The 144,179-nt window shown below is 38.8% G+C and overlaps 2 protein-coding genes across 2 annotated transcripts in view; one reads left to right on the plus strand and one right to left on the minus strand.

Annotated features, from left to right (window-relative positions):
• The first annotated feature begins 28,429 nt into the window (after positions 1-28,429).
• LOC149285343 (multiple PDZ domain protein-like) lies at positions 28,430-82,529 on the plus strand. Its single transcript, XM_089495501.1, has 51 exons — positions 28,430-28,448; positions 28,938-29,104; positions 35,004-35,225; positions 36,346-36,485; positions 37,720-37,933; positions 38,066-38,194; positions 38,572-38,781; positions 39,241-39,355; positions 39,594-39,682; positions 40,897-41,080; positions 42,170-42,256; positions 43,488-43,573; positions 43,732-43,878; positions 43,973-44,108; positions 45,228-45,433; positions 45,770-45,979; positions 47,499-47,615; positions 47,994-48,172; positions 48,354-48,375; positions 48,892-49,227; positions 50,027-50,147; positions 51,050-51,248; positions 52,429-52,470; positions 55,104-55,196; positions 56,242-56,334; positions 58,093-58,270; positions 59,124-59,234; positions 59,498-59,581; positions 62,086-62,184; positions 62,795-62,863; positions 63,497-63,644; positions 64,586-64,782; positions 66,267-66,358; positions 67,522-67,612; positions 68,201-68,281; positions 69,123-69,215; positions 69,292-69,366; positions 73,395-73,575; positions 73,884-74,029; positions 74,182-74,265; positions 74,356-74,549; positions 75,302-75,449; positions 77,329-77,415; positions 77,779-77,869; positions 78,409-78,417; positions 78,853-78,893; positions 79,379-79,501; positions 80,362-80,466; positions 81,212-81,324; positions 81,878-82,001; positions 82,383-82,529. The coding sequence occupies exons 1-51, from the start codon at positions 28,433-28,435 to the stop codon at positions 82,527-82,529; spliced, it is 6,471 nt and encodes a 2,156-aa protein (XP_089351627.1). The 5' UTR covers positions 28,430-28,432.
• Positions 82,530-135,367: 52,838 nt separating this feature from the next.
• Positions 135,368-144,179, minus strand: part of LOC149285344 (leucine rich adaptor protein 1-like) — a 13,157-nt gene continuing 4,345 nt past the window's right edge. Inside the window, exon 2 of the mRNA XM_089495502.1 lies at positions 135,368-135,748. Within this exon, the coding sequence (XP_089351628.1) occupies positions 135,368-135,748 (381 nt within the window). The remainder of the gene's footprint in view (positions 135,749-144,179) is intronic.

The following is a 144,179-nucleotide window of genomic DNA, read 5'->3' on the forward strand; positions in this document are numbered from 1 at the left end:
ATATATATATACATACTAGGGATAAGAATGTTTTACCTCCATTTTAGTAGAAGGGTAAAAAAAAAATCCATCTTCAAGCTGTAATGGGAAGTGGAGGATACCTGTGAAGTATTCGGTATTATTTTAGAAATCTGTATTACTGATCTGCGGTCTTAATCCTGAAGGCAACTGCTAGCAGCCTACAGGATCAATAACTTTTTAAATGATCTGACCCCAAGAGTCTTTAAATATCAACGCATTCATAGTCTATAAATATTAAAGTGATTTGTTGATGGTGGAAGATTATTTTAATTGTGGTCCGGAAAAACATAGTGAGGCTAAGGACCTTTGGATAGTGATCGCTACTTTCATCTTAAAAAAATAAATGTATATGTTTAAGTGATCGCTATTTTCCCCCCGCATAGGTTAACTAGTATGATGTGTGAAACATCAATTTGTAAAGGAACCAGCAATGTATGTATATTATTGAATTATATTATGGTAGAAAATTATCTGTAAGTAAAGAGTCTGGAAGCAGAACAGATGGAGAAAATTACATGTATATACAAACGCAACAAATGGAAAATATCCGTAAATGAGATGTTCAAATTGACCCATTCATGTAGGCTATTTGCATGACTTACTAATACTTTTGAACATTTCAGGAAATTCATTTGCCTTTTGAAAACGGAGGCTCTAGTGTTCAAATTAAGAGTCTACCCTTCAACTCAGTGGGTGTTTGATAGAGGAGAGCAGCTGCAACAACTTGAAATGTGTGTCCATTGTCTATTGCTTATTATGGGTGACCAAGAACAAGGCACGCACTGAACCAGTCATATTCTCAGCATTCACTGTGACTATCCCATTGCTTCTGGAAAGTTGGAAAAAAAGCTCCATTTGTAACCTTGCTTTGCCAGACACTAGAAAATCCTAAAAAAAAATAGGATTACATTTTTAAAAACTAGGACACGGATTATGGGTTGGATAAATGCTCAGAAAAAATATTGATCATGTTTCCAACACCTGCTAGGATATCCTATAAGAGAATTAAAGCCTGATAATATTATAGACATTTCAAACAAATTCAGATGGTTGTAAAAATTTGTAAAATGCTCATATTTTATAATACCCAAAAACTTATTTTTTTTTAATTACTCTGTTAACACTTACATAAAGATGAGATGTAGCATTTAAATGGAAAGTATACTGTTCAAAACAGGCTCACTTTCAATTAATAAATATAAAATCAATTGGTAAGTACATGTATTCTTTACTTGCCTCCTGGAGATGTTGCTGCATACAGAGATTTGGATCAGTTTTGGCTTTTAGAAGCAAACTAACCTGAGCAAATCTCACCTGAGTCAGCCTGCACTGGTGGTGAGTACCTGTGAATGGTCACTGATAAGCAGGGGATGTGTTCGTCTGAAAGCCGCCAAGACAAGGAGTTGAGGTGGGACAGGGCGAATGCCATTTTCCGCATGCAATTTGCATGCCAAGCAAAAATGTTAGTTCCATTCAGCTACCATGCCCATTAAAGTGTAAACGATGGCTGACGTGTACACTAAACAACAAAAAGAGCCGAATCCATTCATAACACCAATAATGTGTGTAAAATTAATAAATGATTTAGTTTTTTCAGCACTGATGTAAATTTTGCTGTAAAGTTGGTCCTATGATCTGAATGCATAATCACAATTTCAAACAAGCAACAAGTTGGCAAAATAAAATGATAAAAAGATCGGTATTTTGTTTAATGCTGTTCTATTTAGATATTAATTGAGCTCTCTACCATGTTAAGCAAATAACCCTTACCAGATCTGTAATTTTAGGAAAGTTTATTCTCAAAAAAAACTGCACAAAAAATAAAAATAAAAATTTCTGTCTGAAAATGAGGTAACATTTTACATGATTAAAAAAACAAACGTATTTGTTAGTGCTGGGAATTATATTTGGAATGTAGCAGTTCCAACATCAGATGCACTTTAATGCAAGTGAAAGATGTGAGTGATCCCTTTAAATTTATATGATGTCCCTCTTACAAATGTATGGGGGCTAATACAAAATTCTCAGATGCATTTGCCCCTTTCCCACTCCCCAGCTATTTGCTCTGAATGAGATGCGTTTTTACTGAAGTGGTCCTTTAATACATTTCAGGATAACTTTAGTAACACCTTTTTTCTAGAATGCTATAGAAATTATCAAAGACATACTATAACAGATGTCTGATTTTGTATCCATAGGACATTAATCACTGATTTTGGATTGAGGCAAGACAAATTAAATAACTTTAAGATAATATACATTGTGATACAGCAATTACATTCGATTTAGGTTTAATATGTCATTATGAGTATCCATCCACACACAAAACAAAGCCTTTAGATAGATCATTTAATTCACATGTGCTTATCCCCCATCAATCACAGCTTGTGACACTTCCCTAATAACAGGCCTATTGTCTATTACAGGTGCACAGGCATAAGCAGGATCAGGAATTGGGCTTCTTTGAAAGCAGGTCTCGGTCCATGTGTCCAGCATTTCCTAGCTTATTCCCGGAGGATGTTTTGCCAACAGGAAACTTCAAAAGAGATAATGTTTATCTGTCATTGGTTTCTGTGGAACCCATTATGTAATGACTGAGCATATGAATGAACTGATGAGATACTTCCTTCCTCTATCAAATTCGTCCTAAATACAAATGGGTACCAGTAAACATATACAAAGGGATGTATAAATAATAGGTCTCTAAATCTTGTCCACAAAATAAGAACTATATATAAATTATATATTAGTGTACTAGCCTGTACACTTCAATTATAATGCATTTTAAGGAGGTGACATTATGTTAACAATGCTACAGAAGACAGGTAGAAGAGAGGTAAGATGGTAAAATAGTATTAATGGCAGAAGGGAATACATGTAAAATAACAGGTGGAAAGGCACTACAAAATTACTTGTGTCCTGTATTTAACTTTTTAGGGGAAGATAATGCCCTTTAAGCAAAAAATGTATTTCTGTCCTGCCTCACTTCTGTTTCTCTCATTCTGCTCCTCTCTTTGTTCTCTTTTCTTCTCTCCCCTCTGCCTTCTATCTCTTCTCTTGATTCTCTTGTCTCTTCTTTCTTTCTCCCTATCTCCCAAATGTCCTACATTTTCTGACTACAGACAGTTACCATTAAATTTAAACATTTTTCTTACATTTTACATTTAGAATTCATATAGAATACCATAATGTGTCATCTTTATAAGCAATGCAAATGGAAAACATAGGTCTTTGTTTATCCCAATCGTTACGATGAAAAAAGAGAAATGGGATTTACTTAGTAAAGACTTAAGATTTAGAATATGCTTATGGTGTTATTGTTTCTTGGATGCATACCTTGCTTGTTAATTTTCATGTAATGCTTGGTGTGTTTTTAGTAGGAATCAGAAAAAAATACTACAAAATCAATTCTAAATTTTATGTGAAGTTCTCTATATTTTAAGAATTTATAGAATAAGGGCAAAAATGCCTGTACTCAACCCAATTAATATCTAGCTGGGAAAGAGATTGAACTGCAACTCTTGTCACATGGCTTGGCTCTCTTGAATGTAGCAATCACTAGCTACTCTCCTGAGTATGTCTCAAATACATGCCTTCACTCGTGATGGTAGCTGCTTAAGTATCAAGTGCCATTTGTCTTTGTTCAAGGATTTCCTTCATTTCCTAAAAGTGCCCAGAAATATAATTTATAGCTGACCAAAAAAACTAGGAATAATTACAATTGCAAAGTATAACTCTTGGGCATAATCTAATGTCAAATTGTAAAGTTTGAAGACCGATAATTGTTTTTCTGATAAATCTACTTGTAAATAATTTCTGCCTGCTTGACAAAGGACAGACAAGACATTTAAAGTGAATATGTAACTCCTTTCCATTTCGCTAAACACATGTCCTAAAGACACTATGTATATAAAACGCTGGTAATTAAATAAAAGTCTATACTAGATGTCTGTAACTCAGTTATTAATTTGCTGTGACAATTATAACAGCATTTATTCCTATACATTATGAAATCCTCATGACTGGGAATAGAATTCTGAATAATGTTGTATTTTATCTCAGTCTGTATAAAGGAGCAGACAGGCTTGTTTTTAACTTAGTTTGTTGCCTTTGACCCAAAAAGCATCTTCCCAACAACAGACTTTTTAGTGATAAGTGTTTTCAGGATACATTTCAGTAAGCTGTTTCCTATATGTATAATTTATTTTTCTGTTCAGTATTTCCAAGTATGTGACATGACATCTTCTTTACTGTCATCTTTAGTAAGACGTATTAATATGAATGACCAAGATTTACAAAGTCAAAGGTGTTCGATGTAATTAAATAATTTATATATTAAGGCAAACCAGAACACTTCTGTAACAGAGTGGTAATTTTGAAATGGTCAACAGTGACATTTCATTGGTTTTTGGGATGAATATAGCACTTTGCAACAGTGTATGTATACATCATGTATAGGGTACAATGGAATCCAAACATAAAGAAAAGAAAGTGGAGTTAAATAGTGAGAATAACCTGGTCAATATAAAAATATCCAGTAATGTGCTGACATTGGACCGTATTTATGGAAATAGCAATTAACAATATACTCAAAATATAGGCAAACACATTAGTATCAATGAATATGTTGTGAACATTTTCTTCACTTGCTAAATTACATTAAACTTGTTAGATGTATAGAATGGAGAAACAATTAGACATTACTGGAAAAGAGAGAAAAGAGAAAATGGACCTTTTGGTATGTACTGGCATATGTACTGGCTAAATGTAAAGTTAAGAGAGTGAGTATAACATTTTTTTCTTAAATCCCATACCAGCCTAGGCCCATCTGGCTGACCAGCTATGTGGGATACCAGAGCAGCTCAACAGGCCAATTAGTGTAGCCTTGGACACACTATTTAACGAAAGAAACTTCCAGAGCTGCTGCGTTGGGAAGTGACTGTAATCCCATAACAGACAGATGCTATGGCCTATCTAGCAAGCCAATTAAATTTGGTAAGAAACATACAATATATCTTAAATCTGCTCCAAATGTAAGCAAACATAAAGTCTATATTAACATAATGCAGCTCTGCAAAAGTAGGCATTGCCAGTAGTAGCCCTACATTGTCTTAGTAACTATTGCAAAAAAAACCACACATTTTTATTCAAATACTATTGTTATTTATTGATTTATATAGTGCCTTCATAATCCACAGAACAGAATAATGGATAAACAGGACATAACAAGTAGTGCATCACATAAGAATTTGGACTTACAAAAACTAAGGACAAGGAGGGTCCTGGTCAAATGATCTTGGCTACATGTTTGCCAAGAACCATAGCAACTGTTTAATTGACAAACTTGTCTAATATGTATATAAACATTTTTCTGCATTAATTGTTCATAAAATCGGACCTGATCTACCACATAGTATAGACAAACACGGTATGCTTAAGCTAATAACACACAAACAATGATAACCTTTCATATCTTTATTGAAAGTAAGTGAACCCTTGGATTTAACAACTGGTTGAACCTCCTTTGGCAGCAATAACCACAAAGAAGTGCTTCCGGACATGCACAACGTTCAAAAGGCGGATTTTCCTTTTTCAAAATAATTCTGTAGTTGATTTATTTTGATGTGTATGGTCATTGCCCCCTTGATGAATTCGATGCCCTGAGGTAGCAAAGACGCACTAAATCATGATGCTCCATCCACCATACTTCACCATTGAGATGATGTTTTCATGTGGGTATGTGGTGCCCTTTAAGTTATACATAGTGTTGTGTGTTCCCAGCAACCAGAATGGGAGCAACTTGCTTGTTGCTTCTTGGTGCTTGTTGGGCATGGAGGTGTCATGGGCCAAATAGAAAATATTGCTGTGAGGTGAGTATTATATTTAGGGCTGTCTCCCACTTGCCCATAAAAGGAGGACGAAGGTTGTATCATGAGTCAATAGTAGGGAATATATGCAAGCGATATCATGCACAACTTCTCAAAAGTGGTCAGTTCCCTGCATATGCAATGTTTCTGTGTAATCGATTGCACAAACCTAGTGGAACTTGAAGCAGTCCATAAAGGTTGGAGTCGTGTACTCAAGAAAAATGATTTAAAGTGATCAGAGAACTGGGCACCCTGGTAGACATGTGTAGAAGACTGGTGAAACATTTGCTATCCATCATGTCTCTTCCCAAAATCTGGATTATGTCTCAGCGGATTCATAGATGTGAGGAACGTTGTAAGCAAATATTTTATGTTTGTAGCATTCCATACCTTAAGCTTGGCATAGATCAAACAATGCTTTTGCATTGGTCTGTTTCACTGATAACCATGTCCCCAAGGGCAGGGCACCCCCCACCTCCTCCTGCTCGATTCAGACCCATTGTTTACAAGCGAGAGGCTGTCATGCTCAGCAGAACCCCCGGGGCAGAGACTGGACAGCAGGATAGCCAGAGAAGATTGATAATGGTAGCCGGTAAATCAGGATCCAAATACAAGGTCAAAAAAAGCCGGTTCAGCAATGGGAGGTAACAAGGGTAAAAACAGCAAAATCAGCGGACAAAACATAGTCAGGAACAAGTTGGGTCGAGAGCCAAAATAACAGAATAAACTGTCAGGACTCTGGCAAGCAGGTCGGGTAGGAGCCCAGTTGCAGGGGATACCAGGGGTTCTGTCTGTACCCCTATACTCATTTATAATGACTGGTAGGTAGGTACAGAGGGGATAATAAACAAATAATCGTATGCCAGGATATTGACTTTGGACAAGGATCTCATTACTTCCAGGTGGGAATGATGCCAATGTGCATAACGCGTTTCACCCAATCAAGCTTCCTTTACTATTTACAGTCATGTAAAAAAGAGAGGTTTTTTTTCATCATCTGTTTCTTAGCAGGTCTAAAAATTAGGTAAATACAGATAAATGGCAATATTACACCGTGTCATGATTTATTCAACAAAAATAAAGCCAAAATCGAGAAGCCATGTGTGAAGAGCCGCCTTTAGCAGCAATAACTTGAAGTAATTGTTTCTGACATCACTTCTGTACAATGTTGCTTCTGCTCATTGAGGTTTGCTGGCATTTGTTTATGCACAGCTCTTTTAAAGTCCCGCCACAACATATCAATCGTGTTGAGGTCTGGACTTTCACTGGGCTATTGCAACATCTTGATTCTTTTCTTTTTTAGTCATTGTTGTCCTGTTGCATGACCCATGCAACAGGCCAAGCTTTAGCTGTGGGTTAGATGGCCTCACAAATGACTCTAAGATACTTTGGTATACAGAAGAGTTCATGGTCAACTCAATGACTGCAAGGTTCCCAGGTGCTGTGGCTGCAAAACAAGCCCAAATCATCACTCCTCCACCACAGTACTTTGACTGTTGCTATGAGGTGTTATATGCTTTGTATGGTTTACCCCAAACATGGTGCTGTGCATTAGGGTCAAACATCTCCACTTTGGTCTTGTCACGGAGCTGGCTAGTCCGACCGACTACCTCCGCTGTCTTGTGCTCCCTTAGCCTGGGACAACACACTTTCCCCGGTTCCCCAGTCACTAGCCGAGACTCAGTGTAGGGTAAAACCAAACAAAGACTGATTTATTTTGGACACACAGGACTGGATATATCCAGCAAAACACACATTAACATAAAACAAGATATTGGGACACAAACCGCCCCCTTAATCTGCCTCTCAGAGACAACAGGGGCAGTAACGGGGTTTAACAATACAATAGGTGTGGAGGGGGGGGGGGGGAGACTGATTTATACAACATTAAACATCAAAGAATGGTGGTCACTCCCTGGTGGCAGATCCTGGCTGTCTGCTGGAGATAATCCCCTCAGCCAGTGATGAGATGATACTGCTGGGGGTAGCCACAGAAGTCTCTACAAACTCAGGGCCCATAGTCAATAGGGAGGAGGCTGGCAGTCAGGCTTCTCCAGTGGCCCCAGTGATGGAGGCTTCCGTCACAATTCTTCCCCCTCAGAATTGGACTGACATAGGATGAGACCCCAAACGGGTTGACTCCGTAGTCAGTCAGTTTATTTGGCCCATCAATGCCCTCCCAAAATTGTTGCTCCTGATGCTGCTGGGAAGATGGGCCGGCTGCGCCATCTCCCGGGTACCGCTGGTGAGGGATGCCTCCTGCATCCCCTCCCTGGTGCTCCTGCTGCCGTTGAGGAGGGAGTTCAGGTTGATCCGGTCCCAGAATTAGGTTCTGCCGCTGGGGAGATGGACCGGCTGTTCCACCTCCCTGCTTCTGCTGGGGGGGCAGGTCGGCCGCTGTATCTCCCTGAATTCCTGCAGCTTTGGTAGGTGCTGGGCAGAGGCCAGCGATGCTCTGCCCTGTTGCCAGCACTTCAGCTGGGGTTAGGGCATCTTGTGGGTCGGCCTGCCGCTGGGGAGGGAGGGCCGCTTCCTCCGCTCCCGGACATGTGAGCTGCCGCTGGGGAGAAGGGCCGGCTGCCGCATCTCCCTGGATCCCTGTAGTGATTGCAGGTGTGGGGCAGAAGCCAGCAGCGCTCTGCCCTGTTGCCAGCTCTTCAGCTGGGACTAAGAGATCTGGGCAGACTGCCCAGCATTCTGAGGACCCAGGTGTGGAGACTGCAGTGTTATCCACCCCTCTTGGGTTAACATCCTCAGACAATAAATCAAATAAATCCCCAGTCTCTGGTTGTGGTGTAAAGTCGCACAGCTCCAGTATTGGATCTGGATTAGCTGCCCAGCATCCCTGTGACTCAGGGGTGGAGACCGCAGTCCCATCCACCCCGCCTGGGTCAACATCCTCAGCTGACCACTCAATCACATCCACAAAATCCACACAATCCCTGGACACTGGGGCATTCTGTTGAACGCGTTCAAACAGTTTTTTATACGCCTTCTCCAGTTCCCACTCCTGTGTAATTAAAAAGTCTAAATCACCTTTAAGTTCTAGTGCATCTGGGAGGTCCCACTCCCTGAAATCCCGGATGTCCTCAATCCGCCACTCCGCTGTGCTGCCGAAGTCCGGATCCTTCTGAAGACTATCCCATAATAATCCCAGGCCACCGAAGTCATAGCCCTCTGGAGAACATTCTTTCGCAGTTCCCCAATATGCTTGCTCTGTATACCACTGCAGAGCCCTATAGTGATCTTCCAGCTCTACCTCCTGTTGGACCAGCTTGTCCAATTCGGATACCCATTGCTCCTGGGGTTGCTGTCCCAGGAATGACATCCGTAGTTCCCGCTGGTCTCTAATCTTTTGTTCGGAGCTTGGAAGACACTGACCCCGGCATATAACAGCCCTCTGCCATACTGACCGTCAAACCACTTGCCTCAGGTTCTGGTATTGTTCTGTAGGCAGGGCAGTGGTGTAGCAGGAGAGGATGACCCGCAGCAGCCCCTGGAATTCTGATACCACATCCATGTCCTCGTCAAGGCGACCGAAGTCTGCCGTCCTGTCGGTTAATCCCGGTAAAAAGTAAGTGTCCCTCGGACTAAGAAGCAATCCCACCGCTTGCCACCAATGTCACGGAGCTGGCTAGTCCGACCGACTACCTCCGCTGTCTTGTGCTCCCTTAGCCTGGGACAACACACTTTCCCCGGTTCCCCAGTCACTAGCCAAGACTAGACTCAGTGTAGGGTAAAACCAAACGAAGACTGATTTATTTTGGACACACAGGACTGGATATATCCAGCAAAACACACATTAACATAAAACAAGATATTGGGACACAAACCGCCCCCTTAATCTGCCTCTCAGAGACAACAGGGGCAGTAACGGGGTTTAACAATACAATAGGTGTGGAGGGGGGGGGGGACTGATTTATACAACATTAAACATCAAAGAATGGTGGTCACTCCCTGGTGGCAGATCCTGGCTGTCTGCTGGAGATAATCCCCTCAGCCAGTGATGAGATGATACTGCTGGGGGTAGCCACAGAAGTCTCTACAAACTCAGGGCCCATAGTCAATAGGGAGGAGGCTGGCAGTCAGGCTTCTCCAGTGGCCCCAGTGATGGAGGCTTCCGTCACAGGTCTCGTCTGTCCAAAGGACATTGTTCCAGAAGTCTTGTGGTTTGTTTAGATGCACCTTTGCAAACCTAAGCCGCGCTGGCATGTTCTTTTTAGAAAGAAGATTCTTTTTATAATTGTACTGTCATGAACATTAACATTTAACATAACTGAGGCCTGTGGAGTCTGTAACACTTGTTTTTTTTTGCAATTTCTCTGAGCTTGGGGTGAATTTGCCAAGACGTCCACTCCTGGGAAGATTGGCACCTGTCTTGAATGTTTTCCATTTTGAATAATCTTTCTCGCGGTGGAATGATTGACTTTTTTGGAGGGAAATGGCCTTATAACCCTTCCCAGATTGATGGGCAGCAACAATTGCTTCCCTAAGATCATCTCTAAGCGGAAACAGTTAGGAGGATTTTTGGCTTTTTTTTGTTAGCAAGCAACTAAAACAGGTTGGAATCAAGTCAGATAGAGTGAATACATTGTAGGGACTCAGCTAATTACCCATTGCTCAGATGAAGTGCCAAACCATTGATGAATCCTTTTGACATGAAAACAGATCAATCAGGTACCAAACTAACAACCTTTCATAAAAAAGATGAAGTTGAAACATTAAGTGTAAATTACCCACTGGTATTGTGACCTTGCTTGAACTTCAGTATAGGCTGAGCAGGAATCCAAGATCTGAAAAAAATCAGCTGTAGAAGACCTTTCCTCAGAGGACGTTTGCTATAGATTCCAGCAGAAAGCTTAAAATGCAAACTCTGTGGGATGCAAAATTACTGTGCTATCTGCTTATTTATTCTGTGTGGGGTTTTTTGTTCTTAAATGTCCAAACTAAATCATTAAATGCTATGTATAAAAGTTAATATAACAGAGGTACTGTAAAATCTCAGGGAATGCAACTGAAGGGGAACATAATGAAATCCTGGAGGCCCCGTTAAGGGGTAACAGGAGCTACGTGGGGCTGATCCAACACATGCAGAACATCAAACTTTATCTCTTCTAATGCTAAAACAAGCACTAGGCCGAGTAGGAAGAAATGCCAATTTATTCTAAAGAAGCAGTCTGGATTGGAAATAGTCTTCTTTGCAGACAACATCAGAAACAACATAGTTTTAAAGTTTTCTCAGAAAAATCAGTGTAAATGACAAGTATTACTAGATGCTGCTGCATGTTTTTTTTTTAAACAAATATTAAAGACAGGGGTCACGTAGCAGCTAGAAAATGTCAAAAAGAATGTAAATAGTACTATAATGCTTTAAAATATATCAGTATTTTACAGGGAAATGATTATTAAATCATTTTCCATTTCCTTTTCCAGTAGGTGGTAACCAAGATAAATAAACTGATCACATTGTTTTGCCGTTTTAGTTGTACTTAGGTTTATCTGCTATTTTTTTTACTTAAAATATTAATGGTATGCTTCGAAAACAGAAACATTGGTGTCTTGTCTTTGTGTTGTTTTTTTTTTTTATTAAACAAATATATTTTGACACAATTAAACGAAAATGTTGAAATGAGGGTTTTATGTTTTCAAAGACTTAAAAAAAAATTCTTGATCGAAAATATTTGCTGACGAGGTAGATTCTCATATACCCAGTTACAGAAAGCTGTCCCCAAAATGTATTTAATTTTTTATGATGTACGGTATATGTCGTGCTTGCATCATATTAACATATGAGTGCTATATAGACATGAAAAAACAATATTAAAACAGTGTAGTAGGAAACCTCTGTATCACTATATTATTTATGAACTTAATCTAGTTCTTGTAAAGAGTATTGGTCTTTAGTAGAGGAAAAAAGGCACTTCCATGCCTTTCTTTAATTCATATTTTCCCTTATGTAATTATACTGTTTGTTGGTTTTAATTTAAACATATAAGCTCACCGGCTGTGAAAAAAACACATTTACTCAGCTAACATAAAATGGCTGCATGTCCAGGCCAATTGGATATCTGTAATAACAAAGAGGCTAGACTTAATATGTGTCATACATTTAACCCTTTGTATTTACTTCAGTTAAAAAATAAATGTCAATACCATGTTTTAAAGAAAAACATTTTTTTTGAACATTAAAAAGTGGTTGATGCTGCCAGGTAAGTAGGTTTCTACAAAGTTAAAAATTGATTTGTACTTTTTTGTTGGACACGGAAAAATTCCATGTTGTTGCTTTCCTCCAATAAATGAAGATTGAACACAGTCTCCCTGTCTTGTTTTAAATGTGCCTTTTATTTTAACTCAAAGCTGCCCAAGCCTGCATGGACAGACAGAGAATAATAGGTTCTAGGATACACAGATGACACATTAACTCAGTGGATGAATTCATGTATATGATTTATTAACCAAAGCAAATTACATGCATAAAAAGTAGTAATAGAAGAAGACTCTCAAATGTGTGTAGTGCAAGGTACAAGGAAAGCTGTAAGGCTGGTTGTCATGTACCATAACCTCTAAATTAGCTTTTATAAACACTTTTTTTCTAGTTTTTCTGGGAGCCTGACTTGAAAACCCTTGCCATTTATTTCAATAATTGGTCCAAATATATTCTATCTCATAGTAAAAAAAAATAAACAAATCGTCGAGCTAATGTGTATGCAGCACAACAACAAGACCTGTATAATTACTTGCTAAATAAATGTGATTTTATTTGACATCACAGATTGAGAAGTTCAGCCAGGACTTTACAAACACAATTCCATAACATGCCTGCCAAATAGCCACCAAACTTGCAAGTCAATATGTAGGGTATATATATAACCGCCAAAGGAGGGAGAAAGAAGCCACTTTCCCACTTTATCTATCACATGAAATGGCATAAAACTCTTTCTCAAGTGATGCATGGGCATCGATCAACTGTGTGAGAATTTATGTCAATATTCACTGTGATACATTTTTTTGTATTCACTATAAAATTGACAATGTAGAACTTTTGTGAATATAATTTACAATAACCAGTCTTTAGAATTTACAATAAAGAGTATCCATGTGTTTTTCTTTCCTTGAAAATAAATCTGTTTGAGATAATCAACATTATAAACAGTAAAGAAAATGCTGAACAAAACAAACATGTAAAACAAGCAACCAAATTGTCTTGGGATATCAAAATATCTGACAATCTGCAGCTGCTCATGGTGGAAGGGTGAAAAAGAGGACAAAAGGCTTCGCCCCATAAAAACTGATTCCCCATTCCCATTATCTAGCCTGATGCCATACACAGTGGCTTTTAGCATTTAAACATGAGGATTGTTAGCTGATTTCAAAGCAACACTACTAGTAAGCATAACACAAGTCAGTCTTCCTGTAAGCACCGATAACTTCTGAAAGGTCCACCAGTAGCTTTTGTAATCTATAAAGTGGTTTTGAAAAGGCACCACTGACACCTACTGGTATTTTTTATGAAGCCATCTGGAAGAACTCAGACATTTGACCCCTATGTTATATTTGTTATAAAGGCAATAAAAAGTCATATAAAATAATACAATAAAATAAATAAAACCATTTAAACAAATATAGCACATACAATATCAAATATATTTTTCTGTGGAGTGTGTATTTGTCCCTTGCACAAATGCTACACAATTGTGTTATAGGGCTTTCCATTACCTTAGTGTGATGGTAGTGTTTGTCTATACCAGCTGGAGTGCAAGCTGTCACATATCCCTACCCCCTAAGCATGTTAGCTTATGGCACTGCAGCTATGTTCTGGGTGGTGCCAATTAGCAAGAGTTAAACCATCTCCATTGTGATCCCAGACAGGAGTAGTCAAGTACTCCTCACTGAATTCCTGCAGCCTGCCTGGGATAGACAGAAAACTTTAAACGTTTTAAACTGGACTGTCATGACTTAAAGAGCATCAAATTTCATAACTTGACAGTAATGAGACAATGTATGTCTAATAATATGGTCAGACAAAACAAAAGAAAATTAATGGACCTCCTTCTCAAAAATAAGATGTAGTTTTGATGTAGGCAGAAAGAGGATTAGTAGAAAAAATAGGTGAGGGGTGGTTTACACTACAGTGTTAAGCATGCATAATGCCAACAGTCCTGGGATTTGGGAGCCTAGGAAATCGCCAGTTGAGAATGTAGAGCTGGTTGGGGATATCATGGATCTCCCTTTAACTTAGCTTAGAACTGTGCTTCAGTAGTCCCTTACTCTGGCTACCGATGTTAAAAGAAGAGATCTAAAAAAAGGGGAGGTTAATAATAAAGAGAAAAGAGAGTGTGTTTGTATTTTGAAAGTGTATGTATGTTAAGTTAAGCGTGTCTAAGTAAGCATGGGCTGTGTGAGCTAGTATATTTGTGTGTAATGGCAAGTGTGAATGTGCACGTATGTGTGTATGCGTTTTGGATATGTGTGTATATGTGCAGTGTATATGTGTGTTTATGGGCAGGCGTCTGTAAGGGCAGTATATTTGTATGTGTATGGGCAGTGTCTATATGTGAGTATGGGCAGGCATCTGTATGGGCAGTGTATATGTGTGTGTATGGGCAGTGTGTATGTGTATGCATTGGCACGGGCAGTGTCAATGTGTGTGTATAGGCAGGTGTGTGTAAGGGCAGTGTATATGTATATTTATGTGCAGGTATGTGTGTGGGCACTGTTTATGTGTGTGTGGGCAGGTGTGTGTAAGGGCAGTGTATATGTGTTTATAGGCAGGCATTTGTAACTGCAGTGTGTGGATGTGTATTGTGACAGTCTATCCACTACTATTGCTATTTTGGGCATAAAGGGAATAGAATGATCCACTCTAACACACATTTACCCAAGGGCATTATCTATTATTGTCTGCCATGAACCATGTCTGGCCTATCCTTGGTTAAAATAAGTGTGTGTGTGTGACTGTAAGAGCACAGGGTTAAATGATTATGTGTCAGTATACAGGGTTAGAATAAGTGTGTATGCGGGAGCAACAGTGTAAAAATTAAACAGTGTACATTGTATGCCACTGTTAGACTGTGTGTCAGCATATAGTGTGAGGGGAGTGTCAGTGCACTGTGCTACAACGAGTGTATATGTGTTAGTGTACAATGCTAGACTGACTGTGCGAGCTGTTAGAATGTGTGTGTGTGGGTGTGACGCTGTGTGTCAGTGTACAGTTTTCAGGTGTGCGTGTTTTTGGGGTGTGTTAGTGTTAAACTAGGTTGGGTAAGGACTAGTATGTGTTAGTATGCAGTGTGTGTACAGTGTTAGACTGAGTTTGTACGGGTTTGTCAGTGTATAGTGTTAGACTGTGTTGGGTGTCAGTGTACAGTGTTAGAGTGAGTGTGTGTTGGGTGTCAGTATACAGTATTAGACTGGGTGAAATGTCTACAAACAGTGTGTGTGTTTGCATATAGTTTTAGAGTGTATTAGCATAGAGCAGAGCACTAATCTTTGAAGAAGCTGTACAGAGTAAAGGGCAGAGCCCCGGCAAAAAAAAAAAAAGAATTTCTTTTCAACCTACTCTGTACAGATTATTCACTGCTCCATCCTCCTAGGCTTTAAAAACATTGCTATCTTTGTATAAAAAAAACTGGAAGTCCAAGAGAATATTCTTGCCTGGGGTGCGACTTGGTCTAGGACCAGCCCTGGGTGCCACTAAAACGAAGTTGAATCCAGGAGTATTTGGGTTTGACTGGGGTCATATAGTTTTTTAGTGACTCCACATTTGTACAGTGACTACATAAAAAAATAGGCTGAGGCAGGGTAAGTGAGTGGCGCGAGTATGTTTGAATGTTTTTGCCGCAATCCCAAGGTCTCAGGGTAAAGAGGCAGACTCTCAGGGTCACACAGTCTGTAGCTGACAGTGCTGACTCCCTCCTATTCAACACTGCTGTGACCATGTATAAGACTCTCAATAGGTGATTTAGCTCCCATTGTGTTATGGCTGATATCCCTGCGTGTATGCAGGTGACTCAATTAAGCGTATCTTTAAATAATGACAAGTTAAGGTTTTCATGAGGACCAGCATTAGAGCCATTAGCCAAAATCTAATGAAACATTCTGCTAAATAGATTCTACTATTTGTCCTGAGCTTAGAAATACTCAATGTTTTTTACGCTTTGTTCAAGTTATAGGGCAATAAGTGCAAGTAGCATATTGCTTTTTCAAAACCATTTTTTCCAAAACTGGTCATTCTGCCCCATGTGCTATTTGGGACTTCTTTGAATCCGGTCAGTTTAGTTTACCCCTATAAAATCCATATATTTGAAAACTAGACAACCAAGGGTATTTCAAATTATAGTATAATATTTTAACTCTTTCCATGCACTAATTCTACTAATATCCTTTGTCAAACTTTGTGGTAGTACTATTCTGGGTACTTTCCTGTTATCTGGACCCATTATAAAATGTATTATTCAAAACAGTTTATCTATGCAATAATAGAGACACAATAATAATTATAATTAAGATTTCAGAGAACAAGAAACTTTCATTGCTTCCAACAATGACTCAAATACGTCCTCGTGTCCCACTTGCTGCCTCCAAATTAATTTGGCAAGACTCCAAATGACTCCAAATGATGACGTTCTGTTCCTCGGTGTTGTTTGTTGCGCCATTTAGCCAATCCCCACATTTGCTCAACGCTCTGTGTGTGGATCAATGAAGTTGTAGCGATGATTGATTTTCCAAATTCCTCGGTCTTGTAGGCACGCCAGCTATTGATTTTTTCCAAAATTACTGTCGTTAAGGTTGCTGCACTGAGATTGTTAACTTTGACCAAGAAGCACTTGCGGCTCTCCCGACAAATTTCTCCGAATACCCACTTCTGAGAAACCACTCGGCCAGCATTGTTCTTATGCTTAGTGAACAAGCTCTCCCCGATTTCAACAATTAATCCTTCGCCTCCAATCTTCTGTTTTTGGTAGTTTGATGAGGTAGTTAGCACAGACTTCTCGCATGTAGTTGTTCCAGTCAGCGATTGTGGTAACTTTGCCTAGCACGTCAATTGTCATCAAGGGGTTAAGTGAAGACATTTGATCGCTTTCTAAGCTTATTTTTTGCCATAACGTACCAAGCACATCATCAGTTGTTAACTAATCGTTTGTCCGTGACGTGCCTGACACGTCATTGGTCATTAAGGAGTTAAAGAAATTACATTTTACATTTGGTTTCCAGCCCTTCTTTGGGAGTACAAGATCCATATATACATACTGTACACACACATTAGGACCATAAGTATGCGACTTCAAACCTGACCATCACACCTATATCAGCATGGGCATTAACGCCAGGCTTTTCACAAGGTTTTTGGTGTATGCTTTTTGTGCCCATTCAGCCAAAAGAGCATTTGTGAGGTCAAGCACTCATGTTGGTCTGACTCTCGATCTGTGTTCCAATTCATCCCAAAGGTGTTCAGTGGGGTTAAGGCCATCAGGGCTCTTTGCAGGACATTCAAACCTTGTCTTTATGGACCTCGTTTTATGCACAGGGTCACAGTCATGCTGAAGCAGGAAATGATCTTCCTCAAACTGGTGCCACAAAGTTGGAAACATACAATTGCCTGAAGTGTTTTTGAATGCATTCTATGAAAAAGTTAGTAAAAATATAGACCTGGGGGTGGCTGTAGATGTGATTTATCTGGACTTTGCTAAGGCATTTCATACAGTTCCGCATAAAAGGCTACTCTATAAATTAACAGAAATAGGCTTAGGGGCAAATGTCTGTATGTGGATCACCTTGAATATGTGGTACAATTCTGGGCACCGGTCCTTAAAAAGGACATTATGGAATTAGAAAAAGTGCAAAGGAGGGCTACGAAATTAATAAGGGGATTGGGAAATACTAGTTATGAAGAGAGACTAAAAAAGTTAAAATTATATACGCTAGAAAAATGGCGTCTCAGAGGGGATATGACAACATTATATAAATATATGCAGGGCCAATGTAAAGCGCTCTTCAGTGACCTGCTCATTAACAGAAATATACCAAGAACAAGAGGTCACCCTCTGAGACTGGAAGAGCGCAGGTTTCATAGACGACAAAGGAAGGGATTCTTTACAGTGAGGACAATAAAGGTATGGAATTCACTTCCAAGGGAGGTGGTGTTATCCAATACATTAGATACCTACAAAAGGGACCTCAATATTTTCTTAGAAAGACATGACATACAGGGATATAAATAGAATAACATTAATATTTTAGAGCTTCTTGATCCAAGGAGTCAAAAAGGAATTTTTTCCCCTGATGGCAGAATTCGAAGTAGCTTAATTAGTGTTTTTTTGCCTTCTTTTGGATCAAGAATAGGAAGGTTAGGTAGAAGGGTTGAACTTGATGGACTTAGGTTTTTTTTCAACCTTATGAACTATGTAACTATGTAACTAAAGGACTAGCCTAAACCCTGAAAACCAGCCCTAGACCATTATCATACCTCCACCAAACTGATGGTATTGAGGACAGACAATTTTTACATACTATGCAGTTCAGCGACCCCGCTCTGTGCATGGTCTACAGCTTTGTGGCTGAGCTGTTGTTATTCCTAGACACTTCCACTTTTCAATAATAGCGCTTACTTTGTACTGAGATGGAACCAGCATGGCAGAAATTTTTAAAACTCACTTGTGGTAAAGGTAGCATTTTAGGACAGTGCCACATTTAAAACCACAGAACCATTCTACTCCCAATGTTTCTGTATGGAGATGGCTGCCTACGTGCTTGATTTTATACACCTGCTAGCAATGGGTGTGGATGAAACACCTCAACTCAATCATTTTCAATACTTATTCACCTGCACTAATAATTTCCCCCCTAAACGTCCCATTGAAATCTAACTAATAACTAAACAATGGAACAAAAGAGATAAATAAACCATAAGGGTTACAAAGTGTAGATGCACAAAAGCTGCTGATCGCTCTCTAATCAAGGCAAAAAAAAATCCTAGTAAATTTGATTTTCATTTTTCACAGACACAAATCTCTCACAATACTGAGCTGTTCTGCTCTCTCTGTCTCACAGACAGAGGCAGGGAGATGTTTACAAACATTTCCCTTGGCAACAAGCATGTGATTCGCTCCTAGAGCGATCAAATGCTTGGAAATGACTGTGATTGGCTGTTGCTAGTCTGCTTGAGCTTCTGGGCAGAGAAGAACAGCACCCCCCCCCCCACCTTGATAACAAAGAATTCTCACCACAGTTCGAGTTGCTCTTCGAATGATCACATACTCAGCAAGGTCTTCTCTTTGGCTGTTGCTGGTCTACCTGGACTTCTGGACAGACAGCACGAGTGATCTTGCCTCTAAACTATTTCTAGTAAATGTCTGCATAATGAAATTAGTATAAGCATATCATTTTGTTAATACTAGGCTTTAACTGAGGTTTAACATACATAACCCTGCCCCTTTCCTATTTGCTCTGTCTTTCCTAAATTGCATACGCATTTAACCTTGCCGCCCAATCACAAGTATCATTAACCCCTTCGTGACAAAGGCTGATTTTACTTTTTGTACCCTTCGTGACAATGGCCGTTTTAACATTTCTGCGCTGCTCGTGTTTAGCTGTAATTTTCTTCTTTCCCGTTTACTGAACCCACACACATTAGATATTGTTTTTTTCAGGACAAGAAGGGCTTTCTTTAGATGACATTGTTTTGATTGTATCATATTATTTACTATTGAAAAAAGTATAAAATATGGTGAAAAATTTAGAAAAAAATGACTGTTTCTAACTTTTAGTTGAAAAATCTTTTACTCATCTATAAAAGGTAATAAAAAAACCTGCTAAATAGATTCTACTATTTGTCCTGAGTTTAGAAATACCCAATGTTTTTATGTTTTTTGCTTTTTTCTGCACGTTATGGAGCAATAAGTACAGGTAGTGTTTTGCTATTTCAAAGCCATTTTTTCCAAATCTGGTAATTCTTCCCCCCATGTGCCATTTCGGGTATCTTTGAACCCGGCCAATGCAATTTACCCCATCAAATCATATATTTTTGAAAACTAGACAGCCCAGGGTATTCCAAATGCTGGTATTTTAACCCTTTCCAAGCACTTATTCTACCATCAGCCTTTGTCAAACTTTATGGTAGTAATTTTTTTGCATTTGTTTTTTCACACACATTTTACTTTAGGTATGAATAAACAGGTTCTGGTATATGTCACTATCATAAAACACCTCAATATGTGTTTATCAAGATCTCCTGAGTACAGCGATACCCCACATTAATGATTTTGCCTGGCTGTTTGGGGGCAAAAGGGCCACATTTGGGGCATGCACATTTTTCAATGTTGAACTTTGGCATTTGGGGATCCACTGCCCATGCCCTATTTGGTACATCTTTGAGCCGGGCCATTTAAGTGTGCCCAATAAAGCCATATATTTTTGAAAACTAGACATCCCAGGGTATTTCAAATGCTAGTATTTTAACTCTTTCCATGCACCATATCTACCACCAGTCTTTGTCAAACTTTGTGGTAGTCATTTTTTTGCATTTGTTTTGTCACACACATTTTACTTCAGGTATGAATTAAGAATTTCTCGTATATGTCACTATCACAAAACACCCCAATATGTGTTCAGCAACATCTCCTGAGTGCAGTGATACCCCACATGAATGATTTTGCCTGGCTGTTCGGGGGCAAAAGGGCCACATTTGGGGCATGCACATTTTTCAATGTTGAACTTTGGCATTTGGGGATCCACTGCCCATCCCCTATTTGGTACATCTTTGAGCCGGGCCATTTCAGTGTGCCCAACAAAACCATATATTTTTGAAAACTAGACACCACAGGGTATTTTAAATGCTGGTATTTTAACTCTTTGCATGCACACATTTTACCACCAGCATTTTTTCAAAGTTTGCAGTAGTATTTTTGTGTGTGTATTTTTCCCACACACACCTACTTTATGTATGAATTTACAGCTCCTGGTATATGCCGCTGTCACACGACACCCCAGTATGTGTTCAGCAACATCTCCTGAGTACAGTGATACCCCACATGCATGGGTTTGTCATTTTTGGGGGGAACTAAAAGGCCACATTTGGTACGTGTGTATTTTTCTTATTGGAAATTAGATGTGTGGCCATCCTTCCCCCCGTGTTAATTGGGACCTTGTTGAACCCGGCCAATTCAATTGACCCCATCAAATCATACATTTTTTAAAAGTAGACACCCCATGGGCATTTAATATGCCAGTATTTTAACTGTTTCCATGCGAGAATTGTTTTAAGCTAATATGCTAATTTTAGGACTTGCTCACAAAAATATATTTTTTATATATATATATTTTTTTTTGCCTTTTTTTTTATTTTTTTAACATTTTTTTTCAACTTGAAGGTTCCCCTGATAGTGACATCAGTGGGAAATAATTTTTACATTTTACTGTTTTTTTACTATTTTTTTTCTAATTATTATTAATTTTATTTTATTTTTAATTTATTTTTTCTAATCACACTGTGATTAGAAAGCTGAGCTCCATTGACTTGCATGATTGAATGCAGTACCTATATTCAACCTGCAAGTGGAGCCAGAGTTCTCTAGAGGGTCTGGAGACCGTCTAGCGAACTTTTTAGTCTTTATTGGGTTTTTTTCCCGGGCCGCCGCCATCTTGCTGATGGCGAAGATCACCGGCAGCTGCGGCTGTGACCGCTCTCCGGAGCATTAAACTTCCTAAGCTAAGCTCCCATTCCACCCTGGTATAGCATGTGGTACAGGTAATATATATATATATATATATATATATATATATATATAAAAATATGACCTTGGAGGTCTTTGCCCTAAACCATTAAACTCTTATAAACGACATCCCATTTTTGTAGCCTACCAAGCTCTAAGCCATCTATACCTTCTCTGCCTCACCTTTACCAATTTAAACCTTGATACCAGCCAATGTCTGACCGGTTGTCTATGTTGTATGTGTTCCTCAGTGTTGCCAGCTGCCCGAGTATAACCAGTATCTTACATTTCAAGCATGCGACTTGCTCACCCTTTTCACAAAATATCACCTCAGGGGAAACATGTGCCAAGATTTCCAACATGCTACACAACATGTTATGGCAACAATAACATATACACATCCCCTCAGGTGGAGAATAAGTATATATATATATATATATATATATATATATATATATATATATATATATGAATGTAAAATGTGTATGGTATATGTGTGTGTGTTAGTGTGAGTGTGTCAGAGTGGTGGGTGTCAGAGTGTCAGGGGTGAGCATAAGGTTAGTTGTGTCTCAGTGAGAGGGGGTAGTGAGAGTGTGTGGATGTGTGGGAGAATACTGTGTGTTAGAGCAAATTTGCTTGTTATCATGTGTGTGCACCACTAACTTTGTCAACACCATATCTGCAAGACATGCAGTCACATTTAAAGAGACACTCCAGCCATCCAACGCACTTTAATGCATACTGAATGATCCCTTTAAATGTTTGTAGTGTCCACATTGCAAACACATTTGACCCCACAAAACCAACTATTTGCCGTGCAGGAGATGTGTCACTTATATACTTTCTAGACTTGTGCAAACAAAACTTTTCGGACAACTGAATTTTTTTCCCCTGCCTTTCTGTTTCAGATAACATTATGAGGGCTTTTTCTACTCAAAAATGAAATTTGTTGTCGCCCACTCTCACTCACACACTCACTCTCTCTCGCATTGTCTCTCAATGTCTCTTCTTCCTGTGTCCACTTCTCCATGGTACCACCTCTGTTGACCAGGCCTCCCAGAGCATTTCTGCAATGCAGGAACGGATATCAGGCCAAGATTTACAGTTAACAAATAATAAGTTGTGTTCCACATGGTACGCACTTGAAGTTTTATGCGTGTGTAATATATTTAAAGTTGTGCTACATTTTAGAAACTGTTATTAGGTAAGGCGGTGGAACAACACTTTAAATGCCCCGATCTGCGTGGGCTATTTGTTTACAAAAAAAGCAAAGACAATAACATACATTAGTAATTAGGACACATCTATTCCAAAATGTTACAGCGTGAGCTAAAATAAATTTATGTGGGTACACATGGTGTTTTTGTGTTAGTTTGCCAGTCTGCTGGAACAAAAGGCCTGAGCACAGTTTGCAGGCTGGTTAGTCTTTGTAGTGTTCCTTATCAGAGGTAGCACACGATCAGACCAAGAGCCTGGAGGATAAGCATAGACTATATTGAAATACTCCACTCCAAGCATCATTTTATGAGTGACAGAATCATTTATCATTAAAATGTTCAAATCTCTCTCATTAAGGTCTTTATAACCCAATTATAGAAGTGTTATATCTCGGAGGGTGAATGCAGTGAGAAAACAGTTGTTTCCTGTGTTTCGGCAGAATGCCTTAAAGGGTGCCTATTTTAGACGTTCGTATTTGAATTTTTCTGATATCAAGCCAATTTCATGTATCAGCAGTAAAATAATCAACAGCATGTCTATTTACTGTGAATACAGAAACAACAAAGAAAATTAACCACCATTCAATACAGATGGCTAAAGCTGTACTAATCCAGATGAAGCTGAGGTCTAGCAAGAAGAAAGTTACCTTTCAGTAACATTTCGATTTACAAAAAGTGTATATCTGTTCTTTTACATTTTACGTTTTTCTACATTCTACACTAAATAAGTATACATCAATACCCCACATTAATATTTTTGTATGTCCAGATTTACATATTACCCTATATTATGTGTTTTTAATAATACTGGCTTAAGAGAATTTGAGTTTGTTATTGATTTTATATATATATATATATTTTTTTTTTTAAAATACCCGTGTTTGGTCTCCAGGATGTTGGGGTGTGAAATATGTTTTGGGAAACACGCTCATACCTTACAGATGTCAGCGCTGTAAAAGTGACATCACTGATCTCCCTATAGATTTTTTGTATTTTATTATTTATATCATACATTTAATTAAAAAAAAAAATTTTTTAGTTTTTCATTTTGTTGATCTCTTCCGTGCTGATCACACTGTCATCAGTAAGCAGGACTCCAATCAATCACCAGGAAGCCAGTGATGCTTCTGCCTACAGGGGAGAGTCCAGGCTGCCATTAGACATCCTGATCTACTGTATAGTGGCAGGGAGATGTCCTTGCCACTGTAAAAAAAAGTAATGACTTAAGGGGTATGTCCTAAGGGGTATCCTTCCATCTTTTTTATGGACGTACCTGTACATCTATAGGGGCGTAAAAGGGTTTACTGTTCTCAGGACCTGCATTATTGTTCCTCCCATTATATTATCTCTGTACTATTGTCATAGTTGCCGAAAGGAGAGGGCTTCAGGACAGAAAAGCGATCAGGTGATATTAGTTATGCCTTTCTCCACCACAGGTCCATCTCCCTTACAAAACTTGTAAACCCTTCCTTAAGATGGGGTACTACATAAGCTGAATTGAATGCTTTTGTAACTAATTACTATTGTTGAATGCCAGAAGCTTTCACAGAAATAATTCTTCATTCAACTATGAATTTGCCTCTTTCTTAACTTTGGCTGGGGATCCTCAATCATCATGTGACACAAATCCAGGGACAGCTATGCTGTTGCCATAGAAACTGAAAAAAAATTCTTACAACTGTTTATGTGATTAAATCTGTAAAATAAACAACACAATGACAGATATCCCGAGAGTTGTTTAGCGGAGATTTAAATTCATGTTTTGCGTAAGAACAGGACCTTTGATGTTCCCATGCACATTGCACTAAGTTTCCATTTTCTCTATTCCCTAAACTTGTCTGTCATCTTCCGTCTGCGTTTTCATCAATTTCCCTTCCAAAGTGTCTCTTTAGCTCCTTCTCCCAACCATTTGCTTCCTCGCCTATCTCAGTCCTCTAATATTCTAGTGAGGGTTGCGGGTCCAAAGTTACAAGTTACCAATGTTAAGTCCTCTAAGAGGACCCCAGTTTGGGGTTTTCTTCACACATTCACATATTGTACCAACCTCCATAAGCAGTTCATTCTAGCGCTTTTACACCTCTTACCTTGAAGTATGTCCTTCTCTAGGATGGAACCATAACATCTAATTGAAATAAGTGGCCTATATCTGCTCGGCCTGTAGGTTGAGTATTCACCAAGGACCTCATTTAGCCCTCAAATGGAGGTCTACCACTAGTACACGTTCTCATCCTTTTAGATCATTGTTTTGTGGATATATTTATGAAATATAACATCATCGCACTCACTAATGTACCAGTGCACACTATGAGTAATTCAGGTATTCATTGTGGGTGCTACTGAATGAGGAGGACCAACTCCTTTCTAAAAAGAAAAAAAATATGCCTACCATAGGCAATGTTCTCTCTAATTTTAGTAGTTGGTGTGTGCAGAAATCTTTATTAATTTTTTTCCCCTGTATGTGCGCATCCAATGCTTGTGCAAACATAAAACCTGAAATTGGTTTTTTTAGCACAGCTTCGCTCTCTCATGGCTAATGGCTCATGTCTTAATATAATACAAATATAAGTGCAATCTATGAAGTCATGCATTTAGTTAAAATTTTATTCTATACTTTGAACTTTTACGTTTGAGCTACTTTGTTCTGTTTGTTGTTCCGTTCAAGGTCATCAATGTCTGTCAACTTGTGTATATATTTATGTGTAAGGCATTAGAGTGCGTGTATGTATGTGTAAGTGCTGGAGTGGTATGTAAACGTGAATGTATGGTACATACGGTGTATGTATGTATGCATTTCCCCCAAACCACCAACATTTCCATCCCCATCATCACCCATTTTTCATCCCAATTATCCCCCTCCATCTTCATGCCCCCAAACATATCACGCCACCCAGCATTACTTCCGGTGGGGCACTGACTGGCAGACTCTCAGGGGAAGACTGCACCGTGGACTGCCAGAGGACGGGGAGATGAGGGGGAAAAATGTTTGTAACCTTTTGTGCGCACGTAAATTTACTTACAGGGAACATCGACTTTAGGTAACTAAAATAAATCATCATCATTCTGATTTCTAACAAGAACCGTTCTAGTAAATCAATATTGAACTGCAAACCTTTTTACTTTTTTGTTGTTGATAGAATAACCATTTCTTTTAAATGCAATATTTCATTGATTTTTGCAAGTGGCTTTATTGAAAATTACAGAACAAAGAAAAAAAATCATTTAGTTCCAGGTTGTGCACCAGGATACTTGAAGTGTAAAGACGATCACATAACAGGTCAAGTAACCCGATATATTGTATATATCCTGATCCAAGAGGCTTCCCACTGTGTTATTTACACACACACGCATATATACATATATATATAAAATATATACACGCATATATATATAAAATAAGTAGCCCTAATGTATTATAACCGACTGTAAACTTGTGAGCAGGGTAAAGACCTAATGTAACGGTTCAAATGAATCCGTCTTATCTGTTGAATATATTGTATATACGAAGTAATGTGTAAGTTGTGCTGTATAAATAAATGATAATAAATAATAATAATAATTAGTATTATTATAATAATAATAATAATTATTATTATCAGTTACATGTTAGTTAAGGGTGATGGCCTTAAAAAGTAAAAAATGCAACAAAAGTACTCTTTTATAGTGAGAATTTCTGTCCCTATCACCAGCTATAGCGATGCAGGGCTGTGGAATATGTATTGTAGTCATTTCCATAGAACTGCCTCTCATCATCCTTTACCAAGCAGGGAAAACAATTATCTCACACAATCACACACTCACACACCCACACACCCACACACCCACACACCCACACACCCACACACCATCCCCTCCTTTCTCGACGATCCATCCTTTGTTGCCCACAGCGCCCACAGTTCCCAACCTCAACCTCCTCCTTCTCCTCCTTCTCCTCCTCCTCCTCCTCCTCCTCAGCGTTCCATGCTCCGGTGGAGCTGGCCGGCCCCTAGTGCCCGTGACGTCAGAGCGCCGGCAGCGGCATGACGTCACAGCGTATGGACCACAGGCGGCCTCCAGTCTCCGGGCTGATTCCCTGCACCTGGTACTGTATCTAATAATTAACGGATCCCAGCCCATCTAGCTATATAAGCGTGCGAGCGTATGTATGTGTGTGCGTATATGCGAGGGACTTTTTCCTCCCCGATTAGCGGTCTATCCGTAGAACGCGCAGCGTTGTGTTATCAGAGGCACGCAGAAAAAGTTGCACGCAGTGTTTGGGGATGTGCGGGGCTATTCCGTGCCATGGAAGGACTTTGCGATTGTGTAACTTTTTGTGTGTTACCGAGAACTTGCGATGTGTGTTTAGTAAACAATCCTCATCTGATGTATCCATTGTTTGTAAAGGCTGGAGAAGCCCTGAAAGTACATGGATATCCCCAGACCCTTCTTCTCACATGAGTTATATGCTGGCCCTAGGGAATGCTCACACTCACTTTTGGCAATAAAATCCTATTATCTTTATTTATTTTTTTTCGATAGCGCCATCCTATTCCGTAGCGCTGTACCAAGCATCATTTTCATCCATGCTTGGTGGTTGTTTTTATACTAAACCCCTCATTCCTGCTGCTTAGCGTAAGAAATCATCGGGGTTGTCGCTGAAAAGAAGTGTCAGGGATTTACGGTCTACGAGAGGATTACTTCTAATCCATCTGCTGATGCTGCTTTAGAATAAATGAATTCACGTCGGTTACTTGTTTAACACCTTTAGAACTGTGTTCGTTTTGAGTTAACCTGGAAGAGTTAAAATCCTGGAGGAAGGCGCATTTCTTTTTGTTTTTCCCATGGGCACTTAAAGGGTTAAGCTGAATGTCATTTTTTTCAAACTTTACTGAGAGGGGAGTTGTTAGGTGGAACAGCCTCCCAGCAGGAGTGGTAGAGGCTTGACCAGTGAAGCAATTTAAACATGCTTGGGATAAGCTGACAAGACCAAGGACTGAAAAAGGTCTGACTTCGGGAAAGAAGGGCCAAATTCAATTTACGTATAGCTTCATTCATAACGTTCTATATTGTCCAAGATTTGGATTACATATGGAGATTTGTTTTTAAAAGTATGAATTTATTGGTCGCTTTAATATTTTGAATGGTTGGGGTTATACATGGTGCTGGACTTAACCCCCGTTTTGTATGAGTCTGTCAATCCTACGTTTTTCTCAGAATATATGCGTTGTAAGAAGAGCTGTGTAAATTGTTGGCGCTATATAAATAAAATCTAATAATTAACCCCCCCCCCAAAAAAGCTAATAAAATACTTTTCCAACTTTGTGTAAATGCAAATAACGCGATACGTTCTGATAAACACTCTGCATTTTTTCTGTGACAGTGAAGTGATCTAATGCATGTCATCTAAGATACTTTAATACATATATAATTATTATTCATTGTTTTATATAGCGCCATCCTATTCTGTAGCGCTGTACAATGGGTAGACAGGACATAAGCAGCATATAACAACAATTTGACTTACAGAAACAACAGGTGAGGCAGACCCTGCGCTTATGAGCTTACAATCTACATAAAATATACGTTATATTAAACTATTTCAATGTGTTTTATGTTTCAGGAAGGACTGAATTTGAACACAATGCTGGAGACCATTGGTGAGAAATCAATTATTTATTTATTTTTTAAACTTTTTCCTATTAAAGGGAAAGTCTCATGGAAAAGCCAAACTGATTTTTTATAACAATGATAGACATTCATTATTCAGAGTCTGTCTGGGTAATTAAGACAGAGCCATTCTATTTTTCTTTCTTTTTTTTTTTTTCAACAAGACAAGTGGGACTTTGACTAGTAGGTTAGACCAACACAGCTACAACACACATAAGTGGCTTATGTGAAAAAATCATATTACATAAAAATACTTTTGAAAAGTAATAATAAATTGGTGGACGTTCTCTGTTACGTTTTTAGGAAAAGCTATGCCCCTCCAGAGTGTGGCAGATGTCTTTAAAGTGTTAAATCATTATAATGCCACCATGTTCAGTGTTGTAGCCATGGGCTCAGTTTTGAAAAATGACATTAAAATAATGTATTTAGAGGAAACAACAACACAATAACAGAATAAATCCTTGTGTTTGGGCATGTAGATACCCACCGTGCCTTGCAGGCAGTGGAACGTCTGCATGCAAAGGTCCGGGAACGCGGGGACACGGCGAACGAAGAGAAGCTCTGTCTGCTCAAATCTGTTCTACAAAGTCCTCTTTTCAACCAGATTCTGAGTCTGCAGACCTCGATTCAGCATATGCGGGAGCAGGTGAGAGTACGCACATTCTGTCTATTTTGTGTCCTCCTCTATTCTGTTCAGAGCAGTGGCTACTACAATCGGTTTTATTTCTCAATTATAATATGTTGGGCGGTTAGCTGTTTGATGCGCGTGGGTCGGTATTTATCACACATCCGGTATCTTTGGCAGCCTCCTAAACAATGAATGCATATTAAAGTACTTCATAAACAGAATCCCTCCTCCATGCTCCGTGGTTCTATGCCACTAACTCTCAGGAAAGTGCTCCAGTTGATCGGTCACTGAGCCGGCACAGGAGCTGACTGGCAGTAAGAATATCATGTGGCGGGAGACTTGTTTTAGCAGAATCCCTCCATGCGTTTGCAAGAGGGACACCTCAAATGTTGAGTATGGAAGTACTCTGAGTACTTTATTGCGCAGTTTTCAAAAAGAAAAAAAATAGTTAATGTGGAAACTTCAGCCCTGCAGCTGCTCTCCTCCTCTATGGTCAGACAATTCTTGCAACCGATTGGATACTTGAAGCAGCCAACCAGCTGCAGGAAGGCCCTTCCTTTGAAATCAGTAGGAGTGCTTTCCTCACATGCACACAGGGGTTTGAGCAGACACCCACCCTCAGCTTTTGGCGAGCCAGCTCTGGGGGTAATTATGTGACGTGCGAGGAGATGTGTTCTGCCAAACTCACCTCTTGCATGGAAGGTAGCTGAGGGGTTGGGAAAGAGGCAAATGCGTAAGTGGAGATATGGGAGATTGCCCTATGCGTTTGCAATGGGGACACCCCAAAAATTTTAAGGGACCTCGCAGTTGTTGTATGCATTAAAGTACATGTGGTGGTTGGGGAGGATCTTTAATGTTCATTCTTCCTATGTAAGAAATTTTAATAAAGCACACTTTCCTCTAGAAGAAGCTTCAGCATCCCACCCAACTCTGCTATGCACACCAGTTTTGGCTGCTTGAAGGAGCTACTCGCTGGTAGGATGGAGTGCATCTTCTGCATGCCGAGGAGCTAGGTGACGGGGAGAAAGAATTCAAATGTATAGGTGGGATTCTGACGAATCCCTCCACACCTTTGCTAGGGAGAAATGTTCACTAAAAGGAGTCAATGTTTGAACAACAAGCACAGCAAACAGATATTGTAATCCAGGTAGTCCTCTGCTTAAGCATGTATACAAATTGTTAAACCCTTTTTTTTTTTTCTTCTTCCCTCTTTTGGTAAATATTTCCATTTCTAGTTTTTCATGGAGTAGTTTACCTTCTTGCGGGTGTTGCTATATCCTGTAATCTATCATAACTTTGTACAGTATATATCTCTAGAACATGACAATGTTACACTAAAAAGGGACAGTTGGTTTTGGTTCCTCACTTCACTGTTCATTATGAAGAGCCAATGCTCTCCAGCAAGAAGGGCCGAAGTGGCCCTGTACGATTGTTTGCATAAGGAGACTTATTGCTGATTTAACAATGCATTACACAGGGCCCGCCAAGCTTTTCCTGCCGCAGAAGCTCATTAGTACTGGCCTTTCCTAATGTATGGTGAAGTCATGGAGTAGAAACCACAATTCTCCTGAAGAACCTCCACTTTAGTAAATAAACCTTGTATTGTCTAGTAACACCTATAAAGTACTGTATAAACGTAAGTCGTTCCTTGTTTTATCCCACGAATGATAACTCCCATTTAGTGGTGAGGATTTCTTGATGATTGGGTTTGCCCTATAAGGTGCTTCTGAATCCATGGTGGTGGAGATCTAGAAGTATTTTAATTGCTTTGTGTGGGCTGAGGCAATACTTAGCATTCCTAACCAGCCATGTTCCCTTAACCCCATACTCCCTGATCACTGCTTCACATAGTATGTGCATTCTTTGTTCAGTTTATATTACTTTCACACGCTAAGCTGAAATTTGTCTTGTCCTTCTCAACCGCTTTTTATGAACTCCTTCCAAGTTTATCTGGTTTGTCTGAAATATGCATTTCAGAAATCGTCCACAAGAATGTATACTAAAACCTCTAAATTCCTGCTTAGTATTTTATGCGTTTATAATTATTTCACAAGGTTAATGCAAACCGCGAATGAATATGGTGGGGTTTTTTGCCAATTTTCTTTTTTCTTTACATATATCTATGAACTATAGGCTTGATCATCTTAGTTGTTATCTATGGTTTGTTATCTATGGTATGTATGTAGCCAAAACGCAGCAGTTTCCTATACGCACATGGTTAAAAATAAAATAACCGTAGACCAATATGCCAGGTCCATAAGAGTTATTTTATAAATGTAAATAGATGTGTCAACATATTACTTAGAAATGTATTGTAAATGGGTTAAGACATTGTAAAAAAAATATAAAAAAAAAATATATATATATTTTTTTTTAGAAAATGTTGCTTAACAAACACTATACTAAGTGATACTGTGTTTCTATAATGCGTGTTCAGTGGGATAATTCCTATTTGAAGATTTTTTTCTTCTGTACTTGCACTGGCTGTGGTTTGAGTATTATTTATATTAGGGCTGCAACTAACGATTATTTTAATAATCGATTAGTTGGCCGATTATTTTTTCGATTAATCGATTAATCGGATAAAAAAAAAACAATATGCAAATTTTTTGTTTATTTAAAATTTAATGAACTGGATGTTAAAAAAGAACTTAAAATTTACATTAACATTCTTATTTTGTTATGATGTAATAAAAAAACAATATGTTCAAAGTACAAAAACCCAAACACAATATTTATGAAACAAAATAACCCCAAACATTCTGAAAAGAGGTGGACTATTACTGTTCAAGAAACTTTGCCCCAGCCCTGGCACTTTGCACCCAGCACTTTGCACCCAGCCCTGGCACTTTGCACCCAGCCCTGGCACTTTGCACCCAGCACTTTGCCCCACCCCTGGCACTTTGCACCCAGCACTTTGCACCCAGCCCTGGCACTTTGCACCCAGCACTTTGCCCCAGCCCTGGCACTTTGCACCCAGCACTTTGCACCCAGCACTTTGCACCCAGCCCTGGCACTTTGCACCCAGAACTTTGCACCCAGCCCTGGCACTTTGCACCCAGCCCTGGCACTTTGCACCCAGCACTTTGCACCCGGCACTTTGCACCCAGCACTTTGCCCCAGCCCTGGCACTTTGCACCCAGAACTTTGCACCCTGGCACTTTGCACCCAGCACTTTGCACTGTGCCCCTGCACCCAGTCTCCAACTCTGCCCTGCACCCAGCCCTGCCCCCACATTCTGCCCTGCCCCCACACTCACACCCTGCACCCACTCTGCCCTGCACCCACACTCACACCCTGCACCCACTCTGCCCTGCACCCAGTCTCCAACTCTGCCCTGCACCCCCACCCCCACTCTGCCCTGCACCCAGTCTCCTGCCCTGCCCCCACACTCACACCCTGCCCTGCATCCCCACCCCTACTCTGCCCTGCACTCAGTCTCCTACCCTGGCCTGCCCCCCCACCCCCACTCTGCCCTGCATCCCCTGAAACCCCACCCCCACCCCCGCGAATCGCTCTGTGCGAATGGAGCCACTCGCACAGAGCGAACCGCTCTGTGCGAATGGAGCCACTCGCACAGAGCGAACCGCTCTGTGCGAATGGAGCCACTCGCACAGAGCGAACCGCTCTGTGCGAAGGGAGCCACTCGCACAGAGCGAACCGCTCTGTGCGAAGGGAGCCACTCGCACAGAGCGAACCGCTCTGTGCGAAGGGAGCCACTCGCACAGAGCGAACCGCTCTGTGCGAACGGAGCCACTCGCACAGAGCGAACCGCTCTGTGCGAACGGAGCCACACGCAACTAAAAGAAGGCGGAGAGTGCAGCGGAAGCGGGGAACGCTCGCGGAGGTAAGTAAAAGGAGCCGAGTGCTCCAACAACGAATCGATCACTCGATTAATCGATAACGGAAATCGTCGACAACGATTTCCGTTATCGATTATTATCGATTTTATCGATTCGTTGTTTCAGCCCTAATTTATATTATATTATTTATATCCATATTTATATGGCTTTGACAAGAATGTTGAGATTTGACATCATAACACAGTATACTCAATAAGATGACCACGTCAGCATGTTTTTTTGTTGTTACATACAACACGTTAAATCTTACCCTGTGGTTTGTGTGTGTGGGGTGTAAAGTAGGCTCAGTACTCGATAACTCGTTTATACAAACCACACAGTACATGGGTGGTCAGCATGTGAAATGCATATTTGTCCTAGAAAAAAATGTCCAGTATGGTCACCCTAGGCCTTGGTCACTGAATGTATGAAAAAAGACCACCAGAAGAGAGATCTGAGCTGGTGCAAGCACACAAGTTATTGTTGACTCACTTAAAGGGACAGTTTACTGTTCCTGACACTCCATTTAAAACAGAATGCATATTAAAGTGCTCTGTGAGTACTTACTAGCCCTGCAGCTGCCTTCCTCCTCTGTGATCTGACGATTCATGCTACTGATTGACTGGGCTCCATTTAAATTGGAGGTAAGTATATTTTCAGCTGAACACACCTCCTGCATGACATAAAGCTGGTTGGTGGGGAAAGGGACAAAAGCACACGGGAAGATTCTGCAGAATATAAAGGGACAGCGCAGCTATCACAAGCATATGATGGTCAGTGCGCCCCTTTAACCCCTTAGGGGCCAGATTGCTTAACCCCTACCTAACCCTTAAACCAATTCTATTTAAATTTCCACTTATTAACACACACCACGCCAACTACCTAATATACATTAAAATTAAGTTTATGAAATTAACCCCTTGGGGACAAGTAGAAATAATTAAAAAAAAAGGAAAAATATGTATTTGTTTTTTTTTAAACCTGGTTCTTGTCGTCCAGGGAATACATTTTTCTTAGTTTTTTTTTGTCTCCCTCCAGCTCATTATCACAGTGAGATGGAGAGAAACAGACAGAAGTGCAGGGGATCTACTGTAGACTAAAGGCGGTAGTTTGTTCAGATGACGTACCGGGTACGTCATTAGTCCTCTAGGGGCATCTTTTTGTGACTCACCTGGTACATTGTTGGTCGCAAAGGGGTTAAGAAAAGTAGATACAGGGGTGCAAGGCTACTAGGTTCCTTTGGGCTCAGGGCAGGGTTGCAATAGATCCCACTGCACCACCCTTCTGCATGGCCTGCCTAGATTAATTACTTCTCTAAGCACTATTACAGCTCTCAGGGTTTTATTAGGCCAGATGCCTGTGGCACTTTTTTTTTGTTATACGTCATTAGGAAAGACTAACGTTACCAGGTATATGATGGAATTAAAATGCATAGATAGGGCAGTTTTGCGTTGTTTTATTGCCAGGACAGTGAAAAGTTGCAAAAAGAATGGCGGCAACTAAAGGGTGCATTAAAATAAAATCTACACTACCTCTTAAACGTACAATGGGGCATTAAATACAGAAAATACACATTATTCGAGGTATAGATGGGACTGATGTTGGTAAGTTCTCTTGATTTAATGCAGTGCACCAAAAATGTGTATCATAAATCATAAAAATGCATATGTTTTGTTAATCTGGCAAAATATAATAGAAAAACAATTGCAGAGGTTTTGCCAGTTTGCGATACAGGAAACCTCATGTTTCAAACAGAATCTATTCATACCGTTAAAAGTGAGCTATGTTTTCTAGGAATAAGCATTTATTCATGAAGGCTGCTTTCCAAGTACAGCCTGCTGTATGTTGGTGATAATTTTGGGATTTCATGTGTCTACAGGCGCCCTGATCTCGTACGTTAACTTTGAAAGCTTCGTGTCCTCCTGTGCCAAACATGGACAGGCAGGGGGATGTTACAAAGGCTGAAGTTCTGAGTGCAAAAAATAATCCGATTTGCATACAGCACGAGAAAGTACGCTGTGGAACAGTTTCATGGTTAGACATTAAAGTCATTTTTCCCTCCCCTCTATTTTCAGGCAAATGTGACTCCCTCTGTATCTTCAGTAACAGAATTTGCCCAGCTTTCTCCCTACGGGAACAGCTCTCTTACTGCACTGCAAAATGAATCCTATATTGTGGCCCAACAAAATGGAAGCCAGCTCAACGGTGCGGAGATGGCAACAAGGTCCACGTCTACTCAGATCAATGGCATAGCTGACAGTGAGGATTTTGATCAGATCATCAAACAAATGGCACAAGTATGTATTCATTAGTTAGTGATAAACATGTGTGCAGCATGGTACATGTAAGGAATTATGGTGGTCCACCAGGAGGTCTGGTTATAGACTAACCATGGCCGCCATGTGAGTTTGTATTGTCACTAGCCTTGCTGACAGCTCTATCTGGTTTTGGATGTAAAGATTGTGCTTACCTTGGTTTACTTTTCACATACATGTCTTAACTTCCTTTAACCTGGCAAGCTATGGTGTGCCAACGTCAACTATTCCTTACATGCTTTGTGTGTACAAATAAACGCTTTCTAAACAATGTAGAAGCTGAAGGCGATAAATGTTACTTGGATGCAAAAAGCCATACATTTGAGTTCTCCCAGGTAATGCTCCGATTGCTATCATCAATGGCTAGAGTGTTATGCTCATATGAGCTCAGTTATACAACATTTATATTTAAAGCATAGATGAGCACAGCTTTATAAAACAAGAAAAGGCATGGCGGTGAAGTCAATGGTTATGATGAAATATGTGTGTTTCAGCCTCACTCCATAGGACCTTTATTGACTAAAACTACCCTCTGATGATAATGTTGTAAAAATTGTAGCTTTCATAAATATCTCGCTGTTAGTGGGCATGCTTCAAGGTTTGTTCTTCAGCTGTCCTTGTTAAAAGATGTAATTGGCAACCCCGTTGAACCCAATTCTTGGACAAAGCTTTTACCTAAACTTTTGGACCACAAACTTGCCGCTCCAGTTGAACTGGCAACACAGAACAATCCTGTTATCAGACATTCTAAATGTTAACCAAATGGTTACTTTTACCAGTGACTCTTGGGTATATGTTAAGAAGAGGTACTAGTCCCTTGGCTTAGATATAAAAGGTTCTCTGGAGATGACATGGACAAAGGGAAAATGACCATTTCTACTTCCCGTCTATATCCTCTTTTTTTTTTTGCCCTGCAATTTTCCATCTGTATATTCAAATTCTCTGTATCTCTTCATGGAACTAATTTTTGTTATTTTAGGCATAAAGTAGGTCTTTGGTCAAACTAATTGATTTTTGGGTTATACTTTATTCTTGTACATTGATAATCAGGGTGCATAATTTACAGTTTCTGATTAAATGTGCTTTATTTTTTTTGCTGCAGGGTCGCCTGGTGGAAACAATGGATTTATTGAAACCTTCTAGTGGCAGTCTAGGTTTCAGTGTAGTCGGCCTGAAGAGTGAGAATCGAGGGGAGCTTGGAATATTTGTGCAAGAGATCCAAGAAGGAAGTGTTGCACACAGGTATGACGAGCTTTTGCTTTGTATTACTGAAGATATTTGATATTTGTTTCTCAGGACTAATTATGAAATTGTCAATGTCCCATGTTAGCAAGCAGCCTGCTAACCTAATTGGCAACTTTGCTATGCGCTGGCATTGAGCAACCTCACCTTGTTAGTGAGCTTGGCTGTTTCAGTTAAAGATCATGTTTCACACTACATATTAAATTAATGATCATTAGCACCTGTTTGGTATAACTGTTTTATCATACACCTTACCTAGAAGAATTGATGCCACAATTTATATTGGTCTTGTAAAGATTTGTTTCTGTTCACTCACTTAGCATTTTTTAAATGATAAACATGTCTATTTTTGAAAACATAATTTGCAGCAATTGTTTAGACCTGCCTAAAAGATTTGCACAGATATATATGGCATTTACCACATTAGGCAGGACCCAATGTGCAGGCTATGTAGAGAGTCTTCTGAGACAGTCCAGCACATAGTGGCAGGGTGTAAGAACAGTACACCTAATGGTCTAAATGGGCTAAACCCTCCCAAGTCCAAATGAGAGATTCCACTGAAGGTTGTAGGGAATAGCAGGGCTAAGATCCTGTGGGGCTTCCAGATCCAGTCGGGCAAGCAGGTGCTGGCCTATCAACCCAACATTGTTGTGGTAGAGAAGGACCAGAAGAAGGCAGCGGCGATAGATGTAGCAGTGCCAAGTAACAGCATTATTAGGAAGAAGTAGTATGAGAAGCTGGAGAAGTACCAGGGCCTGAAAGAAGAACTAGAGAAGATGTGGAGAGTGAAGGTCACCGGAGCCCTCGGGATGTAACTACTAAGCTGGGAGTGTGGGTTCAACAGATTCCAGGAATTACATCAGAAAACTGTGTCCTGAAGAGTGCAGTGCTAGGAACAGCTAAGATATTGTGCAGAACCCTCAAACTCCCAGGCCTCTGGTAGAGGACCAGTTGAGGAAGACATATACCCCCGGTTGGGGTGACAAGGGAATTAAAAAAAAAATATATATATATATATATATATATATATTTGTCCCTGGCTGACTGATTGATTTAATGCCCTCTCAAATTATGCATATTATTCAAAATGCTAGAGAATAGTATAAAACGCTTTGTTTCCTATTAAAGTGTCCATGATAGCTTCTAGTTTTAGGTGATCTGACCTAGCTTTCATAAGACATTAGGTAAGATAAATAACCAATCAATGATTCATATTTTCTTTTTGCATTTTAAGGGATGGAAGGCTGAAGGAAGTAGACCAGATTCTAGCGATTAACAATCAACCACTTGACCAAACCATAACCCATCATCAGGCCATAGGGATTTTGCAGAGAGCAAAAGATCAAGTACAGCTTGTGGTTGCTAGAGGACCTTTGCCTCAGCTAATAAGCCCTGGAGTATCACGTTCAACATCTGATGCCAGCACGCTGTCTGTCATATCCAGCCCTGTGAGTATGGACTATCATTGTCCACGGCAAAAAAAATCCCATGTAATATTAGAGTAGACCTCTGACTTTCTTTGGTCTTTTTTCTTTAAAGCTAATTTTCTTTCTAATGTTATATAACGTGTGTCTTATTAGATACACTGGCAGCATGTGGAGACTGTTGAACTGGTGAATGACGGGTCTGGTCTTGGCTTTGGAATTGTTGGAGGGAGATCAACTGGTGTAATAGTTAAAACTATTTTGCCTGGAGGTGTAGCTGATAAGGTTGGTAGATTCATTTGTTTTATTATTTTAAGTTAAGTTCTTAACTCACATGTTAGCCATATGATGGTTCTCCCAGTTAGTACACGTTATAGCTAAAGTCTGTTCCAAGGATCTCTTGAAATCTTCTCCACATAATTCCTAATATGTTAATTTGCAGATTTATTACCTTAGAAACAATAATACATTCTTAACATCCCACAAACGTATTTTGTTTATTTGGGGGGTTATTTTGTCTCTAACTAAGAAAATCCTATTTTTTATCCTAGTGTCTTTTTTTTCTTTTTTTTTTTAGCATCCAGTATTTTTTCAGCAACAGCTATGACTGTAATATATTAAGCATTGTAACTATGCACTAATGAAGATGTTTACCTCTTTAGCATGGCAGACTGCACAGTGGAGACCATATCTTAAAAATCGGCGACACAGACCTTTCTGGTATGAGCAGTGAACAAGTAGCACAGGTTTTGAGGCAATGCGGGAACAGAGTGAAGCTTGTTATTGCAAGAGGATCAGCAGAGGATCCTGCAGCAGGTGTTCCTACCAGCGTTCAGTTGTCTATGCCGCAACCGCCTCTACCAGAAACAAAGGTCAGCGCAGTAACCACACTTTAGAAGACTTTTGTTTATTTAAGAAGCTTGTTACAGTGCTGCACCAAGATATACAGTGAGGTCAAATAAAACTTTTCATTACACCAACGTTACTCTACATTTTGAAAGGCTGATATTGTTTTCAAGTTTTGGGAGAAGGGCTGCATAATACAATGTTAATGCTCTGAGAAAACTTTCCTATCAGTTCCTATTAGTTTACTTAAGCATTATGCAGGACAGTCTTTACTTCACAAGATTGCCACTCCTAATTCATAGTTACATTTTTGAGATGAAGTTTTTCAACTCTCCAAAGTTCAGTGTATTTAGAAAGCCTAGAGTAGTTTAGGCTTTGGCACTCTGTACCAAGATCCCTTTGAGTAAATCTGTAGCTACACTGATTCAGAAGGTAATGGCTAACACTAGTTATATGTTTTACAATACTTGACATTTTTCTTTAAGGCGAATGAAGGAGCAATTAGGTATCCAGATGATGAAACATTTGATGTGAAGCTTACTAAAAATGCCCAGGGTTTGGGAATAACAATTGCTGGATACGTTGGTGACAAAAGCTCAGGTAATGACCTTTTTAACTAGTCATGGAACTCAACTAGTCTCCACAGGCCATAAATAGAACAGATAACCACCGTCTGATTTTTCTAATTTACCGGTATGTCTTTAATCAGTCAAGGAAAACATTTGTAAAACCATTTTTGTACTTGTGTATTACAAGTACGAAGGTTCTGTTATTGCTTTGGTCTAGATAATGTATTTCTTTGGTGCACTGATGCAAATGTCTTTTACATCCTTGTCAGAGCCTTCTGGAATTTTTGTGAAAAGCATTACCAAAGGCAGTGCTGTAGAGCATGATGGGAGGATTCATGTTGGAGACCAGATTATAGCTGTAAGTAGGCACATGCTGATGGTTTTTTGTTTGTTTTCTAGGTTTTTGCACTTTTATTTTTATGTTTGAACATTTTTTATTCATTTTTACGCAAAGCATTACAAATTGAGCCATAAAGATGACACTCCAAAGACAGTAGCCAATATGCTGGACATAAGTGACAGGATCCTGGTATTCACACATGGATGACCCAAGTGGCCTATGACAGACCTCTGTCTCCGCTTAACAATATCCATGCCACCCTTGCACTTGCACTTTTTATTGCATTTATCATGAGATTTTACATTTGTAGGCACAGTTGTGTGTGTTTTTTAATTTCAATTTTATATGATACTCTGCAGGACTATTAACCCCTTAGCAACAATTGATGCATTCAGCAACATCAAAAAAAACCCAAACAGGGTGCTAACCAGCGCATACCGCATGCCTTTACAAAGATGCCTTAACTTCTGCTGGCTGGAACAAATGACACTAAAAAGGTTCCAAGAGGATCTGTCCAGATCCTCCTGAGTTCCTTGAGCTCCCCCTGCATGCTGATCACATGTACTGCAATCAGCAATGCAGGGCAAATTTAGGAAATAGTTAAATTTGATTACATTTGTATTCTTTAAAAATGAAAAACTTAAGTAATGTCATCATGCATTTATAAAATGTCAAAAAGTAAAACGAAAAAATTGGTGCCAAAAAATACCTCTTGCCCCTCTCGCTAGAAATATACATAAAAAAAACAAAACAGTTCTTGCCCCCCAAATTAAGGAAAATATTGTAGGGTGTAAGGGGGCATTTTATGTCCTTATACAATAACAATACACCACTTGCACTTATTGCCCCATAACGTGCAAAAAAATTGGGTATTTCTAAACTTAGTACAAATATAGGAATCTATTGTGCGGGTTTTTTCATTAGTCAGAAAAGGTTTGTTTTTATTTTTCCGATTTCATACCATATTTAATTATTTTGTTTTATAATACATTATATGATCAAATAGTAGTGTCTAAGGCACAGAGTTTCAAGGATTTTCCCAGTGCTGACTTTTTTAACCTCAAAATACTGACGCTAAAAGGATATTTAATTGTGTCGCCATATATTTTGTTTCATTTTCATTTGTGGTGGAAACTGCAGAATGTTATCAACATCTGATTACCAGTATACAAGTTATAGCTGCGTTATTATACATTATTATTATACAAGTTTCCTTGTATGTATTGCCATAGGTTGATGGTACAAACCTTCAAGGGTATACCAACCAACAAGCTGTAGAAGTTCTACGTCACACAGGGCAATCTGTTCATCTAACTTTAATCAGAAGAGGGCATAAGCAAGAGTTTGGGATTCCGCCAGCCCAGGAGGCATCCAGAATCACAGAGAAGATGCTGGCATCTGTAGAAGATAGCAGAGGTAAATTGTACTGAGCTAGTAAATGCAATTGAAAGATTCATTCTAAATCCATGTCTTTTTCACGGTAAATCAATCACTCAGAGAGTCTGACACGAAAATGCATTACTACAAAAAATGTCCAGAGTTTCAAAACCCATTCCTGAGCTGTAATCCATAGCAATGAAAAGAAAACCACCGCAAACTGTTAGCTTGTCAGTGCCTCTGTGAAGCATCATAAGCAGCATATAATTAGACTGTCATCGCTTGCAAATATAGAACCTGTGCGAAAACCATATTCAGAGACGAACAGGGGAGCCACGAATAAAGATCCCTCTTTTAGAGCGCAGAGAATTTCTAAAATAAATTCAGTATGGTTCTTTTATTCATGTTCTTATCTCTCCTTATTGTAATACCTAACCGTAGTTATAATGATGACGTGATGGTGAATTTTTATAACCACTATGCCATGCATGGCTTAAAAAAAACTATATATTTTTTTTCTGCCTACAGTGGTCTTACGTTTTAATAAGCAGATTGTGTTCTGGTAATTTAAAAGGGGGAACAGTCACATTTACGGCCGTGTCCAATACTTATTCATACTCAACATACTGTGTTGGGGTTTCTTTGCTTTTCTAGTACAATAAGAATTGTGTCGCATTTTAAATTAATACCTCGCTTCAAGAGATTTATGATAAACAGACAAAAATGTAAAACAACGCATGGCTTTAAAGAACAATAGAAAATTAATGGGATTCTTTATCCAAGGTGCCATTGATAATGTTAAGCTAAAAATATGATGTTCGACTTCTTAGTGCAAGAGAAGTTAAAAGACTTTGGTAGCTAAACTGGTGTTGGAATCAGTTTTACAAACCACCACTTGGATTGTAGATCTGGAGAAAGCTATTCATTCATTATTACCACTGTGCATTAAATGCAGTTAAAGCGACTTAATTCTCATTATCATTTTGGCTGGCTACAGGCAAGCTAAGGATCACGGGATTCTAGGTCTAGGTTTGCCGAGGTGGCTGGAGTAAGCATGCCGTAACATATTCGTTACCAATGAGAAGGAGTTTTAATTACTTTGAGGGTTGATTGTTCTTTCTTTTTCAGAAAAGTCTCCTCTTACTCAATCCTCGTCATCAGAAACATGTCCCAGTGTGGTTCAATCTACGGCAAATGGGAAGAGCGCAGAACCAGGTACTGTTTTCATTATATGCGGCATGGCCTATGTATGGGAAAGACGTGCCGCAGCAATCTGCGAATGGTGCACTGGGCCAGCTGTCTCTTTGATCCTACTCCAGCTTTACCGCGCCACGTGACCGTTTTAGTTTATTTCAAGAAGAAAAGCTCTACTGACCCACCTCTCGTTTTGGAGCTCTTTCAAAAAACCGCAAATGCTGTTATTATTTCTTTGTAACGGAAAAGAAAGAGCGACAATATGGGTAATATAACGTTTTGTGTTTGTCACACCAAGTCATGCTTAAAAAGACAATGAAGTTGGGGGGAAAAAAAATCTATGAAAGAAAATATTGTCAAAAGAGTTTTAGGCAATAATTGAGCTTAAATGCAAAACTGCTGCATTAGCACCGTATGGCCTTTTTTGTGTGATTTGAAATCGGGTTTAATGATTGTCTATGGAGCATCAGCTCCAAAAAATAAATATATAATTGTATTTTTTTTCTACTGCCCTGGCATTTAAGCAATTTATTTTAAATCCCCAAATAGTATATTTGTGTGTCTGTGTTGTTTAAATTGTTCGATTAGCTCTGCATACTTTCATAGTTTATTTTTTTTTTACAGTAGAGTATACATATGAAACTATTGTATGGGGAGTGAAGATTGAAGAACTAGTTATGTATACACATTCATACAAATATTTATTGATTTATACAATACCATCATGTTCTGCACCGCCGATGTGTGTACTTTAAATTTTCACATCAATGGAATTTCTAGTCTTTATTTCTTATTTTTAACCCCTTAAGGACAATGGGCGGTCCCTAAACCCATTGAAAACAATGCATTTTGAGCCCGTACATGTACGGGCTTTGTCATTAAGGGGTTAATATTATCATGGTTATAATTATAATTATAATTCTTCAGTTATTTTTGTGTTTTGTTGGAACATTAGATGGTAGTAGTGACTAGAAGAAACTTAAACTTAGAAGTAATTACTTATGTAGGATTCACCACCAATTGAGCTTACTTTTGCTCATTTAAAACATTTAAACAAAATCTCATATTACACTGACTGGGAAAAATATTTCTTTATAGGACAAAAATCAAATTCTAAGTCATTTAAAGGTGTATTTCATAAATAATCCTTATCTGTTACTTGTAAGATGTGTGGTTTTTTTTCATTCTGTTATTTTCAAATTTTGGGAACTACAATTTCTAATAAACAAAATGCAACGTATGTTTGTTATAGAAGAAGAAAGTATTATCAGCTCAATGGATGAAGAGGAAGTCAAGAAGAAGTGGCAAAGGATTATGGGAGATGATTATGATATTGTGGTATGTATGGTTTCCATGCAAAATTATTAGTGTTTCTTTCTGAAAAGACAATGCAATTTATGTAGTTTAACATGGCCACCTCAAACGCTGCCTATCAACCAGTAACATTTGCTTAAAATAAAGGGTTGTTTTTTTGTTTTTTTTTCCCCCCTTTCCAGGTAGCACAAGTGAAGAAGCTCAGCGAAAGTAGCGGATTAGGCATAAGTCTGGAAGCCTCAGGTGGTCATCATTTCTTAAGGTCTATATTACCGGAAGGGCCAGTAGGACGCAACGGAAAACTGTACAGTGGGGACGAACTCTTGGAGGTAAGGCTTTTATTGTGGACAGTATTCACACAAAGGGTACATGCTTCCAATTGTTTTGTTCTTTGTGACCTGTAAAGATTTTCTTTTTTTGTAGGTTAATGAAATCTCACTGCTTGGTCAAACTCATAAAGATGTGGTAAATATCTTAAAAGAATTGCCCATCAGTGTGACTATGGTATGTTGTCGTCCAGCTCAGCCACTTGATAGCCCTTATGAGGTTGAAGACCAGTGTGTTTCCGAACATGATATACAACTGATTGAAAAGGTAAAGTAATTTTTCATTGAACTTTGAGTGTGATCGAATTTGCCACTTCTGTCTTTACTTTTAAAAAGCCTGAATCAAACCTGATTTCAAGGTTGGATGTTGGCAGGCAGACTAGATGGGCCAAACTGTTCTTATCTGCCATCAAATGATATGTATCTATTCTATTTTTCTAATGCCAATATTAAATGTTTGAATAATTTTAGAAGCAGAAATAAGACCGAGGGACTTGCACAGAAGCTTAACACTGGGAAAATACTAAAGACTAAATAATGTTAAAAGTTGTTGACTGATTCCCTTGTAGTTACATCTAAATATGTTAGACTTGAAGTGCTGAAGCAGACATAGTATAGATGGAAGTAAGTATGCATACAATGCTGCATTGTAGAAAAAATAATTTTGTTAAAAAATTTTTTTTAAAATCCTCCATTTTATAATAATTTTGTCTACTACTGCATATTACAGGATGAGGACTTGTCTTTTACACCGTCGCCTATGTCCTGGGACATGCAAGAGCCTCTGTCATTAATTCACAGTCATGATGTTGGCTCACAGGTATGTGTAACACGTGCAGAATATGATGGGACAATGTAAATAATAATAAATAGTAAAATAGTAATGCCTCATTCTGTCATATGCTTTTACAATATGCCCGTATTGTTTAGTAAATTAAAAGAGCAGTTTGTTCCCCAGATTTTGTATTTTTATTCTTCACTGTATGTTGGAGTCCATTTTCCATGGATTCCGGTCCATTTTAGTGCATGATGCAGTTATTAAGATTATGTAGAATTCTTGCACGTGCTGAATAGTACTCCTGAGTGAATAATTACCAACTGCAGAATTCCTACACATAAAATACAAAATGGACTTCAATATTCCTTTTACATGGATACATTGGGACTGGAAAGACATGAAGAAAAAAAATTGGGTCTTATAGGAAAGGAATCCCTCAGTTTTCATGCTCTTAAAATACAATTATTTTAAAGTGTAGAACACGAAACCTTGCTTGAATATTGAGGTCCTTTCATACATTTAAGACATGTTTCAGTGGCCATTGATATTTTGCTTGCTTTGGATTTTGATGCAGTGTTTGCTTTATTTCAGGCTCATGTTGACTTTGGTGGAGCTGTTGGTTCCTCAGAGACAGATGATTTGAACATGTCAGCGGTTGAGGATAGTACTAGCACTGAGGATGCTCAAGGCTCACCGATGGCAATGTGGGAGACTGATGTTCAAATCATTGAACTTGAAAAGGGAAGCCTTGGGCTCGGCTTCAGCATTTTGGATTACCAAGTAAGTTTTATGCATGAACTTGGTATGTGGTGATAGGTGCTAGGGAGACTTTCCAACACAGATGTGCAGGTACCGGTTTCCTGAAACCGCAAACTCCAGAAAGTAGTCACAAAAATCTACAAATTGTACTATAATGAACATCTTTGAGAAATGTTTCATGGCATTTTGGTGCCTCTGCAGACATTTACTATGAGATGTACTTCCCAACCACATTTTCAAATGCTTTATATTGTCTACTTCCTTAATTAAATGTTAACATTTTTTACATTTTTCTCCTATGTATTTGTACTTGCAATAACAGTTTAAGGACTTCTTATTATACTGATTTTCTTTTAGGATCCTATTGACCCAGCAAGTACTGTCATAGTAATCCGCTCTCTAGTTCCTGGGGGTGTTGCTGAGCAAGATGGCAGACTTCTTCCTGGAGACCGTCTCATGTTTGTCAACGACATTAATTTGGAACATGCTAGTCTCGAGGAAGCCGTTCAGGCACTGAAAGGGGCACCAGGAGGAACAGTTAACATCGGGGTCGCAAAACCTTTACCTGTAAGGATGTTTTAGCATGTCAACATTGTTAGCATTGTTTAAAAATAATGCTTGAGTACTTTATTTTTTAATTCCTAACAGACTTTAGTAAATGTAACTTAATCATTTTTCTTTTGTATTTTCACTTTATTATTATTATTATCATTTGTTTTATATAATGCCAACAATTTACTCAGCACTTCTTACAGTACTAGAATTGAGAAACTAAGACAAACTGATATGTTAAGTAAAGAGGGCCCTGCTCGCAAGCTTACACTCTTCACAATTGAAATTATCAAACCATGTTTACAAAAAGACAGAGATAGATAATGTCTGCGCTTATGTAATAATAATGATTAACAAATAGAGATCAACATATAAATATATGAAATAAACATGAGGCTTTAGTCCTGTATTTTTCTAGACACACGCAATCTCACCTGTGAAGTGAGGAAAAAACAATATTAATCAGCTAACATAAATATGGCTAGACGTCTAGAGCAAGCGAATATCTGGATAAGAAAGGAGTACGTTTTTTTTTATGCATCACTAAAGGGGCACTCCAGTCATAGCATGCACTTTAATGGTGTGCGTGGTCCCTTTAAATTTCCATGTGGTATGTTTTACAAATACATTTGCACTTTTCTCCAAGCCTCCGCTAAATGACCTGGAGGAGATGCATTCAGCCGAATGCATTTCCCTGCACATGATGTACTCGCCTCCGGTCAGATGCACTGCTGGTTCAGGTGAATGGTGCATGCAAGGGTCTGTTTAGACCCCAGTGTGCATTCTTAGTCTTCCCATTGATGAGAACCTTCCAGTCACTGATTGGCTGCTTAAGCTGTCAATCAGTGACAAGACGATGTTCTCCTTGATTTCAATGAAAGTACTTTCCTACCACTGATTGATAGCTTCAAGCAGCCAATCGATTGCAAGAAATGTCGGATCATGAGGTAAGAGTTCGCAGCATGGCTTTATTTTTTTTAAATTTTTTTGTTTTGGAAGAATGTGTATTAAAGTACTCACAGAGGATTAGGGGCCCGCACAAGTACTTTAATATGCACTAAGTGGGTACATTAGTAGTGGTACATATTTTTAAGAGACGCACACTTGTCAGGAAAGGGTTCTGTTGTGTGTTCCTATTGAATACATATGAGTCCCCTTGTGTCCCTAGAATTTGCAGAGTATTAGAGGCCACTGACTGCTTGATTTTGTTAGACTGTTTAGCTTGCTAACCTGACACTTCCATCGACAAATACCGCCAGGGTTTAATCCTACCCTTCTGCTAGGATGAGAACGTACTGAGAGCATGAAAGTGCATGTACCCAAATGCCTCTGCATGCACATACCGAAACACTGCTCGTTTAGTGGGAAAAATGTGTCATCAGTAAAGCAAACAGTACTACTGGCACTTACTCTACCTCCATCCTCGGCATTAATAGTTGTAACCTTTGTTTTAACATACTTGACTTTCTGGCATGCCCTTTCCATCTGTGCTGTTATTTAATGCAGTCCAACTGGGACCTCATTGTTTCTGCAGCTGTCCCCAGAAGAAGGGTATGTTTCTCCTAAGGACGACTCTCTTTTCTACACGGCACAATCATATGATGATGAAGGGCCTCCTGATGCTCCCCTTTTCCATGCTGAGCTAGCTCTGGTTAGTGATAGCCGATTTCAAATTATTTCTTGTATAAAAGCACTATACTTGCTTTAGCCGTGACTATGCTAAAGCTAACTTGTATATAATCTCTGTGTCAAAATGTACAAATATAGGGTTTTTTTTGGCCTTTTCTTGTTATCTCGTTAATCTCTGTGAAATGGGCGTTCAGTGCATTGTAAGGCAAATTATTGGCAATCAAGATATTGTATGTTCATCAATACATTACTGAATGTTCTGTATCTTTTGTTAGACTTGCCAATCCTTTAGAAAAACGACGCTTAAGGAAAATTACTCTTGGTTTCATTTTAGAATATATTCCAAAAAGTGATTGTAATGTGTGTGTCATCTTGACTGTATTTCCGATTGTGATTTCAGGTGGAGGCTACAGAAGCTGACCTGATTAGTGATTCCATTATGGAATCCCAGCTTCCTCCAGAGGAAGACAGCTCATTTCAAGCTTCTCTGATAGCGCTGCATGGGAGCGCCTGTAATGGAGATCTCACAGATGAGCTATCATTCTCAACTCCACAGGTGAGCAACTGTAAGAAATATATGTGATCATAAATATATTCCCACGAGGGTACCCTAAACAGTGTGCTTCATTACTCCTAATGTTCCAAGCTATTCCCTTACATTTTGCATCAGTTTGGGTTAAAGCAACCAATCACTGGCAGGGAACTGGTTTCACTGAAACCATTAAAAAAGTTCTTTCTGCTCATGTACATTTCTCATGAGCCATGGCTTGAGCTGGATGAAGGTTTGCATACTGCACATGATCACTAGTAAGCAGAAGATGCATTTTACTGAATGCAAGCCAAAATGCTTGGTGGGGGTTCCATATACTTAGAGGGGATTTCTGATGAATCCCTGCGTGAATTTGCATAGAAAGTAATGTGTCCCTGTGTCCAACAACCAACAGCCTACAAGCCAGGAGGAGAGATTCACTGTGCAGGTAGGAGTTTGAATCCATCTGTACAGTGTTTCTGTATGTGTGTTATCATGAGGGGATGTCTCTGTATAAATTCATGTGTATGTTCGTATATACATTATGCATTTGCATCTTGTTTGACGGAAAGTTTGTTATATTTGGATTGTTGGGGAAAGTGACCCAAAACATCACATGACTAACAATAAGGTCAGCCTCCAGCTCTGCAGATAAAGGAAGTTTATTGGAACACAATCTAATAAAACTTAAAAGCATAATGAACTTTAAAAATATGAACCAAATGTTTATGTTTTTTGTTCTAAGTGATATTTGTAATAATTCTTATAGAATGAGTCTGAAGAAGCATTTGCTGAGGATACATTTCATTCCATATCTGATATGGTCACAGAGAAACCAGAATTCCGCGAACCAATGCAGACAGCAGAGCTATGGGCTACCTCTACGCCTGTGTTGGATTTTAAAATGCCAACCATAGATTTCTACAAGCAGAACCTTGGGGAGACTGAGAATGAAACACTGGAAAGTTGTAAAGGTACTTCGTTGAAGCTTAAGGAATCTTTGGACTTTGGAGTCTTTGAGAAGCATAATGAAAGTGCAGCTGCACCCTGGATAAATTCAAAGTCTGGTCCTAGTGAAACACCTGATATGTGCTCTACTTCTAAGGTAAAGTGTATTTTAAAAGAAAAACAAAAAAAAACTTGATATAGAGAGATCCTAGAGATTATCTGTCTATAAAGGGATAACATATTTGCTCAAAGAGTTGTGTTGGGGGTTATATTCTTTAAGCGACTTAGAATGTTTGTTTGTGATAGATGGAAGATTTCCCAGAGTCGCTAATAAAATCTGCAATTAAAACTATTCTGTAACTATAATTTGTTCCTCTGGGAGAACATTTGTTCAGTTTAATATGTGAAATGACAGATGTGTGTAGTCAACAATTATAGTAAGCAGGACAAGTTTTTTTCTTTTTTGCCGCCCCCCCCCCCCCCAATTTAGACACACTTGATCTTATGCGTGGACTAGCAAGGGAACTCAAACAGCTTTGGTAGATTGAACATAGAAAATGACATTATAAAGTACTAATTACTACCAAGAATAAAATACTGAGGTAAAGTTCAGTTTTTGTTGAAGGTACCTGAAGTGACATCCCTTTGTATAAGAAAATTAAGCACAATTATTATTATTATTTTTTTGCCCTCTTTCTACATAAGGGTTTCCTGTAAATGTTTTATTTTCTGACTGAGGGGCATATTTTTCAAGCCCTGGGATGCAAACAACATCCTTTGCCATGTCATTCTGACCTTGCCAATGCAATTTGGCTTTGTTGTTTGTTTTTCGGGCTTTTCTTTGAGTTCGGTAGAAACTACTGTGATTGGGAACAATTTAGTAGCCAACGCGTCCTGCTGTAATGGCTTTATTGGGATCAAATCGAGCCTTTCTGTTGTCTTCTTTTTTTTTATAGGCTGAAGGATACTCATCTGGAAATCTATATCTGGGAACAAGTGAAGATTGTTCCACCAAGGCTCTAATTAAAGATACGTTTGAGAAAACCATTACTGTAAACAGAGGGAACTGCAGTCTAGGTAAAAGCAATGTGTTTGGCATTACTGCTGTTCAATTTTGCCTTTGTTAGGAATAATATTGTGGGTGTGCAATACACTACTTTTTGTTATAGACCTTGTCCCTTGTTACATTAACACAAGCCATTCAAATCTGATCGAGATGGAGAGCATTCAGATGAGAGCTACCAAAATGTTGAATGGTTTGCATGATAAAAATAATCATGAAAGAGTTTAACAGCTTTCCAGCAGAAGTGGTAGAGGTTAATACAGTAGAAAATGTCAATTTTACCTCAAAGCGTAGGGAGAAACATTTATGACTCAAATAGGCAAATCATATTTTTCCCTGAGTCAACCCCCATTCATTAATAACTGTGTACCGATGAATGCCCTCTCTTGCCATAAATGAGCCCAACTCTTTCTTCAAAGCATCCACATTATCTGCACTCACAGATCTCCCAATCTTAAATGATGCCCTCTCTTTATTTGCTCAGTCTGTAGCATCAACCCTTTGTATATTTAAAAATAGTTTGATTGCTTCTGAAGCACCTTGTTTCCAGGATAAACTGAGTTTGGCCAAACCGCTCATCATAATTCAGCCTTCCCTTTTCCTTCATTAGTGTATTAGCCCCTCTTCGTTCCCTTTCCAGTTCCAAAATATATTTCGTATTGATCTGTACAGCATACTAGTTGAGGTCTAACCATTGCGTTGTCTAGTGACAAAATATAATTTTCTGCATCGTTTTTTTTTTTTTAACCAATGGTAATGGTGAGAGAGGTTGATCATAATATGCTAACATAAAGCTGAAGTTATGGATGCGCTATAGAATGTTAGAAATAGGATCGTGATTAGAGACATACAAAATACACAGTAGTTCAATTGCAATCGTTTTTGACTGTTGATTTTGTTTGCGTAACTAAAATAGGTATGACGGTTAGCGCCAGTAAAGATGGCTTAGGGATGATTGTCCGCAGTGTTATTAATGGAGGATCCATTAGCCATGATGGTCGGATAAAGGTGGGGGACTGCATCTTGGCAATCAATAATGAGTCCACCGCTAATCTAACCAATGCACAAGCACGGGCTATGTTGAGAAGACACTCGTTACTTGGACCAGATATAAGGTAGGCCTTTGAAACATTATGTGAACTGACGTTTTGTGAGTATTAAGCCATGTGGGGATCTTTCAATGAGAAAATGTTTAGTTCCACTCAAAGAGTTTTCAAGAATCCTAACAGGATGGGTGTATTTCTACTGTCATCAATCTCATGACTAGGTTAATGGAACAACGCAATAGTGGGTCTTGAAGTGTGGCATTAAGCAAGACTTCTACCCAAGTTTTACTTTCTGTGCTTGCCATTCAGGCAACGTCTGACCGCATATAGGCATGATAGGGTGATAGGCATTATGCTGTGCTGATATTTGTCCAATTAAGCAAGTAGATTATTGCTGGGTCATTCCAACAACAACCTTCTGGTGATACCAACCACATTATTCTGAGGCTAGGCACTAAAAGAGAAATTGCATGAAAAGAAGGACCAAAATGTTACAATGCCTTTGTCCGGTTGTATACTTTACTTTACATACCTTTTACAGATTATCAGCACCATTTTTCACTTTGTTATGTGACTGGGAAGAAAAAAAGTCCTAAAACTACCAAATATTAGATATTGGGCACCTTTTCCAGGAACAAAGCGAGAATGGGGAGATTTCCAAGATGAACATATTGTTAGGTTTTTAAAGCTGGAGATTTTTTTCATTTTTTTCCTTGAAAGGCTGGAGTAATTTCAGTTTTGCAAGCCCTGAAACAGCTGGCTGAGGTTGCCGGTTTTGCGTTGTTTAGCACCGGGAAGCAGCTGTTCGGCCACTCGCAGAACGCATGCTGTCCCACTTCGCAATCCACCTTGCCAGGAGTTTCGGCTTTCTGCACTGCGACGAGAGCCAAAGCTTTGCATTCACCAGCAGCTGCTGCTAACATCTGTCAGATAATCACCAGTTTTGAAATGGAATTCACCTGCCCTCACCTAAAGAATAAATTCCTTGATCAAGGGAGAGGAGACGGATGGCAGGAACAATTTTTCCCCCTCCTTGTTGATAATCACAGCTATACACACATAGAAAGAGCAGATGCTTTCAGGGGGAGGTGTGGATATGAAGGGAGAGATGGGATTTGGGGGGGGGAACAGACAAAAAAATTGCACGTACTTTTAACTACATATGTATGCCGCACACACGCAGCGCAAGGCTTTGACATTTGTTAACACTATTGTAAAAATATGCTGCAACGTATGCTTACCATTCTAGATCTTCTCCAGCACCTGCTGATGATCAGGCCCCCTTTTATGTGTGAGTATCGGTAATTCAAAGGCTCCGCATGACTTACCGTCTGCAAAGTGTCCGTTCAACCATTTTATCCTCTCTTCATCTTCATTTCCATAGATTGATCCAGAAACAGACTTTTGTTTGTGCGTTTATTTGTAAATTGACATTAACTGGCATGTGCATGTTTTACACTATTTTTTGTATGTTTGTTTTTACTGAATCTGGATCAGGACTTTTTTTCTTCTTCTTCTTCTCACCAGGCTTTGTTTAATGATAAACGAGAATGTGCTTTAAGTGGATTCCAACTGCGTCTATATAGATATTTTGTAATTTGCTGCTTCCATTAACCCTTTCGCGGAAGCCTGCGGCTGCTGCTTTTTATTTCTGTCTTCAACATGCGTGGATGTCTGGGCACTTCTGGCATTGGCTCGGTTTTCTGCATGTGGGGCTGTGTGCTTTAATAAACATGTTTTTTTTTTTATCCTTCCTACCCTCCTCCTTTCATTGAGGAGAGCAATGATTGCTTTCCAATGTAAAGTAGTCTCAGTGATTAGATTTATTGGTACATGGAAATATTTTTATTTTTCACGATTCCTTATATTTATTGTATTAATAATATAAAAAGCATTTTTAGATTATCAAATGCAGAACATTATTGAGGCCTTGAAATATTTTTGGCACAATACTAGTTGTATTAAATTCTGTTCTGCTACCATCCTTCGACTTTTTCTATCTCCAGCAACGCTTTTCTTTCTTCAAAATGTATTGAAGTACAACCTACCTATGTCTAATGCATGTCCAGTGGCCCAAACCATTATCCCTATGGTACAGAATAAAAGTTCATTAAAGTAAAAATAGTCCATCTCCTACGTACTGTCTGTAGTAGAATGTCTAGTCCAGTCACACTAAAATAAGTATCCACAGAGAAGCTCTATGGAGTAACGTGAACTGGATAGATTTTTCTCTCAGTGGGTCCAAAAAATGTAAAAAAAAAAAAAAAAAATCTGTAGAATAACTGCATTTCTTTTACGTATTGTTTCATAGATTTTATTTAGTAAAAATCCTGCCTCAAAAATCTTTTTTTTTTTCTTCTTCTTTTTCTCTTTCAGTAGACAACACATTTTGTATTGAAAGCAAAATCTTGATCATGTATTCATGAGTTGTTTATCTGACTCCTACTCATTGGATGTCAGTCAAAAAACCCAGGTGCCAGGCAGCGGATCAAATTCATTTTAGCTGTGATATCGTCATGTTTATTGGCCAATTCCCAAAGCACTTGTGTTGGTAGCCACCAGCTGTGTTGCTTGATTAAGGTGCTGGTGGGCTCCATGGTATTTTTATCCTCCTTGATTCAATTTAGCACATAATATGAAATCAGATGAAAATTACATATATTCTTCTGTCTGAGCAACGCTCTTCAGGTCTTTATTACAGTGAACGTTTTGTATAAAGTTTGTAACTCCTTCAGCATCCCTCCATATGTGTCAGATTATATATATATATATATATATATATATATATATATATAAAAAACAAACCTACCCTACTATTTATTTTGGGTTTTTTTTAAGTGATTACTATGGAAAACAGCTTTTTAACCAACTCTGGTTGAATATCCACTTTTTGTTAATCCAGGCTTTGTCAAAGCTGTGTGTAATTTTGTTAAGGGGTCAGCAGAAATATCAGCAACCATAGTTGGCTCTTGGCTCCTTGAGTTGTGGCTCCCTATTTGGATATATTATTTTAGTTTACCGACCCTACCAGAAAGTATATAATTGGTTAATGGCATTTTTCGGGCATACATTTTGCCCCTGCTTTTCTGTAATCACCCATAGATTATAAAAGTATGCCAGTTCATATTACATTTTAAGGGCAAATGGATAAAGATGATACCAGTACTTTATAAAATGTCCTAGCTGCTGCTCCATATTGAAAACTTATTTTTTATGCTTGCTGTTTTTTTTTGTAGTTTTTTTTTTACTATTTATGATAGTTATACATTAACAGGTTACCTTTTTTGTCACCCACCTGCCTGGTAACACTCCATTACAATACCATTACACTATTATAACGTTATAATTTTGTTTCCATTCTACCCATTGTAGCCTTCACAAGTTATCTGCTTAGTGCATTTCAGGGCACCGAGAAACAAACATGTTATGTTTATTCTTAGAAATATAATCTCCCGTTGTTTTTCCTTTGGCTTCCAGTGAATGGGACTGGATTAAATATCACGCTGCTGTTATCTACCACAAATCTATGAATTTTAAACTAATTTATATTTTAATAGGGTGCCGAATTTGATTATATCACACAGTCATAGCTAATTTAGTCTTTCAGTTAAACAGGTTTGCAAAATAGTAATTACATACCACATATTAGACAAACATTGATTTAAAAACCTATTATTACATACCTTGTACATAGTGCATACATTTAAAGAAATTCACCATAGTACCAATATGTGTATATGATTTATGACATTTCAGTAATACATCCTAGCTAAATCTTTCATGTTGGCATTTGCGTTTCTCTTAATCTTGATCTTTTTAAGTGTCTTGCACCGCTATGTTTGTGTTTTTGTTTTGTTGGAGCTGTCCAAGAAGGAAAGGTTACAAAAGCTGTAGTAGTATTAATATATTATGCTTCCCTTATAGCATTACATATGTTCCGAGTGAGCATTTGGAAAAATATAGGACCTGCATTGGTCAAATGAATGAAGTAAATGATTCCACTGCGCACGATGTTGGGTAGGTATTGTTGTTATTATTTCATTGTAACTATGTCTGCACCAGCAGGTTCCATAGCGGTAATATAAAAATATGAACACACATAAGGCAAGCTTACAACCTATTGGGCAGTTGATGGGGATTGAGACAGCCGGTACGAGTAATAAGATACTTGGAAGACAGGTTGATGTTCCAGAAAGCTGGTAGGGGCAGAGCCAAGTAGTTCTGCAGAGTAAAACACTGCAGACGAAGGGTTGATGGTGGTGTAGCTCTGTTAGATCTCTAAAGTAGAGTTGTGTTTTAAACTTATCATCTAGGGCTATAGTACAGCACCAGTGATAGGTGTTTCATCATAAAACATGACATGTTTTAGCAATTTAGTATTCAAACCCAAGTGCACAACACAATATGTACTCCTATATTGAGAATATAAAGCCAGAGGAGCTATCATTTCACAGCTGGATCACTAAATGCAGTATTGAGACACAGAGATAGGTGAAATGCTGTAGGAGTATCAATAGAGAGTCCCAACTAAATAGAGAGCAGATTGGGAAATGTACTAATATGAAAACATATTTGGGTTTTTTTTCACAAGTTTCCCATTGCCTTTAAATTCATAAGTGAATACCGGTGGGTACCAATGTCCCCCATTTGCAGACTCTGTATATAGTGAATAAGCCTGTTAATGAATCGGGTTATTTTCCTGGTGACCTTTTTATGAAATCACTTCTACTTTAAAAAGGAAATCTCCCTAAAGTTGCTTTATTACCAGTATCACATTAAAAATATATTGTTTTCTGTTTTAAAACAGTTCTAGTTTTTAGTTAGGATTTTTTTACCGAATGTATGTTTTCTAGCTCTGGTGTCTTAGCCCAATGTAATGGACATTGTTGTTGAGCTGTTGAGGAAGTTAATTGAAAGAAAAAAAAAATAAACCACATTCTTCAATGCTGAACTATGTTACGGTATACAGTGCTGTACTTAAGGCTCATAGACAATTACTTGTTTTTCCACATGACTTCATGTTTTTTTTAAGCAGTCATAATCTGTCTTTGTTTCCATTTAGAGATTTTCCTGAATTGCCTGAACGTGAAGAAGGCGAGGGGGAGGAAAGTGAACTTGAGAATGGAGCTTACAGCAATTGGAACAATCCAAGGAGGTACAAAAGCCTATCATTATGTTTTTTTTACCTTAGTATTATTTATTGGTTTTATATATAGCGTCATCATATTCCACAGAGCTTTACATGGGTAAACATGACATAAGAATATATAAGATAACAATTTGATGTACAGAAACAACAGTATTGAAATCCAAAGATTGAGATGAGTTTGCCAAGTGAGGTAGTGTAAAGTGAGAACCGAAAGTGTCCTAAAATTGAGGCTTAGGGTACCTCGAATGAGAGGGGAAATGTTACTGGAGAGGGAGACTCTGAAGGTACTATCAGAAAGCTAATATGTGAACCAGGAGAGAGTAATGTCATGAAGATCGTGAAGAGAGAAGGAGAGGAAGGTAGTCCATGAAGAAAGGTCCGGTAGGATTAGCATAGAGTAGTACCCTTGGATTTAGCAGCGAAGAAGTCATTAGTAACTTTAGTAAGAGTGGTCTCAGTAGAATGTTCAAAGCAGAATTCAGATTGAAGAGGGTTAAGCAAGGAGATGGAGTCAAAAAGCTTAGTTTAGCGTAAACAATTCTTTGAAGAAGCTTGGAGGCGAGAGCAAGAGAGATGGGACAGATCAGTTGGGTTTTTCAATATAGGAATTATGGTAGCATGCTTGAAGGAGGAAGCGAGAGATCCAGTAGAAAGGGAGAGGCTGAAGATAAGAGCTAGTGTAGGGACAAGAGTACACGAAAGAGACTGAGTTAAATGAGAAGGGATCGGATCAAGGGGACATGCAGTTGGACAAGAGGAAACAATGAGAGCACGAGCCTCATCTTCAGTGAAAAGAGAGAATGGGTTTAATGTAGAAGAGGAAGAAGAGTTCAGTGCATGGGAGGGGGGCTGTGCAAATATGTCAAATCTGATTAGTTTTATTTTTATTATTGAAGTTATATAGCAAGGGTAATATCAGAGTAGTAGCAATGTTGCATGAATTTATAGTGTAGGAAGTCAGACACAGAATGAGACTGGGAGCACCATTGAAGGTGTTGGCTTACTGTCGTATGCCCCTGTTGGAAACGTGAGCATGGAGTTATAGAAAGAGGTAGCAAGGTTAGGGCATGACATGTTTGAGATGGGAGATAGAAGTGGGAGTAAATTGAATGAGAATTTCTGAAGATCCAGAATTTCTGAAGAGCTAAGGTCTCTGGTTAGATGAGGTCGTTGGGAGAAGAGGGAAAGTGAAAGAGCGGGATAGAGAGTGGTGGTCAGAGAGGGGGAAAGGGGTTAGTGAGAATGCACATGCTAGAAAAAATAAGGTCGAGGATGTCATTGTGAGTAGAGAAGCTAGAGTGCTCTGTGAGATCAAAGGAGGGGGCTATGGAAAGAAACATAGCCCCTTCAGATGAGAGGAAGTTTGGAACCTATGAGGAGAAGTGTCAAGATATTTGCAGGGCCAGGGGGACGGTATACAACTGCAATGCGTAAAGAGATGGGACTAAATAGCCGGACAGCATTGACCTCAAATCAGGAGAAAGAGAGTAGAGAGCCTATGCCACCACTCTTCCCGTCATCAGGTCTGGGAGTGTGAGTGAGGTGGAGGCCATCATAGGAGAGAGCAGTGGAGAAGACAGTATGTCTGGTAACTTTAGAAGTCTTAATTGTGCCATTTTAAGATGGTATGTTGATGTAAATAACATACAATCTGACATAACGGATTTTGTGTGTGTGGCTGTATTTAATTCTTTAAGGTATCACCAAAGTTATTTAGTAATTATTATGACTAATCATGACTAATTATTGATTATCTCCCTTTAGAGTGGAGCTGTGGAGAGAGCCTGGCAAGTCTCTGGGGATAAGCATTGTGGGTGGAAGAGGAATGGGAAGCCGCTTAAGCAATGGTGAAGTGATGAGAGGAATCTTCATTAAACATATTTTAGAAGACAGTCCAGCAGGGAGGATTGGAACACTGAAAACTGGAGATAGGATTGTTGAGGTATAACACTATGATTCTGAATTCATTGACCAAATGAAATTTGTTCACTGTGAACTAAATACATAATTAACCCACCCGAGATACATAATGTGTGCACCCACTTAGAACAATGTAGATTTTATATTTGTGAAGGGGAAAAATCACAATTTGACCAGAGGGGGATTAAAATGTGTAATATAGACTGGCTTTCAGTAATCTGTCATTGCGCCCATAGTCTCCAGATAATGCAGTTTGTACAAAGAATGTTGGCTATGAAAAAAATGTATTAACTATCCATAAAGATAAGACAGTTTACTGGTGTTTTTAGTGGCCTCCTAGGATGTCATGTGCAGCATTTCTGAGATATTAGTTTGGACCATTGTATTTCCAAAATAGATAAATGCTGGGTATTATCCCCCTGAAACGCGTAATCATGTTGCGATCATAAATTAAATATATGTGTTCTGGTCTGAGTAAGCAGGACTTGGCACAACGCAGTGGTTTACCTCTCAAAAAGATTACCATCCTGAATCCTCAACTGTCTCTTTCTGTTTGCTGTAATGGGTCATCTGCTAAATTAAAGCTCCAGATTAAGTATGGGGAATCTAGTTGTAGAAAAGAGATCCTATTGCTAAAGCCTGTTAGAAAATCACTTTAAATATAAGGCTGCCGTTTCAGGGTTTTTCTGTGATAAAGCCTATTAGTGACACCTATTTATAACACCGTCTCTGTTACCAGCAAATTGTGTAGAACGACATGGTTTAGGTTGGTGCGGTATCTAATGTGAGGGCCATTTTAAGATTTTTTTTTATAGCTATATTAAGATAATGTGTTATCCTATACAGTTTAAGGAATTGACATCCCTCTTGTTTAGGTGGATGGTACTGATCTGAGAGATGCAAGCCACGAGCAAGCAGTTGAAGCCATAAGGAAAGCTGGCAATCCAGTAGTCTTCTTGGTACAAAGTATTATTAACAGGCCAAGGGTAAGTGCAAGTTGTTTAAGGTTTTTCAGGTTCTTATGCGACTGATATGTCCTGCCTTTAATCTTTTATGTGCATTGCCTTAGTACACAGATAACTGATAAGAAGAGATGCAAAGGGGAGCTCCTAACACTAATCAACCTACCAAGCTTTATGTATATTGATCGAGTAGTGATCTTCTTCTTTTCTGTTTAAACTTCCACTTTTACAAGTTCTTTCTGATTCGCAAATGCATTCATAAGATTTTACCACCTTTTCTTCTCCAGCCTGAATCTGTGTATTGTTCTCCATCTGCCTCTGCTTTCAGAGGGCACCCACCTACTAACCCATTTACACATCACACCTTTCAGGTAAATATACAGCTTGCCCCTGATTTTCATGTGAGACTTCCTCGTAACTTCTCGTTCTCATGCTTTTTAAACTTATATTGGATAAAAAGTTCATTCGCTTTAGCATGCTTCAATTAAGCTACCACTAAAAACTTCATGTCATTGACTTAGCATTTCTGATGTTATATGTGTGGTTCTTGTATTATAGTTTCTATTGTATTACTATTTTTCCCCTGTATGGACACATTTTGAGGTAGGCATTGATGAGATGTCTGAGATAATGTACTTATTTAGTTGATGATGCTACAAATCATTAAATTCTGTTTTTGATTCTGCGATAACTAGTTTGATATTAATTGTGCACTTTTGCATGAATTCAAAGCCATGAAAACCAGGGAGATTCATGCGATGGTTGCTGATCACTATTCTTGTATTTAATATAGTGCACATTGTGTTTGCAACATTGGAGTATGCATTATACAGGGCCAACTCTGCCCACCCTGAAGAAGAAACTTACCAGAATTAATGGCAAAAGGCTTAGCAGAAGGGAATCACTGTGTTTCTCTCTTTTTCAGTTTGACACATGTTCCTCTGCATAATAATTATAGTCTTATTTATATAACACTAAGAAAGTACGGTATGCATGCTCTCTATGACATGGTTAAACATAGAATAACGCATTTAACAAGAGAAAGAAAGTAAGAAAATAAGATCTAACCTTTGGAAAATCAGTCCTTCCAGGGTTAGCCATTTATAAATTGGTAAAATTAAATGTTTCATCTAAGCTCATATGCAACTCACATAACAATGAAGTCTCAGAATTACAAACCTTGTGGTTCTTTGCATGGTTTGCTCATGCGTTGGTACTGCCCACATAATATACACTCACTGGCCACTTTATTAGGTACAACTTGCTAGTACCCAGTTGGACCCCTTTTTGCCTTCGGAACTGCCTTCATTCTTCATGGCATACTTTCTATGGGGTGCTGGAAATATGCCCCAGAGATGTCACGCAGTTACTGTAGATTTTTTACGGCTGCACATCCATGATGCGAATCTCCCGTTCCACCACATCCCAAAGGTGACTGTGGAGGCCATTGGAGTACAGTGAACTCATTATCATGTTCAAGAAACCAGTTGGAGATGATGTGAGCTTTGTAACATGGTGCATTATCCTCCTGGAAGTAGCCATCAGAAGATGGGTACACTGTGGTCATAAAGGGATGGACATGGTCAGCAACAATACTCAGGTAGGCTGTCGTGTTTAAATTATGCTCTATTGACAATAAGGGGCCCAAAGTGTGCCAAGAAAATGTTACACCACCACCACCAGCCTGACCTGTTGATACAAGACAGGATGTGGATGCATGCTTTCATGTTGTTTACCCCAAAGTCTGACCCTGCCATCTGAATGTCGCAGCTGGAATCGAGACTCATCAGACCAGAGAACGTCCTTCCAGTCTTCCATTGTCCAATTTTGGTGGGCCTGTGCGAATTGCAGCTTCAGTTTCCTGTTCTTAGCTGACAGGAGTGGCACCTGGTGTGGTCTTCTGCTGCTGTAGACCATTTGCTTCAAGGTTATTTGAGTTAATGTTGCCTTTGTCATCTCAAACCAGTCTGCCCATTCTCCTCTAACCTCTGACTTCAGCAAAGCATTTTCGTCCGCACAATGCCCGCTTACTGGATAATTTCTCTTTTTGAGACCATTCTCTGTAAACCCTAGAGATTGAGCATGAAAATCCCAGTAGATCAGTAGTTTCCGAAATACTCAGACCAGCCTGTCTGGCACCAACAACCATGCCATGTTCAAAGTCCCCTTTCTTCTCCATTCTGATGCCTGGTTTGAACTTCAGCAAGTTGTCTTGACCACTTCTACATGCCTAAATGCATTGAGTTGCTGCCATGTGATTGGCTGATTAGCTATTTGTGTTAACAAGCAATTGAACAGGTGTACCTAATAAAGCGGCCAGTGAGTGTACATTGCTGTGGTAGATAAACACGAATAGTCAGTAACTATGGTTTGTCTTTTAATTTTAAAACCAAACCATTATTATTTTTTTTTTTAATTTTGCACTATAGACCACCCTGGCAAAGGCGGTGCTATTTAGGATTCAGACGTTGACTTTATTAGAAACCATGTTTAATTTTTATGTTCATTTTTGTAAAGGAAATTTTGTTTAGAAAATGAAAAAAAGAACCAATTACAAACACCAGATTGGTAATGTTGCGTGCATTTTATCCAAATAGGATTAAGAGATTCCCATAATAGTTTTCTACTGAAATGCCTATAAGTCATGTGACGTGGCCCGCATTAAACGTAAAAGGGATCTGTGCAGCTGCGGGATTTTGCATGTTGCATGTTAACACAATTATGTCGGACCCTACACAGTCAGCCTATTAATACCACATTACAGTGCTTTGTATATTGTCTTGGCCACAGGTATATAATGCTTTTGCTTGTTTGTTATATTTGCATGCAGTTCCTTTTACATATTAACAGTTTTATCTTTTTTTCCTTTTTATAGACCAAACCCACAGCTCTGGCGCAGAGCACATTTGGTACTAAACCTCTGTTCAGGTGCACTAACCCATTTGCTGATTCTTTCCAGTTCAGCACTAACAAGGTTAGACACTGTTACCAAGGACCCTTTTTCTTATTCTAAAAAATGCCTTTTCAGTAGCAAAAAGGAATATGAAATAACTGCCAAAGTACTTTGGTCAATAGTCCACGCCAAGGTGCTTAGTCTAGGAATATTACGACATCCACTGTAACCCTATATTGCTAGCATAACCTCTACAGCACTGTTACTTGTCCTTGTTTTCATGTTCGCTTTCCAAATGTTAGACAAGAGAATAGGATCTGGCCCTTGCTCTCCGGGTTGTGTTTCAGTTGAGGTCTTTCACAAGCTGAGTCCCATAAGTGGTTTTCAACATACAGCACTGATGATTTTATAAGAGCTTTGTAACTATTAGAAATCCAGTTGTATTGTAGGAGACCATTTTTTTTTTTTAGGAATAGTTTTGCTGATCTGGAAAAAAAACTGTTGAAATGTATTTTGTTTTGAAAGTGGACCCTATGCCCTATGAGTACTGGGACATCCCCATATGTACAAAATAAGCCTTGTAACCAATAATAGCTAATTCAATCCTTTTGCCGTTTACACATTTTCTGCAGTGAAGACTCATTTAATGGAATCTTGCTTAATATTTGATTCTGTGTTTTTATTGCTGTAGGACATGAATCCGGTTAGAATTGCCTTTCGTTGTTCCCCAACTAACCCCTTTGCCCCTACGCCGTTTAAGGTTTGTCGGAGTGAGCAGACTCGAATAACTGTGGATACATTTCTCGAGTGTCCAGTGTGTGGTTCATTTGTGCTTGTGCTCCTTCCCATTCTCTACCCATTCAGGGCTGGATTTCTGACTATGTAATATATAGGGGTACCTGCTTAGCAAAGCCATTTTTTTAATTTCAAAATGCATGGTTCTCCAGGTTTTTAATTGGGAATTTAGACTAGGGGCACCTATTCACCATTGTGTACCTCCATAGAATATACAAAATGGAAATCCTGCCCTACTCCCATACTCTGTATCCTGTGTTGTCCCCGCTAACATTATTTCATCTAAATATAGTAGACTTATAACTGTTTGGGACTTATGTTGATACTGCTATGCTTGACCAGTAATGTGATATCGCTAAAAAAACCACCAACAACAAAAAAGCATTTGGCACATAGCAGTATATTTTCCCCAACTGTTTGCAGAGCATGACCTGTTTTGCGCCCCATCATGATTTATTTTTACATATATTGTCGTGACCATAGAGCTTACATACGCAACTTACTTTGTTCATTTTTATTATCATATCACTTCAGAACCCACATTCATACTAGTAAATGTTTAACTCACAATGTGTAAGCGTTGCTTCTCCGTTTTCAGGCGTCCAGTAATTCTGATTCAGACTCTGAAAAGACTTTGGTATGCAATCCTGTTTCTGCACCATCGACGCTTTACCCAGCGAACTCTGAAGGTACTCAGATGGCCTCCGGAGAACCAGACCTAGAAGATGAGTTTGGCTACAGCTGGAGTAAGTCATATGCCTCTGCTTAAAGTAATCAGTTGTTTTTTTAATAGAGAACTTAAAATTCTATGTACCCCTGTGGTGTAATGAACGATTCATTTCATTTTTGGGTATCGCTAAAATCAGTGATTCTTACAGAGTCCAGTCTTTAGCTGTAAACGGCTAAATGAACTGCAAGGGATGTTGTAGGCATTGCAATGTTAATTGCCATGGGTAAATGCTTTTGTGTGCTAACCATGGTACTTTATATTATACATTACAGCCCATACTGAACCTCACAGTAAAGCAAACCAGAAAAATCATATTATATAATATCATCACATTTTATTTGGCTGATATCATGATATTCCCTGTTAATGGGTCATATTCTTCATTCCTGGGTTCTCTTATGGAACATGCTATTTCAGTTGGAAACCACCTAAGGCTTTATAAGCAACTATTTAAGTAAGCTGAGCCAAAGGTTACCACTTCCCATCACTCTGTGTCTTTCCCATTAGGGTTACCTGTTTATCATGGACTTGTTTAGCAATAACAGGTAAGACAAAAAACAAATTATCAGTGGTACAGTCAGGGCACAGTGGTTGAAACAAATTTTTTTTTTGGTAAAAATAAATATTTTCATTCTAATCACTTTTTTTTTGTTTATTTATTGAAGACGGACACAATGGTTTGCTCAGTCATGCCTTTTATTTTGCACTTTGTTAATGGCTTCCTGCATCCTTTTATCAGACAGGTTTTGTTGCTGCTCACTAATCACCAATAAAACTTGATAAAGTAATCAATTCAATAAAATCTGTATGGTGAAATGGTGGTAGAAGTGTGATTGTTGTCTCGAGGGGACCACGATACGTTTTTAGCACAGTTCTGCTGCAAAGAGCTAATTATCCGTGTCTGTTCTTAGCATGATGGACTTGTTAATTAGTGTTTCTTTCCCCCACCCCATCTAGGAAAGATCTCACAGCGATATGGAAACCTGCCAGGAGAGTTGCATATGATAGAGTTGGAGAAAGGCAAGACTGGATTGGGTCTAAGCCTTGCTGGAAACAAAGACCGATCCAGAATGAGCGTCTTCATAGTGGGGATTGATCCAAATGGAGCAGCTGGCAAAGATGGCCGTTTGCAGATTGCTGATGAGCTATTAGAGGCAAGAAATACCCAGCCAAAAAGTGCATGGATCATAATTTTAGATTATAAGATAAATGTTCCAGGAGCTAGCTCCTTCTTAAATGCAATTGTTAAAGAAATTGATTTAGGAACAAAATTAAACAGTTTTTAGTCATTGGTCTCTGCACAGTTGTAAGAAAAAGATTATCACCTCAAAAATATACATATTTTTTTTTGTGACAGCTGAGGGAGAATCTCAAAATTCAGTTGCACTCTGTACGTGATATAGTCTGTCATGGACGCAAAAGTAAATGAGTCTCCTGTATCAAACATGCTGTTAGCCCTCTCTCTCTCTCGACATCTAGCCCTCTCTCTCTCTCTCTCTCGCTCTCTCTGTCTCGACATCTAGCCCTCTCTCTCTCTCTCTCTCTCTCTTGACATCTACCCCCCTCTCTCTCTCTCTTTCTCTCGACATCTAGCCCTCTCTCTCTCGACATCTAGCCCTCTCTCAACATCTAGTCCTCTCTCTCTCTCAACATCTAGTCCTCTCTCTCTCGACATCTAGCCCTCTCTCTCTCTCTTTTGACATCTAGCCCTCTCTCTCGCCCTCTCGCCCTCTCTCTCGACATCTCGCCCTCTCTCTCTCGACATCTCGCCCTCTCTCTCGACATCTAGCCCTCTCTCTCGACATCTAGCCCTCTCTCGACATCTAGCCCTCTCTCTCTCGACATCTAGCCCTCTCTCTCTCGACATCCCGCTCTCTCTCGACATCTAGCCCTCTCTCTCGACATCTAGCCCTCTCTCTCGACATCTAGCCCTCTCTCTCGACATCTAGCCCTCCCTCTCTCTCGACACCTAGCCCTCCCTCTCTCTCGACATCTAGCCCCCCTCTCTCTCGACATCTAGCCCCCCTCTCTCTCGACATCTAGCCCTCCTCTCTCTCGACATCTAGCCCTCTCTCTCTCTCGACATCCCGCTCTCTCTCCCTCTCCATCTAGCCCTCTCTCTTGACATCTAGCCAGATCTCTCTCTCTCTCTCGACATCTAGCCAGATCTCTCTCTCTCTCTCGACATCTAGCCCTCTCTCTCTATCTCCCTCTCGACATCTAGCCCTCTCTCTCGACATCTAGCCCCCCTCTCTCTCTCTCGACATCTAGCCCCCCTCTCTCTCTCTCTCGACATCTAGCCCCCCTCTCTCTCTCTCGACATCTAGCCCCCCTCTCTCTCGACATCTAGCCCTCTCTCTCTCTCGACATCCCGCTCTCTCTCTCTCTCTCTCCATCTAGCCCTCTCTCTTGACATCTAGCCAGATCTCTCTCTCTCTCGACATCTAGCCCTCTCTCTCTATATCCCTCTTGACATCTAGCCTTCTCTCTCTATCTCCCTCTTGACATCTAGCCCCCCCCTCTCTCTTTGTTTCACTATTTTAGGGTATAATAAAGTTTCCGTTTGAATGACTTTGAAACAATAAATTGCAATAGCATCCTGCTGTATTCTTATCTTTTTTTTCTTTCATAATACTAGATAAACGGGCAAATACTGTATGGAAGAAGTCATCAGAATGCTTCATCGATTATTAAATGTGCGCCATCAAAAGTGAAAATAATTTTCCTAAGGTAAATTATAAAGTGTTCATCATTTGATAATGCATTAGTACTGTGAAGGGTGGCAGCTCCAACCGTGTGTGGAGGCAGGTGCTTTGGGGGTGCAATCTATTTCTTTTGAAATGTCACACTGACGATATCTTTAAGTTTCGGGGTGCAGATTCATTCCTGTTGTCATTATATTAGATGAGAAATTTTCACTGCTTGTTAATATCGTTGTAATATATTGGTAAGCTTGCTATAAATGCACGGTTTTGTCTGCTATGCAGAAACACATTTTCCAAACTCTGTTGGGACTTATGGAAAGAAGGTGCAACTTGGTATGCTGGACTTGTTGGATCAATAATAAGTTCAGAGCTACATTAATTAAACTAATTAAATTAATTAAACGCAATTAAACTCTCAGCCAATAAATGGTATCATTTTAACTATACATTTCTCCTGTTTTCTCAACGGCTAACACGGTACAAAACCTTTTTCTCAGGAAAAAAAGGCATACTAGATGGTTCTCCTCTGTCGTCAAATTCTATGTTTCTATGTTATACGACTCTGTATTAGTAGCAAGGAATGCTCCCCGGGTCTGTATATTAGTGTTAATTATGGGGGTATGTATCGCGCAACCACTCTCTGGAGAGCATGCATTTAGCAAATCTTTCCTGAGAGGTCATCTTCACCAAACAGCCCCTATTGATAGGTCAGGAACTTGGGCATAAAGTTAATTGGTTTTGCTTTTGGCCTTGTAAACCACACAACTAAAGTACAATTAATTTATCTATAAATCCATCATAATCCATGTTTTAATTACAAACTACTGTCCATCATGTTATGCTAATAACCAGCATCACAAATTGATTTTTCACTGCTTCTGTGTGCGTGATGATTAACACTTGTGTCTGTGAATAAAAAGATAGTTTGGCACACGCACCAAGCCAACGATCCAGTTAGGAAGATCTTTTCTGCTGTTTATGTTCTTCCGACCTCACAAAAAATACAAGAGAAATTCACTCCTGTGCTGAACAGCTGTTTGTATGAGAAATTAACATATTGTAATAATGTGTTTCATTTAACGTTATTTTCGAGTACAAAAGATATATTCCGCTTTTTATAAGGTCTTGGATTTCTACACTTGCTGTTAAATACAGAGCTGAATTCTGAATTTGTTTGCTTCCTAAAAGGAATAAAGATGCTGTAAGCCAAATGGCTGTTTGCCCCGTGAAAATGGCAGAACCGTGTTCTTCCAGCTCTTCAGTACTTCCAAGTCAGGAGGTAATAATCATGTGGATGTGTTTATATGTTAGGAACACAGTACTGTGTTTCCTCTGAGACAGAGCTTTATGGGGAGTAATTAGCATGTAAGAAAACAGTAGGGGTATACGGTATGCCCTAGGAATTCTTTACTTTGATTTTAAATTCAACAGTAGAGGTGGCAAGTTAGACACCCACATATACGACCTGAAACTCTTTGCCCTAAAGGGGTGATGGAAACCCATTTGCAGACAATAAAGTTTAGTTTCCAACGTGAAATTCCTGATGGGTTTAAGTACCCAACCCTATACTACACACATATATGTATATATATCTATGTATATATATATATATATATATATATATATATATATATATATATATATATATAGATAGATAGATAGATAGATATATATGTGTCACTATATAAGTAACTTAAACTCGAAATTATGAGTTACAAAGGCATCACTTTTAAGGCAAAGGAACAGACATTTGAAGAAAAACAAACTGTTCTTGGAGCTAAGTGTTATTTGACATTCCTCAGTAATGAATAATATAATAAAACTACACAATCCATGTTTTCAATCAACACATTATATTCTTCAACAGGTAGAAGAAAGTGTTTCAAGTTCTGTGCCCCCGGTGAATCTTGGTTCATTTAAAAGTGTGGTGCATGTTGAGTTACCCAAGGTAAGTTCGTTTCTAAGGCAGCAGGTACATTCTGCTACTTAGTTTGAAATGTGAGAGCAAATAAATCCGGGTATTCAGCTTATGTGAAGAAGGGTAGGCAGGTTTTTTGTCTAAAACAAAGCACATTTTAATGTTACCGTTCATGAGAATACTGTAATGCTTTGGATGTAGCAAGTATGGTCTTCCATCTTGGAATCAGGTTGTTACTTGATTGAATATTGCTTTTTAAAAAAAACAAAACATATTGTGCTGTTTTTGTTTTTAAAACACTTCTCAGTATTGCGTAATGTTTTTAGGCAGCTTCATATTACCCGTTTGTATGTGTCACGGCTCAATGCATTTTAGAATGGAGCAATCTTAATCACCCAGCCTGACACTCTGACTAATAAACGTCTACGGAGGAACAGACTTTATTGTTATTGCTATAAAGAATCGGTTCAGTGTGGTGTTTGATCAGGGAAAGTCATCCAAAATATCAGTGGCAGCCTCCAGGATGTTTATTAGAACAAAATGAGAGAAAACCAGTTTTTTGGCCGGTGCTAACAATAAATATTAGAATGGATCAGTCTTAATCACCCAGCCTGACACTCTGACTAATAAACATCTACGGAGGAACAGACTTCATTGTCATCCAAAATATCGGTGGCAGCCTCCAGGATGTTTATTAGAACAAAATGAGAGAAAATTTTTTTTTTGCTGGTGCTAACCTACATTGCACTATGCAGCATTGGGTTTTATGTTCAAAGAGGAAACAAATATTTTTTTTCATGGGACTTCCCCTCTGTACCATATATGAGTTTTTAAAATAGTATAAAATCTTTTAACATGCCCTTATTAATAGGATCAGGGTGGCCTGGGTATTGCCATAAGTGAAGAAGACACAAACAATGGAGTGGTCATTAAAAGTTTAACGGATCATGGTGCCGCTGCAAAGGTAAGAATGGCGTCTTAATCAGTGACTTGAATACGTTGGGACATTTAAAAATAAATTGACTCGCTGCTTTTTGCAGGATGGACGCATCAAAGTAGGAGATTGTATTTTGGCTGTGGATGATGAACCAGTAGTGGGTCACCCTATTGAAAAGGTATGACGCAACCTAATTAATAATAGAAGCATTGTTCCAGCTGGTTGAAGCTCTTTTGGCAGCAGTAACTCCCTAGTAACGTGGAGCTTCAAGGTGCTCTTTGGCAAATGTCAAGCGAACAGCGATGTTAAATTGGAGAGGAAGGGCTTTCTCCATGATGTCCTGGCATGGACTTCATGACTGTTCGATGGTAGAACATGGATGTTAACCAGTTCCAATGATTTCTTTTAGCCTTTAGCTGTTACTCTGTTCTTTTCTACCTCATTAAGCATTCTGCGTTGTGCCCTTGGAGTCATCTTGGCTGGGCGACCACTTCTAGTGAGAGTAGCCACAGTACTAAATCTAAATTTAATGACAATTTGTCTAACTGTGTACTGTTAAAAATGTAAACTCTATAAGTGTGTAATTAGAGGCCATCTAATTAAATTAGGTACTATATTAAAGAAAATTAAAGGGGAATCGTTAGCAGACCTCTATTTGAAGTATTATAGACTCTCACAAGAAAACAAATTTTTACCATCTGAATCTAAAACTAAACAACTGAGTAAGATTCAGAATAATATAAATGAACTTCTTATTGAAGAAAAGAACAAAAATTTATATTATTTAAGAACGAAATGGTATTATAAAAGTAATAGAGCTGATACTCTGCTGACAAACAAATTAAAAGGTAAAAAACAATCTAAAAGAATAAATAGGATAAGACAAAATGGAGAGCTATGTCTTACCCCCGAGAAGATAGGGGCTGCCTTTAATAATTATTACAAATCTTTATATAATTTAACAAGCAAAGATCTAGATCAACCTCAGGATTATTTTTTTAATAAAAGATTCCCTAAAATCTCAGAAAAACAATTAAAAATTATTAATAGATCTATTGATATAGTAGAGGTTAAAAAGGTGATATCGGAATTACAATCTAATAAGGCGCCCGGACCAGATGGGTTCAGCAACAAATTCTATAAAATTTACAAGGATCTCTTGGCAGATAAACTTGCTAAAACTTTTAATGAAGCAATTGATAAGGGGAGTTTTCCCTCGGATATGTTGAGGACTAATATAATCCCAATTCTTAAACCTAATAAAGATCCGGAGATCTTATCTAACTATAGGCCAATTTCGTTATTAAACGGGGATATAAAAATATATGCGGCTATATTAGCAAGAAGGTTAAAAGCAGTAATAGGGGACCTAATTGAGAGAGATCAAACAGGCTTTATCCCTGGCAGATCATCTAAATATAATATTAGGAGAGTTATTGATGTTATAGATATTTCTCAGCGGTTGAATGCCCCCCTTCTGACCCTGTCATTAGACGCTGAGAAGGCCTTTGACAGGGTCAGATGGGATTTTTTAGGGCATACATTGCAGGCATTTGGATTTAGAGGCAATATATATCGAGCAATTATGGCCCTATATACTTGCCCTTTAGCTAGGACAATTGGCCCAGGAATTGATGCGGAATGGTTCGAAATTAAGAACGGCACGAGACAGGGATGTCCCCTCTCTCCACTGCTTTATATATTGACGGTGGAGCCCCTCGCTTATGACATCAGAGAGAATCAGGATATACATGGCTTCAGATTAAAAACACTGGAAACCAAAATTAGCCTTTATGCTGATGACATCCTGGTGATTTTAGGGGAACCTAGAAAATCATTACCAGAATTAATGAGAGTAATTGACGCTTATTCAAAATATTCAGATTATAAATTGAATGTTAATAAAACCACTTTGCTTGCGTGTAATATGAATAAGAAGGATATAAGATTTTTGAAGGCTAATTTTGATTTCATTTGGGCTGAGGATAGCCTGGAATATCTGGGTATCAAGATTACGAAGGACCCGAAAAAAGTAATGGAGAAAAATTTCTTGCCCCTTTTGAAAGATACAAATAAATTATTAAATGATTGGAAAAAAAAAGAAATCTCCTGGACTGGTAGGATTAACACTATAAGATCATATATACTGCCTAAATGGACCTATCTGTTTCAAATGTTACCGCTAAAGGTCCCTAAAGCCTGGTTAGGATTGATACAGATGGCGTTTAATAAGTTTATATGGCAGGGCAAAAAGCCTAGACTGGGTCTGTCATTGTTATCGAGGAAGGTAAACAATGGGGGCCTTGGATTACCAAACATCATAGACTATTATGAGGCCTGTATGGCTGCACATCTGATGCTGACTCAGATTAATGAAGCGAAAACGGAAGTATGGTATCAAATTGAGGCAATAGTAACAGGTTTGGAAGGCTTATCTGTTCTCCCGTGGACTATTAGAGCCCTAGATAGAGTTGGCCAGGGGAAATTGGGATCCTTGGTTGTGAAAGATATCTTAGATTCATGGAAAAATACTATGAAGAAATTAGCCCTGTCGAATTGTGTGGCAGATTTCCTTCCATTGGAAGTGCTTGAGATCAGTATAGAGGATATCCGACTACAAACATGGAAATGGTTAGGAATCTTGACTATCCGGGATATTTGCTCTGATAAGGGAATTAAATCCTTTTCTCAGATTCAGGAGGAATTTTTACTTCCCTCTAAGGAAGTATTTTCCTATCTTAGAATTAAAGGATTCCTTTTGAAATATGATATATTAAATACTGGTGAAAAATGGTCCCTCCTTAACTCTCTCCATAATATGACACAGACTAAGGGAATGATTACCAAGTGCCTAACTCTTATTAAATCGAGATATAAACATATGCCTGTAAAAGCAATCAAGACGTGGGAGAGAGAATTGAATCGATCTATCTCCTGGGATAGTTGGAAATCTACAATACAAGCAGTTAATAATGAGATTCATTGCTTAAATTTGAGAGAGAATTTTTTTAAGATGTGTTATAGATGGTACCTTGTTCCCACAAGGTTGGTAAAAATGTATGCACACAGTGAGGTAAATTGTTGGAGATGTGGAAATGAAATTGGAAGTTTCTTACATATCTGGTGGACTTGCCAATATGTATTCAACCTTTGGAGAAAGGTATCCCAACAGATAAAGCAAATTACAAATGTTTCTTTACCTTTTACACCAGACTGCTTCTTATTACACCTAGATTGGCCAAAAATGCCTAATTTCCATAGAAGCTTAATAACCCATATTTTCGCTTCTACTAAGTTATTGATAGCAAAGAATTGGAAAAGCAAAAAACTGCCTAATTGGGAGGAGATAAAATCTAGTACAATTTACCATTGTAAAATGGAATTGGGCATTATTAAATTAAATGGATTTAACGTAATCAAAATTAGGAAATGGGAAAAAATCTTAAATATATTGGAAATTGGAGTCTAATTGGCCCTGGGCTTCCCTTCCTTTGTTCCATCTCAAAATGTATTTTATTTGTATTGTCTAATGTCTGTCCGGCGAATATTTATTATACTCTAGAGAGATGTATTATACTTCTGGACTGGTATTTAAGTTTTTTCCTTTTGTATTGTTTGTTATGTTTTAGTAATGCTTATGTATGGCTACATTATATAAGCATTCTTCTGTGATGTTATAAAAGAATAAAAAATATATATATTAAAAAAAATGTAAACTCTTTGAGATCCGTTTGTGTAACCATGTCCAGCTTTATGCAAATCAGCAATTCTTGACTGTAGGTGTTCTGGGGTTTCTTTTTTGGTTCACATCAGCAGATGCTTCTTGAGAATAGCAAACTTAAAATGTTTGAGTTTTTATGTAGAAGTAGCTTAAAAACACACTTTCAATCCCGTTTCATTGTTAAGACTCGAGGTTTGCTAACTCCTGACTCCACGTACTTTGAGCCGTCTTTACTGGCATGCTGCAATTAACTCTTTAGGCTAAAAAAAAACATTTGGTTGTTAGTACATACCTTGCATTGTTGCAAATGTCAGGTAATCAGAATCAAAACAGAACCTGTGGCCGTGGGCAGCTGTTTAAAGTGGCATCTATGCAATGTTGATTTGGCCCCAAATGTTCTTTTTAGGCATCATCATCATTGTTGCAACAAAATTCTCTCCTACAACTTTCTAATTACTTTGTTGGGTATGATATGCTTTATTTAGGTTATTAGTCTTTTAAAGAAGGCAAAAACTGCAGTAAAGCTGACAATAAGTTCAGTTGACCAGGAACCACAGCAGCATCTACCTTCGCTTCCAACAGCTTCAACTTCCAACACGGTTGAGAAAAAGAATAGTCCGCAATGTCTGCCTCATGCTAGCTACTCGGAACCTGAGCAAGTTCGAAGTAAGTAGCTAATGAAAAGCATACAGTGTTTGCAAGAAAGAAAGAGAAAAAAATATATAGAGAGTGGCTTTGTCATTGAACTCGCCCAGCTAAACAGTGTTTTTTAACCCCATAATGACAATGGGCGGTCCCTAAACCCATTGAAAACAATGCATTTTGAGCCTGTACATGTACGGGCTTTGTCATTAAGGGGTTAAGACTATTTTCTTGACTTTACTCCATAAATAAAATTGAGGGTTATATGTCTCAGCTGAAGTGTCACTGGTTGGTTATATAGCTGTAACTGCTGTGTTTTCTGGGTTTCTCAGGTGCAAGCAGATCGTCCACTCCAGCTACCTTTCCCTCTGACCCAGCTACCTGTCCAATAATACCAGGATGTGAAACAACCATTGATATATCAAAAGGGCGAACGGGCCTTGGTCTTAGCATTGTAGGAGGTGCAGACACTCTTCTGGTAAGTATTTATGTTTGGATATAATGTACATATTATCCAGTGTAAATGTCTTCCAATTTAGATGGGATGCCTCAATTTGTAAATATACAAAAGTAGTATAATCCATATTTACATACCAAAATATGATTTGTTTTCTTTATTTAATTGCTTAGGGTGCCATTATTATTCACGAGGTCTACGAAGAAGGTGCTGCTTCCAAAGATGGTAGACTGTGGGCTGGAGACCAAATCTTAGAGGTAAAACATACTTACAAAACTATATATACTACTCCTAACTTTCCATGTCACCTTATAGCTACTTCTAACATTATGTGCCTTATTTTACAGGTAAATGGTATCGATTTGAGGAATGCCACACATGATGAAGCTATAAATGTCCTCAGACAGACCCCACAAAAAGTCAGACTTACTGTATATAGAGATGAGGCTCAGTACAAAGAAGAAGACATGTGTGATACTTTTAGTGTGGAACTTCAGAAAAAGCCTGGAAAAGGTCTTGGTTTGAGCATTGTTGGAAAAAGGTAAAGGTACAATATGGTGTGCAGTCATGTTTTTTTTTATTATTAGCATTTGTTTTTCTTGGAAACGTTAAACCTTTATAATGTCTACATGCTAATGGAGCTTAGTGCCTGTTCACTTTAATGGGAGTGCTATAGCTCATATTCACAAAACATATTGATAAATATTAAGGCTACTTTAAACCACTCAGCTGGAATTACAATATCTTGGTCCAACAATATACTTTTTCCTAGAAAAAAAAGTTACGATATATTAATTTGGCATAATCTGTGTTCTAGTTTCCTGCACACATAGGGGCTTCATTCTTTTTTTTGTTTTGTTTTGTTTTGTTTTTTTTGCGCTGCAAAAACCACTATGACTTAAATAAAGATAAGATCAAGCGCATCACTGCAATTATTATATTCAGTTGTATAAAACATTATTATTATTGATGGAAGGTTGATAACTCCCCTTAGCTAAGAAAAGGTCTGTAAAATATGTCAAAAGAGGATTAGTGTGATTCATAAATGCCTGTGTAACACTAAAACTCTCACTTATAGTAAGATGTAACAATATTTTAATTTAATCTGTTATATACATTGCAAATAATGCTTTACCTTTGATTGCTTGAGAATGTAACAGGGAGGTAGAACAATTGTCGTTATCTGATCTATAATGCAAGCAATTGGTAAATGTGGTGTCATATGCATATCATCAATTACCGCAGATGGTACATTAGAAGGCTATTATAATCTCCTTTTTTTCTCTCTCCCAGAAATGACACAGGAGTATTCGTATCTGACATTGTTAAAGGTGGCATTGTGGAGACAGATGGGAGGCTGATGCAGGGAGACCAGATTTTAACGGTGAATGGAGAAGATGTTAGGAACGCCACCCAGGAAGCTGTAGCTGCGCTACTAAAGGTAATAGAGCTGGGTCTGTGATTGTTCCAGAAGACCTCAGGGATATGGTTGCAGGGGGGGAAGGACCCACTGAGGACTTGTACCTATTGCCATCTCCATTGTAAAGAACGTCACTTGTGTCAAAGGCAAAGAGAAATCTACTGAGATACTGGAGATCAGAAGAATATTAAATACTTTATTGATGCCATAATCTGACTATGGTGTTTCTTGTTTTTATTGTGAGATAATAATGTATAATTAAGGGCACTCATTTTCTTGCTCCAAATATTGACTGAAAAAAAAATGTTTCTGATAATTAAATACTCCTCTGTGCCAACTTGTTAAAGACATTTTTGTGATAGCAAGTCTTTTTTTTTTTTTTTTTACATTTATCTGTTAAGTTTTAGGGGCCCAAATAGAAGAGCACGTAGATTAAGGGACTTTAATTTATGTAACTCTTGTCAACTTTAATGTTCCCCCCCCCCAGTGCAAATGCATTGGGCGATCCATCAGAATGCGCTTTATACATTTGACAACTCCCTTCACACCAAAACCGGGAAAAATAGAGGCACATTGGTGGTGGTGGGGAGGGGGCAACATTGCCTGAAGCTGCAGCTTCTCCTAAATCTAAGTGGCTTTATTTTTTTCTTAAATGTCCCTTTAAACTTGTAAGATAATGCACTTGATAATTGAACACTTCTAATTAAATTTCTTATTCATTATTGTTAGAATTCTGTCTCCAGAAGTTGACTGGATATAACGCTCATCGTTCGTGCTTGGGGTTCGGAAGTTGCTTTAGATCTGTACTTTTGAATTCCCATGGTAGAGGGGGATACACAAAAGCCATCAGTCAGGGAATATTCCAGTGTTATTTGAAGCATTTGTAGCTGGCATTCAGCAGAGGAAAGCTTTTTATATGAACATAGAGGTTTATAATCCCTGTAAACAGTAATCAAAATGAACGCTGTCAGCTACTGGTCTGTTTGCACTTAATTCTTTTGGCACCTTTTTTGTCTTTACCCCCATAAGTGCGCCATCAACTGCAATTTCTCTCCATTAGGCCCTATTGTTAAATCATGAAACCAAGGGAGGAGGCTTATAAAAACAAAAATGACTTCAATAGAATGGCTGTAATCTTATACTCAATGACTCAGGAGGTCCATAACTGGATAATAATAGCAAGTTACATCTGATGACTCCAGATGGCAGAACATAAAATAAAGAGCAGTAATAACTGTAATCTCGAAAGGTCTTGTTTAATAATCCTATTGATTCCCCATGCGGTTATTTTAAGAGACAGCAGCCCCTGCCGTACCAGAACTTGGTCTCGGTATCATAGGCAGATCTTTGATGTTGTCGCTTGTTATATAGTTGAAGGGATTATCTAGTATTTTTTTTTTTTATATATTTCGTTTCAAAGCACTCTTCTCTGCTGCTTTTAAGACCTCGGGAATACGCGCTTTCAATAACGTGACCCGTTACCTTTTATACATCTCTGATGCAAGTGCAACCGAACCAATTAGTTAACTTCTTTAAAATGAGTAACCTACAAAATATTTAATGAAATCGAAATTGTTTGTGTGTTTTTATTTTCCTTTATAAAGACACGTTACTATTGCCTATTTGAAATAGTTCTGGGGTAATGGTAATAGTTCAGAGTGCCGCTTTCAGCCTTTGTTTGTCACTTTTACAGGCTGTTGTAAAATTTTAAAGACTGGGCATTGAAATCAAATTTATCACCCATCTTAAATGGCAGAAGAGCTTTTGTGAACTTCCAACTACAAACCTTCATAAGCGACCTTGTATCACAGCACGGATCCTGCACATTGCTCTTCTTGCGTTAGTTCTTTTCGGTGATAATTTGCCTTTTTTTTTTTTAATTGGCATTCTCTGTTTTTAGTGCTCTTTAGGTATGGTGAAGCTAGAGGTGGGGAGATTAAAGGCTGGTCCATTCCATTCGGAGAGGAGAACTTCACAAGGCAGTCAAGTGAGTGTAATCAGCTTGTTGCACAAATCATAGACATTGAGAGGCCTCCACATGGGTTTCTTTAATTTAGAATTCTCAGTTCTTAATGGACTAACGGTGGAAAGTCAAGAGGATGGTCCTTTTTTGCTTCGTTAAAAATGTGTCACTAAAATTAATAAAATCTTGAAGCAGATTGTTACTTCTGCTGTTTTGTTGTGAGCCAGTTGGGTATCATGCTGCCCTGTGGTTAGAAATAGTTTTGATATGTTACTGATCGGCAAATGCAATATGTTATGCTGTTACGTTGCATTAACATGTATGTAATATAAAGATTATACGCCTATTTTTCAATGAGTTCATGTCATCATTTTATTCTGATTTCAGGTTAGTGAGGGGAACAGTAGTCTAACTTCCTTTAGTTTCCCAGCGTCTGGATCATCACAAACTGACCCCTTCGACAGCGGATCAAAGAAACGTGATTGTAAGCAGCAACTTCAAATGTTTATCTCGTTTGTTACCCAAGAGCAACATAGTTACAGGTATTTCCTTGGCTATGTTTCAGGCCTGGCATTTGCGCCAAAGACTGACATTTAGAGGTATTGCATCTATTTGTTTTGAAACAAGTGATGTAGGAATGATGGTCTTCACCTTTTTGAGTGGTAATCCATAGTTGCCAACTGTCGACTGGTCAGCTGTTCTGACCAATTACCTGTTAATCTGGCTCATGCTCGTATGCAAAACATGTTTTATTGTAAAGTGGACACAGACATAACGTGGTAAACGATAAAGATGGAGCAAACGTAAGTAAATACAGTGCTACGAATCGACAGATTAATTCATTACTGTGTTTTCCCCTTGGCCACTAGATGTTTTCATCCCTTGAGTTGCTTTGGTAGAACAGGCTTGTTGATTTACATCTTTTAGATTTAAGTATAATATTTTCCTGGCCACACAATAAAATTATCCAAATGTGGCTGATTCACAAGATTTGTGTTCTGTTTCTGTAGTGTGTAGACAGACTAGGTTTTAAAACCTGGAAGTTATTGGTCTGGAGCGGGAAGTTCCTGGCCATACCTACAAGAACATGGAGGTCATAAAACACTATATTTTGGTTTGTGTTTTGACACATTGGTTTTCTGCCTCCATGCCCCAGTTGTGTGAATTGAGTGACGTTTTAAATTGACTGGACTTATTTGCCAAGGTTACGTTGCCTTTCGGAACCATTCTTAATAAAGAAGGGAATTTATTTGAATTTGCTTGAAAAGTGCAGAGCTTTAAAAAAAAAAGAAGAGGTGAGTAACATGGAGGTGAAGAACAATGCTTCCATTGCCTCTTTTGTTACACCATTATGTTGTAAGAGGTCACCTCATGTGTTCTAACAATTAGACTGGCTAATGGCCACCAGCAAATCATTCATCAAACATCAACTTTTTTTTTTTTTGCTTTATTTTCCTACAGCTTCTGAAATTCAAGGTCTTAGAACAGTGGAAATCAAAAAGGTAACCGTGGTCTCGAGTAAATATACAACATAGAAACCACACATTGACTCTTTAAATGTTAGAGGGAAATTATGATTATAAAATATCTTGACTGCTTTCTTTTACCATTTGAGTAGTGTTGGTGCTATGTTTTAATATTTGAAAGTAATCTGGATATGTATATAGATGCAGAAACCAGAAACTGTATATTTATATTGTCTCAGTGTCATTGCCAGAGCTTACTTTTTTGTGTATTGACCTTTTTCTTCAAATATGTCCTCAACTATTCAGGCAAAAGGGTTTTGTCTCATAATCTTACAATTGGAGTTATTACAATTGAATGCCTACTGTCGTGGGAAATAATTGTCAACATGAAAACTGGAGTTACTATGTATGTTATTGAATTTCACCAACTTCTTGTTTGCCTAAATGAAAAAGGCACATGTATCGGTGATCTCGGATAAGGATTATAAATTTCAATAGACATTCTGTGTTTACTTGGACAGGGACCATCAGACTCTCTGGGAGTCAGCATTGCAGGGGGACTCGGGAGTCCTCTAGGAGATGTACCAATTTTTATCGCTATGATGCATGCAAATGGAGTTGTGGCACAAACGCAAAAACTCAGGGTATGATGATTATCCGTTCATGTTCTATTTATTTAATTTTAAAGATATAGGATTATGTTCTTTGTATATGGACACACAATACCTGTGTCGTATCTTGTGTCTGAGGGAATTGTTAACATAGTAATTGTTAGTAGTATTTCCTACCACTAGAGGGTGCTATGTACCCGAGATTTAATTCACTTCCATTTTTGGACTTAAAAGCCTCCCTTAGTTATGATGTGAAGCTATGTAGTTATTGTGCAGCTTTCAAAGAGCATCAGGTGTTTAATATTGGCTTTTACAAGCATGTCAAGCTTGTTTATTCCCACGTTCAATTAACTATTCACATGTGCTGTGTCTCTAAACATCCTGACGCTACTATCATCGTAATGATGGACTTCTCCTTTGATGTTTTTTTCTTTGTGTCTGAGTCCCCATTTATTTTTTTTAATTACGATTAAGCCGGCTCCAAAGAACAATAAATGGGAAGGGCACTTTCCTGGCAGAATTAAGACAAAAATAGCTTAAACGGGTGTTTTTGATCCTCTTCATTGTGTTTTCCCACTTTTGGTAAAATTGTTTGGGAGTAAGGCTAAAAAAACAACATACTGTAAGTCGATCAAGTTCAGTCTGTCTAAAGGTCCAATTATCCCTAACTGTGTTGATCCAGATCAAGACAGACAAACCTTTTTAAGCATATCCCTATTTGCCCATTTGCTATCCAAATAATGCCCTGATCAAGAAGTTTAACCTTTTATTCATTCTTTCTCAAATAAGGTGTAATGGGTATTATATTTTTTTAAATGCTTGTTTTGAATTGTTGAATAATAGCAGCTTTGTTTCTTTTTTTTTTCTACAAACCTTTTCTTATTTAACTAAAGGTTGGTGACAGGATTGTTAGTATATGTGGGACATCAACCGAAGGAATGAGTCATTCGCAGGCTGTCAATCTCCTGAAAAACGCCACAGGCACCATCGAGCTTCAGGTATTTTACTTCGCAACCTTTTTTCTTGTACCAGCTCTGTTTAACGTAACACTTGTAGCTAAATGCAGCATTAGGAACATCGTTTGTAGTATTGCTGAATATCCAAACCCTTCCCAGAGATACTTCTTTAATCGTGTAAAATTAAGCTTCACTCATCCTTTTCGCCAAGAATGCTTAATTTTCAAGGCACCCATTGTAAACTGCAAAATGCTCCTTAAATGTTTTTTGTGTTGCTTTCCAGATCTGCTCAATAAATGTTTTAAGCTAAACAGCACCTTTTAACAAGGTAGTCAGATATAGATTTCTCTCTGGCATTCAAAGCCATTAAATAAATAGTATATATCGGTTAGACAGATGCTGGTTAAGTTTATTATACGTATGTGATTTAGTGTTTGTTTTTGTAATAAGTGTAATAATAAAATCATGTTATAGCGTGCAGGGATTCCTCTTTAACTACTATGAAGTTTTCCGATTTCCATGATATTCAGAAGTCATTTTACTGTTTCCACAAAAGGCTATATATATTGACTGTTAGATGAGACCCTAACCTGCCCCTGAAGACATCACAGTACCTGTGGTTTACTTCTAGTCAGTATCTCCATTGGTTCCCTAGAGGTCATCTTCAATGAGGGACCTGTGAAGAAATGCATAGTGCAGAGATGCTTGATTTGTTGTGTCCTTGCTATGACGAGTTTTTAAAGGAGTCAAATGTTTTCCTCTGCTATACACTGTCTTTAATATTTAGGTCGTGGCTGGCGGGGACGTTAGTGTGGTAACTGGCCAGCAGCAAGAACATATAGGCTCTGCTGTCAACTTCTCAGGCCTTACCTCAAGCAGCATATTACAAGACGATTTGGGGTATGTATAACATAACATTCGGTGTTGGTCCATAGTATAGGAGATCTTGTAATCCTATGCATTTGTTGAGCCTAACCATAAATATGCATTTTGAGCCCCTCTAAAAGCAAGAGCCTAGGTTATTGTAACAGATGGATAGGTTCCAACATATGCCCCCTTGGGGGGATAGCATCATAATAAAATATACTAGAATGCAGTATAAACTTTTTACCAGGTACAAGTGGAAGATATCTGACAGTAATAGGCTGAGAATTAACATGAATGAATGATACTGCGACTCAGTATAAACTGATATTATCTTGACTGCGTTACAAACTTGAATTCTCTATCTGATTTGGTCAGTAAGTGCATGTCCACAGCTGAACAATTTTTTTATTATGTTTAGCTCGAAAGGTTTGGTTCTAGCTGTAAAAATGTTACACGTAATATATTTTTGTTATTTATTCAGTGATGTTTGTGTTGTGTCTGTTATAGTCTGCTTTTTTTCTATTCCTAGATAGTAGGGGTATAAAAGAAACATTTTGTTTTTTTCTTTTCTTTTTACTTTCCATAGACCACCTCAGTACAAGACAATTGTTCTTGAGAGAGGACCAGATGGTCTCGGATTCAGTATTGTAGGGGGTTATGGTAGCCCACATGGAGACCTACCTATTTATGTAAAGACAGTGTTTGGCAAGGTAAGCACTAATAATCATTTTATTGTACTGGGATTTGTTCTACTTTTTATGTTAAAGTTAATGTATCCATATGTGGATGGAATAGTGGAATAGGAACAGCACAAATTGTTTGCAGCGCTCCAAAACTAAGTCACATTTTTAGGTTTTTTTGTCTTGATTATCAAACCAACTGTGAAGTTTCTGATCAAGAGCATCAAGAAAAGTCATTTTTTAACATTGATTCTCTAAAGTGTCATTAAGGATTCAATTATCCTGTACTTTATGGTTTGACTTAAACTTACACTGTAGCAAAATGTTTACATTCTCAGTGGCATCTCCGCTAAATTAAGGAATAAACAGCGACACAATACCTAGATGTAATAAATGTCACGTTCATTACAGGGCGCAGCAGCAGATGATGGCCGTTTGAACCGAGGAGATCAGATCATTGCTGTGAATGGACAGAGCTTAGAGGGTGTGACTCATGAAGAAGCAGTTGCCATTCTCAAGAGAACAAAAGGAACAGTCACCTTGACAGTTCTTTCATGATTTCCCAGACAATTTCCTTTCTTGAGAGTTAACTCCGGTGTATTTTTCCTGTAGGTTTAAAAAGAAGAGGATGTATATGGAATGTTATCAGAGTATTCAGTAGCCTTTTATCTGGCTTAAAGAATATCTTTATCTAGCTGCTATATTCTAACCTGACTGATGTACATTATAGAAAGAATAACCATTTTAAAATTTTAACCATTATAGATCTTTTTTTTCTAGCGTATAATATTGCTTTTGCACCAATATAGTAATGGTTTCTACTCGCCAGTTTGACAACAACTCTTGTGATATTTAGCCAAACATGGCATACATCAACTATGTTGATGGATGGGGAACAGCAGGATTGGTAGTCCACCATTGAGATACAAGGCAGTCTAGACAATCAAAACTGGAAAATTCCCTTGTCGTGCCACAAGCACATACACTGCATGTTTCTGAAACTCCAAGAATTAGGCAAATCTGTACCTTGTAAAACAAACATTGTACGTTACATCATTCTTATGTTGCTTTGTGTGTCTACGCTTACATTTGTTCCATTTGTTGATCAGTTTTTCTGTGCTTTAGTTCATCATTTTTAGCAGTACCATTTTTTTTTAACATACCCTAAAATATGCTGCCAGTTAAATCGTATTATGATTTACTGATTATTAGCTTTTATTTTATATATTTATCAATAGAGAACAAAACGTATTTATATGTTGAGTGTGTGTTTGTAAGATTGTTTCAAATCTTATAAAGTAACATTTCATTAAAAAAAAATCAGGTCCATCTTTATACCTAATTGAGCTAAGGCTTACCCAATGAGGGAGATGTATGTCTGTACAGCCTCTGGCACAGACCTCTTGACTAACACAACTTCACCTTGACTGCACCAGTGATGCACGGTCCTCCTCCTTGAGAGAGAAAGGAAATGTGCGGATCTCCAGGGTATATTGGATGCCATGGACCCCCAAAGTAATTCTGGCCAAATGGCAGATGTCCCTTTCACCTAGTGTTAAAGATAAAAAATGAATGGGACACCCATGGCATGAGCTAGAATACGCTCCCTCAGTTCTCTGTGCAACATATACTGTATTTGGGCCTTGGACTTGTATGTTTAAGCCTAATTAATAATAAAGGTAGAGTGGAATTAATATGTAAGTCGCTATACTGTTGTATTCTGGAGCAAATTTAATATTTTGAGTTTAATGTAGTATAAATTGTTAGAATCCTTTAAAACAAAATCATGCTGGTAAATATAAAAGGGCAGAGAAAGTTGTTTTTAGTGCAAAAAAACAGGTATTATAATTAAAATTGTATTATTTAACTGAAAAATGCTGACCCTATTTTTGGGATATAATTCAACACTAATAACATAATGAGTATGCTTTTATAATTGTTGCATATGCGTGGTATAAAGACAGAAGGTTTTTACTGTTGCATTATCAAAAATTCTTTATGAATTTGGCAACTGCTGTATTTTCGTAGGTAGAAAAACTGGAGCACAAACAGTGTATGGAGACCCATCATGGATTTAATCATTTCTGCTTATTACTATAAATTAAGTATTAAATGCAGTTCTTTGGATTTTGTATTATTTCCATAGATTTTTAGATAATCCAATCAACAAAACCAATACTTAAAGCGTAAAAGTATTTAGCCATCATTTTACAATTTTAGCTCGGTACCTACCCAGATAACATTTTGTGAATGTTAATAGCAGAGCCTGGAAATCAGATTATTACTATGGAATTCTAGTGCCGTTTTCATTAACAATGTAATCGCAGTCAAAATGAATATGTAGACAGTGGTATCTATTGTTTATACCAAAGGCTAAAGAATTTTTATGAAGGAAGTTTCTGCACATTTGCTGTACACTGAGATTAGAATGACTATTGTTTTTTGTGTGTTCACATTTCTTAGATATTTTTAGAAAGAATTACTAATTGTATATGTGTATAAATAACTGTTCTTAAGTAGAAAAATAAACCTGGAGAAAAATGTTTGTGGTGTGATTTTGTTATAAAATATCTACAGTTTACAAAATTTCCATCTCCCAAATTTTCTTTATATTGCATTTTTTAATGAGCTTATACAATATACATTTGTGAGTTCAGCTGTATATGCATGAGACAAAGTTAAGCAGCGACCCTCGTTGGTCATTTTTTCCTAAAACTCTACTTTTCACAGTTATAACAAATATATATGTGTATTAAAACTAGACTTGTGCATTCGTATTCGGGAGAACATGAAAACAAACACTAAGGGTGCGTTTTCGTTGTTTAGCACAAATACCGAAGAAACGAACATGGCGGCGGCAAAACATTGACGAAGACACACAACACGAACAATCTTAATTTTTGTCTTGGTTTACTAATCTCCCTGTTCAGTTCCCCATCTAGCCTACCTTATCCCGTTAACCCCTGCGATGCTGCGTAGATAACAGAAGTGGAAATCCGTAGGTTCGCTGTTGGTAGTTAAGTACCTTTAACATCTGACGGCGGAACTTGGCCTGGTCTATTGGTCGTTCGTACGGACCTTTAACTCTTGGTGCGGGCCCAGCCAAGTTTCGGCACCAGGAGGGCTCATCTGCCATCAACCAATAGAGTCGCTCCTATGGACATTTAATTCCTGACGGAGAACCTACGGCTTTCCGCTCCCGTTAACCCCTACGTTCGCCACCAGGAGTTAAGGTCCATAAGAGGGACTCTGTTGGTCGCCAGCAGGTGCCTCCTCTACCATCAACCAATGAAGCTTTTTTCATTTTTATTTTTTCTTATTGGTTGATTCACTTCAGGGTTTGATTTGATTGAACGTTTTTGTATTTTTTACAATTTCATACAACGTTCATATGGTCAAAAAACTGAGATTTGCAGGGCCCCAGTTTAAATCTAGCCAAATAGTAAATATTACCTCTGATGCTGTATAGTCATACCTGTAAACTTCCAAGAATAAGCTACTCTGAGTCCTTTCTTCAGGGGGAAGGGGCTTCATGAAGGGCGAGGGCTATTAGTACTAAGGGGTGAGGCTAGCTTCAGACACCCTTTAGTGGTGGAGGAAGTAGAGACTTCACAAGTATGCATATAAGGTACATAACCTATTAAATGCAAGCAGTTTACCTTTCCCATCTTTATTTCACTTTAAAGTAGACTCCACCTCAACAAATGTTATGTTGATTGCATTTGAATGCACCGCTATTTTAACACCTTAAGGACAATGAACCCATTGAAAACAATGCATTGTCATTAAGGGGTTAATTGTATCTTCTTTTTTTTTAAATTAATTGTTTTAGCTCCCCAAATTTGATATAGCAAACAGTTCTCATCTAAGATGTAAAGCAGGGGCGTCCAACACGCGGCCCGCGTAAGATTGGCAGCCAGGGCAACACCTCGGGCCCTGCTACTTACCTGTGGGAGGGTCTTTTGTACTACACAGAGGAAGCGGAACCCAGGAGAGTTCACGTGACATCACATGACTCTGCTCCAGTCCTGCTTCCTCTGTTCTTTACCAGAGAACGCAGAGGGAGACCGCGCCCCCTGCTGAAGTCTGTGAGCGGCATCGAGGAGCTGCAGTGCAGGTAAGGGGGTGGGGAGGGTGTTTGAATGAGTATGCGTGATTGAGGGAATGAATCTGTGAATGAATGAGTATATGAATGAGTGAGTGTGTGTGTGATAGCATGGATGTGTAGGTGCTGGAACCTAGGCATGATGGGACTGTGATTTCTGTTCGCAATCCCACTACTATCATGCCAAGTCAGCCAGTACATGCTGAAACCTAGCTAGCTGCCCCCCTTGTATATTGATGCTGCCAGCAATAGGGGGTCTGCACATCACTTACAGACACCCTGTACCAGCATGTACTGGCTGACTTGGCATGATAGGAGTGTGATTGCTAACAGCAATCATAGTCCCATCATACCTAGGTTCTAGCATTTACTGGTTGGATGTGTAAGTGCTGGAACCTAGGCATGATGGGACTGTGATTGCTGTTAGCAATCACACTCTTATTATGCCAAGTCAGCCAGTACATGCTGAAACCTAGCTAGCTGCCCCCCTTGTGTATTGATGCTGCCAGCAGTATGGGGTCTGCACATCACTTACTGGCTGACTTGGCATGATAGGAGTGTGATTGCTGTTAGACTCAGTGAAAAATGAGTGCGGCGCACGTATACAATTCTGAGGAAGTGGCCCACTGCAGAACAAACTTGGACACCCCTGATATAAGGACTTAATTCTAAAACAGATATTCTTTTAAAAAGCTTCTAAGTGTGTTAAAGATGAATTCACAAAGCGTTCTTACGATTCACATTTCAAGTAACCATAATTTTAGTTATTCCCTTTCCCTTTACGTTATATTTTTACTTGCTAAGTGTGACGTGTCTGTGAAGTTTAACTGGTGGAACATCCACTGCCAGCACACTGAAACCATACATTAACATTAATGAGCACCAGAACCAAGAAAAGACACGGAGCATGTGTTGAAAACATCTGGACTTGCTTTCATTCAGGCTACTGATGGCGTAAGCTTTTTGTGGTGTTATCATCACATAGATACATATGGATAAAAGTTCAGGCTTGTATTCAAAGAGAGGTACTGCTCAAGGCAGTTTTGTAAATGAAATGCTTAATAAAATAATCAAACATACAAGGTGCAAGTGCTCAAGAGTAAAATGTTAAGAAATCTGCAAATTACCAAGTATCTAGCATGAGAATCAGCGACATCTGGTAAAATTTCCTATTATCTTTAAAAAAAAAAAAACATTAGCATTACACATACACCTCATTATTGGAATCTGGGCTGGGTGCTGCCCTTGGCCTGACCAAGGGTGGTGGGGCTGGTGCCCCAGTCGCCCCCTAAGGTCACCGTGGAGGCAGCGTCAGTGCTCCATAGTCTATATGGGCTGGTTATAAGGGCGATCTCAAGTGGCCCAAGGAAAAGTGGCATGCCGAGGAGCCTGAATAGGAGTAGTGTGTCAGAGTGCCAGTGAGGGTAGCAACCAAATGAAAAACTCTCAGGAGCTTACATTTTCCTACCTTTCTTGACCAGGTGTTTAAATACCTTATTGGCTCAATTATAGGCTGCACCCCTAAAGTTTGGTACTATTTTAAAGATTTTTTTATTTTTTAAAGAAAATAGTAAAACAGTATTTTATCTAATGAACAGGCATACATGTATTTTTAACATTTTTGGTATCTACTGTAGAGTTTGTCAGCGTATGTCATATACAAACAGAAAACCATACTTACTTATAAGTACCTTACTTATAGATATGCCCCTCTGCCCCCCAGATATGCTTTATAGCCCCTGATATGCCAATCTGCCCCTAATATTCTTTACAAGCCCTGATATGCCACTCTGTCCCCAGATATGCTTTATAACCCCTGATATGCCAACCTGCCCCTAAAATGCTTTATAACCCCTGATATGCCAACCTGCCCCTAAAATGCTTTATAACCCCTGATATGCCAATCTGCCCCTAATATGCTTTATAACCCCTGATATGCCACTCTGGCCCCCAAGATATGCTTTATGCCCCCTAGAAATGCCCACCTGCCCCCCAGACATGCTTTATGCCCCCTTGAAGTGCCACTCTGCCCCCCTGATATGCCACTCTGCTTCCTAGAAGTGCCACTCCCCCAACTTACCCCCCCCACCTCCATACTCCCTGTTGTCTAGCGGGGCCGGCTGGTAGACGTCTGTGCGATGCGACCATGAAATTAAGATACATGAGTTACATCACTGTATACATCAGGTTACGGCTTGTTATATGGCATTATTTTCTATATACAAGCTATGAAATAATGGTTTCTAGAACCATATGTATTTTTCATCATATACGCAAAATTCTATGAAACTGTTCAAATGAAATGCAATTTAAGCAGAGGGAAACTCAATCCTCAATCAAAATTTCTATAATGTGAGGTATGGTGTCTATATACGATATACAATACATTACCATATCTGTTTCTTTGTCTCACTCTGTACGTATCGTATTTATATAATTAAAGATACCTTCTAAGGTTAGCCCAGAATTGCATTGGAAAAATCATAGGAAAATTATTTCTGATCACATGGTGAACTCTGTTGATTCATTCCTGAGATTAACATACACTCCAAACGATGTTGCCAATTTAGAAATTATGCAGGGAACCTAGTGGAAAATCCTTCACATAATAGCTCCAAAATACTTTTGGAAAAAGGTCAGCATCTTTTTTTCTTTTAAAGCTGAGTTACAGCCAAAAGTCTGGAATCCTATTTACATATAAGTGGAAAGTAGCTCTTTAAAATAGGTTTGGGTTTTTTAAGATAAAATATTTTTTTTTTTTGCTAAACCTTTGCAGTTCCATAAAAAAAGCATTGCCCTTTACCAGGAAATATTATATAAACAATAATTATTTTATTTACTTTTATCTGGAATTATTTACTATATATTTCATGGTGGTTGACTCACTGGTTTGTTTTTATATATCTTTTTTGAGCAGTTAACATTTTGAATGCGTAATTGTTTAATTATATTATTGTGACTGGTTGTTTATGAGAATAATTTTTGTTGGGGTGCACATAATATTCCCTCTAATTTAGTTGGCGTGTCCAGAAAGCTTATGTTGTGCAGTTTTTGTTACAAAAGTAGGTGCCCATTGAATGCTTGTGCAAATGCAAACCTTGGTTTACAAGTTGGTTCAAGAATACCAAAAATAGTTGATCTTACCAGATCTAATGAATATCTACCAAAATCAATAAAAAAAAAATTCAGTTGGGGGGGCAACCCATATGTATTCCTATAGCCCGCACACACAATAGGATTGTGAATACTGCCTCCTGCATGATAGATCCAACAAAAAAAACTGTTGAGCTTACCGGATCTAACCATTATATACACAAAATCAATAAAAAAAATCAAAATTTCAGTTGAGGGGGCCAGCCCCCCTCATTAGTAATTAGGCTAAATCTAACAAAAATTTTGTCTGATCAAACCTGATCTAAGGCGGAACTATCATAATCAATAACAGTTTGTTAATATTGCATATTTTAGAGTAGATCTAACGAAAAAAACAGAGGATCTAACCTGATCTAACAAATGGAATGATCTTTTGTTAAAACTTTTAATATGGGGGGGCTAACCCGGAGGAGGTATCATTGGGTGCACATCTTAAGTATTATGTTTTATGATAGGGATTCAAAGGAATCTCTCAGCTATTAAACGCAATTTTTAGTCCCCAAGTGATTTTAAACAAAAAAGAATGAGTCTATTAGGGGATAACCCCTTTCTTTTCAAAACTGGTCTTAATGTTGTTGAGGGAGGAAAATAAGAATAAAGTAAATAATATCCAACCTCTATAAAACGAAACTTCCCTGTCTACATGAATTTAACACAATCATTCAACAGCACATAATATGCCTTTAAATATCTAAACAACTGTCCTGTAAGTGAGCTGAGTTTAAGGCAGAGGAGGGATACCTTCCGCAAATATATATAAATTGCAAAGTCAGGAAACCAGCCTAATATGTTATATGTTATAATCGTTTATTAAGGATACACAGTTGTGTAATAAGTTTCTAGTAAATATTTAAAATTGCTCCCCAAAGTGCTATTAAAGATGTGCAAATATCGCTACGCACTTGCAATGATCACTAAACGATCAATAAATATAAAACAGTATAGCCTTGTGAGTTGACTCAATTAACATTTATTCAATATACACCGGTGAGACATAACATTATGACTACTGACAGGTAACGTGCATAACACTGATAATCTCGTTATCATGGCACCTGTTAGTGGATGGGATATATTAGGGAGAAAGTGAACATTTTGGCCTCAAAGTTGATGTGTTAGAAGCAGACAAGGGCCAAATTGTGATAGCTAGACTAGAGTCAGAACATCTCCAAAACTGCAGCTCTTGTGGTGTGTTCCCGGACTGCAGTGGTCAGTACCCATCAAAAGTGGTCCAAGGAAGGAAAATCGGTGGATCGGCAACAGGGTCATGGGCGGCCAAGACTCATTGATGCACTTGGGTGTCGAAAGGCTGGTCTGTGTGGTCAAATCCAACAGATAAAAAATTAAAGCTGGTTCTGATAGAAAGGTGGTAGAACTCACGGTGCATCACAGTTTGTATGGGGCTACATAGCCGCAGACCAGTCAGAGTGCCCATGCTGACTCCTGTCCGTTGCTGAAAGCCACTACAATAGGCACTGGACCACATAGCAATGGAAGAAAGTGGCCTGGTCTGATGAATTATGTTTTCTTTTACATCACCTGGATGGCAGGATGCCTGTCCATCACTTAGCTGAAGAACGCATGGCACCAGGATGCACTATGGGGAAAATGTAAGCCGGTGGAGGCAGTGTGATGCTTTGGGAAATGTTCTGCTGGGAAACCTTGGGTCCTGCCAACCAAGCATCTGTGGGATGTGATGGACCAAGAAGTCCAACGTCTTGGTGCCAGATACCAAAGCACACTTTCAGAGATCTAGTGTAGTCCATGCCTGTACGGGTCATGGCTGTTTTGGTGGCAAAAGGGCTACCTACACAATATTAGGCAGGTGATCATAATGTTATGACTGATCTGTGTATAATACATTGTGACTATAGCGTTTGTTTCATTTAAATTAGCAAACTGCACACAACCTAACAACTGTTGCAATCAGTAAATATAAAACAAAACAGTCTTGTGAGCTGGCTCACCACAACTAACATTCATTCAGTGTGGTTAGACATGAGTTACCATATAAAAATGCTTCGGCTGTAGTATTCAATTTAATTATAACAGCAATCTTGCACATAAGGTTCCCCTATTAAGAAAATTGCTCAGTGAATAACCCATTCATATATTATGTACTATGTTTGTTGTTCAGTATTTCCAAAAATAAATACCCCATCAGCAATGATAAAGTGGATCTTCAACATAACCAGTTTGATTGATGGTAGAAATTTTATAACTCCATTACTGTCATATGTTTCTTACAAATTAGAGTGGGTATCACCAATTTAAAATTCTTCATTTGACAAACAAAAAAGTTTCCCATAGGAAGTATCTACTTGGTGTAAGTGGCGTTCAGGACATGAATCATAAGATACTGCCAAAGTATGCAAAGAAAGACAAGACCGAACATCTGTTGCCTCTTAAAATAATAAATGGCACAAAAGCATTCAGTTCACCCGTGTTTGCTGTGTGTAAAGTTTGATTTGGGCTTCTGTAGCTTAGTCTCCCCAGCTATGTTGACTTAATACAGGTGCTTATTATTATAAGTAATTGTTTCATATAGTGCCCTCATATTCAGCGGCGCTGTACAATGGGTAAACAGACAATTAATATATAACATAACAATTTACTAACAGAGACATTAGATGAGGAGGGCCCTGCTAATGCGAAATTACAATCTAGAGCACTTGCACGTGTGGTCACTATATGATACCCTACATTTTTGGGGTTCCTAAACACTTGATTCTTTGTTTTATCCAAGATGCATAATACCTATAGCAAATATTTACTGTCATATTAACAGCGTTATTGCTGTCATTACTTCATAGACATATTCTTGATATAGATACTAAGCCTGTCGATGATGGTTCCAAATCTAGCACTTTGATCCACAACTACATCAGTTTTGCCTTGATATATCTTAGATAGCAGTATTTGGTGCATTATTATTTTTCTTGGGGAAAACATTTTGGCTGCGTAAATGAGGTCACTTCAGTTCCATGGCCAGTAAGTATTGTAAATATACAGCTAAATATGATTGGTAAATTAGATGATCTGAGACTTGGAATACACTTGAATTATGGCTTCATTCTTCAGCGCAATGTCTCAGCTGTGCTCATGTCTGCCTCCCCTTCATTTACCACGATAGCCTTTCCCATGGGAACAATTCTAAATTAGGATAAATAAACTGTGTGACCTTAAACATCTTCACTACTAAAAGCGCAGCTTCTTTTCATAAGGCTACTATAGATACACATTACTTTCTTATGAAAACCAGCTCTGTGTGGGATTACGTCTTTAAATTACTGACGCATTTTCGGCCCAAGGAAAATGTAGTAACCAGCCAACAATTTACTATACATTCTGGAATGGTTGTTAAGAAAATATGCCAGAGTCTTCTGGAAATTAATTCTTTATATTATTTTTGTCTTTTTATTTCTTGGAATGTTGTAATAATCTCATTTCATCACTTTTCTAGAATTTGCAAATGCTACTTGGCAAGATACATATAGGCTCCCCTTAAATAGTCTGGCTATTTGACTGTTATAATTCCTCATTTTTTGAAGTTCAGGTTCAGCCACAAGAATGTTGAGAACAATGAAATATATAATGTGAAATAAAAGAAAATAATGGCTTACTATTGCAATATTCGAGTTAAATAGGTTTATTTCCTAAATTGTGAGTTGACCGCATTGGTGTAACTACAGGGGTCACAGCGGTCGTACCTCTAAGGGGCCCGGTGCAACTCCTGCAACCCCTTTTTCCTGTCTCCTCGTACTGGTTTAAAATTGTTTAGAAAAGGCCTTTGTGTACACATGAGTGAATGTGTACTTGTGTGTGTTTGAGCATGCATGTGTACTGTGTGTTTGTGAGCATGTATGTGTACGTGTGTAAGCATGCATGTCTACTTGTGTGTGTGAGTATACATATGTACTTGTGTGTGTATGTGTGTCTGAGCATACATGTGTACTTGTGTGTGTGAGCATGCATGTTTGTGTGTGCGAGCATGCAAACTTTGCAAACCTAAGCAGTGCAGCCATGTTCTTTTTAGTGAGAAGAGGCTTCATTCTGTCAACCCTTCCAAACAAAACATACATGTTCAGTCTTTTTCTAATTGTACTGTCATGAACTTTAACAGTTAACATGCTAACGGAGGTGTCGGGACCGTGCTGGGATCGTGTAGCTGGGTGGGTAATCAGAAGGCCCAAAGAATTTTCTGATACAGTGGTATCTGTATGTCTTTTAGCAGATGATGCAAAGGTCTGCAACAGGGTAGACCTGCAAAGTAGAATAAGTCAAATGGAAAATGATTTAAGTAAGTTAGAAGAATGGTCAAGAGTGTGCCAGCTGTTTAAAGTTGATAAATGTAAAATAATACACTTGGGACATAAAAATACAGAGGTGGCAAATAGCATTGGGGACACTGTTCGGTCAATAAGACCAAAAGGGAGGGACTTAGGAGTCAATATTTCTGATAACTTTAATGTAAGCAGACAATGCAATGCATCAGAACAAGCAAGCAGGGTGCTGGGTTGTATAGTGAGAGGTATAAAGGTATTGGTAGCAGATAAAGGGAAGTGGTTCTGCCAGATCTCTGGTCAGGCCTCACCTAGAGTATTGTAAAACCCATCTCCAGAAGGATATTGACAAATTGGAGAGAGCCAAGAGGAGTGGTAACTTGTTTGTAGAAAAAAATCTGGAAAGACTAAAGGACTTTAATATGCATTGCGTGAAGGAATGAAGAGCAAGGGGAGATGCAATAGAAGTATTTAAATACTTAAATGGATTTAACAAAGTACACGAGGCAAGCTTATTTCAAAGGATCAGCAATGTTAGAGGGTCAGAGGCTTAGTTGAGATATATTGAAGGTCTACTTTACTCAGAAAGTAGTAGATAAATGAGGCAGTCTCAAAGGAGAAGTGGGGGATGCTAATACTCTAAGGAAATGTAAACATGCATGGGATAAATATAATGCACTATGGGCCAAGACAAAGGACTTATAGTGGTTAGAATTCCTTACATCAGAAAAAATGGGAAGCATAGATGGGCTGAATGGTGAGTCAAATTGTCAAATTGTGAGTTTATACTTATCTCTGCATTAAGAAAGGTCATTAATGGTGATCTCCTTTGTGGGACAAAGTGACAGTAGCTCACATACCCTACGTCAAGCAGGGAGAACACTGTTCAATAATTCTCACTTCTAGGAGCCCTTGGTGTGCAACAATTTACTTTATCTGCTGTAGGTATCACCTCTCCTGCATACCATGCTCCCATTGACTGTTAGGGAATATGATTAATGGCCTAGGCTGGATTATGGACATGCCAATAGTTTTGTCATTGGTAGGTGAAACAACGTTGCAGACTTGTAAGGGTTTATAAGGTGGGTGATGAAGGGTTTCTACCTCTTTCCTAACTAAATTCTTCTGGACACATTCCCTCCCAGTCAAACAATGATAGATTTGTGTATAGTTGTTGCAGTTTCCTGTTCTTTGTTCTTTAATTGGAGCTGTGGATGAGTTCCCCCTTGGCCAACATTTGATGGAGTGTACTGAAAGCAGTGCCCAATAGGGCTTTGAGAGGCAGGCCAAACCTGTGGCTCATGACACTAGCTGGACCAGGACTGTTAGTGTTCGGTGTTTAGGACTGCCTGCTGGGCAAGGCTCAGAAGTTAGAGGATTATTTATGGTTCGGGTTGTCTAATATGTTATGCTGATGCTGGCATGGGATTAAATAAAGATGTTGTGGTGGGCTAAGCAATATGTGGCCAGATTTGACAGAGGGTAGATCATGAGAAGGGGAGGAGAGGGGGTAGATAGTGAGAAGGGAGCGGGAGTAGATAGTGAGAAAGGAGGGAGAGGGGTCAATAGTGGGAGAGGGGGTAGATAGTGAGAAAAGGGGGAGAGGTATATAGTGAGAAAGAGGGTAGTAAGAATATTGAAATAAATAAAGAGTGAGAATGAGTGTGAGAATGAATGAATTAGTGTGTGGATGATTTGTGTGAATGAGTGAGATAATGAAATAATGTGTGGATGAATTGTGTGAATGAGTAAGAATATGAATTAATGTGTGGATGAATTGTGTGAATGAGTGAGAGTATGAATTCATGTGTGGATGAATTGTGTGAATGAGAGAGTATGAATTAATGTGTGGATTAACTGTCTGAATGAGTGGGAGAATTAATTAATTTGTGAGAATGCATTACTGAATATGTGTAAATGATTTGTGTGAATGAGTGAGAGAATAAATGATTGTGTGAGTGAATTATGTAAATAAAAGTGTGAATTAGTAAAGGAACCGTAAAAGTGTTTGTGTGTATCATAGATGTATAATTGATTTGTGGAAAGGCAAAGATGGCACAAGCAGGGTGTTTGAGCCTTGGGGACCAAGATGGCACAGGCAGGGTGTTTAGGGACAAAGTTGACTCATGCTGGGCTGTTTGGGGACAAAGATGGCAAGTCCTATGTGTGTAATTTGGGTGCTGGTCAGGTTCTATGTGAGCAGTGTGGACGCCAGGGCTGGCTTTGGGTTGTGCAACCTGTGATCTACGCCTTTAATTTAGGTGGTTTTATCTATACCTTTAATGCTGAGTTTTTATGTAAATTCCAATTGATCTTTACCTGCAAAGCTAGGTTTGTGTGTTATTCTGTTGATCTATATCTGCTATGCTATGTTTCCATACATTATTTATGTATACCCGCAAATACAGGGTTTGTATGTCATATTCAGTTGATCAATACCTGCAATGCTGTTTACATGTGTTAATTTGATCTATACCCTCAGTGCTGAGTTTACATGTGATTTCCAGTTGATCTATACCTGCAATGCTGGTCTTGTGTGTTGTGTTTATCTATACCTGAAATGCTATGGTTCCATACATTATTAATGTATACCTGCAAATATAAAGTTTGTCTTCTTCAGTTGATCTATACATGCAAGTGCTGTTTTATGTGTTGTTTATTTGAGCTATACCTATTTTTTGGTGCAGGAGCGGAGGGAGTGATTGCATGCTAGGGAGCGTGGAGCGGGGTCAAAGGAAATGCGTAGGGTCCAATTCTTTCAATATAAAATATATTGGCACCAGGGGCTAATGCATGTCTAACGTATATATATATATATATATATATATATATATATATGCACCACTTCTCTAGGTCTCCCGGTTACCAAGGATAACCCACTCCCTGCCAGCTTCCCCTCCAACAATGGCCAGTTTTCCTACGTATGGGACTGACATCAGCGGGACCTCTCACTGCCATTATTAATATTATTATCTTTTATTTATATAGTGTCAACAATTTACGCAGTGCTTAATACAATACATATATTTAAGGGCAGTGGCGACTCTAGAAACAATATATAGGGGGGGGGCACACAAGATACCACAGTCAAACTGGTGGGGCATTCATAGTTTCCAAAAGTAATGTGCTATGGAATTATACTTTTGTTATTGGGCTAAAATAATACTTGATCATTCAACATGGGAAGCCTGAAGCCACAATTGAGTGTGACTAATCCTTGAAATAAATATTATAACACAATAAATAACTTTTCCACTAAATGATTTCAGGGCCTTGAACGTTTTGTCCCCTGAAGTCACTACAACTTCAGGAGGGAATTTTATCTCTGGATAAATATAAATTAAATAATTCCTACTGTAAGTTAAGTGCCAGGAAACAGATTACCAAACACACACACCAACACAGGCTCTGTCACACCAATACCCAGACACACACACCAGGACAGGCTCTGCCACACAGACACCCACACACATCAGGACAGGCTCTGCCACACCCACATCCAAACACACACACACCAGGACAGGCTCTGACACACTGACACCCAAACACACACCCTAGGACAGGCTCTGCCACACTTACAACTGAACACACACACACCAGGACAGGCTCTGCCACACCAACACCCAAACACACACTAGGACAGTCTCTGCCACACCAACACCTATACACACACACCCGAGATAACCTGGCTGACTTGGCATGATAGGAGTGTGATTGCTAACAGCAATCACAGTCCCATCATGCCTAGGTTCCAGCACTTACACATCCATGCTATCACACACACACTTATTCATTCATATACTCATTCATTCACAGATTAATTCCCTCAATCACGCATACTCATTCAAACACCCTCCCCACCCCCTTACCTGCACTGCAGCTCCTCGATGCCGCTCACAGACTTCAGCAGAGGGCGCGGCCTCCCTCTGCGTTCTTTGGTACTGCACAGAGGAAGCAGGACTGGAGCAGAGTCATGTGATGTCACATGAACTCTGCTAGGTTCTGCTTTCTCTATGCAGTACAGAAGTAGGTAAGTACAGGTAAGTAGCAGGGCTTGAGGTGCGGCCCACGTAAGATTGGTTGCCCTGGCTGCTGATCTTACGCGGGCCGCACCCTCTCTCTCCTCCGCATAAAAAAAAAAAGAAGGGATTTAAAGTCGCATTGCGATTTTATTCCAAATTCGGCAGGGGGGCAACAGGGGGAGCAAGGATTAACCTAGGGGGGGGGGCAATTGCGACACCACTGTTCAAGGGGTATGACAAGATGATAATTGACAGACTAGGACAAACCGATACATTAGGTGGAGAGAGCCCTGCTCGCAAGCTTACAATCTTGAGGGAATGGGGTGACAAACGTAAGGCACAGAGAAAGGGTGAGAGGTAGTGTTGTGGCAGCTAAGATGGTATGCTTCTCTGAAGAAGTGAGTTTTGAGATGTTTCTTGAATGTTGGGAGGGAGGGTGAATGCTGAAGGTTCGGTGGAAGTAGATTCCAGAGATATGGGGAAGCCAAGTGAAATCTTGTAGCCGGAAAAGGAAGAGGTGATAAGTGAGGAGGAGAGCCTTAGCCCATGCGAAGAACGTAAGGATCGAGTAGGAGAGTATTTGCTTATGAGGGCAGAAATGTATGGAGGAGCAGTGTTATAGAGGGCCTTAAATGTTAGTACCAGGATTTTAAATTTAATTCTAAAGGTAATAGGGAGCCAGTGGGGCATTTCACAGAGTGGGGAAGCAGAAGAGGATCGGAGTGCAAGGAGCATTTAGGACAGACGGCAGAGGAGAGAGTCAAGACAGTGGAATGCCAGCCAGAAGAGTGTTGCAGTAGTCAAGACGGGAAATGAAGTGAATGAATCAGAGTTTTTGGGCGGAAGCGAGAGATTTTTTTAGGATTTGGCGAGGGACTGAATGTAGGGAGAAAAGAGGGTGATCTTCATCCCCCAAATTAATTCATTATTATAAACAAAAAATATTTATGTATATTTTTATTTTATAGATGCATGCCTTTGCAAACAACATATATACACAGATAAGTCATACCATTATGACCACTGACAGGTGAAGTGAATAACATCAATAATTATCATGACACTTGTCAGTGAGTGGGATATATTAGGCATCAAGTGGACATTTTGTCCTCAAAGTTGATGTGTTAGAAGCAGGAAAAATTATCTGAGCGAGTTTGACAAGGGCCAAATTGTGATGGCTAGACGACTGGGTCAGAGCATCACCGAACTGCAGGTCTCGTGGGGTGTTCCTGGTCTGCAGTGGTCAGTACCTATCAAAAGTGTTCCAAAGAAGGAAAAGCGGTGAACTGGCTACAGGGTCATGGTCAAATCCAGCAGACAAGCTACTGTAGCTCCAATTGCTGAAAAAACTTAATGCTGGTTCTGAAAGAAAGGTGTTAGAATACACAGTGCATAAGAACGTAACCACAGAGCAATGAAAGAAGGTGCCCTGGTCTGAGGAATCAGGTGGATGCCCGTGTTCATGAACGTCGCTTATCTGGAAAACACGTGGCACCAGGATCCATCTATGGAGGCCCCACCTTGCAGCTTACAAGACTTAAAGGATCTGCTGCTAACATCTTGGTGCCAGGTACCATAGCACACATTCAGATAGACTTGCGCATTCGTCTTCGGGCGAACATGAAAACGAGCACGAAGAGGCCGTTTTTTTGTTCGTACCGAAGACACGCCGAAGAGAGGAGAAGACGAAGACTCACAACCACGAAGAATTGAAGATTCTTCGTGATCGTCTTCTTTTTGCCGCGCAGCCGCCAAAATTTCAAACAGGAGTGAGCTGATCCTCGTCTGTCCAATCAGCTCACTCTTGTGACGTCACGCTAAGGGTCTCGTCCAATGCCTGTGCTGCTGTTTTTTGAATTCTGAAGGTGCCTTTATAAGACCAGAGCTTGCCTGAGAGATCCATTCATTTTTTGCTGTGACTGCTTTGGCAACACTTCTGTGCTGCATCCGAGCGTTACAGAGAGAGATTGTTCTGTTCTGTGTGAGACTGGTAAGCCTTAGCCTGCCATTTCGCACAGTGTACTCTTCCTCACTTCAGTTCTACTTAATTAATATATTTAATAATAATAATTTGATTAATTTAATAATTTTTTTATTTAATTTGTCATCAACTGTAGTGTATAGTGCTTTTGAGTTGACAGTGCACCCAGTGCCTCAGTGGCACTGGGGTGCCCTTGCCCTGGGCTGGCACTAGTGCCTACTGCCTGTCCTGCTTAAATAAATTAAATAATAGAATTTATAAATAATAATTTAATAGAATATATAATAATTTAATAGTACATTATAATATTATATATATATATTTGTCAGTCATATATATATTATATACTATAGTATACTAGTGTAGAGTGTACTGTAGACATTTAGTGTCTAATCTAAAATCAGTACTATTAATAATTAATAATTGAATACATTATAAAATTATATATATATTTGTCAGTTATATATACTATAGTTAGTAATAGTATACTAGTGTAGAGTGTACTGTAGACATTCAAGACATCTACTAGTGTCTAATCTAAAATCATTAATTAATATCAATAATTCTATAATTCTTAGCTTAATAGTTAATTAAATTAGCTATAAATAAAAGTAACAATATTAATTAATTACTACTAGCGTATAGTTCAGCTAATCTTATTAGTACTGGTGCTGCAGCTCTATAGTTTGTGCTTTGTTTTAGCAACAGCAAGAGACCAAGTCAATTTTTCTTAATTAATAATCTTTCATTTTATTTCATTTGTTTTGCTCACCTTAGTTCATCATTGAAGTGAACTTGTTGGGCTAGTGAGTGCAGCCGCATAAGTGCTGTGTTCTTTTTTGATCAGCAAGCAGTGACGTTAACTGTTTTGCAAAGATTTTCTCATTTATTTTACATTTTATTTCAATTTTATTAAAAGTACCCTTAGTGTTTTGCTCACCTCAGTCCATCAGTGAAGTGAACTTATTGGGCTATTGAGTGCAGCCGCATAAGTGCTGTGTGTTTCAGCAAGCAGTGAAGCTACACTGTTTTGCTGTGACATTTTATTTTATTTCTGATTTCTTTTCAAGAAAAATTGACTGTGTGACGACAACAACTGTACTAAGCAAAGCTTCAAGCTAATAGCTGTAGTACTAAAATAATTCTAATCTTTAATCTTCTTAATCTATAATATAATATATAATATAATATAAATTCTAATTCATAATCTATAATATATATAAGTAATTCTCTCTAATTCATAAACTATAGTCTATCTATAATCCCTAATATAAGTAATTCTAATCTATTAATAATATAATATTATATATAACTTAACCTCACTTTAGCTTAGTGGACTTGAGAGCGTCTGCCTAGAGTTAGACTAGAATACTAATATAGCTTTAGGTTTAGCATAGTAGTAGGATAGGCTCTTAGGCCCGTGTAAATTCAAAGTCTTTAATTTTGTTATCCCCCCCCCTTTAAACACTACACTACACAACACAAAATTTGAAATGGATACTCCTTTTGGGACTAAGGAGGGACAAGCTCCATCTACCACCACCACCACCATCAGCACCACCAGCACCACCACCAGTTCTAAGATGCGGCCTTTGCGTGAGTCTAGTCGGCCAAGCTCTCGCTTATCATTTGGGGAAGCATTGCTTGAAGGATCATCAAGTAAAGGAAAGGCACCAAAAGCAGGCAGTAGTAGTGCGGCTAGGCCCACAAGCTCTATGGTTTTTTACGGAAAGCCTATAGCACCAGAAGCACGTTCAAAGTTAAAGGGTAGCACAACTAGTACTTCTACTAGCCCAGTGAGTAAAAAGAAGTGCCTTTTGCCCCAAGCAGCATCTTCCCCATCCATGAGCAGCATGCAAGGTACCAAGCAGAGCCAAATTAGCAGCAAGACTCAGAGGGGATCCCAAACCAAAGCAATCTCATTCCTTTGTAGGGAAAACCACCACCACCACCTCTACCACCACTAGTGCTGCGCCTACTGTTCCCACCGGTACCGCCATGCCATGTCCTCCTAGTACCTCTAGCAAGCCACCAAGTCCTTACAAAATTTTTGTAAAGACAGTTAGAGAGAGGGCTACACATAGTGGAACTCCACCTAGCGAGGTAGCAGAGGAGCCTGAGACTGAGAGGCCAAGTGCAGAGTCTGTTCTTCCTGCTCGCACTACTACTAGTCACGAGTCTCACGACGATATCAGTCTTATCTCCAGCCTAGCAGGAATTCCATTCGATCTGGCTAATGAAGAACTAGACTATGAGCCAGAGGAAGTAGAGGAGATGAGTGGTCAGGAATCATATTCCTCAGGGAGCAGTGTCCAAATGACTAGTGCACAATTTTCCCCTGAGCCTCCACCTTCTCCGCTACGATCATCACCATCACCACCACCAGCAGCAGCAAAACCTAGCAAATCTAAAGCAAAAGCAATTAGCAGTCCCACTATGGCCAGTACTGTTACCACCAGTCCCACCACAACTAGTTCTGCCTCTGTTCATCCACCCCGAGCAGTAGGAGCAGCACCCAAGGCACACTCCAAGGCTATGCGCGCCCCAATTTGGGAGCACTTTGAAAATGTTGAAGAAGTGCGCTATGGAAAGTGCAAACATTGTGGGAAGCTAATAAGCAGAGGGAAAGTGTCTGGCCATTTTACCAGTGCTAGCATGAAGCATCACCTCAGCACTCAACACAACGCTGTGCTATTGGGGAAAGATGAAGAAGTAAAACTTAGTGCAGGTAGCATAGCTGGTGGCTGTTGAAAAACCCCAACAGCTGCTTCTTCTGAGCCAATAGCAGCAGCAGCAGCAGCAGCAGCAGCTAGTGCTGGCAGCCAGAGACCAAGGCAGGTTGGAGCACTGCATGTCCAGCCCACCCTGGAACAATTTGTGACATTCCAATCCAAAAGGTCAATGCCCAAACAGCAGGCCAATAAAGTAACGCAACTGATTGGTCAGTTCATTGCTGTTGGAGGGGCATCCTTCTCTATGATCGAAGGGGAGCCTTTCAAACAATTGATGGCGGCTGTGGCTCCACAATATACAGTTCCGTCACGTTCCACTTTCAGCAGGAACATTGTCCCCTCATTGTATCGGTCCTGTGTTGCAGCAGTGAAAAAGGAGCTTTCCAAGGCTGCTGGTCAGTGTGTTCATTTCACTACAGATTTGTGGAGTGCACCTAGCGGCCAGCATGCCTTTCTTTCTTTGACAGCACACTGGTGGCAGCCCGGTGTGTCGAAGGAAGCTGCTGCAGCAGGCTACCGATCTTTCCTTCTCCATGCAGAAGTGATGGATGAAAAGCACACTTCCCAAAATATTCTGCATGCAATGAGGAAAATGTTTAGCCTTTGGGTGGGAGTAGAGGCGGGCACCAATGTTGAAGTTGGTTTTGTGGTAACTGACGGAGGTGCCAATATGGTGAAAGCGCTGCAAGGTCATATTGTTGGTGTGCGCTGTGCAGCCCGCATCATCCATCTTATAGTGAAGGCAGCAATGTCAGAAGGAACTAATGTGGTAGCAGTAGTTCTGTCCCGCTGCAGAAAGATCGGTGGGTACTTTCACCATAGTGTTAAGGCTAGCCAACTTTTGAGGGAAGAGCAAGAGAGGTCAGGTCTTCCCGTACACTGCCTACGTCAGGATGTCAGTACACGGTGGAACTCCACGTTAGACATGCTGGAGAGGATTTTGGGGCAGCAGAGGGCAATCCATAATCTTGCCTCAGAGCACAATATTGGGATTACATCTCCATTGAATAGGGAGGATTGGACAGTGATCGCCCAGCTAGTGGCAGTCCTTAAACCATTCAGGGATGCCACAGAAAATTTAAACTCAAACACTGCCAGTCTGGCCCAGGTAATCCCAGTGTTCTCCCATCTAGGCAGCAAGATGTATGTGTTCCTTGAAAACCGTGAGGCTGTTCAAGGTGGCACTCTACATCCTGACGTAGCAGCCATAGTCAGGAAGCTGAAGGATCTGCTAAAAGTACACCTTCGCAAACTTTGCGATCCAAGAATTAAGGGAAAGCTAGCTTTGAAATTTAATGTTCTCAGTAGCTACCGGGAGGAATTGGTCAACAAGGTGCGTGACTGGCAGCGTAAAATGGGAATGCTGTCCGAGGAGGGAGAGGTGCAGGAGGAGGAAGAGATGATGTGGTCTGCTACTCCTAGCAGCAGCATCAGCAGCAGTGCCACAAGCATCACAACAACACAGCTGAGTGGAGCAGCTGTGTTTTGGGAAGAGGCACTTGGGAGTATAATTGGACCATCTGACAGAGCTAGCAGCAGAAAGGAGAGTAGTGCTGCTGAAATAGTCAAACTTTACCTCTGTGAAGTTCCTTCTGCGCCTAATGTTGATCCTCTTAGCTACTGGGATGAAAAGAAGAGTGTGTGGCCTGCACTCTCATGGGTTGCGCAGCAGCTTCTATCATGTCCGCCAACCACTGTTCAAAGTGAGCGCGTGTTTTCTATGCTCACGCATGGCACCTCATCTGATGGAGCAGATTGCCTTTCTTAAATTCAATCTGCCCAAGTTGGGTTACCCAGCTCTTAGCTTGGAAAGTAAATTTTTTTTCTCTCTAATGTTTAAGGTAGTTTCTCCCCCTGGTTGCACGTGTTTGTGGTGTGGCAACGTCTGCTACCTCCGCCGGTGTAGCCAATTTACGCTAGGGCCTAGTGTCTGAGTTCTGGAAGTCCGCACTCAAACGCCATGGACTGACAGACTTTCATGCTTTGCCCTGAGGTGAAACAGGTGAGCGGGTCGTCAATTGCCCACTCATTCACCTTTTTCCGTTTCCAACGCTGCTGCTGGTGGTGGTGCCAGCATCTTTTGCCAGTTCGCTTCCTGGCTGAAATCATGCCTCAAATGTCCCTAATGGAAAGGGTAGTTTCTCCCCCTGGTTGCACTTGCTGCGGTGTGGCAATGCCTGCTACCTCTGTCGGTGTAGCCAGCTTACGCTAGGGCCTTGTGTCTGAGTTCTGGAAGTCCGCTCCCAAACGCCAAGGACTGACAGTGTTTGGATGCTTTGCTCAGGGGTGGAACAGGTGAGCGGGTCGTCAATTGCCCACTCATTCGCCTTTCCCAATGCTGCTGCTGGTGGTGCCAGCGTCTCTTCAATGCCAGTTCCCTTCCTGGCTAGTGTCATGCCTTAAATGTCCCTAATGTTAAGGGCAGTTTCTCCCCCCTGGCTGCGTCTGTTTGCGGTGTGGCAACGCCTGCTACCTCCGCCGGTGTAGCCAGCTTACGCTAGGGCCTTGTGTCTGAGTTCTGGAAGTCCGCTCCCAAACGCCAAGGACTGACAGTGTTTGGATGCTTTGCTCTGGGGTGGAACAGGTGAGTGGGCCGCCAATTGCCCACTCATTCGCCTTTTCCATTTCCCAATGCTGCTGGTGGTGGTGGTGGTGGTGCCAGCGTCTCTTTTCTGCCAGTTCGCTTCCTGGCTAGAGTCATGCCCAAAATGTCCCTAATGGTAAGGGTAGTTTCTCCCCCCTGGCTGCCTCTGTTTGCGGTGTGGCAACGCCTGCTACCTCCGCCGGTGTAGCCAGTTTACGCTAGGGCCTTGTGTCTGAGCTCTGGAAGTCTGCTGCCAAACGTCTAAGACTGACAGTGTTTGGGTGCTTTGCCCTGGGGTGAAACATGTGAGTGGGTCGCCAATTGCCCACTCATTCGCCTTTTCCATTTCCATTTCATTATTTTCCTTCTGATACACAACCAACCAAACATAACACACACAATAACACAAATAACACAGTCACATAACACATAACACATATAACACAGTGACATAACACATAACACACGTAACACACACACATACAATGCACAAATCCCAAGGACCTTTCCTCTTGTTATTTGTCCTGGCCTTCACTTCTACACTCACTAGCATTAACGCTATAACTCACACTTCATCCTATAACATTTTTCCATCCACATACCTGCCAACAGACCCAACTTTCTCAGGGACAGTCCTGCTTTTTTCCAGTCCTGTCCCATCTAATTTAGCTAAACTAGGTATGCAAATACACGTAGGTAGTTATAGCTCGGTAGGTAGCACTAGTATAAACATTAAATAAATATAATAAAGTACTAAATAATAAATCTAACTTTAAAATACATTTAAATAAACCCCTAATTTTTTTTTAAAAAAACCCATTAAAATTAAAATTAAATTATTATTTAGACATAATACATCTTTAACCAAACCAGTGCACTGCTACTAATCTTAAACATAACCGTACATTAACCCTAAGCTATTTTTTAGTTCATTTTTCCATCCGCATACCTGGCAACACACCCAAGATTTTGGTGGACAGTCCTGCTTTTTTCCAGTCCTGTCCAGTAAAAGTTGGGTGGTTGCAAAGTATGCCATTGTAAATAGGTAGCAAATGTTAGGCATGCATTACAAGTGGTCCAAAATCAATTTAAAAATGTAAAATAATCCCTATTCTTTTATTAAACATCTATGGATGTGTGACTGTGTATGATAAAAAGGAGGCCAAGTTCCTTGGAGCATTTGTCTAGGTCACTTTGTGTACAGTACACCTCGGTACGTGTGTGCAACTCTATTGGTCTTTTGGCAGGGGGCTCGCCTGCCATCAACGAATGAAGTGCGTTCTGCAATTCACTCGTTGATGCCAGACCAGCCCCCTGCCGAAACGACCAATAGAGTTGCACACACGTAGCTTCACGGCAGCTGCTGCTGCTCCGATCTGTTGTTAACCCCGTATTAACCCCTGCTAGGCAACCGGGAGGGAAACGAAGATCAAACGAGCACGAAGAATGGCCACGAATATTTGCCCGAAGAGAAGACAGGAACGGGCAAATATTCGCGGAATACGAAGATTTTTTTTTCCCCCGAAGACGAGCACGAAGACGAACACGAAGAGCCCCCTGGTGCCCAAGTCTACATTCAGAGGTCTAGTGGAGTCCATGCCTCGACGGGTCAGAGCTGTTTTGGTGGCAAAAGGGGGACCTACACAATATTAGGCATTTGTTTATAATGTTATGGGTGATTGGTGTATATATTAGTAAATACGCAAGTTGTTTTGCAAGGGGTACCATGCAAGGTAATGGAACATCAGTTAAGTCTGGTCAGTCCAATTAACCCTTAACGCAAATGACCACTTAACCTTTAAGTGAATAGATGAAAGAGAAAGAACAAGAAGAGAAAAAAATGGCATATTATTTTAATAACAGGCCAATGTGCTAGATTTAGAAAGAAGACACACTTAAGACCTCAGTTATATATATATATATATAGTTTAACAGATACAAAATGTATTTTACCACATATAACGGCTTATAATCTTCACAACATGACTATAATGGAATATTATAGAAAATATTCTGAAATCCACAAATGAGTTGCCTCATGATAAATTAGTCACATTTGCATCTATGAATAAACTATGTTTATTTTGAACCATTTAAGCATTTTATGTCTTTGAGTGATAACACATAAATTGCCATTATTTGACATTCCAGATCTCGTAATAACATTACAAGACATTCCTAGAAAAGTGAAGATTCTTACTAACCCCACATAAATGAATCTGTGTGTTACACAGATCCTTTCAGTTTGAATAATGAATTGTGGAACTTTTGTATTTCCCATACAAATTCAAATCAAATCTACAGTACTCATACATAAATAATTACATTCAGTATTTACATATCTCAATGATATATAAGTGTAAGGAGGTTAAAAGTCCAAAATACCAAACATTTCACATTAGCGGTTACTGTGGGTTGCTTTGGTGATAAGATTAATTTAAAGCCTTTCCTTGAAAAACTAAATAAACATACGATGTGCTGGTACATTCCATTAAGACCACTGAAAATACAAGTCCCTCTTTGGCAGCTGGGACGCTTTCTTTTACTATTGTAGTTTCACAGATAGAGAAGTGCTGGTTTATTTGTACAGTGTCTTGGTTCTCACAAGTCATTGCAAATAACAGCCACTTAAGCCAATGTATTACTTGGGGTAACAAAGACACACAAATAGGAAGTTGTAGGTACATTAACGATGAACATATACCATATATATGTACACACACATATAGACTATATGGCCAAAAATATTGGGACACCTGACCATTACACCAACAGGGACTTTGATGTGCATTCTAAATACATATGTAGTTGGTTTCCCCTTTGCAGCTATAACAGATCCCACTCTTCTGAGAAGCCTTTCCATGAAGTTGTAGGGGACATGTTACCATACTCATACACAAAACACATACTTTGTATCCAAAATTGTAATAATAAAACGCAACAACAAAAAATTTGGATGAATCAGGCCGTGGACTTTTATTTAGTTTAACAATACATACAAAGACTTCACTCATAACTTGAACAACAAAACAAAAAAAAAACAAACTTCAACAATATCAAGGGAGGGTGGGCGGGCGCATCTCCATCAGCTCGTCCATCTTCAGCGCACCGCTTCGCCACTGCTCACCAGTCTCAAGGACAGTGCAGTATCGGCTAGGCGGCACGCCAGGTAAGTAAAACAGACACCTCAGGGACGCTCCTTATATAGATAGCTTTCCCGCCCTTAGCGCAGCGCGAGGAAGGGCGCAGCCTATCTAAGCGCAGCTCGAGACACTCGCGAGCCGGCACGCGACACCCGAAAAAGGCGGCAAGCGCTAGCGCAGGCGCAAAAGCACTTTTAGTTATATAACCATTTTTTTATTTTTTTTTAATATGCTGACCTTTTATTGACCCCACTCCTATTAAGTCCTATGCAAACACCTTTACTTAGTCCCCACACCTTCATGTCACCCTGCCCTATATGGTGCAGGCTTTATCAGAAGATTTGGAGTGTTTCTGTGGGAATTTTCACCCATTCATCCAGTGCAGCATTTGTAAGGTCAGGCACTAGTGTTGGATGAGGGGACGGCGCATCTCTAACACATGCAATGCACTAAATTACTGTATATTACTTTAAATATGCCCCACCTGAATTTATCAATACAAGCTGAGCCAAAGGATAAATAGTATCCACTTTATGATATACAATGTGCATTTGAAATATTTGAGGATGAAAGCCAAATTTTTACTGTTTAGGTTTTTGAACGTCAAGGTTTGTGCCAATCAACATCACTTTTGTATGTATGAAGGTAGAGGAGACATGCTCTAACTACCCAACAACCCACCAACCACTAACCCAAATAACCACACATAGTTGATTGGAAATTAACAGGGCACAGTCTTTATTACATATTACACCATGTACTGAGTTTGGCTAACACAAACCCTCATAACAGCAAATGAAAGCATAAATACATATATACATATAAAACTTAGCCCTGCCCAACACAGTATCAGAAACAATAACTGTCCTTGCCTGCCTATTTGTTCATCACCAGAGGTACTCACTCCCCCCCCCCTCATCCAATAACACCAACAGCTACATATTCTGCCAACAAACCAGTGCTAACCACCTGCCAACCATAAGCTTGGTGGGCACGACCAAGCTCATTGACCTCACCACACAGGAGGTTAGGGATTAAGACCTGCCAACCTCTAGCGCAAACTTCTATCTCCACGCCACTTACAATTCCTGACAAGGACATGCCAACTGCCTGCTGTGACAGGGAAAGAAAACAAGTTAGTAACTTATAATAGGGAGGGAAATAAGTCACTGTTTGGTGGCTATGAAATGGCACTGACCGGAGGTCACCAAAAGGGCATCATTTATCCCTTGGGTACCCTCACCCCCAACATACATACAGCCATTCAGACTGTACTCACCCACATTCATACATGTGCTCTGTCCATTAGGCTATGCTAATTCCCAGGGGCCTTATTGACTTTGTAATGAAGTTAAATGACTTACAAGAAGATCAAAAGCTCCAGGAGGATTACATTTGGTTAATCATGATGAATTCTTCAGGTAGAAGGCAAATCGTTTGCTTTAAATTATTATCATGGTAAAAACTACATTCCATTCTATGTAATGATATTTCATGTTGCAGTGTTCAGTTATAAGAGCTAGTAAAAGCATTCATTATTTGCCATCGGTATATGAATCACTTAGAATACAAAATTAATATCTATACACATACATTTCAGTAGTTAACCAAACATTTATCTTTCAGCAGTCGCATAAGCTTTCCACCTTGGTAAATATAGACCATGCAGGTCTCAATTTATAATAAAAAAAAATATGACTTTTAGGAATTATCTAACTATCTAGCCATAAATGTCACTGAATCAAAGCAGTATTATGTCAACAATTTCGGTTAAGTACATGAGTCCTAAAACAAACAATTTCTTAAGATACTTCCATCTAGTTATTTACACAAGAGGGTATATTCACTAAAGGCATAGTTGGCAAGAGAGCTGTAGTTTTAACTCCTTTAATTTACAATGCATTGTGGAGGGCTAACCCTAGTGAGCTTCTGCTACAGAAAGAGAACGACTGGCTTGTATAACACATTGTTAAATCAGATTTCTTTAAAGTCTCTTTACACATTGAATTATGCATTATACAGGACCAGCTCGCCCCTTTAAAAACAAATAATGTTATAATTGGAGTCACAAGAGTTTGTTCTTTCCAGAGGTTTCCAGTTCATTGATCACAACTAAAAAATGCATGCTCAAATTTGAGTGCAGTAAAGTGCATTAAAGTTCATGTAACATTAACTTGCAGGCCTGGATTGGCATCTCCCGTGTACATTTACTGCATGGACAACTTTTTGCGATTTTACAAGGAGCCTGGCTCAAAAGGGTGGCTTCTTAGGGGCTTGTGGAGTTTTAGGAAAGCTTTTTTTCCATTTTGCAAGCAGCATGGCTCAAAATCATGGGTTGGAGAGGGTGGCTTGCAGATGTTTTATGTGTTAAACATAAAAATACATAATGATAGATAAAGTAGACGTAGAGAATTTTATGTTTTTTTAAACCTTCGTTTAGTTCTTGGGCATCCGTCTTGAGCCTTGACAGATGAATGGCAGTTCTTGCCTTTCTGTTTAAGGCCAGAGGTGAACGGGAATTACCGAAAAGGTTTATGCTTAAGCAGGGGTTTCAGGGTTTAGGTGGGGTAGTGTTAGTCTTAGTGGATTTGGTTAGGTGGGTTTTCAACATAATGTTACTATGTGCATTGGGAAATGGGAGTTCATTAGGTTTTGTTTATGCATTAGGCCTCATTTTCTTTGATTGCGCTTGGTTTGGGTATTGAACGTGCTATGATATGGATTTGGGCTACCGAGCATTTCACCCAGTAGTCACAAAGGGATATTATTGGTACACCTATTGTTAGAATTGTTGGTAAAAGTCCAATGGGTTGGCTTTGTTGCCAACTCATGCTAATGAGGTTTGTTATATGTTAATATGTTAATGTTTATTTTTACATATTTTGCATACATTTATGTTACATTTATGGTACATTTAATTTAGTAATAATTTGAGTGTCACGGTATAGAGATGCAAGTTTGAAAGCACAGTGGACAATTTTATCCAATAGCTGACTATAATAAAAACGTTGTTTATTTATGGTCTCTGTTATTTAAGGTTGTGGGGGGGAAATTGTCTCTGCCTTAGACATGTTTATTGTGTATTTTGCAGATCTTGCGCATCACATTCAAGCATCAGATTTAAAGGTGTAAGTGTTTTCAACAGTGTCCCAGAAGTCACAGGGGGTCTTCTGCCAAAATTGGGTGCAGGTCCCTTTATGAGAAAGAAACTCATCAAATGCTGGCTGTAGCAGACTGCTTTCTAAGATCTTATACAATGTCAATATTCGAGACAAGTGTAGCTGCTGTAATGCCTGTAAATAGTATGACTTTCCTTTCCTAGAATAATAAATCTTACATATAAAACCTTACAACTGATAGTAAAGATACTTATACAAATTTTAAAATTAAATATTTTACCCAGAATCTTCAGGTAAATGACAGGAAAAATTAGATTGTGAAAAAATGGTGAAATTGTGATAACCTGTGTACCAAGGTGAGCTGACAACTCAATACTTGTAAATAAATGATGATAAAACCTTATAACCAACCTATCCACCAATTCCAAATCCATATTGGAGTTTATTTATTCTTGCTGGAGAAACTTGATGGGCTTGACCCTCATACTGTAGAAGTAAATTAATTACTTACTAACAATCCATAATTCGGTAAAATAAACCTCATATTGCTGAAGTCTCCTGTATAGATGGGCTTCCATAGATCTGGTACTGGGAGAACCTTCTGTTCGTATCCAGCTGCTGATGCTATGGGTATCAATTGGTGGCCACTGGCCTTAAAGTGCACCAAGTCATCCACAGTATGACTGGCAATGCAACAAAGAGTGATATGTCCATGGTAATGTCACAACCCGGGCAAGTAAGTCAGGGAGGAGCCTAGATGCAGAGGATACCAAGGACTCTCTCTTTACCCAAATGATGCATGATCAATAATCAGAAGGCAGAGAAAGAACCAAACAGAAATAGATAGACCTTGACAGGACCGCGACTAGGCCAGATGGATAGCACAGGCTGGATAGCCCTCAGACAGGGAACTAAGGCTGACACGGACAGGATGCTGCATATAGAAACAGAACAGGGATCAATGACAGAGTAACAGAAGGTTTTAACTCACACAATGCAAAGGCCATGTTTGCAGAAAGCAGCATGTTTATACAGTAGGGCAGGGCTGCACCAAATAACGAGGCCCAGCTGACACAAATTGTTTATAGCCGGAGTTCTCAAACCCAAAATCTCATATATGCATAGGGATATGGCTGCTGTTCATGAGGGAAAGGATGCAGCTGTAATATAGATGCAGAGGAAGTTTTATGTTACTCATGCATATCATATATCTGTGTTTCTCCTGTTACTAATTTATATCTATGTCCTTTGAATTAGACATGTTATGTCATAACATAAAAAGTTATGAATGAGTAGAAAATACAATGAAACATTTTACGAAACATATGATGCCAAGCATATTAAATAAATCAGTTTAATTGATTTGAATATATTCTCTTATGTGTTTGTTTTAGTTAAACAAATTCATTAAAATAGATCTCTCTGCACATTTAGAGAATATTCATCAATATTAATTATGCTTCTTATAAAGATTATATAACATTGGATCTCAGAAATTCTTCTCTGGTGGTGGAATCACATACAAGGCCAGCCTTAATTGTTCAAACCCTGTATTTGCAGGTATAGAGAAACTATATAACACAAAAACCCAGCTGTGCAGTTATAGATAAACTGAAAAATCACATAAAAAAAAAAATGTATGAAAACTCTCCTCTTTCTATTAACTCCCTCTTTTCTCATTATCCCTCTCCTTTTTTCTTCATATATCATTATCTCACTCCTTTCTTTTTATCTTTCTTCTTTCTCTATCTCTATCTCTCTTTTTTTTATCTCCCTCTCAGGGGCGTACCTAGAGTATTTGGCACCTGGGGCAGATCCTGTATGTGGCACCCCCCCACACATACACACTTTAAAACTGCATAGCTTCTACCGTTATATAACGGCGCAGACACTGAAGGTGGTACAGCATAACACGTACTGTTATCATTATATACTGAGGCAGACATTGACGGTGGTACAGCATAACACTTATCACTATATACTGAGGCAGAAATTGACGGTGGTACAGCATAACACCTATCACTATATACTGAGGCAGACAATGACGGTGATACAACATAACACCTATCACTATATACTGAGGCACACATTGACGGTGGTACAGCATAATCCCTATCACTATACATTGAGCCAGACATTGACAATAGTGCAGCATAACTCCTATATACTAAGCCAAACATTGATGTGGTGTAGGCCTACCACTTCATTAGTAGTAGGGATGCACCGAAACGAATTCTGGACTGAAACCGAAAATGCAGCATTTACCTGGCCGAAACCGAATATGACCCCCCCCACACCATAAAAAAAAAATCTAACACTTTTATTTAAAGTAAGTAACACACCGAAATAGGACAAAACAATTAAATAACAATATTAATATATATATATATATATATATATATGATTGTTAACAGCAATCACATTCCTATCATGCCCAGGCATACCCAGATTCCAGGATGTACTCGCAGACTTGGCATGATAGGAGTATGATTGCCCTATCTACCCCTTCTCACTCCCTTTTGTCCTACCTACCCCTTCTCACTCCCTTCTCCCTATCTACCCCCTCCTATCTACCCTCTCTCCCTTTGAAGTTCACTTACCTTTCAGGAGTCCTGCGGTGGGGGTGCAAGGCCTCTGTCTCCCAGCTCTGCTACTGTATGGAACAGTATAGAGTGATGGGAGTTATGATGTACTAGAGCATAATTATATAATGAAAAATACATTGGAAAAGGTACAGCATAACACCCATCACTCTCACACACTTACCAATCCGCACATATACCAATCCACACATATACCAATCCACACATATACCAATCCACACACATACCAATCCACACACATACCAATCCACACACATACCAATCCACATACACATCAATCCACACACATACCAATCCACGCATATACCAATCCATGCATATACCAATCCACACATACCAATCCACACACATACCAATCCACACACATACCAATCCACACACATACCAATCCACACACATACCAATCCACACATACACCAATCCACACATATACCAATCCACACATATACCAATCCACACATATACCAATCCACACATATACTAATCCACACATACCAATCCACACATACACCAATCCACACATATACTAATCCACACATATACCAATCCACATATACCAATCCACACATGTACCAATCCACACATATACTAATCCACACATACCAATCCACACATATACCAATCCACACATATACCAATCCACTCTCACTGACTGAATGCTTTCCTACCTTTCCTCTTTTCTCCTTAAAGCTTCTTTTCCTCCTCTTCCCTCCTCTTCTTCAGTTCTTCTGTCTTCTTCCGGTTCAGTGGGCTCGGCTTCAGTGTTGTGCGCCAGGATCTGACAACAAATCCCGGCGCACAGCAGCTGTTGCCGCGCGGATCGCAAGGGAGCGATATCGGAGGGTTCAAATCACTCAAGGGAGCCGGAGGTCTGTTAAAGACCTCCAATACCGCTCTCTTGCAAGCTTGCTCCTCCAGCGGCGGACATTACTGTCCGTCTCTGGAGGGGTGCCGGGTGCCGGCAAGTTGGCACCCCCCTGACGAGCTGCACCCGGTGCGGACCGCCCCCCCCGCCCCCCGCTACTGCTCCCTCTCTTTTGTCCCCATCTCTCTCCCCCTTTCTCTGTCACCCTCATCCTTTATGATCTCTCTCTCTCCCTTATTATCTCTTATTATCATTTGCTCCTCTCGCATTATCTCTCTCCCATTATTACCCCCTTTATAATCTTTATCTCCTCCTATCTCTTATCTTTCTGAAGTTTTGTGGTAGAAATGCAACGTCTGTTTCAGTGCTCCATTGCGGTGCACATGGCTTCAGTGCTGAGCACTGGGATTTAACACCATATTCAGGTGCTCAGCATCAATAGCCTTAAACAGAGGTCCGTATGAGCAGACATCACTACCTTTATTTTGGACTGGTTAGAGGGAGATACAGGCCAGCCCTGATCCCATACACATACATACATGCATAGGATAGGCATATGGCTATCGTGAATTTAAGACCTCGGAGGAATTAATATATGAATCTCTACAGTAGGAAACACTAGCAGGCTAGATGAGCTGAATGGTTCTTATCTGCCATCAAATTCTATGTTTCTATGTTTCTGTAAGAATTTAAGAAGCACATTTTTATTTTAACATTTCTAGTAAAATTAGTGTCACAAAAAAAATGTCACTTTGTTAATTTTAACTAAATTTGAAACCAGACTATTGAAGATTTAAGAAAAATTATAAACTCTACAAAATCTTTGAAAATTGCAATCATCTCATTTTCACGTAAATAATGAATTCACACACTGTTGTACCCAGATAAAAGTTTAAAAAAAACCAAAAGCTTGTGTTTTATGTAATATTTTCTACAGAATTACTGTATGTAAACACATTTTATTCAGTTATATGTATTTAATACTAGCTGTTGTATGCAGAAATATAGATTTAATTCACATGGACAAATCATAATCATTAACACGTTTACACCTGCCCTGTCTAGTGATTCACCGTAACAGACAGAACTTGTTCGTAAGAGCTGTATAAATCAGCTTGATACAAAACAGTCGGCTGGATTCCTCTGAACTTTAAATAAAGCATTTTTTTTCTTCCAAAGGCATTCATAATATTTCAAAGTTTATGTAACAGGTTTTCCACGTGACCGAACCTGCAATAAAAGAGGACTGTCATGCTTCCAGTGTAAAGAGGCCAGCACAATGATGAAAAAAAATACATATTTTATTTTTGTAGAGTTTGGGTATAGATATAGATTGTAAATGTTATTAATTACATTTGTAGCTAGAAACAGCTGATCTTTAATGAAATATTTTCATAGGCGCATTAGCAGACATCACTCTTGTGTTCCAATGGCACATTGTGTTACTAATTCACAATATACCAACACTTCTTTAATCAACTCCTTGAGCAAAAAGTAGAATTTCCCTCGATAGTCTGCATACAAAATTCATTTTTAGATGTGTCTACGGAATGGTTTGTGTAATTGTGTATCAGTAGCAGGTGACAAAGCGGAGTTTGTCAAGCATACAATAGAAACATTGTTAAGGAAAAAAAACCTGTAAGACATCATTGTTGTAAACATAGACAGGTGTCAAATCCCTTTAAACAGTAGACAACTGTTCTAGCAATAACGTGACCTCCCAGCAACAAGCAAACAGCTTACCATGAATGTAAAAGCTTAAGTAATAGCCAAAACTGACCCAGGCCAAACTCTGTTCATGTTCTGTTCTGGCTTCATTAGGTCAATAGATTCAGCTGTGTGGCCCTGTTTTGTTCTGCTTGTCATAATGAAACATATGCGCACAGCTGAATGACCCCTCACAAATGATATTGTGTGGCTCCTCGAAAACATTGTCAATTCCATGTAATAAGAGCTAAGAGAAGAATGTGGTTAGTAAATTGATAATTTCCTGGTGAGACAGAGCAAGACTTGATTTTTAAGTAAAATTGAACTCCATGCTAAATCTGGGTGTTACAACATAGAGTTTTGTTGTTATGTAATGTATTGCAATCTAGTAATTATTCCTTACATTAAATAGGGTTATTGTGCATATATGACTATACTATATAGAACTATATGACCAAAAGTAAGTGGACACCTGACTATAACATCTTGTTGGTCATCCCATTCCAAAACCTTGGGCATTCATTTGGTGCTACCCCCGCCTTTGCAGCAATAAAAGCCTCTACACTTTTGGGGTGTGTCTATGGGAATTTGTACTCATTTACCCAAAAAGAGCATTTTCAAGATCAGGCATTGATGTTAGATAAGATGGCCTGGCTCTCAAATGGCACTCCAATTCAATACAAAAGTGTTCAAAGGGGTTAAGATTAGTGCTCTATGCAGGTTCCTCCATACCAAACACATTAAAAGATGTCCTTATGGACCTTGCACATGGGCATAGTCATGTAGGAAAGCCTTCCACAAACCGGTGCTACAAAGTTGGGAGCGTACAATTGTCTGAAATATATTTATATGCTATAGTATTAGGCTAGGTTTCCACTTGGGTTTTTTTTTTGCTAAAAACGCCCATAATAACACCAATTCAGCCACACTAAAAAAAACGCTGCGGCCAGATGTTAGCTGTTCTTCAATAGGAAATCGCACAATGCCATATCCACTTGGCGTTTTTCTGTTTGACGTTTTTTCAGTCCTCTTTGGCGTTTTTCTGCTTTTTTGGGCTCTGTGGCAGTTTTTCAAAACCGCAGCATGTTGACACTCTGGCGTATTTTGCAAGGAAATCTTGGCATTTTTCTCCAATAGAAGTCTATGGGAGAGAAAAAAAAGCCATGAAAAAGCCATGTGGGTTTTGCCTTGACGTTTTTTATGGAGTTTTTTTCCACAGTTACAATGCAGAGGATGGACCCAGTATCTGTGTGTCCTACGAGAAATAGGCTGGAAACAAACAGTTTCACACAAAACAAAGTTCATATTGAATTTTACACCATTTGGAACAAACATGCCATTACAAACAAACATACCCAACTGGATCCTGCGTGCCAAAAGCAACAGAAAACAATTTGCACCATCATTTGGGGCCAATCTTCCTAGAGGAGCAGACATTCGGAATAAAGCATGCCATACAAACCACAGAAAAGAGACAAAAGGGTCCGCCGAGGCGTGTTTAAGTAGAACACTACCAAGGAAATGACATCAGGAGGGGGCAGATACTTGCCATTTATCCTAATCCCTTTTAGCTGGATGACAATTCTAACGTGTAAAGGCTGGAAAAACTGCCTAAGATCAAAAGAGCAATTTCCACAGAAAGGCTAAATCGCCAGGAAAAACTCCAGAAAAAACGCCAAAACGCAGGTAAATGCAGTGGCAGTTTTCTTGGCGTTTTTCCTGGCGTTTTTCATCAAGAAAATAACGCAGGACAAAAACTCAAGTGGAAACCTAGCCTTACCATTATCCTTAGCTCAAAGTAAGGGGCACAGCCCAAACCTTGAAAAAAGCCCAAGACCATTATCCCTCCTCTACCAAACTTTACAGTAGGTAGCATTTTCCTGGTATCTACCAAACCCAGGTTAATCCATCAGACTTCCAGATTTATCACTCTAGACAACATATTTCCACTGCTCCAGAGTCCTTTGATGCTGTGCTTTACACCACTCCAGCCAATGCCTGGCACTGCAGAGTGATGTTTGGCTTGTGCGCAGCTACTTGGCTATGGAAATTGATGGCATTAAGCTATCAACCCACAATGCTTGTGCTGCTATTGCTTCCAGAGGCAGGTTGGAACTCTGTAGTCAGTGATGCTATATATCAGTCCCACTCTGTGAATGTGCATGGTCTATCACTTTACGTCTGAGCTGTTGTAACTCCTAGATGGTTCTGCCCCAACAACAGCCACAGTCCTGATGTAGTGGCCTGTGAAGCTACTGGACCAGACTTCTCCAAACAATTGTGCACCTTCTGATATTGGGGAGTATTGGGTCATGTCATAAGCACACACCAAGCAACAAGTGGCATGCGGAATTATGTGGAAGTGTTAGGGGATGATGTTTGTAGCTGCACAGATGTCTGCTTGAGGGTGTTGGGGTGGCATGAGGGGAAGCTTTTAATAGTAATAATAATAATGGATAATAAAGAAGGTCTGCAAGTGAAAGAAACATCTATTTATCCAGACAGCAGTAGTTAAATTCTAGTGTTACAGGCAATTAAAAAATATCAAAAGAGCCAATGAAAATCCTAAAAGCAGATGCCCAAAGAAGAAAACCAAAACATGTTAAAATGACTTCTGTGATGGTCCAATCCAAATCTATACTCACAGAAGTAAAAATACTGGTACATTAATACTGGCTTTTTTCTCTTGGAGGTAAGTACTGGGTTCCATCATTTGCATCATTCATAGATTTTTCTTGGGACAACAAAAGTTGCATAATTAGGTGTTATGCCCCTTCACAGCTTCCATACCTAGTATCGCATTTTAAAAATCTAAATTCAGGGAACAATGTCATTGATAATAAGTAAAAATAACTTGGGGATTATTTTAAAGGCCTGTGGCTATAAAGTTTTCAGAATGGCCACTGCTGCGTGGCCATATGACAAAGCATGTAAGTGATATATTTTGCATTGTCTAGCCCTAGATATTAGTTTGGATTTTGCAGTAAGAACAGAAAAAACTGTATTCAGGTGTTACTGGCTCAGGTGATAGCTTACAGGTGAGTTGTAATCAGTGTGCATTATGAAGGGCCAAACTCAATGAGCTGTCCCTGCATAATGTATAGTTAAATCAGTTCAATATATCTTTATGATCGTTATGTATCTATTGTGAAAGATCATTTCAGTCGTTGTTGTAGGAGAAACTCAATGGGGTTTGGCCTTCATGATTCACAGTAATACCACAAAGCTGAAATTACACCACTGCTCACCTGCATAATAAAGCTTTATTGTATTTAAAAAGTGAAAAACATGTTCCATGCAAAAAGGAAAAAACAATATTTAGGTGTATCCTAGTAACTTATTTTCTGGTAAACTTTGAAATAAGGATATGTTTCAATACTTTGAGACGCACATAGTTGTTAAATATGTATTTGAAACATTATATCCACTGTGCTCCAATTCACTAATTGTTTTTTCCACTTCTCTTTTAAAAGCAACTATTTAACTGAAACCCTAACCAAGGTGAGGGTGTTAAATTAATCATTTGACACTTTAAATTATAGACAAATACAACAAAAGAATGTTAGTGTTCTGGCCCAAAAACTCCTATGTGACAGACCAAAATAAAAGCTGCTTCTCTGGGAATAAGTTAAATCGTATTGCCAACATATTAAAATACTTAAACTCCTATGATATCACATTATAGTTCCTGGCTATAATGACATTTGAGTTCTTGCACATATAATATAAATACAAAAATATATAAACAAATATATAAACAAAAATCTTTTTTTTTCCAATGTATAAACCTTAAAAAAAACCTTTTCCTCAAAATAAATAATTAGTAATGTAGGCTAATAAATTGAAAGAATAAAATACTACTTGGACCAGTAAGCTGGCCTTCTCCCCATTGCTTGTAATTAAATCTAATAATAATAATTATATGTTTTGTATGCTGTAATACATGTACTATATGTTGTAAGGTAAGGCACAGCAGATACTTATTTCAAGCTTAATTCTAGGGTATGATTTCCCAAAATGTTTTAATTTACTTAATGTATTAAGTAAAAAGCTTATGTTTATGTGACCTGAGGTATTTAGAAATGCTAAGATTTATGTATAACTATCTTTTTATTTGAGAGAAGCTTCTTAAGACGGTTTGACAAATGGAATACATGATATAATATAACATAATTGATGATGGATTCCTAAAAAAAGAAACAAATTCAATTAAACTAAAATAAGAAACATGTGTAGATAAATGCTGTATACAGGTGGCCCCTAATTTAATAAAATCACTCTCCTTCCAGGCATAGGTCTGCACTAATGAATGCCAAAACTTTTATTTCGAATTCACTTCTCATTTAAAAATGAGTTCATGACTGTAAATTATGCATATGCTGTTAAACCGATATTCAGAAAATGTCCAGCCAGCATACAACTCTACACCCGCCTCAATACGGATTTTGCCCACCAAATCAAAAACCATGTTTTTGCAAACTGTTGGTCTAAAAAAAGATCCACAACTTTAATAATGAACTTGCTTCTGCCACCACAGTCTTCATCATGCTTCTTCATGGGAAATGCCAATGTATAAAGCCAGCTTATTAGTTTGTTTCACCACTTGCTTCTTGACATGCTCACATATATATATATATATAATGTAACATTGTTCTCTCTTGTCTCAAATCCTGCTTTTTGTCCCTTGTAGATTAATTCAGATAGACTGGGGTGTTTGTACCTGCACCAGGATGAAAATTCTGCATGACACAAGAATATTGCTATGAGGTAGAGAAGTGTTGCATAATTATATTGGTGGATTGGTAGTTTAAATGGATAAGGAGTGCTGAGGAACTGGTATGTGAAATGGTTGAGCTGGAACAACCATACCCAATAAGTATTTACTTCATGGTACTGTTAGTAAGACTTAAACCACTTTCAATGATAAATTGATTTATGTATGCTTCTAGTGTAGAGCACTGTTTTTCTCCATAGACTTCCATAGTTTATAGACTGTTTCATAGACGTCCATACTTCATAGACTTCCATCCTATCACACAATAATATTTTGATACAATTGCAGAAAATGGTCCAATGGCTGGAGCAATGATGGTAGGAATAACTAAAAGCTTCCCAAGGATGTGCCTATTTCTCCATAAACCTTCCTTTTTAGGCTTGTGTTCAGTTGTTAACTGAATCATACTTTCAAGCAGACAAACCACTTTTTGTTCTCTAAAGCCCAATGCACACTGTTCCCCTAGATGCCATGCTGTGTGCACTTTCCTATCTGGATATTTATATTTTCTCTTATCTTACAGTACAATAGGTGTGCTTATCATTGTAATTCCAGAAACCATATTCTGTCAAGCACTGAATGAAGAAAATGGCAGCCTGTCTCTTCGCAAAGGATTAAAGGTTTTAGGATCAGATATGTTAACCTTGAAGGAAATGAGTGTTCTCTATCCAAACCTTATTGTGAGAAATATGAGCAAAGAATGCCACGTGTTGATCTCTAACAAAATGGCATCATTCCAACAATGTGTCTAATCTTGTACTTGAAGGTGTGCTTATGGAGAAGTTATTTGCCTGAGAGGTTCACAAAACCTAAATAATTGACCTAATTATGTGATAGAATGAACATAAGTATTGAATACCCACTACATTTTTGTACACGCCACAGTATTCAGGTCTTCCTGTTTTTACAGTGTAGTACTTTTAGTAGCTTGTGCACCTAAAGGAGAGGTTGTTAAACTATAAAAATCCTTTAGGACCAAAGATTATTACATCAACTAGACATGAATTAGTATGTTTATATTCTCCTGCTAACTCTCTGACTCAAGTCCAAGCTAAGATTTATGACAAACCCATGGTAATCACAGAGGATCCAAACATGTAATCAGAGCAGCTTTTGATGGCATCTCCAGGAAACTTGGCTAGATACTGTGGTTGAATTCAGTAAACTTGGTTCAACTTCATTAGTACCAGAATCGTTATCTTATATAAATTTAAGTGGAGTTAAATAATAATATATATTTTTTTTAAAAACAGCAGTGGTAGGTTTAATTAAGCTGAAATACAAAATTAATTAAGTTCAAAGACAAGACTAATCTAAATGGGCAGGTGGAAATAGGTGGCAGGAACTTGGATAAGAATTGATACACACAATAGAATAAACAGAAATTGAAGTGCATATACATCGATATGGCAGAGAACATAACTGAACATTAATGGAGGAAACTCCTTATCTGCAAGAAAAAAATGTTATGAAAATGTACCTATTTACCAATCATGTCAGATAACTCACTAATGTACTAAAACCAACACACTTTATTTGTTACCATAACAGAATTCAATTTTGTTTATACCCTTGGCTAGAATATCCATCAGGCCAAACTGCAGGGGACCTTTTTTCATGCTTCATGGCACAGGGACTAACTTTGGTACTGGTTAATTGACTAGCATGAGACTTTTATGACACGACCATTACAAATGAATGGGTGATTTGCCAAAACTAAATTTAGCGTATTTTCTACATTTTATTTTGTATGTAATTGCTGTTCAATAAAACTATAGACAAAAATGTAAGTAAATAAATGGAAATGTCACTTCATTAAAGGAATGAGGAACTCCGCATCAATATACATTGTGCAAAGACACCAGTGACCATTACAAGCCTTGTGGACATTCAGTTAAATGTCCATCACAAAGCTTAGTGTTATCCTGTAATATGGGGTAGAAAGGCAATCTTTTTCCAACTTTTCCACAGCTGTTTTGACAAGATTAACATAAAAATTCTAATTGGTGTAATATGGGGTAGAAAGGCAATCAAAACCATACATGTGTATGTAAATGTATTTCCAAGGCTTCAGGCAGAAGAAGTAAAAGAGTATATGTGACCCTTCATTTCTCTTCTGTTGTTTATATTTGGCACAGGCCGAAGGCAGACAGTTTTCCACCCAGATATGTAACAATGAGCTGTTATCTGTGAAATGAGAAAGGAACAGTTGGAAGGATTATGTGAAATAGGATACGTTCCAGATGTTACATACATGTCAATAAGGCTTCGGCTACTGACAAGTAAATAACAAAAGTGGAAAAACGTGATTGAAGCATTTTTCAAAAACCGTACTACCTACCTAAATTGTAAGCTTTATCAACATTTATTTACAACACAGACAAGTAAAAACTGTTTTGGACCAGAATAGATATATATATAGTAGAAAATATAGAGAAGAACCTATAGCTTCATGTGTTTTATTTCACACAATCATCACGAGAGAGAAACTGGATTGTATCTATTTGATCAGTTTATAAAGAATGTGAATGACGACTTATTCTTTAAAAATGGCAACTATGTTAATGCCCATATTAAAATATGCCAGGCTACTTGATCCCAGCATTCATGAGGTGAACTTTTATGAGTGGCAACTACATAGCCACTTCAAACCTTGCCATCTAGGGCAGTTCTTATGTTGAAGAAGAACACAGGAGCAATCCCTAGGAATGACCTAATTATCCTATTATTTATTTATTTTTTCATTTTTATTACACAACTGATTACTATGTGCCAAAAGCTATTCAGATTCAGTTTGTTTTTGGCCCATTCATTTGTAAGAATTACATTCCCTGCCCATTTAAGAACAGAATTTGCCACATTCACTTTGTGGGTCTCTATAACACAGATATACCACACACATAGCAATTGCTTTTGATCTTCAAGGATTCTCTCTTGTCTGGTATTATGCCAAATGATTTTTTTAGGGCAGGATTCGTTATAGCTTGTTGATCCGTTTTGGAGTCAAGAAGGATTTTTTCCCCATTTTAACTCACAATTTAATATTCCTTAATTTGTTTTTGTTTTTTGTTTTTTTTTGCCTTCTTCTAGATCAGCAGCAAGATTGAACTTGATGGACTTGTGTCTTTTTCAACCTAAATGACTATGTTACTGTATGCGGTATGTATATGCTTAGGTAAAATGGGATATTTGTTTGTTTTCTCTCTGGGTCCAGGTAGACCATCATGCAGCATCCATCACAAAATGTGCCTGGTGTGAGAAGTTAGAGAAAAAAAAATCCTGTGTTCCCATTAAATTTGTGGTTCCAGTGGGCCTACTAGAAAGGTAAGTGGGGGTGTCTGTAAAATCCTCTGTGCTTTTGCATTTAGGCAATATAATAGACTTAGTGCATTTGGGTTCATATGAATTTAATTGCACCTAATTTGTGCATTTGTATAAAACAAATGGAAATTGCAGTTAAACCTCTGATTTTGTTGTTATAAGTTCATTCATTTGTTTGTCTTGGCGCATTACAAGCCATTTTGGCTTTCAGCAAGGAAAGTGGGAAGAGATTGTGTTTAGGAGTAGTTGATTGACAATTAGAAGTAGCCAAAACAATTGTGGCCTGAATTGGAGGGACAGCCTCATTGATTATGGCTGTGATAGTTTCAATAGCCTGTGGGTTTTCTTTACTTTTTGACTCATGTCAATTTACAAGGGGATGGGAGAAGCTTGGTCATATAAGGTTGTTGATGCCATTGTAACTCAGTAGCAGCCAGAAACAGATGTGGGTTAGACATGTCAGTCAGTGACAGTGTTAAGACTCAGCTAAGACTGTGTCTCGACTCCTATACTACAAGTAGCATAAGAGTATTACTACTGAAGATAATTGGCTGGTGTATAGTGAATTGTAGACATTATATTACCCTATGGAGAATTGTACAGAAGTCTTTTTTATTTTGATTATTTTAGGGCTCTTTTTATATATTCAAAATAGAATCAATGTTGTTCTTGAGTCTTGTTTCAGTAATACACTGCCAGCAAAGCCTCATATTTTTGTAGAGCACAAAGTAGACTGCCAGGCCAAGGCAGGGACTATACATGTTGGGTTTCAGTAATACATTTACACTACCAGCAAAACCCAAACATTTTCTAGAGCACAATAATTATTAATAGTTAGGCCAAAGCAGGGGGTTGTGCTGAGTGGTGAGCTCTAGTGTCCAGCCGAGCCAACACCCTCATGATGCCTGCTGCTGAAAAATAAACCAATTTTGCACTGATCATGAGTTGACAATCAAAGTTGTGTATTTTAATTTTACCCAGTACTGACTGACTACAATCTTAATTTGAAAATGTCTGTTAGACAAAGTGATTCCAATTTTTATGGTGTGAGGAAAGTCGGCACGTGTGTACAAGAAAGCAATCATAAAGCCTGGTACACCAGGGATTCTGGCAGTTTTATAAGGTGAAATAAATTATAAAATTCACCTCAGGGCAGCTAACTGCAGAAAAAAAACAATTGCACAGTTTTCTATGGGTAAAAAGAAAACTTTTCCCAGGAATTGCGGTAAAAGGAATGGAACGAAATATCTCCAAAATCATGATGTTAACAAAAAAGAGCACCAACTAACTGCCAGTTGATATATTGTGCCAACAGGATAAAATGCCTGGTGCCTGCTACCATGTGAAGATCAGTACTTTTGCTATCTATACAGGGCCAGAGCGGGATACTGGGAAATTTCCAGGTGGACCAACATTCAAAACATCCGCTGAGCGGCTGCGAGCGGGATTAAAAGCAGCAGCCATGCCACCTTCTTAGGCCACCGGCGCCTAATAAAGTTAAAGGGGCTGGCTTCAGTGGCGTCGCTACAGGGGGGCAATGGGGGGCAATTGCCCCCCCTAGGATATTCCTTGCCCCCCCTGTTGCCCCCCCACCGAAGGACAGTCCCCTTGACTGCTAAAGACGGCATGGTGCCGTCGCTAGCAGTCCCAGTCAGGTGCTAACGACGGCACCATGCAGTCGCTAGCACTATCTTACCTTGATGGAGGTCTGTGGACCCCCATCACCACCTACCCCGGCGATCTGCCCCTCACACTGAAGGGCATCACCGGGGCCATCCGATCCGGCCGGTGACGTCACCGCGCAACTTTATTAATAACTGACAATTGTCAGTTAAAGCGGTATGGGGGCATGCTGCTTAGATGCCTGTATCTCAGGCATCTAAGCAGCTACAGACCCCCAACATATACCGTTGGAAAGGTAATTATCTCACCTGTCCAACGGTATATAGCTTGTAAAAAAAGAATACAAAAAATATACGTTAAATTTTTTTTTTAAAAAATGATTTAAACATAAAGTAGTTAAACTTTAAAAAAAAAAAAAGTTTAAGTATTCTAGTTAAATGATCACTGTGGTAGCCAATATTACCACAGCAATCATATAGCTATAAAAAAGTCACATTCCCTTTTTAAAAATGGCCGATACTAATTTTTAATCCCATGACCCCTTTGATCATGGGATTAAATTTAGCCAACGGTAGAGGGAGGCAATTTTTGAAATCCTGATGAACTGCAAATATTATTAAAATCAGCCATTTAGCCTATGTGGTACGTGAGTAACCATCTCATCCCTGGAGCTCCTTGCATTTTTACTGCAAAACTGTAAAAGTGATTTTTTTTTCTTCTCCCTTTACCATCATTTCTTTGGGATTGTAAGGGGAAAGAATGGTGTGTGTGCTTCTGTGAGTGAATGTATGGAAAGTTTGGTGTGTGCTTCTGCGAGTGAATGGAGATATGAAAGGCATGTGAATGATCAGTAATTAGGGTTGAAGCCTTGACATGGCATTACTGCTCATGTAGGAAGTTAAATTATGGCACAAAAAGTACACATTTGCAAGAACTACACCCCTTGGCGCATCAAATGAGGGTCTGCATGTGTTTCTAGTACAAACCTGGAGTGCGCTAGACACAAATGAACATGTCGCTATGGATAGAAAAAACATATTTTCTAGCCAAAGCGACATATTCCATCATTATTTGTGCACTCAACTTTTGTCCTAGAAATACATGTAGCCCCTCATTTGAAGCTCCAAGGGGCGTAGTTTCTTAAAATGGATGAATTGTCTGAATGAGGGAGAGCATGAGTTAATGTGTGGATGAATTGTCTGAATGAGGGAGAGCATGAGTTAATGTGTTTGTGTGTATCATAGATGTATAATTGTGGAAGGGCAAAGATGTCACTAGCAGGATGTTTGAGCCTTGGGGACCGAAATGGCACAGGCTGGGTGTATATGGGACAAACATGGCAAATCGTATGTGTGTTATCTGAGTGCTGGCCAGGTTCTATGTGGACAGTGTGGATGCCAGGGCTTGCTTTGGGGTGTGCAACCTGTGATCTATGCCTGTAATTTAGGGGGTTTTAAATATACCTTTAATGCTGTGTTTTTATGTGAATTCCAGTTGATCTGTACCTGCAAAGCTGGGTTTCTGTGTTATTCTGTAGATCCATATCTGCTATGCTATGTTTCCATACATAATTTATGTATACCTGCAAATACACGGTTTGTATGTCTTGTTTAGTTGATTAATACCTGCAATGCTGTTTCCATGTATTTATTTGATCTATACCTGCGATGCTACGTTTCATATATTATTATTGTATACCTGCAAATACAGGATTTGTATGTCTGATTCTGTTTATTTGCTATATACCTTCAGTGCTGAGATCACAAGTGAATTTCAATTGATCTATACATGCAAAGCTGGGTTTGTGTGTTAATGTATTGATCTATACCTGCTATCGGCAGCAGGGTCTAATATTTATATATATATATATTTATATATATATATCGGCAGCAGGGACTAATATTAATATATATCGGCAACTGGGGCTAATATCATATATGGGCAGCAGGGGCTAATATATATATATCAGCAGCAGGATCTAATATTAGGCCCTGAAATCATTTAGTGCAAAAGTTAAGGTATTGTGTTGTTTAAAGGATTTCAAGGATTAGTCGTACTAAATTGTGGCTTCAGGCTTCCCATGTTGAATGATCAAGTATTGTATTGCCCAATAACAAAAGTATCATTCCATAGCACATTACTTTTGGCAATATATATATATATATATATATGTTTTTTCAGTGGTATGATTTAATGGTGGAAATTATTAATGCCCCCCCAGTTTGACTGTGGTATCTTGTGTGCCCCCCCTATATACTGTTTCTAGAGTCGCCACTGGCTGGCGTGCACGCACAGCGCCGCCCAATGGCCATGCCTCAGCACTTCTTAAAAGGGGTGGGATGAAGAGCCGAGGCACGGCCATTGGGCGGCGCAGTGCGTGCCCCTTTAACTTCATGAATGCCGGCCTCCACCCGCTGCCCTCACCTGACACCAGGGAGTCAGAAGCAGTGGTGAGTCGGGGGGGGGTGTTAAATGGGGGGCATAAGGCTTTTTTGGAGGCAGAGTGCCCCATGATATGGCTTTTAACCCCCTTTATGTCACTCTGCCTCTAGAAATGCCTTTTAACCCCCTATATGCCACTCTGCCTCCAGAAATGCCTTATACCCCCCTATATGCCAAACAAAAAAAATATTTTTCTCAATCATAATAAAAAAAAAATAGTTTACATGAATCAATAAAGAAATAAAGGTTTCTTACAAGAATATTGTGAAGAATAATGTGATCACTGTTTTGTTCCACTGAATAAAATGGAACTTTTTTATCCAAAAAAAATTTGCAGTAGCAAATCTTTTTATTCCATTATGTCTAATGCATTTCATTTATGAACACTTTTTCTTTCTGGCATTTTAATACAAATAATGTTTTTTATAGTTATTTGTATGACAAATAGTGTTACTCGGGTATGTATAAGGGGTGCGTGTGGGTGTCGACCGCGAGATAAACTATATGGGGCTAGTCTCCAAATGTGTCCCAGTCCGGCCCTGTATCTATACCTGGGAACTTTCTTGCTCCAGCTACCTGGTGCTCCCCCTTGTGGGTTGCGCATAGGAGGCCCTGCTGACGTCAGAGGAAGGCCCTGCTGATGTTGCGGGCAGTCCCGCTAACCTCAGTGGATGGTCCCACCAACGCCAGTAGGCGGTCCTGCAGACATTGCGGAACACATGCTGTTTTTTTAATCGGAGAAATGGCAAGGAGAGAGCCTGGAGCAATGCCACTCCCACAACGCGGAGTTTCCCCTTAGTGACCTGGAGAAGCGGTCTGGTATGTCCCACTCACTGTAAACATACAGCAACATATATTTATATAAATAAATGTATTTCTCTATACTTTCTAAATGCAAAAATGGGCTTTTGGAAATCACAACTCACATCACCCCCCAGTCAGAATGATAATGAGGGTGATGGGAATTATAACCCTAAAAATGCGGGGAACAAGGATGCTATACTTATGTCACCAACATGGGCTGCATGTTTAATCTGGATGCGTGTATCACTATATACAGGATATGGAATGTACTACTGGGGCAGGATGGAAGCTTTTAAGAAACTTATTTCGTTAGTTTTCATCATTTTTACTATTTGTTTTAGCATGTATGAAAATAATGAGGAACAATATTTTGTGTTCATGTTTTGTGTGTTGGGATCGACGGTTTGTCTTAGACTATGTATCCATGAGTAGGTTTTCCTATAGGTAACATGTAAGTGTTTTTTAAGGATGTTTCTGAAATCTTACTATAGTTACTAAATATGCCATGACTCCCAGAGGAACAGTATGTATCAAACCTAGGTTAAGAGTCCATTAAAAAGGTTTAAAATGATAAAGTCATTCATATTGATATTGAAACTGATGTTGAGCTTGTGAACACAATTCAGATACCAAACAGTGCTATCTGACTAGCTTAAGAGGACAGCAACTTGATAACGTTCCAGATTTTCTCGGTGAAACACTGTTAAGTTTGCTGAAAGACGGAGATCAGTGAAGCAAACCATAATCATTACCACCCTTTTCACAACAGCCAATGATACACTACTTCTTTTACCCTCTGTTCCTCTATAGTTATGAGTCCTGCCAACATACCTTACTCAGATAAAATCTCTTAGTTATTCTATTAACAAGGTCAGTAACAACATAAACTATGTTCCCTAGCTATCCCATTTACAAAAGATCCTTTGTTCACATGACAGGTCTTTCCCCTTTGCTCCGTTTACTGACATGACCGGCTTAAGTAATCACAAATATTTTCCCACCAAATTACAGTAATCTGTGATGTCATCTGTTTATTAACTTTTCCGTGAACTTAAATTGTATGTGTAACTTAGACAAATACACCTGCAATGTGTGCATTTTGAACAAAAGGTTATATCAGTTTAATGATATGCAAAAGATAAAGCAGCTGATTAACTAGAGGTGTACTGGCAATAGTCTTGGGGGAAGGTCCCACTAAATGGGCCAAACACAAAGACAAACTAGAAACTCCAATGGCTATCTGTGGAATTACGTATATGTAACTCTTCAGGCATAGGCTCACAATTACCAAACAGGGAAAAGAAAAAATGTCGGTGCGCTAAGCTAGTCTCAGGCTCAAATAATACAAATGTATAATATGAGGCCTACCAAACAGTGTGAGCATGCTGCAAATACAGTGTGTTGGCTGTACAATGTATACAAAAAACAAAATACTGTCTGCGCTTCTCACCCTAATAAAGTTGGCAACAAATATATAAACATAATATAAATGAGAGGTTTTGGTTATATGAATTGGCCAAAGCATAATTAAGCTCACCCGCCACGTCAAGGCACACTCTCAATAGCCTGAGACTAGCTTAGCGCACCGACATTTTTTCTTTTCCCTGTTTGCACATATTTGAGGTTGTTGGCTCCTCATTAGTCTGGTTGCAGCTTGCTGTCCAGGGGTTAAATGGGAGGAGGTTTAATTGCACCTCCCCCAACACATTAATTTGGTTTTGGTAGCAGTATAAACTGCTTTGTGTGCCCACTATGTAGGAGGTGAGAGTAGGTTCTCACCCTATTGAGAGTGTGCCTTGACGTGGCGGGTGAGCTTAATTATGCTTTGGCCAATTCATATAACCAAAACCTCTCATTTATATTATGTTTATATATTTGTTGCCAACTTTATTAGGGTGAGAAGCGCAGACAGTATTTTGTTTTTTGTATACATTGTACAGCCAACACACTGTATTTGCAGCATGCTCACACTGTTTGGTAGGCCTCATATTATACATTTGTATTATTTGAGCCTGAGACTAGCTTAGCGCACCGACATTTTTTCTTTTCCCTGTTTGCACATATTTGAGGTTGTTGGCTCCTCATTAGTCTGGTTGCAGCTTGCTGTCCAGGGGTTAAATGGGAGGAGGTTTAATTGCACCTCCCCCAACACATTAATTTGGTTTTGGTAGCAGTATAAACTGCTTTGTGTGCCCACTATGTAGGAGGTGAGAGTAGGTTCTCACCCTATTGAGAGTGTGCCTTGACGTGATGGGTGAGCTTAATTATGCTTTGGCCAATTCATATAACCAAAACCTCTCATTTATATTATGTTTATATATTTGTTGCCAACTTTATTAGGGTGAGAAGCGCAGACAGTATTTTGTTTTTTGTATACATTGTACAGCCAACACACTGTATTTGCAGCATGCTCACACTGTTTGGTAGGCCTCATATTATACATTTGTATTATTTGAGCCTGAGACTAGCTTAGCGCACCGACATTTTTTCTTTTCCCTGTTTGCACATATTTGAGGTTGTTGGCTCCTCATTAGTCTGGTTGCAGCTTGCTGTCCAGGGGTTAAATGGGAGGAGGTTTAATTGCACCTCCCCCAACACATTAATTTGGTTTTGGTAGCAGTATAAACTGCTTTGTGTGCCCACTATGTAGGAGGTGAGAGTAGGTTCTCACCCTATTGAGAGTGTGCCTTGACGTGGCGGGTGAGCTTAATTATGCTTTGGCCAATTCATATAACCAAAACCTCTCATTTATATTATGTTTATATATTTGTTGCCAACTTTATTAGGGTGAGAAGCGCAGACAGTATTTCACAATTACCAAAGCAGAGCAGCCCAAGGGGCAATTACCTCCCCTGTGTCCTTTGTTAGCCATCCCCTGTTATGTAGTCATGCTTAATGCTAATATTTAACACTGGGACCATTTGTCTAACAATTACCCTTCTTTTATGGGTTGATAAACTATCACCTTTTTTGGAACTATTTGTCCAAAAGGAAGCTGTGCCTTGTAGTAAACCATAGCAAAACTAGCATTTCTGAGTTGTCTGGCAGATTAATTCATTCAATTTTCGAAAAATAAAATATTTCTAAGTAACAAATGTACATTGTGGTCATTGTTGCATGTACAGTATATGTGAGTCAATGGGCTTAGAAGTATTGCCTAACCCCCAAAATGGAGCAAGGAGCAGGCAGAACCATGGTAAGAATGGGTGGATCTGTCGCTAAACACACAAAAAGACTCCCCGCTGTGCTAGACTTGTGCATTCTGATTTTTACATATTTAAATTTTAATGAAATTTGCCAATTTCATCAGTTCGTACAAATCTAAACAAGGAGGGACCCCAACTAAACAAACGAAAATGAAGCAGCTCAGATTTTTTGTTTGGATTTTGTTGTTTCTTTTACTCTCACTCATGCTCTCACACTCTCATTCACGTTCTGTTACACTCTCATTCACTCTCTCTGAATTGCACAGATTTGCTGAGAAAGAGAAGCATTTCTGCACCTCAAACCACGGGGACAGCTTCTCCCCACTTCCGGATATTCACTGGGAGGCCATGTCCATGGAGAAGTGTACAAAGAAAGAAAACACAAGGAACAGCAGATGTAGAAATAAGACAGAAGAACAAAAAGATGCAAGAGAAGAAGCGGAGCTGCAGACCCACATGAAAATGGTCGGCGGAGAATGTAGGGAGACATTCAAAAAGAGCATGGGAGAGAGTTAATGTCAGCATGAGAGAGGGAATGAGGGTGAGTGACAACAAATTTCTTTTGTGAATGTAAAATACCCTCCGATCTTCATCTGAGCTGAAAGGGCAAAATGACAAATGGACCAAAAATGAAATGACAAAATTTGTCTGCTACTGCAGTCTGTCACATACAGGCCCGACAATGGAGCCAAGTGGGGCAACCCAGGCGGCACTTTTGAAGGGGCGGGACTTTGCCGCCCCAAGCCCTTTTTTTTTTTTCAAAAAAGCGAAAGAGAGAAAAGGGCGCCGAGTGGTTTTCGCTTACCAAGCTGTCAGTACCCGCTCGGCGCCCCTCTCTCTCTCCTCTGCCGCGAGTCTTCCTGTTCGGTCTCGGTGCCGGCTTGTAATGCTAAGTGCCGGAAGATTTCCGGCGCTCAGCATTACAAGCCGGCACCGAGACCGAACAGGGAGACTCGCCGCAGGACTGCTGAAAGGTAAGTACAAGGGGGGGGGCACGGAGGGAGAGGAAGGGTAGATAATGGGGGCGGGCGGCAGGGACGGAGGGAGAGGAAGGGTAGATAAGGGGGGGGCGGCATTTTAAAATTCGCCCCAGGCGGCATTTTGCCTTGTGCCGGCCCTGGTCACATACCACATTTCTCTTGTTTGTGATGGCAAATATTCAGTAAAACCACTTGTGGTTCTCAAAATTTGTTGTTTGAAAGCAACACAAACTAAATATTGCACAATATATTTGATAATGTGGAACAATATCTGTATTAGGCTAGGTTTGCACTTGGGTTTTTTTTTCTAAAAACGCCCATAAAAACGCCAGTTCAGTCACACGGCGTTTTTTTTGTGAAAAAACGCTGCAGCCAGATGTTAGCTGTTCTTCAATAGGAAATCGCACAATGCCATATCCACTTGGCGTTTTTCTGTTTGGTGTTTTTTCAGTCCTCTTTGGCGTTTTTCTGCTTTTTTGGGCTCTGTGGCAGTTTTTCAAAATCGCAGCATGTTGATACTCTGGCGTTTTTTGCAAGGAAATCTTGGCGTTTTTCTCCAATAGAAGTCTATGGGAGAGAAAAAACGCCATGAAAAAGCCATGTGGGTTTATTGCCTTGGCGTTTTTTATGGCGTTTTTCTCCACAGTTACAATGCAGAGGATGGACCCAGTATCTGTGTGTCCTACGAGAAATAGGCTGGAAACAAACAGTTTCACACAAAACAAAGTTCATATTGAATTTTACACCATTTGGAACAAACATGCCATTACAAACAAACATACCCAACTGGATCCTGCCTGCCAAAAGCAACAGCAAACAATTTGCACCATCATTTGGGGCCAATCTTCCTAGAGGAGGAGACATTCAGTATAAAGCATGCCTTAATAACCACAGAAAAGAGACTAAAGGGTCCGCCGGGGCGTGTTTAAGTAGAACTCTACCAAGGACATGACATCAGGAGGGGGCAGATACTTGCCATTTATCCTAATCCCTTTTAGCTGGGTGACAATTCTAACGTGTAAAGGCTGGAAAAACTGCCTAAGGTCAAAAAAGCAATTTCCACAGAAAGGCTAAAACGCCAGAAAAAACTCCAGAAAAAACGCCAAAACGCAGGTAAATGCAGTGGCAGTTTTCTTGGCGTTTTTTCTGGCGTTTTTCATCAAGAAAAAAACGCAGGACAAAAACCCAAGTGGAAACCTAGCCTTAAACAGATTTATTATTTATTATTATTTTAAAAAGGAAATTACAAAGGAAACTGTAAACATTTTTAAATTTGAACAACTTCCAAATTAGACAATGCATTTTTTAAAACAATATGTGTAACTGAACAAAAACCTGAAAAAATAACATTGGTAATCTTTTGTAAAATATAGATTTAATTACACAAAGATACATTTTCAAATTACACAACTACACAACCTGGTCAACTATTGGCCTTACATATAGAAGGTTTCGGGAATAATAACAATTTAAATGTTTTAGTCCATTCAATGAGAATGTGATGGAAATTGGTACAGTAATATGAAAGGTTTGCTAAGTATTTGAAATTTAAAAAGGTCACCATGGTATTTGGAAACAAAAAATCTCTTATACAGAATGTTGATCCTTTAATTATTAATATTATTTTATTATAAAAAGATCATGTAAAAAGTAGATCTTCAATTATATTCTCAAATATCATAATTACAAAAATAAATAGAAAAACATAATGTGGAAAATATATCAGTTACAACCAGGAAAATTAAACTAATTAGCCATTTTACTACTTTAATTATGGGAAATCATGAAAATACACTCATTTTTTTTAAAAATAGGAACTGTAGCATATGCTTTAAATGGACTTTAGTAAACTGCAATGGGCCATTGATACATATTACTATGTATACTTTATGCATTTAGTAAAAACTAATACAACCATAAAAATATGCATGGCTCTTTACTGTGGAATTTTATCTGAAACAATAATATTCCTCAAAATGATTGCTGGAATCGTTGCATAGAGGTTGACGTTCTACAGAGTCATCTTGTGTCTCACTATACTCATCGAAATCTGATGGTGTACAATGTCCTGGAACAATGTCTGCTAGAGTGTCTAGGTAACTCCCTACTGATATTTCATCCATGCCGTCACTGTAGTCATGTAAACTGTTGCAACTTCCTTGCAATGAAGTGTCCCGACTCTCTAGCAAGCTGCAAAGGCTTCCACTAAGACTGCTTCCTTGGCTTGTTATGATCTCCTTCTCCTCCATCATCCACTTGATGGATTCAATACTCTCATTGATTATGAGTAGCTGCCTCATCAGTTTTACATCAGTAGCCCGCAAGTAAATCTGGGGAAAAAGTGAAAAATTTAGATTAGAGAGGTTTTTCTAGGACCCTTCCAGTCCTCTGCCACAATGTAAATAGGATAATAAATAATATGGATATCTTAGCTTAATCTTTAATTACTACCTTACAAGACCAACAAATTCAGATGTCATTTTGTGCTATTAGTTAAAATGTAAACAAAAATTTACTGAAAACTATTTTAAATTGAATTGTAAATGCCTTCAAACACAACTGTTTTCCCTGTCAAACCCTGAAGGTATAAGGATTGAAATGTTAGATGCTTATTTACTATACTTTCTCAAAGCAAAGGCCGAGTTTTAATATAAGCATTCAAAATGTTCAATGTGATGGACATTGCCAATAAAGTTTAACATGGGCCCACATTGCTATAACATCTAAATGCAAATGTATCTTTCTTTGTAAAAATTTCAAAACATTATTTCTTTAAGCCTTAAAATACAAAAAAACATACGTTTATTTTGGAAACTGCAATTCACATGAGGTTAACATGACACACAACGCCATAAACATTTCCTCAGAATGGTTTACTTTATATTTTATTCCACAAATATACAGTTATATGGTATTTATAGCACACCACCCAAGAGACCTTTTTGCCTCCTAGTCACATCTGACCACTAACTGAGCTACAACCACTGTCACATGGCAAGGCCTCTGTGTGTGTGGTATAGGCAGTGAACGTGGAATATCCCTCCTTTACTTTCACTGCATAAAAGTCTGACCAATGTCTTATTGTAGATATTCTTACTAGTAAAATACATATGTACTGTATGTATGCAGGTGTGTATGTGGATGTATATACAGTCATGTGAAAAATAAAGTACACCCTCTTTGAATTCTATGGTTTTACACATCAGGACATAATAACATATCATATAATTTTATACATAACATAAAATATCATCTGTTCCTTATCAGGTTTAAAATGTAAGTAAATATAATCTCAAATGAAGAACACCACATGACATATTACACAATGTCATAATATATTCAACAAAAATAAAGTAAAAATGGAGAATGTTGAAAAACTAAGTACACCTTATGATTCAATAGCTTGTAGAACCACCTTTAGCAGCAATAACCTCTGTTGTAGATTTGATGGTTTGCTTGGAATCCTTGTCTTGTTGCACGACCCAATTTCGGCCAATCTTTAGCTGTCACACAGAATACTTTGGTATACAGAGGGGTTCATGGTCAACTCAATGACTGCAAGGTTCCCTGGTCCTGTGGCTGCAAAATAAGCCCAAATTATACCCCTCCACCATTGTGCTTGACATCTGGTATGAGGAGTTTGTGCTCATATGTTGTGTTTGGCTTTCGCCAAACGTAGCACTGTGCATTATGGTCAAACCTTGGACTTGTCTGTCCAAAGGACATTGTTTCAGAAGTCTTGTGGTTTGATCAGATGCAACTTTGCAAACCTAAGCCATGCCGCCATGTTCTTTTTTAGAGAGAAGAGGCTTTCCCCTGGCAACCCTTCCAAACAAATCGTACTTGTTCAGTCTTTTTCTAATCGAACTGTCATGAACTTCAACATGGAACATGCTAACTGAGGCCTGTAGAGTCTGAGATGTAACTGTTGGAAGGATTGTCAACTTGAATGTTTTCAACTTTTGAATAATCTTTCTCACTGTAGAATTATTTATTTAAATTGTTTGGAAATGCCTTACCCCCCCCAATTGCTTCTCTAAGATCATTGCTGATGTCTTTCCTATTAGGCATTGTTTTAACACCCAACTGAATGCTACAGACCAGCAAACTGCTAAAAGCGTTGGCTTTTATAGAGGCGGTCACACTTGCTGATGATATATTAATTCCTATGGAAACAGTAAGGGTGTACTTTTTACAAATGGCTTTAGTGAGCTCCTATGGAAACAGTAACAGAAATGGCTTTTCCATTTTGGCTTTATTTTTGTTTTTGTAAATAAATCATGACATTGCGTTTCATGTCATGTGTTGTTGTTCATTGTATTTACCTAATTTTTAGTTAACCTGCTAAAGAAGAGATGATTGGCATTATGTTCTAATATGTAAAACCATAGATTTCAAATAGGGTGTAGGTTCTATTTCACACAACTGTGTATATATATATATATATATATATATATATATATATATATATATACATATATAATATATACTGTACATAAGGATACACACACATTTACACCTGGATACATACATATGTATATTATAAGTAAGGCTATCTTTAATAAGACATTGGTCAGAATTTCTCTATGTTTATGTGTTTTCAGGACAAATGCTGCTTATTTGTTTTATCCATTTAAGGAGCAGCATACTCCTTTTTAAAACAGGTTTTTAATTTGGAATAATAAATAGCATTTGTATAAATAAAAGTATCCATGCTCCAATGTTCTGGATAGTTTAGATAAGATCTTCAGAGCAGCGATTTTTGAATTCCTCTGGCATTATTCATTCCTCCTACAAGCCAATGTCCTCGAGCCATACTGACTGTGCAGTTACACAGAGCTACTAAACACAAAGTGGGTACGAGACAATGTTTCACAGACCAGATTTTTGAGGAACCGACTGAATGTGTGTTTGTTTCAAATATTATTTGGGTTATACACATATAATGCCTCACTCAACAGCTAGAATAATTCAAAGCAATGTTTTCTATTATTATTATTTTTTGTTTATATTAGCAACAACATATTGTGTATTTTTATAGGCAGATTGATAGTAATATTTTCACTGAGATTTTAAAAGGACACTCCAGTACTTAATAGCTGACAGGTCCCTTCAAAGGTTACCCCTTGCAAAATCATTGGGAAACTATGCATGATCTCCCCATGTGCAATTGCCCTTCCCCCAGCAATTTGTCATGCAAGAGATGTGTCCAGCTGAACACTTCTCCAAGCAAGCACATTATATACTAACCACCAGTCAGCTCCAGCACTGGCTTGCTGGATGCTATGGACAGGGTCTAGTTAGACCCCATGTGCATGCATTGCAGGTGCTCCCTTTGATTTTCATGGGAGCGCTTTCCTGACACTGAACTGGTGCTTTTAACCACTGGCCACAGTAAGTATTAAAGTATTAAGGAAACAATAAAATATTAAGGGACAATAAAGGGGCAACTTGAGCCTCCATTGGCTTTCTCTGGCAACAGCCCAGCATAGTCATAATAATGAACTCAGCAGGATCCAGGCTGTTGAGTAATCCTGTCGGAGAATGCAGGAAACAGACTAGGAATTCAACTCCATGGGCTTGTCAGGTTAACGAATGATGGGAATATCAGCAAAAAGTTGATTGGAGATATATTTTTCAGACATTAGTGAAGCATGCATTTTCAGTGGCATCTGGAGTGAACATTTTGGGGTGGCAAACCATTGCAGAAAAAAATTACATCAGAATAAGATATTTATTAGTTACTGCAGTGTCAGGTTTGCATGTTTCCCCATTTATTTGCAACCCTTTGAAGGCTAATGAAAGTGGCACTAAGGGGCATTCTGGCTACTCTGGGTCAGAGGGAAGGTCAGTCAACATTCTATATTGTTCAGACCATTTACAAATGTTGATAAAATCATATAGCACACTATTAAATTCGTGCTTTAATTTAACACACAAACATAACCAGTAAAAACCATATTTTAAACAGAATTTTTTTTGTATGATATATTATTTAACTATTCACTTCATGTACCAATAAACCTGCAAAGCTATGAGATTTGTACAAAAGGTGTTTGAAAATAAGGCTCACAGAGGTATATCAGGATAGATCTTACTGGCTTCATTCCCAATTTATTATTTAACAACCGAATGTCAAGTTTTTTTCTATTTAGTTACAATCTATGAAAACAAGTACCTTATCAGTACAATGGAATAAGGTTGCGAGCAGACGTATGCATACGTATGCATACCCAGCATTTCAAGTTCCTAAATCAGGATACTGTTGCTGAGAAGTGTGGCTGGAGATGGGCAGAAGTTAGATTAGAAGCAGGATCTTGTTCTTACCCTAACACTTTGCAACACATTGAATAAGAAAGCAGGGAAATTACTTTGTATAACAAAGCACAGCTTAAATGTCCCACAAGGAGGCAATATTAGTTGCTTTTAACCTATATCTATTTGGCATATCCCCAAGATTTCATGTGCTCGAAGTGTGACACCTTCTGTAAGGAGAATGGTTAGAGGAAGGGCTGGAGGTAGGAATATCTACCTGGAGATGTATTGATATAGAATGTCAGGACATTATATCATGTTGTCACCTTTAAAGGGACAGATATTAAGTACATATGATGGCTGGAGTGTCCTTTTAAAATCTGAATGAAAATATTACTATAAATCTGCCCATAAAGATATGTGATATGTTGTTGCTAATGTGAAGAAAAAATAATAATATTTTGCAAAGTGGCCTTGAAATCTGTAAAGTACAGGCATGCAGACAAATTGGTTGCACTCATATCTATAGCAGACCACAAGGCACCACAATGCAATATGTGCTTTGTATATTTCAAAGGTGCGGGGAGATTTGTGGGGTGCCACAGTAATACAGAAGCATAAAAAACACAAGCATTTATTATCCGGCGAAGGTGTCAATACTGGCTAAAGCCTGTATTACAGTAGAGACCATAGTGTCTGTGTATGTGTAGTAGTGGCCCAATATTTTAAATTAGAGCAGCCCAGGGAACAATTGCTTAACAGCCCTCCCCTGGTGCAAGCAGATGAATGTGCAGTCCGTTCAACAGCATAGAATGCAGAGATATTTTTGTGTATATACCGTATTTGCTGCTGCAGTAGCAAATTATATTGGTAGATTTGTATATGTTACCCAAAGCAGTGGTTCTCAACTCATGGGTCGTGACCCAAAAGTGGGTCGCGACCCTGTCTTCAGTGGGTCGCTGGACTGGAGGCATACTGGGAAAATTTCACTTTCCTGGGGCTGCCTTACACATTCTAGCGGCAATCTGCGAGCAGCAGGCTGTCAGGACCGCGGCCGCAACAATTAGGGCCATCAGGCAGCCTCTGGTCCGGCATGTTCTTTAGTATTACTCCCCGACTGCAAAGCAAGTTGCTTGATTTGCGGTCGCTGTCTGCTCCTAGTGGGAGGTGAATAAAGTTTTTCTATGATTGCTCCTCCCCTCTTACTGCTGCAGCCCACGGACAACCTCCTTCATCTTTTCTGAGGTTATTTTTGGGTCGCAACTTAATGACCAAAGACAAATGCGGGTCCTGAGGATACACGGGTTGAGAGCCACTGACCTAAAGCATACCTTGCCACCAACAGCTTGGCAGACAACCGACCTACATTAGCCTGCAATGTTCACTTTTCTGATTGTTTTTTTAAAACCTTTAACAATATTTATTATATAAAATGTGATTTATAAAAAGAGTATATATGTCTGCATATACAATGCCTCTATTTCGGAAGTAAACATAACAATAAAATTGACAAAAATAATTCATGCTAATAAACATGTGACTCAACCTTTTACGGCATCCAATGCTTGATTTCATTTGTATAGGTTCTTCTAGACTGATGTTCTGCTGCTAACAAAGTACTTTTTCTACAGGCTGTTTAATGTACTTTAGCTAGACATTTTACTAAATTACGCATGCTATTTTTAAACACCTGATAAGAAAAATGCGTATTTTCAATGGAACGGCATGATTTAAATGTCAGACAATATTCTCCCTCTTTCGGAAATAAGTTATGCATAGAAATTGCAGGTCTGGTTTTGTGCTTGTTTTTTCAAACTTGTGGTTAGCACCAACACATCTCAGACTTTGTTTATAAAGCTCTTAGCTTTCACAGATTAGAGTTATGTCTCGATCTAATCTGTTTATTAGACTTGTTCCTCAAGAAATTTGACACAACAGCACTTCTTGATTCAAAGAAATCTAAACCTTTCTGCACTATGGGTTGAATTAAATAGGATTATTCACGTCATTCTCCTAAATATAATACTTGTTTGCATTTTGTTGTATAAAATCTTTTCTATTTTTTCCACAATTAATATTCCAAATAGAACTGTTCTATTTGCGGATTTCCAAAAATGGAGGGATGATTGTGTATTACATTATATTTTATAGGGCGGCAGCAGATTCTGTTGTGACATTACAATAGGAGTGAATGAAAATATACAATATATGGATACACAAGAAAACAACGGTCATACTAAACCTTATTAGGACGTGGAATGAGATAGAACTTGGGTCATGTGGAGAAGTGGCGTGGAAACCTGCATTGCAGATCCTCAATGGACTGGAATCTACACGTCCAGCATACAGTTTGATTAGCAGATTCTTTACACTGATCCTTTGCTGTTTTTGTGACAATATGTGTCTTTCAAAAAGGATGTTTGACACCATTTGCTGCATAAATACTTATGTGATTATGTCATAACCTGTTTTCTGATCTACAAAAGGCTTCCGGGCCACACTAACTAGTTATTCAAATAGTTGAGGATCATGGGTAGTTGAGCTTGAAATATAGTAATAAATTATACAGTTTATATTGATGTGGCCTTTTGTGACATATATTAGATACATATTCCTTACAACTATAGGATAATAACTAAAGGATATAAAAAGTACAATAGATAGTTAACAGGATTTGTCCAAAATGAATGAGTTTTTGTTTGATCTTCTAATGTGAGCAGTGGTGGAACATGACAAGGGGCTCATTAACCAACAAAGTAATAAAAGCACTCAACAACTACCAAAAGGCTATTGTTCATATGTTATGCTTTTGATGAAACAAACGTTTCTTATTATGAAACTCTACATAATGACCTAAAATATATCACGCTTGTTCAGTAAAATGCTACCACAGATCGCAAAAAATCTATTAATCCAAAAGGAAAACATTGGATTTTTGTTGCAAGCATGAAAATTATTGTTATGGCAAAACAAAGCCCAACCTTAATGCATCACATGTAAATGATCTAGACTCACAGAACAACCACAACAAAGCTGCAATTATCCATCTTGCTCATATTTTGTAATGAGAATTTTTACTAAATCAAATAATAATACCAGGATATACCTGTAGGGCAGTGAATGAAATAGCAAAATAGAAAAATAAAACAAAAGTAGTAATAAAAGTAGTAAATTAAACATGTAATTACAGGCAACTGCATGGGAGTAAGGGTTGAGAAGATGGTTTTTAAAAGTGGAAGGCCTAAAGTAATTAATACAAATTTAGAAGGGTTTAGGACAAAATTAAAGATAGGATGCTAAATTTTGTTTTTCTTGGTTAGGATCAGGCAATTGTTTTCAGGTGTGAGTGATTTCCTTTCAAATGGAGATTTATATTGTAAATGGAACGTCAATCCTACATGGTGCTGACACTGTGACATGTACCTAATTTCCGGAAAAAGCAGAGAAGTGTATAGAGTGATGTTAAGTTAGACATTCCATTATTTTTATTTAATCATTCAGGATAGCAAACATGGAGATATTTGCATTCTAGTCACTCCAACTCCCCATTTATTACAGGGTCACTAGAGTCTGTTCATCATGCTCACATTTGCCAGCCTTCCTTGCCATTAAGTATAAATGCTTAGAATTAATTGATAACAATTCTACCTTGCATGTTGCCATTAATGAAAATGTTACGAGAGATTCAAATTAAATATATTTCGTTAGAGATATTATCATTTACGATCAATATACAGTTTTATGAAGTATCGCTTGATGGCCAGTCCAAGCCTGAATACGATAGATACAATTATTGAACAATGATCTGGCAGCCCACAGATGTAACACCAGACAGCACCATGTCTCCGATACTAAATTGTATGCCAGGCTGTTCCAGACCACTCTGGAGACTCAATATGATTTTGGCAGACAGGCATCAAAATAATATTATTAAAATAGGTACCTGAGGAATCAAGATCTCTCATTTTCCATACATTTTAGATTAGTACGTACGTAAGAGTCTCTGCCTAGAACTACTGATTATTTAAATTTCAGCCTTTAATATCTTCCTGCACAGTAAGACACTTAGCTTTATTTCCTTATAGTATAAAAAAAATTATCCTCATTTTAATACACATTAAATGCTCACACAATTTCGGGTAGTTGTCCCACTATCTGCCTTTGTACGCAATGGGGAGCATGGACCAGTTGGGAGGTACCTTTATGTCTAATGCTTTGAGACATTAGAATTACTTTATAATGTAATCATCCATTAACATTAACTGTATGATGCTGTGACATGAGGAACAGACATTAAAACCATCAAATGTAACGCCTACATTTGCTTTATAAACATTGTTTAAGTGATACAAGTAATTAGCAAAGCAATTAAGAAAAACAAAACATAATAAGGTTATTCAAGTTATGAACTCTATGATAAATATTAAATATGAGTTATCTTACACAAACAGTATCTTCTTTAAGCATAAAATGACCGTTTTAGTTTCAAATATGCATATTCTAATT

This window comes from Sceloporus occidentalis, unplaced genomic scaffold (genome assembly GCF_023333645.1).
Source record: "Sceloporus occidentalis isolate IW3139 unplaced genomic scaffold, rSceOcc1.0.p SCAF_80, whole genome shotgun sequence".
In the NCBI taxonomy this organism is placed as follows: domain Eukaryota; kingdom Metazoa; phylum Chordata; class Lepidosauria; order Squamata; family Phrynosomatidae; genus Sceloporus; species Sceloporus occidentalis.

Bases quoted from the DNA above. Each gene is read 5' to 3' on its own strand.
- LOC149285343 (XM_089495501.1), top strand. The intron at 42,257-43,487 runs GTACTGTTTTCA...TGTTTGTTATAG, and splicing joins TGGGAAGAGCGCAGAACCAG to AAGAAGAAAGTATTATCAGC. The intron at 77,416-77,778 runs GTGAGTGTAATC...TTCTGATTTCAG, and splicing joins GAACTTCACAAGGCAGTCAA to GTTAGTGAGGGGAACAGTAG.